The 126,091-nt window shown below is 40.8% G+C and overlaps 1 protein-coding gene across 1 annotated transcript; it reads right to left on the reverse strand.

Annotated features, from left to right (window-relative positions):
* Positions 1-9,591: 9,591 nt before the first annotated feature.
* TTC12 (tetratricopeptide repeat domain 12) lies at positions 9,592-121,647 on the reverse strand. Its single transcript, XM_033918456.1, has 22 exons — positions 121,250-121,647; positions 119,315-119,422; positions 106,171-106,355; positions 102,607-102,634; positions 98,222-98,299; positions 96,506-96,627; positions 94,760-94,819; positions 88,374-88,445; positions 86,777-86,837; positions 71,333-71,521; positions 58,434-58,503; positions 55,687-55,775; positions 55,183-55,351; positions 51,330-51,422; positions 32,504-32,564; positions 29,580-29,714; positions 28,839-28,943; positions 25,308-25,376; positions 24,335-24,436; positions 14,476-14,575; positions 12,146-12,371; positions 9,592-10,557 (listed from the first exon to the last, which is right to left on the reverse strand). The coding sequence occupies exons 1-22, from the start codon at positions 121,617-121,619 to the stop codon at positions 10,488-10,490; spliced, it is 2,562 nt and encodes an 853-aa protein (XP_033774347.1). The 5' UTR covers positions 121,620-121,647; the 3' UTR covers positions 9,592-10,487.
* Positions 121,648-126,091: the final 4,444 nt, after the last annotated feature.

Here is a 126,091-nt window from a genome sequence, read left to right on the forward strand (position 1 = left end):
TTAGAAAATAAAGTTGTATCAGTTTTGCTAATTGAAACAATAAACTGCTCCTTTTATGCCGCAGGCAGTCCCAGGCTCCAAATGTTCTCATCCATAATATATTCTTCATTGCTTCATTCTAGTATACATTAATATTATCTTTAATCACAGCAGCAGTCAGATATTTAGAGGCTCCTGTTGATTTTAAGCCTGGCAAATGCATCCTCGCTAAAATCACATGCGGCCAGGCACATTATGAACAATTAGAGGCTTGTTTAGTAAAGCACACTAAGCAGTTTTCATGTAAATTAGTGCACTCTATGTGCGATTTATTAATTGGTACCCAAAATTAGACACCGGGTAGATCTGTGCTAAGCTACCATTATATAAAGAAATCCCATTCCCTTCTCCTCCACTGTTAACTTCAGACTACAGTATACGCCTGGCCTTATTCAAGCCCACTTTTTCAAGGTTGCTTATAACTCATAACCCCTTTGTCCTAAAGCACCCGCTGTAGCTTCCTTGTGACCCTGGGCAGATCACTTAGCACTCCGTTGCCCCAAGTACAAAAATGAAAGATTAGGTTACTTACCTCTGTTAATCTTCTTTCTTGTAAATAGACACTGGAATTTTCACCAGTGGGTTTATGTATCCTCTCTAGCTCTGAGCTGGAGGTACTCCAAACCAAACCTTTAGCCCCAACCTAGGTGTATACATCCTGTCACATGCCTTAGAATTCCAGTCTATACAAAAGCCAGGTACAGCTAAGAAAAAAAACAGGAAATACCAGAAAGGAAAGAGAACAAAACAGAACAATTAGTGTCAAAAGGCCAAACCATGCATAACTTGAAATTGGAACAATGTTAAAGAACAGTATAACATTGAAGAAGAAACACAGCCTGAGGGCGCAAGCGGGGTTACCACCCCGGGATCCTTCTAACCTCTCCCCAACCCTACATAGAAGGGACCAGAAGAGAGTCTCAGGGAGGCTGGTCAAGACAGACATCCACTTACCAGGTACTGTCAGGCGAGCTGCGAATCAGACAGAAGGGTTTGAGCGGGTGAGAAGATCCCAGAGTCTATTTACAAGAAAGAAGATTAGCAGAGGTAAATAACCTAATCTTTCATTCTTGTACAATAAACTCTGGAATCTTCACCAGAGGGACATATCAAAGCAGTCCCCAACACATCGGGGAGCCCCGATGAACTCGCCACCAGAACCAAAGCCCCCAAAGCAGCAGCTTGCTTAGCCGCCATATTAAATTGGTAAAACTTGGCAAAGGCATGAATTGAGGCCCAAGTGGCCGCTCTGCAAATCTCCTCAGGAGAAACAGCGGAAGACGCGGCTCAAGAGGAAGCCACTCCTCTGGTAGAGAGAGCTCTCACCCCAAGGGGAGGCCTTTTCCCTGCTGGCACATAAGCAGCGGAAATGGCTGCATGTGTCCATTTAGAGATGGAAGCCCTAGAAGCAGGCCAGCCCTTGAGAGCCGGACCTGCCAGGCAAACAGACGGTCCGAAAGATGGAAGTCATTGGAGACCTCCAGGTATCTCAGAAGGAGATGCCGGACATCCAGAGACCACAACACAGAGGGAAGGCGGGCAACCAAACTTCTTGATTGTTAAGGAACAGGGAAAACACCTTCGGGAGAAAGGAAGACATCAGACTGCCAGAAAACCCCAAAATCCAAGATGCGGAGAAAGGAGCTCGGCACGAAAAAGCCTGAAATGCCGACACACTATGTGCAGACAGGACCGCTACAAGAAACACGGTCCTGATGGCAAGATCTGTCAGAGAGATCGATCTAGGGGTTTGGAGGGTGGACTAGCCAGTGAATGCAGAACCCAGTTCAAATCCCATATGGGACAAGGCATCCTGAAAGGAGGCTGCAGCCTCCCCACCCCACCCCCGAAAGCGGTCAATATCTAGAAGAGACTGGTCAGACTTGCACGTCTGTGTCTGTATATGGCCATTTGGTGGAGGATGGGCTGGGGTGGGCTTCAATGGCTGGGATGGTGTAGATGGGCTGGAGTAGGTTTTAACGGAGATTTCGGCAGTTGGAACCCAAGCACAGTACCAGGTAAAGCTTTGGATTCTTGTCCAGAAATAGCTAAGAAGAAAAAATTTAAATTGAATCAGATTGGGCTGACTGGATGGACCATTCGGATCTTTATCTGCCATCATCTACTATGTTACTATGACCCCAGAGAACCCCCGAGAGCAGCGGGACCCAAACACGAAAGTCCTGCAACTGGACACGGAGCGAAGACACAGTATACACCTAGGGAGGGGCTAAAGGTTTGGTTTGAAGTACCTGCAGCTCAGAGCTAGAGAGGATACATAAACCCATTGGTGAAGATTCCAGAGTTTATCGTACAAGAACTTAAACTGTGATCCCGGTAGGGACAGAGATAGTACCTGCATATGATCTGTACAGTGCTGCGTACGCCTAGCAGTGCTATAGAAATGATTAATAGTAGTAGTTGTAGCGCCCTTTCTAGAATACGAGTATGAGGGGGTGCTGATAAGTTCTCAGCCTGACCAAAAAGAGAATGTGGATATGGTTCAATCAATGATCTGAAACAATGTCAAAACAGAGAATTTTGTTTCTGCAAATTGGCACTTAACAAAATAAGATAACACTCTTTTCAGCTACACTGGCAAAATGCTCAGAATTGAAGTTGGTTGGTTGGGCTGAGAACATTTCAGCACCCCCTCGTACTAATTTAGCCCTTAATTTTGGACACCAGCATTTACACCTGCCAAAAGCTGGTGTTAATCCTAGCACCCAAATTATGGCAGGTAGGTATGCAAATGACAGTATTCTAGAGTATTCGAACACAAGAGTCGTGAAGAAGAGATGTCGCCATCCAGGATAGTTTTCATCAACCAGAATCTTTATTGGGTCTTCTTTTTTTTTTTGTCTGGACTCAATAAACATTCTGGTTAATGAAAAATATCCTGGTTGGCGACGACACCTCTTCATGACTCTCGTGTTTGCGTATTCCTTCCCATCGTGGAGGTATCCTTCTGTTCCTTTTTAGTATTCTACAGTATAGCATCATGTCTAATTTCTGGAAACACCCCCTGATCTGCCCACGCCCTTTTGGAGTTGCACACTATGAAATGTAGGTGCACATTTTATAGAATAGTGCCTAGGACAGATGCACATGTACTGTAGCTCCAAGTTGCTGCCAATTAACTTCAATTATTGATGCCTCATTATTTAATTAATTTGCATGCAGATTTGTGATCAGCACCCATATTTGCGCATCCAAATTCAGGCAATCTATATAGAATTTGGTAGATAGGGGCAATTTTTTAGAGCATGCTAAAAGCTATTTTTACCCTGAGATGGCTATGATCTCTGGGTGCAATTCAGAAATCAGCTAGGTCAGTACCAGCAGGTTGGTGGGAACCAGACACTGTCCATCAAGGCCACTGAATCCTAGTATGCTAGATATTCAGGCCAAAGCCGTTGCTGGACTGGGCAGTAGATTAAGTATAGTTGTCCATACAGCATGACAGAAAAATCTAAACCTGACTTGGAGGAATACCCTAATACCCTGCAGAAGACTGTAATCAAGTTTCAAGTTTATTTAAAAATTTGATTTGATTGCAAAATCATAATCCAATGCAATTTGCAAATAACGATAAAATTGGGGTAAAAAAAACAAACAAAACCACATTGATTAAACCAGACAGTTTATACAACTTTTGACCAACCAAACACAACAGGGGAAAAAAGGATTAAATACAATTTGTAAACAAAATAAAAAGTGCATAGGTAATGAAACAATAGGATGGGAAAAGGTTGCCCGCTCAATTTTCACTTAACAGCATTATTAGTCCGCTAAAGAGTATCTTGATTACATAGAATTCAAATAACTCAGTTAAAGGCGTCCTTTAAAAGCCAGCTTTCAGGAGACCTTTGAACTTACTAAGTAATTTTTCTTCCCTTATATTGATTGGGAGCGAATTCCAAATTTGAGGGGCCGTGCCCCTCCTTGAATAAATGAGTCTTAGTGAAGGGACTAAGAGGAGAGATTTTTCTTCAGATCTTAAAGATTTTGTGGGGATATAAGGGATTAAAAGCCTTTCTAAGAATGCAGAAGCTTTGTTCGTTAAAGTTTTGTGTGCAAGTAATGCTATTTTATATGTAATTCTATGATTTACAGGTAATCAATGCTTTTCCTTTAGGAGTAGAGTTATATGATTCTGGGGAGCTGGGTTCAATCAATTCCCAGTGCAGCTCCTTGTGACCCTGGCCAAATCACTTAACTCTCCATTTTGCCAGATACAAAAAATATCTTAGATGGAAGGAATCACGAGTAGATCGGAGAAAGTTATAATGCCACTTTATAGAGCAATGGTCAGACCACACTTGGTCAGACTTGGAATACTGTGTCCAACATTGGCCTCCCAACCTAAAGAAGGAGGGTGGAGAGGGTGCAGAGATGAGCAACAAAGCTAATAAAAGTTATGGAGAACTTGAAATACGAGGAACGACTTAAGAGACTGGGATTGTTCTCCCTTGAGAAAAGGAGACTGCGAGGGGATATGATCGAGACTTTCAAAATACTGAAAGGAATTGACAAAATAGAGCAGGAAAAAAAATTATTTACAATGTCCAATGTGACACGGACAAGAGGACATAGACTGAAGCTAAAGGGGGGGGGGGGGAGACAAGTCCAGGACAAATATCAGGAAGTTCTGCTTCACGCAACGAGTGGTGGACACCTGGAATGCTTTCCCAGAGGAGGTTATTGCGGAATCCAACGTTCTAGGATTTAAAAGCAAACTAGATGCACATCTCCTTACGAGAGGCATAAAGGAATATGGGTGACTAAAATTACCAAAAAGAAAATTGGACAAAACTAGAGTTCTCTTGGGAAAAATGTTTGGAAGATAAAGAGTCTGATACAATATGGTATTGTCTCTATTTGATAGGATTTTAATGTATGCACTTGCACTTTACCTTTTCAAGTCTTGGAAGACAATTTATTCATTTTATGTTTGAGAATTTTTTTCACTATTTTTTATTATTGTTTGTTCTTCTGGAGAAAATGTTTGCTAGAATTTAATATACATTCATATAAAAAATAGGACATGATGTATGAGGCAGTCCTTATTCAGACTTTTGTCTGGTGCTAGTCACTAATGAGTTCCTGCCTGAGCCAATAATCCCTCGTGTTTTACCACTAAGGCTCAAACTGATGTCCATTATTTCAATATAGTTTTTCTGTCTTTTTATCTTCCAAACATTTTCCCCAAGAGAACTCTAGTTTTGTCCAATTTTCTTTTTGGCATACAGTATTGATTTTATTGACAAAAGATATTTTTCAGTGTTATAGTTGTTGACAAAAATTACACCAGGTGTACACCTGGCTGGGCCTCCGTGTGTGCGGATCGCCGGACTTGATGGACCGAAGGTCTGATCCAAAGATGGCAGTTCTTATGTACAGTGCTGCATACATCTAGTAGCACTATAGAAATGATTAATAGTGGTATATCATACAATCAATCAATTTTCTATAGCTGGCAGATAGGATATATCATTACAGTATGGACAGAAATTAATTGGAAAACATTTTAATTTAGTGATCACACTGGAACTTGAGGGTTCTGCTTCAGAAGGCTGGTTGATGAGGGTGGAGCAGCCTCCCTCAGAACAGTGTGTGCAGGAAGGGAGACTTAAATTCTTCTGGCAGGCACCTGTCAGACTGGGATACTCATACAACTATAGGCCAAAGCTTGCCCACTTCTAAAATAGGCCTATTGGCCTTTTTCAGCTATCACGTACTGTGTAACTATGTGTGTGTTACTTCCTCCATTCACATCCTTGGAAATAATGCTTTTAAATTTCTTAAAACAAAGTTGGTAATATATACACAGCAGTGTATTTCCATCTAGGCACATGTTATTTTTAAGTAGAATTGCACCTTTCTCTCAGGCATATTTTACTAAAACCAAAGTATTTTCATAACCCATTTTGAAAGTATCTCAATCAAAATGCTGCCAAATATGTTCAGCTCTAGCTTTCCTAATTCCTGGCTCTGACAAGATATAGGATAATCTTCATGTCAGTAAAAGGAGTTGTGCACCGATGCTTAATAACAAAACCAAACCAAAGACTGAGTTGGGATGGTGAGCGGTGGCAATGAAAAGGGAGGGGGCTGCTCTTGAAAAAGCGCAATGTGAAACATGTTGATCAGTCCCTTCCCGGCACAGATGAATAATAAAACCGAAAGTTAACGCTGACAGCTAAGCGGCTTATAAGCTAAGTGGAGTTTATATAAAAATTGAATGCTTTGTAGCAACTCAATATATGGTGAAAAAACTGGATAAAGGAATGTTTTATGCACATGAAGCACTTTTATACACACATTTTTTTTTAAAGCAGATTAAATGCTGATATTAATGCCTAAGAAGCATTCACACAGCCATGTTTTTAAGCACAACTAGGCTGGTGGAGGCATTTCTGAAGAATCTGCAAAATAATAACAAAAAATATTTAATTTAATAGGTGGACACTACTAGTTGTATGATGTTAATAACAAAACCTCTGCACCATCTAGTGGACACAACATACATTGCAGTGCTATCTAAGTACAGTGGAACCTTGGTTTACGAGCATAATTCGTTCCAAAAGTATACTCGTAAACCAAATTGCTCGTATATCAAAGCGAGTTTCCCCATAGGAAGTAAGGAAAACTTGCTTGATTCGTTCCACCTCCCCTTCCCTCCCCCCCCCCAAGGCCATCTGCACTGCTCCACACACCTCCGCGATCCGACATCTCCCCTCGATCCAGCATCCCCCACCACGATCCGGCATCCTCCACTCACCCACCCAAACACAATCGCTTACCCTGCTCTGGTGCCCAAAGATCCTCCCTGTTGCTTGTGCTGGGCCTTGAGCATCTGCGCAAGCTCAAGGCCTTCTAGTTCTAGTTCTCTCTGAGGTGCGTATTTTGCAAATGTTTTGCTCGTCTTGCAAAACACTCGCAATCCGCAGCACTCGTAAACCGAGGTTTGACTGTACTTGATTATACTGTAGATGCACATCCCTGTTACGGTTGTGTATGGATAACTAACTTTCTCACCTGTAGAAGATGGTTTCCAAAGACAGAAGGACAATTATTCTTACAGGTAGATGATGTCACTGATGTAGCCTGTGTGGAAACGTTTCCAGCTAACCTTTCTGGAAACCTATGAAAGATTGTTTCTATGCATGCACACATTTTCCCGCCTGCCACTGCCATCTCAGTTTAAGATAAGTTTTCTGAACCTTAGATAGTGGTCACAAGATCTTAGTGTAAGTAGTAGTTGGTGCCAGCAATTTGCTAATTGATATTGGATGGATAAGGTAATTTGCTTGGTAGGCTATGTATTGTTACATGCAGGGAATTTTAAATGGAAACGATTTCTAGTGGAATATTTGTTGGAGGCATCCTGAAGTAGGATGGCCAACTCAGTTAGGTAGTCAGGGCACTTAAAGGCAGGATCTTAAAGGCAGTGATGCCTAATTTAAACTTGATACTTGCAGTTATGGGCAGCCTATGTAATTTCATATAGTAGGGCTGTAGGTGTTCCGATTTCCATAATCCGTATGAGTCTTACTGCTGCATTTTTAACTGCATTTTGTCGACATGATAGTAACATTTTAGAGCAAAGAACTATTGTTATATTACAGTAGTTGAGATAGGATTAGGGATTGCACTGAAATTCAGAAAGCCTTTGATTCAAAGTATTTTCTGATGGATCTTAGCTTTCTCATTACAAGAAAAGATTGTTTTTGTGTTCAATACAGAAAAAAACAATAGTAAAAGTTATACAAAATGACTAATTGTACAGGTTATTGATTGTACGTGACTCATCATGGATAGGTGGCTATCAATTTCTCCTCCTAAGATTCGGGATTGTATTTCTAATAGAAAGTCTGTGTCATCTACTGTAATTCTTGGGGAGTAGCGTGGGGTCAGGTGAGGGTCCTAGCCAAAGGAGCCTTGCAAGACTGCTGCTGGAAGACCCGGTGGCCATTTTTACTGCGGGTGAAGAATGGGCAGGAACGAGTGGGAATCACTCCTGCCCCAATACACTGTTAGACCACTAGCAGACCAAGGTAGGCCTGGGGATGTCAGTCTCTCTTGGTAGGAAGGGAAGGAGCACTGGTGTTCCAGTTGTGCGCAGATTGGGGGGGCGGGGTTATGGGTGTGGGTGTTCTTCTGGCTTTGAAGAGAGGGAGAAGTAGCTGATGTTCTGGCTGGGGTGCAGGCTGGGGTATAGATTTTACTCTTGCTTGGGAGGGAGCACTAGCAGATGTCCCAGTGAGGGGGGGATTGGGGCGTGGGTGCGGACATGTGCTGATCACGGCAGCAAAAGTCTGCCAGTTCAGGGGGAATTGCTGGGAGGGGAGGGTCCAAAAATCTCAGTTTATATTTGAGTATATAAGGTAATTTTTGGTATAATCAAACTTTTGCTGTTTGTCCTTGTAAGAATAGATAGCAGTCATAGCTGTGAGTGATAATGGAGTTGTAATGATCTCTTAGACCACCAATTAGTGTTGTTTGACTGACTTTATAAAATAAGTTCCTTTTTGGATTTTTTACCTAGGTGGCCTCTTATAAAATTACCCTCATGAAAGTGAGCAACTCAGGGGCAGTACAGGGGGCAGCCTTGGGGAGGAGAGCCAGTGATTATGCATATGCCAGCAATATTCAGTACTGGGACCGGCCTAACTAACCTGGCCAAGTTAGAACAGCTCAAAACCTGTCCTAAATGGGCAAGTTAGCCTTGCAGATCACAGCAGTTTTTTTTTTTTTTTTCTGGGACTTGTATATCGCCTTTTTGTAGTTATACAACCACACTCAAAGCAGTTTACATACAGGTACTTCAAGTATTTTACCCATCTGTCCTGTACCTGAGGCAGTGGAGGATTAAGTGACTTGCCCAGGGTCACAGGGAGCAGCACCAGGGTTTGAACCCACAAATTTAGGGTGCTGAGGCTGTAGCTCTAACCACTGCACTACACTCTCCTCCTACCCACCCCCAGTGAGGTCTATAGGTCCCCTTCCCAACCCCCAGAGGTGGTGCATAGCCCCATTTCACACCCCCTCCCATCCCCCCACCTACCAGTCAGGATAGGATCCCGACAGGCCTACTTCACTTCCCTGCTACTGAAGTATCATGAGGCTGCCACAAGAGATCATGGCAGCTATTTTGGATCAGGTCAATATTTGTGCCGATTTGTATACTACTAGGGATAGTCCAAGAGCCTAGGTTATAAAGGTACATAGGGGGTTATGTTGTATTCATTCATTGGATTTGATTTAATATATGACATGCCCCTACTAAAATAGCTCAATGAAATTTACAACATAATACACACCGATAAAATAATAATGACATACAATAAGATACTTATTCTCCTCACCACCCCAAACATTATCTCATGTGCCTTAAGATTATTTCTTTATTTTAGTATTTATACACCACTTATAGCCTAAGTGGTTTACATTCAGGTAATCAAACATATTTCCCTATCTGTCCTGGTGGGCTTACACTCTATCTAATGTATCTGGGGCAATGGGGGATTAAGTGACTTGCCCAGGGTCACAAGGAACAGCATGGGATTTGAACCCACAACCTCAGGGTGCTGAGCTGAGCTACAACCTCAGGGTGCTAAGGTTGTAGCTCTAACCACTGTGCCACACACTCCCATACATGCCTTCATAAAATACACATAGAATACAACTTTTATGTAGGCACCTATGTTAGATGGGTGGAATTCTTGAAAATGTATTTACTCATGGGGAATCCTCTTGAAACGTGTCCCTAATATATGGACAGTTACTTGGTCTCCTGTGCATTATAAGACATTATATTAAATCTTGTACTCTAACCCTCACCTTTCACACTGGCAGCAGGACAGTATCCATTCCTTTAATTAACACTCACTAGCTCATGCAACAGCAGCCAGAATGTTTATAACTTTCACGTGAATCAGTCTAAATCCAAAGTGAACTCCTGCTGTAAAGGTGAAAGGCTGAGCATGCTACTGTCTCACTCTCTTCCTTATGCTTAAAACGGTTCAAACAATAATACATCATCTGTACATCTCTGGAACCTTGGTTATCAACTCTAAGGCAGGCAGCCACATGCTTACAATGTAGCTATTACACCCCCATATGCATCATAGAGATTTATATATTCTGAGAAGAGTCAGACCATGATAAAGATTAATGACAGATACCATGAGATGATAAATGCTGTTGAGTTTACCTCATCCTCGGTGATGATAGGATGAAAACCACAAGTCCATCTAACTAGCAAGCAGCACTCATGTCAAGCACTGGCAGAATCCAATCATGTGCAATGAGTAGCACATGCTATTTTTGTTTGCTAAGCAGACATGGCAATGATTAACATAGATTTATTTTTAAAAAGGCACCATCAACATATCTGCGGCAGAACAATTCATTTAAACACAAAAGTTTGATGTCATCTTAAGTCAATCGATGTACTTCATGCAAGAGTTAAGAATTTCAATGCCATGAAACTGACGGAACTCAGTCATGAACCTGCAGTAAGAAAGAAACAAAGCAGACACTATGGATTCATTCACATGACATCTATTCAAGGATAGACACTAGAGAATGACACAGTGGTGTTACCCGCGGCTAGCCGCAGGTAGCCATGGGTAACCCGCCGAAACAGGGAGAGAAAAAATAGTGGTCGCTGCGGGGATGGGGACAAAGCCATTCACCGCCATGTGGAGCCATGAAAGGTCTTGTCTCCGCAGTGAAGTAAGCACAAATTGCGCGGTCCAGCATCCTCACCCAATCGCCTCTGTAGGCGTTTTAGGCATTAGTCATGCTCACAGTGGTGTTAAGCATCCTAAAGCACCTACAGTGGTGCTTAGCACCACTGTGAGCATGACAAATGCCTAAAACGCCTACAGAGGCGCAATTCATATCAAAGGTAGGTGCTTGAAATGTAGGCCTGGAAAACCCTGGTCTACATTTCCAGCGCCTACCTTTGCCGGAGGCGCAATTCTGTACCCAGGGCCGTCGCGTGACTGGCACGTGGTCGGAGGCTGCTTTTAAGTCAGCCGCTGACAACGGTGCCAGTTATAGAATCTGGACCTAACTGATTAGTACAGAAATGCCAACTGTCTGCCCCCAGACATGTCCCCTCCAAGAAAAAATGTAAAACATTTGTTAGTGTGCGACTAGCATGTCCCAACTGTGAACTTACTGCAGGACATCTGAGAAAGTCCTAGAGTAAGCCTTTTTAAGCTGTGGTAAGTATTATACACGTCTCTGCTGCATTTAGGCACCTACACTTTGACTACTCTAGGGCTAGGGTAACTATGGGTCCCTGCATGTTAGGCATGCTGATACTGACTTACATGTGTATTCTATACTGAAACCTAGGCACTTAGGCCTAGATTCTATAAACGGAGCCTGAAGTTAGATGCTTAATTAGCTCAATCAGCACTGTTAATTGAAAGAGCCATTAAAAAACAATTAGAAAGCAATTTAAAAAATTATTTAGCTGGTAGATGCCCACGACTTCGAGGTTAGGCGTATATACAGAGGTACCTACCAGCAAGTAGGAATGGTTAGAAGCGGATATGGGGCATGGTTTGACTTAGGTGCACTCATTTAGGCTAAGAAAATCCTGGTCTTAATGACAGTGTACCTAAGGATTCGATGATAACTGGTGCCTAAGGCTGCTTAGACACCGCTAGGCATGATTCTATAAATGACGCCTAACAGATGATTGACAATCGCGTTCAATGGCACCTATGAATTAGGCGCCATTTACAGAATCAGGGCCTTAAGTTCCATTATAGAATAGGTGCTTACCATGCAGCCTTATGGTATCTATATGGAGGCACCCTTTTAGAGACTTGGCCCTTTAGTGCCTGGCAGTACAGCAGACAAACTTGGCTATCCATCAGGGTTTGATTCTCATATCTACTACTTAACATATGATCTCGAGTAATAAATGTAACTTCCCTGGAATCTCGGCTAAGAATACTGTCACTATATGAAATAAGTTGCACAAATACTACTTGTGACAAGAATTTTATTATCAGTAAATACCTGCTGTTACTAAATTGTTTATAAGGTGGTAGAGCATGATAAGGAACAGTGAGGTTACCTGGGTTCTGCAGTACAGAGTTTTCCTAATGCAATTACAGAATTCTTCTGCACTGCTGTCTTCTTAGCATCCCCACCTGCGTGCCTCAGCAAAACCTTCAGGATGTCAGATTTCAGAAGGGATGCAGCAGCCCCAGGCACTTCCATGCAGTTACCAAGGCAGAGAGCAGCATTGCCCACGATCAGTTCACTCTCCGAGTCCAACAGCTTCATCAAGACCCGGAATCCTAAGAGGAAGAGAAATTGCAGCAATGTTAGTACAGGCAGAGTAATCCATGCATTAGGTGGCTAGCTTTGCTGACAGACAAAGTTTGGAGATCATAAGTCGAACGATATGGGGAGGAAGAAAAATCAGGAAGGATGCGGGAAGATGGGGAAGAGGAGACTGCTAGAAAGGTAAGAAAGGATGTGAAGGCCTGCAAGTCTTTCTAGTTAGGTTTATTCTTTTTTGTTGGTGAGATGGACATTAAAATAAAGACAAAATATAGGACCACTCTGATGATTCAGCAGAAATGCTACAAACCATCGGTGCCACGTGCTGCTGGACCTATACAAAAGTTTATTTTAATACAAAACATTCTGAGGTAAAGGAGGTGGTGCATGGAGAAAAGCACAGCACACACTGCACTAGCCCAGTCTTCAAAGTGTACCCCTCCCCCCTTACTGGTAAAGAGCTTAAATGTTTCATCTCAGTCTGTTGCTGGAGTCTAAGTCTCATGATAAGAGCCATGATCTTACAGTTCATACAATAACACTTCAAACCTCTATCAGCCTGAGATAAAGCACTTAAGTGCTTTACCAGTAGTCACAAAAACAAGTCTCCCCTGACCCAAAAATTGGGTGGAGGGCAGAGGCTGCTGAACCAAAACCAACCAGTTGCCACTACATGAGAGGGTCATGAAGGTGTATGGTGAAGAGCAGGTTTATGAGGTGGCAGGGCAATACTGCTAAGGTTAGTAAAGTTTCTGCTCAAACTTCTTACCCACTCTCACTCTTTAAAATCTGCTATATGCTCTAAGGAAAGGAGGTTGTGGCAGGGAATGAACTTTAAACTGTCCTATGCACCCACCATCCTCTCTGCAGACCCCCCCCCCCCGGGACATCACCCAAAGATCTACCCATTTCATCCACCACAGACACTTCCATAGGCTCCTTCCATTGTACCCCCATCATTCCCTGTAGAAGCACCCCAAATACTTCTACATGTTCCCTCCATTGCATCCCATCTTTCCCAGCATACCCATCCCAGACACCTCCCCAAGCCCCCTGCTACAGAACTCCCACCCTCCCTGCAGATCCACCTCAGACACCAATTCAGGCTCTTTCCATTGCATCCTAACCCTTCCCTACAGGCTCATTCCAGACACTTACTCATACTCCCATTAATTGCACACACTCTCCACTCCCTGGCAGACCCAACCCAGACACCACCTCAGGCTCCTATCAATTTTACCCTCCCCCACTTACTGACAGATTCACTTCAAACACCTCTTCAGGGCCCTATTAATTGACACGGTGACAGTCACCTGTGGCTAGCCACGGTAACCTGCAGGAACGAAGCAAAAAAAAAAAAAAAAAAAGATTGGGGACAAAGCCATTCATCGCCCCATGGAGTGGTGAATAGCCTTGTCATCCCAATCGCCACAGTCTGAGCATCTCTTCCCCTCATAGGGGCATTTCCTTCCCTTCCCCTCACCTTCGCTTGTGCTTTTCAGAGTTTTCTTTCTCCAAGCAGCCCAGATACCACAGCCTTCTCACAAGTCGCATGTGACTGCCCTAAAACTTCCTAACAATGATTCATCCAGACTTCTTCCAGCCACCTCGAGGACCTTCCCTTTGTGCGACAATAGGAAGTTGTAGCAGAGGGAAGGCCCCTGGGCTGGCCAAAAGAAACCAGATGAATCGGAAAACCCAACTTTGAAAGACTGTTGGGTGCTATGAATGGCAGGAAGGCCTGCTGAAGGGGAGAAGAAGCCGGGAAAGACCAGAAGGTACTGGTCAGAAGAGGGGCAGAGTCACCAGAATCAGGCAGGAACTGAGTCAGCAATTGAGACTGTGGTTGGGGAAAGTAGGAAGAAATATCAGACTTGCAAAGGGGGAGGAAAGGAGGGCTGGGAAAGAGAAAGACTAGATCGGACCAGGCAGAAGAGACGAGACAGGCTAGATTACTGTGAATCTTCTCATTGTTCTAGTCTCCTATTGGTGCCCATGCAGCTTTCCTAGTCCTGCTCTATGCCAAACTATAAATCCAGAATATATATATCTAAACATCTTAGTGAGACTAATGTAAGGTTTCGCATGGAAAAGCTGATACAAGGAACTGTTACTTACTTTTATCCTGCTTTACCATATCTTCTCGAGCCTGTGCACTGCCTTTGGTACATACAGCCAGGATCTTTATTGAGTACAAGGTCGTTGTCTGACCACTAGCCTGCCGATCAGTTAGAGGGATAATAAAAACATGAACATGCAGTTTAACGTTTATCCATACAATTGAGTTTTCAGATACTCAGTCACTTAACATATATGTTCAGTACTGCTATCTGTTTAGGAAAAGATGCTGAATGCATGTGTAGTATAATCACAATGCCTGAACTGTCCATTTAGTTTTGATTTGCTCTTAATTTGGGATAGCAAGCGTAAACCTTAATGGATAATTTATTTAGATAGCAGCTGAGTATTCACTGCCTTGAGTGAATCTTCTCTTATAAAGGTGGTTAATAAATCCCAACAAATAAATAAATAATTTTTAGGGCTCTTTCATTCCACTCCTAACCAGTACGTAATGATATCTGGCTGTTTAGTAGTTTAAATAGTCTTATGTTGTTATTTTAATTTTTAAAATGCTATGGATTGAAAGATTAGGTTTTTACCTGGATAATCTTGTTTCTGTTGATATACACAGCAATCTGTACATTTGGTGATTAATCCATGTTCGCAAACCACTTGCAAAAGGGTGTCAATCACATCTTTCAGCCTGGGTCTCTGCCCATGAAGATGCCACACTTCTGGTCGAATGAGCTTTGATGGAAAGAAGTGGCTGTTTGCCACAGTCAATGTATGCTGACCAAATTGCCATGCAAATTCATCTGGCAATAGAAGCCTTGGAAACTGGCCTGCCTTGTCTGGACTGACAGGTTAGAACAAAAAGATGGTCGGAAAGGCAAAACTCATTTGTCCTTTCCAAACAGTGGAGTAAAATTCTTCACACATCCGGCCTCTGTAATATCACATCTTGCTTGGTCAAACCCGTAAAATAAAAAGTGTGTCAATGAACCTCTTGGTTGACATGAAAGGAAGACACAACCTTTGATAGGAAAGAAAGAACCGTATGCAGAAAAATCCCAGCCTCTGAGATCCTTAGAAAAGGCTCTCTGCAGGAAACAGCCTGCAGTTCTAAAATCTGTCTTGTGGAGACTATTGCTACCAGGAATACTGTCTTCACTGTAAGGTTCAGAAGAGACGCCTCTTGGAGAGGCTCATATAGAGGCATGGACAGGCCCTTAACCCTTTCAGGACCAAGGGACATATTTGTCCCATAACTTTAAAATCCTATAAATTTTGATTGGGATAGTCTACAGTTCTAAATTTGATATGTACGGATTCCATATGATACTGCCTTTATGTAAACAAACTGGTTCCGACATTCATTCATTAGCGTCGTTGCCAGATTGACGAGAAGATTCACTTGCCACACTGTCCATAAGCCAGAAGTGTGATTTTTTAAATAAAAATAATGATATTTCACCAAAAAAATCAATTTTTTGGCATCTGCAAGCCCTTTTTACCATAAAAATGTCGTCAAAACCGCAAAAATTGGCCTACGATCCTTATGGTCCTGAAAGGGTTAAGAGTGATATTAAGATTTCCGGATAGAAAAAGCTGGCATATGGGAGGCCACAAACTGAGTGCTCCCTTCAAGAACCAGGTCACATCAGGGTAAGATGCAAGGATTATTTACCCACCCCTCAAGATCAGAAGCACAAGCGGCCTGACACCTGAACCTTGAGAGATGCCAATGCTAGGCCCTTTCCTAATCTAGCTTGAAAGAATGCCAGGATCACAGGAATTGGCACCATGAGAAACTCAACTTGATCTTTGGTGCACCAGAGCTGGAAAGTCTTCCATACCTTAGCGTAGATCGCAAACGATGATGGCTTCTTAGCTTGAAGAAAAGTAGCAATGACTACTTCCAAATAACCCTTGCAGGTAAAGGCCATACACTCAATAGCCATGCTGTAAGACCAAAGTGATCTGGGATCTCCAGGGAACTGGACCCTGACTGAGAAGCCCTGCATGAACCAGTAGCTTGAGGTATTTGTCTTGTTGGAGACGCACCAAATCCGCATACCTAAGCTAGTGAGGCCAGTCTGGGGCTACCAAGAAACAAGTCCCAGGTGAAATACTATGGGCCTCAGGGGAAACATATATAGAAGCCTCCTTAATGGCCCGGATTGAACCAAAGCATCCAGCCCTGTGCTTCCCAGTTCACCTCTTCAGTTGTAAAAACATTTTGCCTTTTCATTCTTGGCTGATGCCATCAGGTCCAACTCTAGCCAACGTTGCACAATAAGGCTCAGCGGGTCCACTTCTGATGGTAACATTGGCGAGTGGATTCCTTTCGGGACGCTTCCAGGACATCCAGCACAGGCTGGGAGAACTGAAACGAGGGCATTAAGGCTCGAGGAACCAAGCTGTTAAGTGCAGAGACTGAAGGTTGGGATGGAGCAGAGAACCCTGACCCTGCGTAAGCAGAGAAGGAAAAACAGGCAGAGGAAGAGGCTCCCTGGAACTGAGTTGCAACAGAAGGGAGAACCATAGCTGCCGGGGCCACCGAGGAGCAATCAGAATCATGGTGGCACGCGAAGACTTGAGCTTGACGAAAGTCTTCAGAATCAGAGGGAATGGAGGGAACGCATACAGGAACTCGTTCGTCCAATCCAGAAGGAAGGCATCCGCCTCGATCCTGAGAGGGGTGTAAACCATGGAGCAGAAGCGGGGCAACTTGTGATTGAGGGGGGACGCAAATAGATCGACGTCCGGAGTCCCCCAACAAGCAAACACCTGACGCAGGGAAACAGAGTGGAGGGACCACTCGTGAGGCTGCAGCAGACGACTCAACTTGTCTGCTAGACAGTTCCGCTGGCCCTGAATGTAGACCGCTCGAATGAAAATGTTGCGGCGGATGGCCCAATCCCAGAGCCTCAACGCCTCCTGGCATAGGGACCAGTACCCTGTGCCCCTTTTGTTGACATAATACATAGCGACCTGGTTGTCCGTGCGAACTAGCACAACTCGGTCGCGTAGCAGGTGACAAAAGGCTTTCAGAGCGAGGAAAATCGCTCGAAGCTCCAGAAGATGGATGTGACAAAGGCGGTCAGAACGGGACCAAAGACCCTGGGTGCGCAGACCGTCCAGATGAGCCCCCCCAAGCATAGGCTGATGAGTCCGTCGTGAGGACCTTTTGAGGAGGAGGAGCATGAAACAGAAAACCGCTGGACAGATTGGAAGACAGCATCCACCAACGGAGTGACTTCCTCAACAAAGGAGTCACGACAATGCGGTGAGAGGAAGGATCCCAATCCTGGGACCATTGGGACGCCAGAGTCCATTGAGGAATACAGAGGTGAAGTCTGGCAAAAGGAGTCACATGAACCGTGGAGGCCATGTGGCCTAGGAGGACCATCATGAGCCGAGCCGGTGCCGAGTGAAGAAGGGTCACCATTCGGCACAAACGGATAAGAGCCTCCTGACGAGGCCGAGGCAAGAAGGAGTGGAGACGAACTGTGTCCAGGACTGCTCCGATAAACTCGAGAGACTAGGACGGGCAGAGATGAGACTTGGGAAAGTTCACCTCGAAGCCGAGACTCTGAAGGAGCAAGATGGTTTGACTCGTCGCTCGCAGGACTTCAGTGCGAGAGGACGCCTTGATTAAACAGTCGTCGAGGTAGGGAAACACCTGCAGGCCTCGGAGGCGTAGGGACGCAGCTACAACAACCAGACATTTCGTGAAAACCCTCGGAGAGGCCTCCAGGCCGAAGGGAAGAACACGATACTGGAGATGGAGATCCCCTACCCAGAATCTCAAATACCGGCGAGAGGCCGGGTGTATCGGAATATGGGTGTACGCCTCCTTGAGGTCCAGTGAGCACAGCCAGTCCCCCTTGTCCAAGAGGGGATACAGCGTGGGAAGGGTGAGCATTCTGAATCGTTCCCGGACAAGAAACTTGTTCAGAGCACAGAGGTCCAGGATCGGACGCAGATCCCCCATCTTCTTGGGCACCAGGAAGTACCGGAAATAAAATCCGGAATTCCACTGATCTGTGGGAACCTCCTCGACCGCCCACAGGCGAAGAAGGGCCTGAGCTTCCTGCAGAAGGAGAGGAAGCTGAGACTGAGCAGAAGGAAACTCTCTTGTAGGCAGGTCCGGAGGTACGCGACTGAAGTGGAGGGAGTATCCCTCCCGGATGATAGACAGCACCCAACTATTGGTGGTAAGACTTTTCCACTGGGCATAGAAATGATGGAAATGACCCCCGATGGGGAAGGGGGAAGGCTCCAGAAAGAGGGGAGCTCGAAGACTCAGACTGGAATTGTTAAAATGACGGCCTAGGCTTCGTCGGGGCTGGCGGCTGGGTCTTAGGTTGACGTTGCTGCTGCTGCAGGGGCCATTTAGAAGGAGGCCTAGAGAAATCAGGAGTGGATTTTTGTGGATACCTCCGGAGAGGAATTTTATATTGTCGAGCCGGAGGGCCTTTAGGTTTAAGTTTCACCAGAGACGCAAAAGGACCGCTAGTGGTCCGAGAGGCGCTTCATGGCCGCCTCGATGGAATCGTCGAAGAGCTCATGACCCACACACAGGAGATTGGCAAGCCGTTCTTGCAGATTCAGATATATATCCACAATCCAGAGCCAAGCGAGGAGACGCATGGCGATCGCAAAGGCTGTAACCCTCGAGGACAATTCAAAGGCGTCGTAAGAGGCCTGATACATATACATACGGAGTGGGGAGAGGGTCTCCTCGAGGAGACGAAACTCCTGACGCTGAGTCTCAGGTATGACCGCCCGGAATGAGCGGAGAGCATCTATACAGAACCGGAGGTAGGACGTGAAGATGAAATTGTAGTTAAGGACACGGTTCGCCATCATTGAATTCTGATACAGGCGGCGACCAAATTTGTCCATCGTACGTCCCTCCCTGCCCGGGGGGACGGCAGTGTAAACCTTCAATGAGTTAAACTTTTTCAAGGAAGACTCAACCACTAAGGATTAGTGGGAAAGCTGAGCACCCTCAAACCCTTTCATTGGGATAGTCCGGTAATGGGACTCCAACTTGGAGGGGATAGCCGTAACCGCATAAGGAGTCTCCAGGTTCCGGAGAAACGTCTGCCAGAGAACCTGATGCAATGGAAGGTGAGGCGCATTGTCAACTCCCATTTCTGCCAGGTATTCCTGGGTAAAGCGGAAGTCAGACTGAAGATCCAAGTGCAGAGCTTTGCCCATGTCGGAGATGAAACGAGAAAAGGAAGAAGTCCGAGAAGAAGACTCATCCCCCGGGGGAGACTCCGACCGAGATCGGGGTACGGCCGAAAAAGAGGGAGAGACTTCCCTAGAGTAATAATCCAGAGCCTCAGAGTCCCGTGAACAGGAGACCGAAGAAGTTCAATTAAGGCGGGTAGGGGGCGTCAAAGAACGGCCCCGTGCCAGATGGACTGGGGAAGACCCCGGGGTTCGAGGATATCGCTGGAGAAGCCTCGGAGAAGACGGGGCATAGGAAAAATCCCCAACCAGCTTCGAAGCAGGCCCCTTAGAAGCTGGCAATCGCCTCGATGGGGAACATACACTAGAGTCCAATTCGAGGACAAGAGTGTATCTGGATAGTCTCAAGGTCGGAGACCTGCCCCGACAGGGCGGGGAAGACTGGGGCCTTTTAGAGGAGGCGAGCCTCGCCGCAGTAGCGGGGGAAAAACTGGTTCCCGGCCTGGACCCCCGAAAAGTCAAAGGCGACTCAGGGGACGAAGAATCACTTGAAACCCAACGAGTCTTACGGGTGAGGCCTTGAGAGACGAGGGGACGCTCAGGCTGGTCAGACCACGACTGGGTCGAGACCGAGGTCAAAGGCGTCGAAGTTGGGACTAGTTGGCTTACCACCGAGGAAAACTGTGTGGTAATAATAGCCTTAAGCATGTCCTCGAACATAGGCACCAAGACAAAGGGTAAGTGGGTCGGAGGTGCAGCAGTGCGCTCCTTCAGGGGCGACCTCGAAGAAGAGTATTCCCTACGTGAGGAGGCACGCTTAGATTGATGTCTCGAAGACGGCGCTGACATGAGACTCCGAGGTAGGCTTCTTCATTGGCATACCTGAGGAGGGAAGAGGAGACTTACCCAAGTCTGGAGTAGCAGGAGGGGCCGAGGCCGACGGGGACTTCGAGGCCGAGGACTTTGAGGCCGAGGCACCCAACGAGGGCGTCGAGGCCGAGCTCGAGGCCAGTCCCATAGGATCCATGGGGCCAAAGAGTTGGAGAATCTTAGCCACCCGTCTACGAAGAGCCCGCGGTTGTAAAGTCGCACAACGGGGACACGACTCAGCGCAGTGCTCTGCACCCAGGCACTCCACACACCAACAATGAGGATCGGTGATGGAGATAACCCGGTTGCACTTAGTGTAGTTTTTAAATCTGGAACGAGGCCAGGACATAAGAAAAAAGAGGGCTGCGGCCCCGCGAGGCCAGGCAGCCAGAGGAAGACTGGGAACCCGGTCAAAAATATACGAACTGAAAAAAATGAAACTACAGAAAATGAAAGACACGAGCACAGCGACTCAAAAGAAATTAACCAAATAAGTCGCGATGCAAGAGGGACAATGAGATCGCGCGAAGCAAGGAAGCAGTGCTTCTGGCTCTGCGGAAAACAAAGAACCGAGGACATGCTGAGGAGACGCATGCCCTAGGCAGGGTGGGAGGGGCATGCACGCATGCGCGGGCCAATCGCAAGCCTGAAGGTCTTCGAGCAAATCTGATTGCGAAAACGTCCTCTAGGGGGCTCTGTCGGTGACGTCACCCACATGTAAGAATATGCTGCCTGCTTGTCCTGGGATAATGCTCTGACTGCCTTTCCTTCCAGGTACTGTTCCAATGCCCTCAGCAATAGATGAATGGCTCAGAATTCCAGGCGACTTATAGACCACTTTCTCTGCGGAAGAAACCATTGGCCTTATATGAGCACTGGATTACCATTGCAATGAGCTCCCCAACTAAACAGGCTGGCATCAGTCATTAGAGCCACCCATGAGGAGATTCAGAAGGCATCCCTTGGAGCCACCAATGCTTTCCTGTCTTTCCTGTCTAGGGAAGCTGCTGCTCTAGGGAATGCCTCTGTGAGGACCACCTAGAGAGCAGAGCATCCTGGAGAGGGCTCATATGCCCAGAGAATTACCTTCAGGGTGGCCGCCATCAAACCCAGCACCTGAAGGTAATGCCATGCTGTGGGATTCAGCATTGCTAAAAGATCTGAAATCTGTTTCCTGAGCTTTTATTTGTGTGGCTCGGGAAGAACGATGTGGCTTTTCATTGTGTCGAAACATACCCCCAAATACTTCAAGCATTGAGATGGCTCTAGATAACTCTTCTTGAAGTTGACAATCCTGCCCAGATCTTGTAGGAGATGCACAATTTGCCTGCTCATCCTCTGGCCTTGATGGCACTCTAATCAGCCAATCATCCAGGTATGGGTGCACCTGTATTTCCCATCCTACGGAGCAGTGACCATCACCTTGGTGAAGGTGTGTGAGGCTGTTGCCAGACCAAAGGGTAGGACTGCAAACTGAAAATGCTGTGAAGGACTTGAAATCTCAAGTATTTCCTGTGTTCTAGGAAGATGGGAATATGAAGGTACACCTCCATCAGATCTAGGGAGGCTAAGAATTCTTCCAGAGCCACTGCCATAATGATGAATTGAACCATCTCCATGTGGAAGCATGGTACTCTCAGCACCACATTTACGGACTTTAGGTCCAAGATTGGTCTCCAGTCTTCGGTGCCTTTCTTGGGTACTATGAAGTATATGGAATATCTGCTAGAGCCCAATTCTTCTTCGGGAGTTGGTTCTATGGCTTGAATGTCCAATAACTTTTGCACCTGGCCTCTTTTCTTAGCCTTCTGACTGGAGAGTCAAAAAATAGATCTGAAGGAGGGCAATAAAATTCTATCTTGTGACCTTCTTGAATAAAATCTAGAACCCAGCAGTCCAAGGAAATTCACTCCCACTCCATCCAGAATGCTGACAGTCTCCCATCTACATACAGGAGTGTGGCAGTTGACCATGTGTCATTAGGATTTCTTGGAGGTTGTATTGATGTGATTCCCTGAAGGTTGCTGGCATCTAGAATTTCCAAACCATTGTCTGGACCTCTGATAACATATGAGTGGAGGAACCTGTGTAAAATTGTCAGAAACATTATGTGAGATGAAAATTGCCTCTGCCTTCGCCAGCAGGTTGGCAAGGTCTGCTGTAGGGCAAAGATTTGGGGAAGCAATATGTCACGCTGGCCATAAGATAGTCGAGGTCTTTACCAAATAGCATCTGCCCTTTGAAGGGCAGTCTACTTAAGGTGGCTTTGGAAGATGAATTGTCTGACCCAGAGAATGCGGCAGGCAACAACAGCACATGCCAACCCCTTGCTCATGACTCTAATGATGTCACAGAGAGTGTCTGCCACATAATCCACCCCCTAATGCACCAGCTAGAGGCATACATCCTCCTCCTCGGTCGGACGACATCCTCCTCCTCGGTCGGACTTCACTATAACCTGGTATGGCAAACATGTGCAACGAATGAGGCTGCCGCTGCAGCTTTGATCCCAAAGCTAACACTTCAAATTGCCTAAGAACTACATCCACCTTGCAATCTTGTGCATCCTTTAACATCATTCCTCCCTCACTAGGGAGGGAGGTATGCTTAGTTACTTGAGCCACAGTGGAATCCACCTTCAACTGACTATACAGCTGCTGGAAATCCGGCCATAGGGTGAAGTTTGGATATGCCACCTTCAAGGAGCCTTCTGGAATCTCCCATTGCTCTATGACCAGCAAGGTAATGTCCAGCTCTGAGGGTAAAAAGGTGATCTGAGCATCTGTGCCCTCATTTCTAATGTATTAGTATTGTAAACTGCTTAATACTCGTGCACATGTGGTATATCAAATATAATAAATCCAATCCAATTCAATTCATGATTGTGCACTGTGAGGTGGAAGGCTGCTGAGCCTCCAACTTCAACTCCCTGAGTGCATCTGTAATGGCGTGTGGGACGGTAACTGACTTAAACAGTTGCCACCGATGGATCGTCTCCTTGGTCGAGAGCAAAAATTGCCTCTTGACTCCCAGTCAAGAGATAGGAAAGTGGAATCCTCCGGGGAGGAATCTGAGCCCTGGGACAATATAGGCATGGAGACTGATCTCCAATCCTCCCAGTCTTGCTCTACTTGGTCACAAAAGCTGGTTACAGATTTCCTCCATGGCGGAAAGATCTCCTGAGGAGGTATCTCTATCCGATCTGATACCAGGATGCCTCTAGGCAGTGCAGTGCATCCCGGGCCCATCAAATAAGCTTTCCACAGAAGATTCACAAATTCTGGAGTAAATCCTTGGAGGCCCCAAGGACCCCTGCATGACCGCAGACTGGCTTCTCTTGGGCTCCACAGTTACTGTGCATCTGTGTTTCATGCCTTTACTATTTGAGAACTCCGATAGGGATTTTCTGCCTACCACATGTCCCCCCTGAGGTTCCCCAACCCTAGAGGACTCAGGAGGCTAAGCTCCACGGCTGACCAAACAGTGCAAAACTGGCATGATATAGTGGCAGAACAGCATGAGGAGTCCTTCCCAGTCAATTTTGCCCACTTTTTGGGGAGCAATAATCAAACCAAGTTTAACCTCAGAAATATTAGTGTTGCCCTATCCTCCCATCCCCTAACTTATAGAAAAGGGCAGCACAATCAAGTATTGCCTTGATTAAAATACATTAATCAAGCATGCAAATTCAAGAAGAAAGATGGAAAAGGCAGTCAGAGAATTGACAATACTGAGCTCTAGCAGCTCCTTCTCCCTGCTGGGAGCCTAGAAGACTCTTTATGCTTTACTGAGATATCATATTTAGTCTGTTTTTCCACCTTACATGTTAAACATGTGGTACCTTCAAAAACTGTAGCATTTTCTTCACAATACCTCCCATTATGGCATCTTCTACTGCCCCAGGACAGAGTGGGAGCACATGGCTTAGGATACCCACAGTCCTCTGCAAGAGATACAAAATCAACAAGTGGAACAGGTTAAAAGTTATGGTCCAACGGATATACAAACAGCAGCAAATGATAAAGCAGTCAAGACAGTCACAGAATCCTGCAACGAAGATGATCTCTAACCTTGAGGGCTGCAGAGGCCTCATAAGAATTTTTGGGCCCGATATTCAGTCAATGGCCATCACTGTTTACTGACCTCTATAGGCGTTAAATCCGGAAATTCAATGCCAGGCCATGTCCAGGCTCTGGCTAAAACACAGCCGGTTAAGTGTGATATTTAGCACTTAACCAGCTATGTAAGCTATGTAGAACCGCATAAAGACAGGACTCCGCTTTATGTAGTCTTATTTATGTGGTAATATTAACCAGTTAAATGCCAAATATCAGCACTTAACCTGCTAAGTGCCAACTCCACCCCTGAAACACCCCCAAAATTGAGCACTAACTGGACATTTTCAGCAGCACTATCCAGTTAAGTGTCAATTAAAATGCCCAGTGGGTCCCTGACAGGCAATTTAAACAGAAAAGGGCCTCTCCTGGCCATTTAAATAATTTTGAATATTGGGCCTTTTATGTTCACAGAGGGCAATAAGAAGACACCATCCCCTTCTACAGAAGACAAAATATCTAACTACAACATAGCTCTTTAGAATATATACTGCTCTCTTGGCTTCAAAATACTTCTTCATAAACTGAGTCTACACACAACTGAACTTTGTACCACTAGTGCTAAGAAAAGTGCTCTTGTTCAGGAGTAGCAAAGGTTGAAAACTAGCCTATGAATTGGGCTCCTGTCAATGATTTGGGGAAGACAGCCATTTGTCAAAGCTCCATATTTTGGTGTTAAAACCCATAATTTTTACTTACTGTTAGAATTCCTCCATCCTTGCTGTTTAGCAAGGCCATGCACATGTGAGTCACAGGCATTGCAAATTCCTGAAAGAATTAACATGAGGATAGAGATGTAAGAGAGAGCCAGCTCATGTGAATCATCCTATCCCAGTCCCCAAATTCTTGTACCCCAGGGCAGGAATATGCACAGCTACCAAGCACTGGATCAGCACAAGGAAAACACCTCAGGAGGGAGTTGGCTTACTTACAACTACACAGGAACCTTCCTATAATGACAACAAGTGAATCTTAATCCCAACACGAATGGCCAGTTTATCAACAGAGCAAGGGCATAGGAGGCTGGTCTGAGCATGCTTATCGTGTTCTGCAGTACATATGGGGGTTGGCCTAAGGGATCCCTCGTGCTGGCAAACTTTTGGGGGGTTTGCGGTGGTTCAAGCAGGAGAGATTGGGCATCCCTCCTGCCGCGATGCTTGCCGGTTAGAGATTTTAGGCAAAGGACTGGTCCCTCCCATACCTAAAAGTTCTTGTTTGGGGCGTTTGGGTGGATTTGGGGGGGGGGAATAGGGCTTAAAGGTAGACGTAGTGGCGGTCTGGGTAATTAAACACCTGAATGTACAGGTAGGACATTCTCGAAAACTCCACACATTTTGGATGGGTTTTTTTGAGAATGGACATTTCTCTGCTACCTACTTTGGGCAACTAGTGCCTTAGGTCAAAAAGGGACTTAAGACATTTTTATTATGTCCCTCCACGTATTTTAATATTAGACCCTAGTATGTAACAAGTTAGGATAAAAACTTGTATCGTAAACTTGTACTGAAATTAGGTATGTTTAACCTGTAATCTGTTCTGAGCTCTTTGGGGATAATGGGATAGAAAATGAATAAATAAATGTGGTCAAGGTGCTACAATAATAAATTTTGAACTTGAATATAGATCCTCGAGTGAAAGTCTATTTTCCACCCCTATTTCACTGTTTCATGTGTCTGTAGATAGGGATTTTTCTCCATTCATTTCTACAAGCTAGGCACACCAAGGACCTGCTTTTAAACATTCTGCACACAGGCATACCTGGGGGTGTAGTTTAGGTGGAGCAGGTGTGAAACTATAATGTACATGTATACTTTATACATTTGTGAGTACACGCAAAGAGTACGAGGGCTCTTCAATAAGTATCAGACCTTAATTTTTCTTGCGTAAACAAATAAAGCTAGGGAGGTGTGGTTTGGTGCACATATGTAGGCGACCCTAATGTGTATGCATGAATTTTTTCCAGCCTACAGACGCTGTCAGTTGCCGGCAGACTGCTGATGAGTGAGGAAGTGTAAGTGAGCGCCGTCGGATTTTCGTTTTTGACAAAATGACAGAAAAAAGTTGAACAATGCTACTGCATTAAATTTTGTATAAAGTTTGGCAATTCCCAAGTGGAAGCGATCCGCAAGAATCAACAGGCCTTTAAAGATGAAGCAATTGGCACCACACAGATAAAGGAGTGGTACAACCACTTCAGAGATGGCCACATATTCTGCTAGGCCCTCAACATCCAGAAATGAGATCATCATTGACCAAGTGACGACCCTGGTGATGCAGGATCGTCGAATCACAATCAGAGAACTTGCAGACAAGGCGAGCATCAGCGTTGGATCCATTCATTCCATTTTGACTGAGGATTTGGGCTTCAGAAGAATTTCAGCGACTTCATCCTTTTTACATCTTTTTGAATGTGTAGCCTCTAGAATTGTACACGATATTCTAAATGAGGTCTCACCAGAGTTTTATACCGGGGCATCAATACCTCCTTTTTTCTACTGGCCATATCTCTTCCTATGCACCCTAGCATCCTTCTAGCTTTCGCCGTCACCTTTTCAACCTGTTTGGACACCTTAAAATCATTGCATACAATCATACTCAAGTCTCACTCTTCTGTCATGTACATAAGTTCTTTGCCCCCTAAATTGTACCGTTCCTTCGAGTTTTTCAGCCCAAATGCATGACCTTGCATTTCTTAGCATAAATTTTAGCTGGCAAATTTCAGACCATTCTTCAAGCTTCGTTAGGTCTTTCTTCATGTTATTCACACCTTTCGGGGTGTCTACTCTGTTGAAGATTTTGGTATCATCTGCAAAGTGGCAAATCTTACCTGACAGCCCTTTAGCAATATCGCTTATAAAAATGTTAAAAAAACAGGCTTTATGGGCTTTGAGGGAGGGTGGGGGGGGGGGGTTACATTTCTATTTATAAGATATAATGATAAGATGTTCAAGTGATTAAATTAATTGTGTTTATTATGAATTTCTGTACACTTGATGAAAGTTTAAAAATGAATAAAGAATTTAAAAAAAAAAATATATATATATATATATATATTTACTGTAACTGCTAAGTTGCTTAGAAAAAAAAACAAAATATTCAAGGAAAACCATCTCTTGATGATGTTTGAGAAGAGATGGAGCCTTGTGGGGACAACTAGAGTTTTATAGATTTACAATATACACAGATGCACAGATGAATTGCAGGGACACCACACACATTAAAGCAGGCATGTTGGCTAGATAAATCAAAACATCAGTGTGCCCACTGTTTGACTCTATTATATGCTCTCTCCCTCTTATACTTAATTTTGTCTTGTTAATTTCCTCCTATACACTGCATCAGGGGTATAAATAAATTCTTCAGTGTTGCCTCAGTATTTTTCACCAGCAGAAAAAATGATATCCAAGTACGTCACAGCTAGTAAAATCACACTGACATTTGCTATATCAAAGGCTCCTTAAACTTAGTAAGAAACTTGGCTAATCATTTTTTTTTTCCTTCAGTGAAAAATACCTGAGGCAACATTGAAGAATTCTTTTATACCCCTGATGTAGGCAATGTGCGGAAATGTGGCTACATCGGGTTTGTTCTGCAAATGTCAGTAAAGATTCAGTAAAGATTCAGTGTGGATCACAAAACAGTTATTCCCCATCCTAGGCACTCCATTTGCTGCACCTAAAAGTTATACTCCTAAATTAAAGCCTGCCATCCATTCACCCAGAATGAGGATCCCAATTTAAGTGCCCAATAAGCTCCTAACTTTTCCCACTCTAATTCCACCTCTGCTGCCACCCACTTTTTAGGTTCCTAAATTTAGGAGATTATGAAACAAGGAGGAGTAAATTTATAAATTTATCCATAAAACAGGACTTTTAAATAATTACCCTAGGGGTTATACGTGTATAAAGTAGGTGCAGATAATTTTTGTACCTAGTTTTACATGATATGAGGGTGGCTGCGTTTGGGGAGCAATTTGGGCAAAGTACAGGAGAAATCAGGATGTACTTGCATATTGATAAACCATTTCGTAGTTCATGCTGATACATTTACACTACCTCCTGAGCAGACGGATACCTATACATAATTGTTGTAGGTTCTCTGAAAAATGAAGATAGTAAAATGTCTCAACCTAAGTGAAAAGAACATTCTCATTGCCTCTTCCAGTCATGACAACTTTGCCCTGAATACTGGGGATATGTCTGATCATGGACTTTACATGAAGCATTTTACCTGGACTGTTGTGTCTTGCTCCAGTGAAAGATTTACCATTAAACCCAGTATGGCAAATAACACACCTCTAGAATCACTTCCAAGATTAAGTGACTGACACTTGTCCTGAGAAAGAGAAATGAAAAAATAAAAAAAGCCTAACACCACATTTCTTTTCAAACTTCAGCATCTGCCCCTTAAGCAGCTATGGCTATCACCAGCAGGAAACAGAAGGTAAGAGGAAAAGTGCAAATGAAGTCATAGAGAAATACATTTAATTAGAAACTAACAAATCAACCATTGACATTAGTTAGCACCAATTAAGATTTACATGCACATGTGCCTGTGCATTATTCTATAATAATGGACACCCATATCCCATAAAGGGCATGGACATGGAAGGGATATGAGCGGGCACAGAATTAAAAAATACAGGGGATGCGCACTCAAGCTGCATGCCAGGATTTACAGCAGGTTTCAGTTGGCGTAAGGCCTCGTGCTCAAAGTTGGACATGGGAATACGCATTAAGCACTATTTTATAAAGAGGGCTCGGCCTAGACTGCTCTTTATAGAATAGCACTGAGCACAAATGTTTCCTGAATTTTCAGCATCATTTACTGAATCTGGCCCATAGTGTATTTTGTATCATACATGCAGAGATTTTTTATAAATGCTTTTTATTCTGAATTACTGCATTCTTTACACACAGCAGGTCTCACGAATCATGAAGGAGGTCATGCCCATTAGCATACTATACTTACCACAACTGTCAAACAAGCTTCCCAGAATGCCTTGCAGGCTGCCATCTGTCTACGCATTACAGCATCCAAGCTCAGGCTTCCCAGGAGAGTGATGGACTGTGGGCGCACAGCTGCATTAACCAACTCAATGTGTCCCTTAAATAAAACACATAGACCACTAAATATTTAGCTTAAATTCCTATGTTTTACTAATACAAGTTGATGATGTGTTCAAAGTGGTATAAAATATACATACAAATTCTGAACTAAATAGCAATCACTATGGAGGCACTATCCATTTAGATATAGATCTGCAGTTCAGCATGGCCAAACTAAACATGTAAGTCTCTGCTCTGCAAATTTCTTCCAGACAGACTGCATGGTTGCCTTCATAGTAGCCTCCTCCTTCTTTGAACCCCAAAGAGAGTAGCCAAACAGTCCAACATCTGGAATTCATTAGTTACCATTAGAGCTGTACCAAATAGCATATTTTCCTATTTGGCCAAATACAAATAATGAAAATGAGGATCTGAAGGCGATGAAGCAGTATCATAAGGTGGTAGTTGTAGCCAAGAGGATGCTAGGCAGTATAAAGAGAGGCATAACCAGCAGAAGAAAGGAGGTGTTGATGCTACCGTACAAATCATTGGTGAGACCCCACTTGGAGTATTGTGTTCATTTTTGGAGGCCATATCTGGTCAAGGATATAAAAAGACTTGAAGTGGCCCGGAGGAAAGCAACAAAAATGGTAAGGTGTTTGTGCCAAAAGAAGTACGGAAAGACCTCAACATGTATACTCTGGAGGAGAGGAGGTATAGGGGTGGTATAATAGACATTTAAATATTTGAAAGGTATTAATATAGGACTAAATCTTTTTCAGAGTAGGGAATTTTTTTTTTTTTTAAATAAATTCTTTATTCATTTTAAATCTTGTAGCAAGTGTACAGTAATATACCATTATAACAAATTGAAACACTTGAAAATCTTTCTAATAATAACATACATATTTGAATTTTTACCCCTTCCCACCCACCCTACTGCAATAAGAGTAGGGAAATTGGTAAAACGAGAAGACATAAATTGAGGTTGAGGGATGGTAGACTTAAGAGTAATGTTAGGAAATTTTTTTTCACGGAAAGGGTGGTAGATGTCTGGAATATCCTCCTGAGGGAGGTGGTGGAAAGGAAAATTGTGATGGAATTCAAAAAAGCATGGGATGAACACAGAGGATCACTAATTAGAATATGAATGGGCTAACTTTCACAGTCTAAATCCCGCAAAAGAGATGGAGCGAGCTTCAATGGCAACTCTAGTAGTTGGAAACTAAGGTCAGTACTGGGTAGACTTCTAAGGCCCAGAAATAACAAAGAAAAAAAAAAGACATTTTAATTGAATCATGAAATTGTGATTACAGGGCCATCATTTACTATGTTGCTATGTACAGTAAATACTAAATACAAATAATAAGCATTGAGCTTTAACATAAGATATAATAAAAGAAGCAATGTGAAATCAGAAATCAAAGTGTTTATTTCAGTAAGATTTAGCATAGTAGAGCCCTGGATTACTTGCATTCAAATTTAAATCACTATTTGGCTAAATATGACTAATATATTTGAGGTACTATTCAGGACCAAATCAAATCAGATACGAATGTTAGGTACAGAGTAGGGCCCTAACCATACTTGACAAGTGAAGAGTAGGAAAGCCCTCCCTGCAATCCTTCCTTTGAAATGAAGCATGACCACCTGATTCCTGGTCCAAGTCTCCTCCTCACTAAAACCTTTAGAAACTGCTGTTTCTATGAATTTCTAACCAGTACAGGAGAGGGGTGAAAGATAAAGATGGGAAAAACATAGAAACATGAAGGCAGATAAAGGCAGTCTGCCCATCCGTAGCATCCACTATCTCCTCTCCCTATGAGACCCCACATGCCTGTCCCACACTTTCTAGAATTCAGACACAGTCTTTGTCTCCACCACCTTTATCAGGAGACTATTCCACACATCTATCCTTTCTGTAAAAAAAAAAAAAAAAAAGCCTATCACCTTCTAACCTCATTCCATGCCCTCTCACTCTGGAGCTTCCTTTCAATTGAAAGAGACTCGCCTCATGCGTATTTATGTCACATAGGTATGAGTATTTAAACGTCTCTATCATATCTCCCCTTTCCTGCCTTTCCTCCAAAGTATACAAATTGAGATCTTTTAAGTTTGTCTCCATAAGTCTTATAACATAGACCACTAGCCATTTTAGTTCCCTTCCTCTGAACTGACTCCATCCTGTTTATATCTTTTTGAAAGTATAGTCTCCAGAATTGTACACAATATTCTAAATGAAGTCTCACCAGAGTTTTCAACATTGGCATCAATACCTCCTTTTTCCTACTGATCATTCCTCTCCCTGTGCACCCAAGCATCCTTCTAGTATTTGCCATTGCCTTTTCAACCTGTTTGGCCACCTTAAGATCATCACATACTATCACACCTAAGTCCTGCTTCTCTTTCGTGCAATAAAGTTCTTCACCCCCTAAACCACTGTTCCCTTGGGGTTTTCCAGCACAAATGCATGACCTTGCATTTTTTAGCATGAAATTTTAGCTGCCAAATTTTAGACCATTCCTCAAGCTTCAGTAGGTCATGCCTCATGTTTTCCACACCATCAGGAATATCTACTCTATTGCAGATTTTGGTATCATCCACAAAGAGGCAAATCTTACCAGTCAGCCCTTGAGAGGAAAAGGAGACTACCGAGACTGAAGGAAGAGAGGACAGTTAAAAAGAAGAGGAAGGAACCTGAACTACTTCAGATATTTCCCAGAGATCTGTAGCTAACTCCAACATCTGATCCCTGATTAATCTTAACTAACTGGAAGACCAGTTCTCCAATTGGGACCAGAAGTTCTGAAACAATTCAATGCCAACATTTTCTGTAATCTCTCTTACCAGCAAATGTGTGAAAGGCAAAACCACTGTGGAAAAATTGCTCCTCAACTGGACTCTGAATCTGTTGAAAAATAAAGAGGTATCTTCTTTATATACAACAAAGGAAAAAGGAGAAATTAGGATCTTACCTGCTAATTTTCTTTCTTTTTGACTCTCTGGACCAGTATAGGCTTAGATATTAGAGATGGGTAATATCTCACCATGACTAGCAGGTGGAGACTGAGACAAAACTTTGGAATAGTATATAATTAGTGACTCTTCCTATATCCTTCAGTCTGCCGAATAGCCAAGCAGAACCAAAAAACCAACTGTAAACTGAAAACAAGACTCCGAACAGGAGTAACAACTAATATATATGAATGCTATTGGAAAATGCAAAGGAGAGACCCCTGCAGCAAAATGTCCCCACAGCTCGCAAGCTGAGATACCATTGCTGTACTTTGATCTCCCTGGCCATAGAAAAATACTAGCACCCACAGAAAAAGCAAAATCTGCACACACAACACCCGCAAGAACAACACAACAACAGACAGGGTAGGGTCCTATACCAGTCTGGAGAGTCTAAAAGAAAGAAAATTAGCAGGTAAGAACCTAATTTATTCTTCTTTAGCAAACTCTCCAGACCGGTGTAGGCTTAGATCTTACAGATGGGATTTACCAAAGCAGTACTCATCATGGGTGGAACCCCTGAAGGGCCAACACCAGAACACGCTCACCAAACCCCGCGTCCCGACGCATCTGAACGTCCACACAGTAGTGCCTGACAAAGGAATGCAAGGAAGACCAAACTTCAGCCTTACAAATATCAACCAGTGAAGACTCAGCCCAAGTAGGTGCCTGACCCCGAGTGGAATGAGCCCTAAGAAATTCCGGAATAGGTTTCTTCTGAACAAAGTATGCGGAAGCAATAGTCTCCTTGATCCAGTGTGCAATGGTAGCCTTGGAAGCGCCATCCCCCATAAGAGGACCCACCAGAAGGACAAAAAGATGATCTGATTTCCTGATCTGGGTTCTCTGCACATCCGCCAACCAAGCGCAAAGCCACAAGGTACGACATGCAGCCACCCCAAAAGCCATAGACTTGGCAGACATCCACACCAAGTCATAGAGGGTGTCTGAGAGGAAAGTGGCAGCCATCTCAATCTTTGCCACTTCCTGCTCCACCAAGGACCAGTCATCAGACTCATGGTCAAGGACACGCTTGGCCCACCGAAACACGGCCTGGGCCACCAGACCCCCACAAATAGCCGCCTTAACACCCAAGCAGAGGCATCAAAATTCTGCTTTAGAATGATCTCCATCTTACGCTCCTCAGAGTCCCGTAAGACAGAACCTCCCTCTACGGGCATGGTATGCCGCTTAGCAATAGCTGAGACCACCGCTTCCACCACTGGTGACTTTAAGGTAGCCCTATCCACCTCCGGGTTGGGATACAAATGAGCCATGGAGCATGCAAATCGAAACAGCACCTCTCGCGTATTCTACTGTGCCAGGACAAGATCCCGAATATCCTGATGCATAGGAAAGGAGCAGGATACAGAGCGGATCCCCCTATGAAGAGGATCCCTCATAAGCAGGGTCTCCCATGGTGCCTCCTCAAAGCGCAACACTGAGGAGACCTGTTGAATCAGATCTGGGAACTTGTCCCTCTGAAAAAGGCGTACCACAGATACCTCCACGCCGGTAGATGGAAGCACAGAGGCCCCGCTACTAGCGGCCATCCCCTCGAGAGGATTCTGGAGGTCTCCCTAAGGGTCCAGGTCCTTATCCAGGTCAACACGCTCCTCAATCCACAAGTCTTTGTCCCAGGCCACCCGCGAGCGCTTGGACGAGGGAGGAGGAGGAAGGGGCGCTAAAGGAATAGTGGGGGGCAGAGCTACAGGGTGTGCAGAGGGAACCCCCCAAAACTCCCAGGATGAAAGCAGACCACCAGCCGCCTGAAAATACGCTTTGCATAAAGCAAAAATTAAATCTGGGGAAAACCCCCCACCCCCGTCGGACCCATGGGACTCCCTGCCACAGCAGGGTACCCGGCTAAAACCTGCCCCTGTTTTTCCAAGACAGAGGGAAGGTCATCTCAGACTGGAAACAAGATGGAATGGCTTCCGGCCTAAAACGGTGAAGATCCCGCCAAAAATAACCCCTCCACAGCCTTTAGCAGGTGGGAAGCCTGAACTGTCCCAGCCGCTAAAGCAGGCAAGCCACATCAGCTGTGAGGGAATCCCCAGCCACTTCGGTGGTAAGGGAATCCTTTTTACCCTTACCGTTGACAGCTGAGGAAATCCCTCCATGGGAGGCAGGGTAAGCCCGGGCTTCCCCATTGTCAGCGACTGACTCGTGAGGCACTTGCGGCGGAGTTCCCACTGCCGATGAGGATCCTCCATCACACCGGACTGTACAATGCTTGCATAGGCCGGCCACATTTGTCTCGCGTCTGGAGCACTTTTTCCCCTGTAAAGTGCTCATTGCTCCATACGCTAGCTAACTAAAAGAAAAGTGCCGGTTAGTTTAAAATATAGTAATTTACAGCAAATTTAAAGGGAAAGCAACTCTTCAGACCAGCACTGTCTCTGGACTTTTTTTTTTCTACAGAACAGACTCCACTGGCTCTCAAAGCAGTATGCTTTACCTGAATTAGGGGCAATTACTGCTGAGGCGCCTCTACAAAAATGTTGGGGAGGTGGAGGAAAGGGGGGGAGGGACCCAGTACGAGACCTGCCGGGTGTGACACTCCCGAGGTCGGATGGACCCCCAAACAGGGCCCACCCAAGCTCAGTCCGGCACAAAAAACAGGGACCATGAGCCCTATACAAATCCCAACAGCCCTAACCAAGGAAGATGGGTACAAGTCACTCAACAACTGCTGGAGACTGAGAGAAGACTGAAGGAGATAGGGAGAGTCACTTATTATGTACTATTTCAAAGTTTTGTCTCAGTCTCTACCTGCTGGTCATGATGAGTTCAAGTTCAAGTTCAAGTTTATTTGTTTTTTTTTTTTTTTTTTTTTTGTGGTTGTTTACTCTTTTTTTTTTAATTTTTTATTTATAAATTTTCCATTCTTACAATATTTAAATCATACAATATATATTAATTATTACATATCCATAATATTATCATTATTAATTCATATTATTTAAAATATAATATGATAAAGATTATACAATAACATATAAAATATAATTCCCACTCCCTTTTTATATAATATATTTCCATTAATTAATCAAATCCCACCCCATTCGTATATAATTTTTATCATTGTGCTAAGAAACTAATCATTAGAATATTTTGTCAATGGTTGCCAAATTTTCTTGAAGTTAAGAAGATTTCCCTGTTGTAACGCTAATATTTTTTCCATTTTATAAATATGACAAACAGAATTCCACCAAAATGTATAATTCAATTTGGTATAGTCTTTCCAATTTTGAGTAATTTGTTGCATGGCGACTCCTGTTAGTATTAGTAATAGCTTATTATTATTTGCTGAAATCGGACTCTTAGTTCTCATTGCAGTACCAAATAATATGGTGTCATATGAGAGTCCTACGTGATTCTCTAATAACTTATTAATTTGGGGCCAAATTGAATTCCAAAATGCATTTACATAGGGACAGAAAAAGATTAAATGATCTAACGTCCCTATTTCCAATTTACAATGCCAGCATCTATTAGATCTAGTACTATCTATTTTTTGCAGGCGCGTTGGGGTCCAGAATACTCTATGTAATAAGAATAACCATGTTTGATTCATAGATGCTGACCTTGTAGATCTTAATCTCCAGGACCAAAATCGTGGCCATTGAGATTCAGAAATTGTCTGACCAATCTCAATACTCCAAATATCCCTAAGACCTGTTTTCTTTTTTTTATTTAAAAATCCGTATATCAATTTGTACCATTTTGCGGCTTGGTGACCCAAAAAATCCGTCTGGAAACATAGAACCTGTAGACTATATTGATTATTTAGATTTTTCCATTCAGGGAACCCTACCTGAATGGCCTGCTTCAATTGCATCCATTTAAAATAATGTGTTTTATTTAATCCAAATTTATTTTGCAATTGTGAAAAACTAAGCAGTGATCCTTCTGATATGACATCATTTAATGTTCTTATTCCTGCATTTATCCATTGCTTCCAGACGATTTTAAATCCGCCAATTCTGATCCTGGAGTTTATCCATATTGATTGATTTAGAGATTTAGCAATAGGTTCTGGTGATAGATTACTGATATATCTCAATGTTTTCCAAGTGTCAAATAAAATTCTGTGATCTTTGTATCTTTTAGGCATTGTTATAGTTATTAACTGTTCTGGATATAAAGGGAATAGGAGCCGCCATTCTAAATATAGCCAATCAGGTACATTTTCTAAAAGGTCTGGGAGGATCCAATACATACCCTGTCTTAAGATATAGGCTTGATGATACCTATAAAAATTTGGAAAATTTACCCCCCCTTCCACAATTGGTCTTTGTAATGATACTAAAGCGATTCTTGGTCTTTTCCCACACCAAACAAATTTTGTAAGAACATTGTTAAGTTTTTTATAAAACGACCCCTGAAAAAATATTGGAATCATACTCATTTGGTAACAAACCACAGGCAATATCATCATTTTAATTGTTTGAATTCTTCCCCACCAAGAAAGATGTAATGGATTCCATTGCTCACACATTTCTGTTATTTTTTTCAATAAAAGTTTTTCATTCTCTTTGACTGTGTCTTCAATTGTATTTTTAATCATAATTCCTAAGTATTTTATACCATCTTCTTTCCAAATAAATGAATATGTTTCAAATAATCCTTTGGTACAATGAACATTTATTGGGAGAATTTCAGATTTGTTCCAATTAATTTTATATCCAGAAAAAGTACCATATTTTTCTATTAAATTAAGTATACATGGAATAGTAGTTTCCGGTTCTCTTAAATATAATAATATATCATCTGCATATGCAGATAATTTAAATTCAAAACTGGTAAATGATATTCCCTTTATCTCCTTAGTTTTGTTTATTGCAATTAATAAAGGTTCTAGGACAATATCAAAAAGTAAAGGAGACAGAGGGCATCCTTGTCTAACTCCCCTATGCAAGTTAAATCTATTTGATAAATTATTGTTAATATATAATCTTGCTCCAGGAGAGCTATACAATGTCTGAATCATTTTAATAAAACCGGATCCTATGCCAAACCATTGTAAAGCTTGGTATATAAAATTCCATTCCACTCTGTCAAAGGCTTTTTCTGCATCTAAAGATATTAAAAAAACTGGATCATTTATATTTTTTGCTAAATTTAATGAGTGGAATGCTAATCTAGTATTATTTGATGAATGTCTTTTAGCAATAAATCCTGTTTGATGTACATCAATAATGAAAGGGAGAGCTTTTGCCAATCTTAATGCTAATACTTTAGCCATTAGTTTGTTATCCACATTCAATAATGAAATAGGCCTGTAATTTGAAACCAGAGTAGGATCTTTGTTTGGTTTTGGTAAGACTATAATTATTGATTCTGCCATAGTACCAGAAATATTTTCATTCTTTATTTGATATTGATACAAATTTAACAGATGTGGTAATATGATATTTTGGAAAAATTTATAAAATTCAACAGTATACCCATCTCCACCTGGAGCGGATCCAACTCTAAGAGACCTCAATGCTGTTTCTAATTCTTTTAAAGATATAGGTTCTTCTAAACTTCCTTTTATATGATCTGGAATATTTGGTCCAATATATGAATTTAAAAAATTTAATCCGTCTTGTTCTTTATTTTTATAAGAATTGGAAGTATATAATTCTTTGTAAAAATCAAGAAATTGTGTTATAATATCTTTTGTGTTGGTATGTGTGTTACCTTGTGTATCTTTAATTGCAATAATCTTAGATTTTCTTTTTTTTGCTTTTAGAAAGTTTGCTAATAATTTCCCTGCTTTATTTGAATTTCCATAAAATTGTACTTGTTTGTTGAAAATGTCTTTCCTCACAATTTGAGAAGAAATCTCATTATATTTAACTTTTAATTTTAATAATTCTTGTAATGTATTATTTTCCCATTTCTCTATTAATTTATTTTCTAATAATTTAATTTGCTTTCCCATCTCAAGAAATTGTTTTTTTTTTGTTTGTTAATAAATGTTGAATATGAAATAATATTTCCTCTCATAGTTGCTTTAAAAGCATCCCATAAGATCTCAGCATTAATATCATCTGATTCATTAAATTGAAAGAATTCTTGCATTTTTATTTTAAAATCTTCAAGAAATTTTGAATCCGCTAATAAATCATTATTAAATCTCCAAATTAAATCAAAATTTTCAACATCATAATTTTGAAGATTAATCCACACACCAGCATGATCTGAAATTATAATGGGATCAATTACTGCTTTTTTGATACGCTGCGCTATATTATTAGAAACAAATATATAATCAATTCGTGAAAAAGATTTATGGACCTGAGAACAAAAAGAAAATTCCTGATCATTAAAATGAAGAATTCGCCATATATCTACTAAATCACAAGATATTATCAAATTATCTAAGCCTAATGATTTCATAACTTTACTTGGTTTTTTATCCAAAATCGGATCCATTACAGCATTGAAATCCCCTGCTACTATTAAATTAGATGTAGCCAGTGGTAAGAGCAATTGTTGAATTTGTTTAAAAAACTCCATTTGATTCGTATTAGGAGCATATAAATTGAATAAATTCAGGGTTGTATTTCCCAGAACCATCTCGATATGTACCCATCTACCTAAGGGATCATAATTAATTAATTTAAAATCTGCATTACATTTTTTGTTTATTAGAACAGCCACTCCAGCTTTTTTCTTTAAAGCCGGTGCAAATAAACATTTAGAAATCCATCCTCCAGATAATTTTTTTGATTCAATTTCCGAAAGATGGGTCTCTTGAATAAAATAAATGTCCGCATTTTGATTTTTAAGGAACGATAATAATTTCTTCTTCTTAATAGGATGATTTAAACCATTGACATTCAGCGAATACATTTTTATATCCATCTAATTAATAGTTATGTTTTATCCAATATTCTATGATAGTTTACAAGATTATTTCCTAGCACATTCATTAAAAATTCATATCCTATCCCACCCATTATTTTCCCTCCCCTCCCTCCCATTATCATATTCTGATTTGGAACACGCATTGGTCATGCAAAACCTACATCTCCATCTCCAGGCAACTAATAATTCATTATATTATTTAAAAAACATATTTCTAAATTCAATACATTCTTTATACTTCCACTCTTATATAATTGAAAATTATATCCATTTAATCTATAATATTTTATAAATTTACTGAGAATTATATATATTTGATTCATAAAATTAAATTCAAATTCAATATCATGCATACATGTAATATTATATTCTTAATAAATAAACATATTACAATATATCTCTATTTCTCTATATATATCTATAGATCTTCATATAAATTGAATATATTCATTTTTATAAAAATATATGAATATTTATATTAATAATAATGCAATTCAATCATTTTCATAGATCATCTTCATAATAAATTAATTTGAATAATTAGTTAAATAAAATATACATTTTATGTCAATAAATAAGTTTTATAATAAATTCATATTTTATTAATTATCTACCATTCAATTACTTATTTTCTTATTTTTCATAATAAGTTAATATGACTGAATAATTGAATCAAATAAAAATTTTTTTTATTTTTTTATTAGATATATATTTTATTAATTAATTCTGTCAATAATCAAATTATTTTCTTGTATATATTTCATAAAATTATAATTTTCTTATACAGAATTAAAATATTGTTTTTATAATAAATTAATATATTTCATTTTTAAATCTTATTCTCGATATATCAATAATAAATTTTTCCTATCAATATTTTTAATGATAATTTCATTGTAAATCATTTCATTATTCCTTATTCATAATAAGTTAATATGCTATATGATTGAATAAATTTTCTATTTTGATTAAAACAAGTAATTTATATAAAAAAAAATTTTTTTTATATATATTTTTTTTTTTTTTTTTTAATTTTATTAATGATTGTGGATGCTAATATTTTATTAATAATTAATTTAATAAAATAATATTATAATATTGCATCCACTATATCAATAAATATAAATTATATTTCCAGTTAGTAACATTTCTTATATCTTTTTTTTTTTAATAATCTTCTTTATTTTCCCTTTTTTCCATCTTCTTTCTTCTTTCTTCTTTCTTCAGCTGAATTGTTTCTTATGTAAACATAGGTTCTTTTTGTGTCAGAAATTCTTTCAGTTTTGCCGGGTCTTGAAAATATATGGATTTATTTCCACTGGATACTCTCATAGTAGATGGATAATATAGTCCATATATGTATCCTTTTTCTTTCAGCTGCTGTCTGTATGTAAGGAATTGTTTTCTTATGTTTGCTGTATATTTAGCAAAATCCGGAACTAAAATCAGTTTTGATCCTTTATAGTTCAAGTTTTTATTTGCTTTTGCCAATTTTAATATTTCTTGAGCTTGTTGATACCTTAAAACCTTGAATATCAAAGGTCTTGGAGCAGCCTGATTTACTGGCTTTCTTGTGGGGATTCTGTGGGCTCTTTCAATTTCTAACGGCCATTTTGAATTGAGCTGAAGCAGTTTAGGTAACAGATTTTCCAAGAATTGTACCGGATCTCCTCCTTCAATATTTTCAGCCAGCCCCAAAATTCTTATGTTCTTTCTTTTTCCTCGGTTTTCCATGTCCACCATTTGATTTTTTAAAGCTGCTATTTCTTTTTTATCTTTGTCATATTCCTGTGTGAAAGATTCAAACCTCTCCACTTTTTCTTCCAGCACTGTCATTCTCAGTCTCTCAGTTTGGATTTCTTGTTTCATGTTAAGAAGCTCTTCTTTTACTTCAGATATTTTATTGGAGTTTTCAGTCAGCATCAGTTTTATTTTAAACAGTTCAGTCATTATATCAGCCTTTTCAGTGAGTTCTTCAGTCTCCATCGGGAACGGCACACTCGATGGTGACAGGGGAGTTACTTTTGTTCTTTTTGCTGATATTCCCGATGTTGAAGGTTTTTCAGCTTTCCCCTGCTTTATATTCGCCATCTCCGACGTTGTTTTATGTATTTTTTTTTGCGATTTGAAAAAGTAGAAGTTTTATTTTTGTTCCGTTTGTTGCCTGGATACGGGAGCGCTGCAGTTAGGCTGCCATATCGTGCGCGCTCCAAGCCACGCCCCAAGTTTATTTGTTCTTAATGAATCGCCTATTTTAGATTACTAGGCGATGTACAATACCACAAAAAATACAAATAAAACACTGGTGTCAACATATAAACTAACTTTTGTTATGCGATAAAAATTATCATACAAAAATACATACATATAAAAAAATATTAGTTATGGGTGAAAACATACAAGAATGGTGAGGACAAGTAGGGGGGAAATTACAATGTTTAGACAGGAAAGAGAGAGAAACATAAAAGGGAAGAACACATAGGAGGGAAGTCTAAGTTTATCAGTTAAAAAAACAATTATTAAAATATTTAAGAATCATAAGCATCTTTAAAAAAAAATGTTTTTAGTGTTTTTTTAAATACGGCTAAATCTTTTAATTCTCTAATATATTGAGGTAAGAGATTCCATGACTGAGGGGCCATAATTGAAAACATGTCGTGTCGTCTGATACCTATAACTTTCAACGAGGGAACCGAAAGAAGGTTAGAGGAGGTTGAGCGGAGAGATCGTGTAGTGTTGTAGGGAATTAGCCACCTATTGATAAATTGTGGCTCATTAAAATTTATGGCTTTAAAAACTAAGAGTAATAATTTAAAAGTAATGCGGTGGCTTACCGGGAGCCAATGAGATTTAATTAACAGGGGGGGGTGACGTGATCATATTTTTTTGCATTGTAAATTAATTTCACAGCAGTATTCTGTATTAATTGCAGCCTTCTTTTTTCTTTTTGTGTGATATTAATAAGGAGAGAGTTACAGTAGTCTATTTTGGAGATTATTAAAGAATGGATTAGAATATTAATAGATTCAGGTTGTAGGAACTTGGAAAGTGAACGAATTAAACGTAATTTATAAAAGCACGTTTTAACAGTGTTACAGATATGGTCATGATAAAGCAATGTTACTTACCGTAACAGTTGTTATCCAGGGACAGCAGGCAGCTATTCTCTCTAGTGGGTGATGTCATCCGACAGAGCCCCGATACGGACGTCTCACAAGCATGTCTTGCTTGAAGAAACTCAGAAGTTTTGAGAAGCCCGCACCGCGCATGCGCCAGTGCCTTCCCGCCCAATGGTCCGGGCGTGTCTCCTCAGTTCAGGTAGCTAGCCGAGAAGCCAACCCAGGGGAGGTGGGTGGGACGTGAGAATAGCTGCCTGCTGTCCCTGGATAACAACTGTTACGGTAAGTAACATTGCTTTATCCCAGGACAAGCAGGCAGGTATTCTCACTAGTGGGTGACCTCCAAGCTAACCTCAATGGGATGGAGGGAGAGTTGGCAACTTAGGAGAATAAATTTTGTAACACTGTTTGGCCAAACTGTCCATCCCTTCTGGAGAAAATATCCAGACAATAATGAGAGGTGAATGTATTAACCGAGGACCAAGTGGCAGCCTTACAAATCTCCTCAATCGGTGTCGATCTGAGGAAGGCTACAGAGGCTGCCATCGCTCTGACCTTATGGGCTGTGACCTTACAGGGAAGGGATAATCCAGCCTGGGCATAGCAGAAAGAGATATAAGCCGCCATCCAGTTGGAGATGGTGCGCTTCGATACAGGTCGTCCCAACTTGTTTGGATCAAAGGAGACGAACAGTTGAGGAGCAGTTCTGTGTGATTTGGTGCGATCCAGGTAGAAAGCCAAAGCACGTTTACAATCCAGAGTATGAAGAGCTGATTCTCCAGAATGAGAATGAGGCTTCGGAAAAAAAACTGGAAGTACAATAGATTGGTTGAGATGAAATTCAGAGACCACCTTAGGCAGGAATTTCGGATGAGTGCGAAGGACCACCTTGTCATGATGAAACACTGTGAAAGGAGGATCCGCCACTAAGGCCTGAAGCTCACTGACCCTGCGAGCAGATGTGAGAGCCACCAGAAAAACCACCTTCCAGATGAGAAATTTAAGAGGGGCCATGTTGAGAGGCTCAAAAGGAGGTTTCATAAGCAGAGAAAGGACAACATTGAGATCCCAAACCACTGGAGGCGGTTTGAGAGGAGGATTGACATGGAAAAGACCTTTCATAAATCTGGAAACCACAGGATGAGCAGAGAGGGGTTTCCCTTGTAAAGGCTGATGGAAAGCCGCAATAGCACTCAGGTGGACTCGAATCGACGTAGACTTGAGGCCAGGCTGAGACAGGTGTAGAAGATAGTCCAACACAGAGGAGAGGGAGGCTCTCTGAGGCTCCTTAGAGTTGGAAAGACACCATGAAGAAAATCTAGTCCACTTTTGGGAGTAGCATTGACGAGTAGCAGGCTTCCTGGAAGCCTCCAAGACATCCCTCACCGCCTGGGAAAACTGGTGAGGAGTTACGTTGAGAGGAACCAAGCTGTCAGGTGGAGAGACCGCAGGTTGGGATGAAGCAGTGATCCTTGATGTTGAGTAAGCAGTGAAGGAAACACTGGAAGAAGAACCAGCTCCCTGCTGCTGAGTTGAAGTAGAAGGGAGAACCAAGGTTGCCTGGGCCACCGAGGAGCTATCAGAATCATGGTGGCCCGGTCGGATTTCAACTTGACCAGAGTCTTTTGAATGAGAGGAAATGGAGGAAACGCATACAGAAAACGATTCCCCCAATCCAGCAGAAAGGCATCTGCCTCGAGGCGATGAGGAGTGAAGATCCTGGAGCAAAACTGAGGCAGTTTGAAGTTGTGGGGAGCCGCAAAGAGGTCTATCTGAGGCGTCCCCCATTGTGCAAAGATCTGATGAAGGGGGTTGGAATGGAGAGTCCATTCGTGAGGCTGGAGGAGACGACTCAAGTTGTCTGCCAAAACATTGTCCTTCCCCTGAATGTAGACAGCTTTGAGGAAGGCGTTGTGGCAGACCGCCCAATCCCAGACTCTGAGAGCTTCCTGGCAGAGGGAGGCCGATCCCGTGCCCCCCTGCTTGTTGACATAATACATGGCGACCTGGTTGTCTGTGCGAATGAGGACCACCATGTCGTGAAGCAGATGCCGAAAAGCTTGAAGAGCATTGAAGATGGCTCTGAGCTCCAGAAGATTGATTTGATGGAGTCGGTCCGCACTGGTCCAGAATCCCTGAGTGCGAAGACCATCCAGATGTGCTCCCCAGGCATAGGTCCAGGCATAGGTTGTGAGAACCTTCTGGTGGGGAGGAGTGTGAAACAGCAAACCTCTGGATAGATTCGAAGAGGTCATCCACCAAAGTAGAGACTGCCGAAGAGCAGGAGTGACGATGATGTGTCGAGTCAACGGATCCGACACCTGAGTCCATTGAGACGCCAGGGTCCACTGAGGAATTCTGAGATGGAGTCTGGCAAACGGCGTCACATGAACTGTAGAGGCCATGTGGCCCAGGAGGACCATCATGTGTCTCGCTGAGATGGACTGGCGAGAAGACACAGACTGGCAGAGATGATGAAGAGCATCCAGGCGCTGAGGAGGAAGGAATGCTCGAAGCTGAATGGTGTCCAGGACCGCCCCAATGAAGGGAAGAGACTGGGTCGGCTGTAGATGAGATTTGGGGAAGTTGATCTCGAAGCCCAAACTCTGCAGGAAGCAAACCGTAGCCAGGGTTGCCAAAATGACCTCTGAAGCTGAGGGGGCCTTGATGAGCCAGTCGTCGAGGTAGGGAAATACCTGAAGACCCCTGTTCCTGAGTGCAGCGGCCACCACTACCAGACACTTCGTGAAGACTCTGGGAGACGAGGACAGGCCGAATGGAAGCACCCGATACTACAGATGAAGATGTCCCACCCGAAATCTGAGGAATTTGCGGGAGGCCTGGTGAATGGGAATATGAGTGTAGGCCTCCTTGAGATCCAGAGAGCATAACCAGTCGTTCTGCTCGAGGAGGGGGTAGAGAGAAGCAAGGGTCAGCATGCGAAACCTCTCCTTGACCAAGAACTTGTTGAGGCCCTGAAGGTCCAAAATGGGTCGCAGGTCGCCCGTCTTCTTCGGGACGAGGAAGTACCGGGAGTAAAAACCCCGGTTGCGCTGGTCCACCGGGACCGGCTCGACGGCCCGAAGCCGGAGCAATGCCTGAGCTTCCTGAAGAAGAAGGGTGGTCTGTGTCAAGTTGGAAGGATACTCTCTGGGAGGGTGGTCCGGAGGGACCCGATGGAATTGAAGAGAGTATCCTTCTCTTACGATGGAAAGGACCCAGAGGTCGGTGGTAATAGCCTCCCATCGATGGTAAAAATGGTGGAGGCGACCCCCGATGGGAAAAACAGGGGAATGCAGAACGAGGTCGGTTATGCTCCCTGGAATAGAGTCAAAACGGCTGAGTAGCCTTGGGTGCAGCCGGCGTCTGAGGCTTCTGCTGAGCCTTTTGGGGAGGCTGTCTCTTCGCCGGTTGCCTCACAGTAGGAGTCTGCCGTGGAGTGTAGCGCCGCTGATAGATCAAGGGCGGTCTAGAAGGTCGAGACTGCTGAGGCTTGGGCTTAGGCCGAAGGATAGATTGGAAAGACTTCTCATGGTCTGAAAGTTTCTTGGTGACAGTCTCGATCGACTCGTCGAACAGATCCGCACCCGCACAAGGCACATTGGCAAGCGAAAGAAAACACACGATAAAGAGTAAAATCGCGGCGATTAGAAGGCAAAAACGGGAATTCAGTCAGCGCAGAATTGAAGTAAAACTTCTCAGCTCCGCGGAAAGAAAAGAACTGAGGAGACACGCCCGGACCATCGGGCGGGAAGGCACTGGCGCATGCGCGGTGCGGGCATCTCGAAACTTCTGAGTTTCTTCAAGCAAGACATGCTTGTGAGACGTCCGTATCGGGGCTCTGTCGGATGACATCACCCACTAGTGAGAATACCTGCCTGCTTGTCCTGGGATAAGTAAGTTTATCATCTATCAAAACGCCTAAAATTTTTATAGAAGTAACCAATTCTAATTCAGTATTATTAATGGTAATTGGAGCAATTAATTTTGTATCTCTTTTCCAGGAGAAGAGCATTGTTTTTGTTTTATTGAGATTTAAAGCCAATTTGTTTGTGAAAAGCCAATTTTTTATTGAGACAAGTTTATTATTGATACATGTAATATCATCCAAGTTTTCAGGGTCTAAAGGATGAATAAGTTGTATGTCATCGGCGTATGCAAAAGTTGTAAAACCTAGAGACTGAGTTAAGTTTAGAAGTGGAGAAAGGAATATATTGAAAAGAAGGGGAGAAAGTATTGAACCTTGTGGGATGCCGTAATTTGAAGAATAGATTTACCCATCTGTAAGATCTAAGCCTATACTGTTCTGAAGAGTTTGCTAAAGAATTGAGACTTTATAAAGATGAGGGCCCAGGCCCAAAGACACTCTAACCATTACATTTATGGTGAAAAGTGCAAGACCACAGAAACATCCAAGTTGAAAACATCCAAATCTAGTCCCATTTGGACATGGGAGGATCCAGTTCTGTAATGGACTAGACACATAGACATCTCAATAAAGAAGGATCACCTTAGACGGCACCACTGTGAACTTTATATAAAGGGTGCCAGATATACATCTCACCATAACCCTCTTATAATTTATGGTGAGCCTTCCAAAACTCTCCCAAAATCTAATATACCCACCTGTCTCCCACCTAAATAGCCCTAATGGCTGCAGGTGGCACTTACTGTACATGGCAGTATAGTAGAATTTTGATGGGTTTTGGTGGCCTCACACTTTCCACCATAAATGTAGTGGTTTGAGTGTCTTATGGACCTGGGTCCTCCTCTCTATGGCTCATTAGCCCATCCACCGGGCTACTTAAGACACCTGTGTGATGCTCTACTAACCTTTCCTATACTAGATGCTGCTGTTCTACAGACAGGTATGCACCGTTTTAGTCATATTGGGGGGGGGGGGCCTGTGAGTCCACCCAAACAAGAATTCTCTAACACCGTGGCCTATCGTGCCGTGAAACACTGGCCACATTGGAAGGCTGATGGCACACAGAGTTCTAAAATGGATGGCTAACAGAGGCATTTTAAGATGTTTATACGCCTGGGGAGTCTAACTGCATTAAGTGCACAATTTATTGCTGTGCTATTCATTGTTGGCTTTACTATTGCAATGAATGCTTGAATCAGGAGTTGTGAACTATATTATGAATTAAGAAGTGATGAGAGAGAACTAACCAGTGATATATGTTTTTTGATCAAATAAGCATCCATTTGAAATCTGAAGTATGACTGAACAAGTAAGGAGAGGTTTTTAAGCCTATGATTAAAGAGGGGAGGCTACTCTAAGATTTGCTGAGAGTTGTAACACTCCTAGTCTGAAGCTTTTCCTACCCCTTAAATAAAGATAAAAATAGGCTAAAGTTAGTGTGGCTTTTTTTTTTTTTCAAAATCTTTATTCATTTTTACATCTTAAAACAAGTGTATAATATTATATCAAATAAATCAAACAGATCATTTGAAAATCAATACTATTATCCTCATAAAACATAAATATATATCTCTCCCCACCCTCCCTTTCCAGAAATAATATAAATCAAGCATATTATACATATATTATATTAAAAAATACTGAAAAAACCAATAGTATAACTATATATCTCCCCCCATTCCATTACTATAATATACTTTTATACAAAAAGGTGTCTAATCATTACAATATGTTATCAATGGCCCCCAAATCTTTTTAAAGTTATTATAGTTCCCTTTTTGTATGGCAATTATTCTTTCCGTTTTATATATATGGCACAATGAGTTCCACCAGAAAGTGTAATTAAGTCTGGTGTAATCTTTCCAATTTCTGGTGATATGCTGAATGGCAACTCCTGTCATTATTAATAAAAGTTTATTATTATTTGATGAAATTTGATTATTTGATGTTCCAAATAGAATTGTATCATACGATAGGGCTACATGATTTTCTAATAAACAATTAATTTGAGACCAAACTGATTTCCAAAAAGCCATGATGCAGGGACAAAAAAATATTAAATGATCTAGAGCAGGGGTGCCCGCACTTTTTCGGCTTGCGAGCTACTTTTTAAATGACCAAGTCAAAATGATCTACCAACAATAAAATTTAAAAAAAACCACAAAACACACTGTACGCTTAGAAAATGTTAATTATCATTCCTATTCCAGGGTTTTTCAAAGAGGTCAAAGCAGATGACTCTATGCACTATCACCTTAGTAACAACCATACAAAAATAGACAAATATACCCCCCTCCCTTTTTACTAAACCACGATAGCAGTTTTTAGCGCAGGGAGCTGCGCTGAATGCCCAGCACTGCTCTCGACACTCATAGGCTCCCTGCGCTAAAAACCTCTATTGCGGTTTAGTAAAAGGGGACCTTAGTGTAAAATATAGACAGCACATATAAATTCAGACACGTTTTGATCACTAAATTTAAAATAAAATCATTTTTCCTACCTTGTCTGGTGATTTCATGAGTCTCTGGTTGCACTTTCTTCTTCTGACTGGGCATACAATCTTTCTTCCCTTCTTTTAGCCTGTATGCTTCCTCTACTCCAGACCTCATTCCTTCCCCCAACTTTTCCTTCCTCTTCCCTGCCCTTTCTTTCTCTCTGCCTCCCTTTCTTTTTTTTTCTGTTTCTCTTCTTTCCTTCTGTCTCCCTGCCTGCCCTTTTTCTTTCTTTCTCCCTGCCCTCCCCCAAGACACTGCCACTGCCATTGCCATCGGGGACCAGGACCCAAACGCCACCAATAACAGGCCCCAAGCTCTCCCTGCTTCGGCCAACCAGAATTCCTATCCCCAACGTCAATTCTGCCGTCCGGAAGAGGAAGGCTGATCAGCCTATTGGGGGAAATGCTGCCGGGTCCTGCCTTCGCGGAAACAGAAAGTAGGCAGGACCCGGCAGGAAGAACAAATGCTTCACTAACCTGTCTCCCGCATTAGCCCTTAGCGAACGCTTGCTTCAGGGCTCTCAACATGTGCGTGCCGGCTTCCCTTCTCCCCCACCCCCCCCGGACATAACTTCCGGTTTCGGAGGGAAGAGAAGAGAAGCCGGCTCGCACACGTTAGAGCCCGGAGCATAAGTTCGCTACGGGCTGAAATCTCCAAGCTGTTTTTGGGGGTTTTTTTTAATGTTCAGCAGTGGCAGATGACAGCTGGGCGGACCGCCCAGCTAAAAGGCCCTAGGGAGAACACTGGAGAGGAAGGCTGATCGGCCCATAGATCAGGACGGCAACACGAGTCTATCACGGAGCTCGGGATGGGCTCCACGATCGACTCACGTTGCCTTCCTGAGCTACTGGTCGATCGCGATCGACGTATTGGGCACCCCTGATCTAGAGTCCCTGCTTCCAGATTACAGTGCCAACATCTATTAGACTTAGAGCTATCCAACTTTTGTAATCTAACATGGGTCCAAAATGTTCTATGTAACAAAAAGAACCAAGTTTGTCTCATAGATGCAGACACTGTACATCTCATTCTCCAAGACCATATCCGTGGCCATTGAGATGCAGAAATTTGATGCTTAATCTCAATGCTCCAAATGTCTCTAAGCGCAGTCTTTGGTTTATTATTCATAAATCCAGATATTTATACCATTGTGCGGCTTGGTGTCCCAAGAAATCCGCCTGGAAGCATAAGAATTCCAGACTATACTGATTGTTAAGATTTTTCCATTCAGGGAACCTCTCCTGAATAGCCTGCTTCAGCTGCAACCACTTAAAGCTTTGTGATTTGTTTAAACCATATTTAAGTGTGGCTTTTTTATATTTGTTTGTGCATAATATTTAGGCGTAGCTATTTATGCTAATAAAAGCAGCCCTAAATGCCTGCACCTAAACTGTGCACAGATTGGACGTTTTCTGTAACAATGCCCATGACCCTCCCAAGATTCATGCAATAGAATTTGCATGCACCACTTTAAAGAATTACGCTTAGAAAGTTGTGCATGTAAATTCTAATTAGTGCCAATAATTGCTTGTTAATTGGCAATTATGGGCGCCGACTGGTTTGTTAACCAATTAAGTTGCATGTGTAAATCAGCAATGCATAGATTTGTGCACACAACTTTGGTTGCAGTATATAGAATCTGTGGGAAAGACTGCCAACTCTGAAGGACATGGCAGCTATGTTAATCCTCCAATTCAGTGCTGTGTACCCTAAAGACACCATGCAGGATAAATACAGTAGACTCTCTGTTAAACGGAACTCAACCAGAAAAAAAAAAAAAAAAAAAAAAAAGAAATAATGTAATACTTTAAATAAAAATGAAAATAAAATCAATTTCTGGGGGAAATTTAAGTGTAAACTTGGCATGCCACACCTGGGTATGCCCACGCTTTGCCTACCACAAGTCCAGTAGTTTGTCTGGAACAGTTTATGGTATGGCATAGTATAGGGTATAATATTAGGCCTATTTTTAATAGTAGCTCTCAAGCAACCAGAAACTATATTTATCCAGCATCTATCATCTCCATTGGTCCCCATTAACTGAGAGTATACTGTAACAAAGGTTTCTCTTACTAACTTTTCCTATGACCTTGGGCAAGCTTTACCTGCTGTACACAAACTTGGGTGAATTTCTTCAAAAGGCTGCCAATAAATTCTAGTAAATTAATGTATTCACTGACATGTACAGTCAGACATCAAGAAAAGATTGGCAACAACACAGTACAGAGAAAAGTCCAAAGAGCACATATCACCTTTCTTCTGAAGACAACTCAGTTAGCAGACTGATAGCACTACTGGCTCTCTCATCAAATAAATCCATGAAACCCAGTAATGTCTGCACCAACCTGTTCAAAACCAAAACAATCATGTCATATGGATCTAAATAAAATATTATTTCAAACTAAGTCAAAAAATATTATGGGAAAAATATTCAAAGAGCCCACCCAGGTACAGCATGTGCCTAATTTTCAAAAGGAAGGTATGCACATACTTTCCTATCAAAAATTGTCCATGGGTATAAATGACCTATGGACTATATACATGCTATTTCTAGAAGCTGATTTTGGCTGGAAAATAATGTGTAAGTTGGAAAATCCAATCTGTATGTGCTAGTTTCTAACCCCACCCAAAATATACAACTAGGGGCTCCTCCTCTAAAACATCAAATATATTCCCATGTTGTGAAACAATACATTCATACATACATACCTTTATCATACTGAGATTGTGCATTTTCAAACAGGTAAATCTGGGAACGTGAATCCCAAACTACATGGTTTCTTTGGGCATTTGTTTGTACAAAAAAATGTGTTTAAAAGCCATGCACATTCCCACTTCTTGCCAAGTTCTGAATGCTTTCCTGTACCTGCCTTTGTTGACAGTATTGAAGAACATAAGAGCCATGCAGGGCTTTGTCCAAAGCTTTCCAGGGTATCTGAGAGGCAGTGAAAACCTGCTACGACTGAAAAGGGTTCAGAGGGCTCAAACCTCTTCACCTCAAGCACCTGACCCAAGATACTAGCAGGCACAGTTTCAAAGCAAAACAAAGCAAACCCTTAGAACACATAAAAGGAGCAGTAACGGATAACTATGAAAAGAATCACGAGAGGTTCCTAATGAAAGATGGACTGGAAGCAGTAAAGAAAGAGGATGGTGCTGATTTCACTTCTTGAAGAGAGTCAGATGGAAAGGAAGTATGGCACCTACCATACCTGTTTTTCAATTTTTCACAGCTATAAAACATTTAGAATACAAACTAATTGTGAGTGCAAAAGATAATAATAATAATTAAATTATATAAATAATTTGTGAAGTGCTCAGACCTGATAACCCATTTTGTAGTGATGTCACCACAATGAGGTTAACTAGGGGACCATCATTGCATTCACTTGTCCCCTGCCATCCCTGAATATTGAATACTGTATCTTATCTAGTGATGGTACTTATCTTCGTTCAGGGGTTGTTCGTGTTGAAGGTGTTAACTCTCATTGGTGACTGATATCTATTAAAGTGCTCGTGCTTCTTTAAAAATGTCGTTAGTTCTTTCTTAGGTAAACTCCCGTCCCCCCGACCCGGATTTCGTCTCTTCGTCAGGGAGGGACACTAAGAAAATTCAGACAGCGAACTGATATCGGCTCGCTATGGTCAGAGAAGTTCAGACTGGACTGAGCTCAGTCCAGTCTGAACTTCTCTGACCATAGCGAGCCGATATCAGTTCGCTGTCTGAATTTTCTTAGTGTCCCTCCCTGACGAAGAGACGAAATCCGGGTCGGGGGGACGGGAGTTTACCTAAGAAAGAACTAACGACATTTTTAAAGAAGCACGAGCACTTTAATAGATATCAGTCACCAATGAGAGTTAACACCTTCAACACGAACAACCCCTGAACGAAGATAAGTACCATCACTAGATAAGATACAGTATTCAATATTCAGGGATGGCAGGGGACAAGTGAATGCAATGATGGTCCCCTAGTTAACCTCATTGTGGTGACATCACTACAAAATGGGTTATCAGGTCTGAGCACTTCACAAATTATTTATATAATTTAATTATTATTATTATCTTTTGCACTCACAATTAGTTTGTATTCTAAATGTTTTATAGCTGTGAAAAATTGAAAAATAGTCCCTGTTAGCCACAGATTACTAAGGAACTTATCTCTCTATTGAGTAATTAACCTACCATACCTGAACATAACTAACTTGAACTCCTGAAAGGCATAAGCTATATTCAAATCCCTTTAAGTTGAAAGCCCAACAGTAAGTGATAAGGCGGGCACACTCCCTCTAATACACATAGGAGTCCACTACCTGCATTCTCTTTTTACAAAAAGTTAAATAATATTCTTAGTAAATTTATTTGGCTGGGTAAAGCTGTAAGAATTGCTCTAGTGACTTTACAAAAACCAATTGAGGAGGGAGGGGTAAATTTTCCAAATTTTTATAGGTTTCATCAATCCTATATATTGCGCCAAGGTATGTATTGGGTCCTCCCAGAACTCATGGAGAAGCTTCCAGATTGGTTATGGTTGGAGTGGCAGCTCATGTCTCCTATCAGGCTTCGTCATCTGCTTAGCATTAAAATGCCTAGAATAAGGAAAACCAATAGGATATTAATGGACACATGGACAACATTAAAGTATGTAAACAACTTAACTCCTATTACTATTCAAAAATCTACTTGTCAAAATATATGGCTGAACTCCAAGATACAAATAGGCGGTTTTATGATTGTCTGGAAGGATTGGATTGAAGCAGGAATACGTACTTTAGATGATGTTATTAATGATGGTAAGCTGCTGGAGTTTTCACAATTGCAACATAAATTTGGACTTAATAAAAAACAAAGTTATAAGTGGTTGCAATTGAAGCAGGCTATTCAGGCAGGGTTCCCTGAATGGAAGTCTTTAAATACTCATTTTACTCTAGAATTCTTATGCTTCCAGGCAGATTTTATGGGTCACCAGGCCGCACAGTGGTATAAAACATTATCTGGATATTTAAATAAAAAACCAAGGACTGTACTTAGAGATATTTGGAGCATTGAGATTAAGCATCAAATTAATGCATCTCAATGGCCACGTATTTGGTCTTGGAGGATAAGATGTACAATGTCTGCGTCTATGAGGCAAACATGGTTTTTCCTGTTGCATAGAGCACTCTGGACCCCTGTTCGCTTACAAAAATTGGATTGCTCTAAGTCTAATAGATGTTGGCATTGTCATCTTGAGGCTGGAACTCTAGATCATTTATTATTTTATTGTCCTTTTATTAATAATTTTTGGAAATTAATCTGGGGTCAAATAAATTGTATGTTAGAGAATCCTGTGGCCCTATCATATGACACAGTTTTGTTTGGAATGTCTATGAGGGCCAAAAGTCAAATTTCATCGAATAATAACAAACTGTTAATGATTTTAACAGGAGTTGCCATCCAACATATAACACATAACTGGAAAGACTATAGAGGATTGAATTATTGTTTCTGGTGGAGTTCGGTTTGTCAGGTGTATGAAATGGAAAAAACATTGGCAATCAAGAGAGGTTATTATAAGAAATTTAAAGAGGTGTGGAGACCATTAATTGAGTATTATAATAAATAAATAATTATATTTATCCCCATTAAATATATGTAGGGGGGAGGAGGGATGGGTGGGTTTTATGACATTATGAGGGGTAATATATGGAAAGGGAGGGAGGGGAGATAGTTTATGGTATAAAATGAATGTAGAGTTTCAAGTGAAGAATGTATAGTATGACTTGAATTATTGTACACTTGTTTGCATAATGTAAAAACGAATAAAGATATTTAAAAAAAAAAAAGAGTGGTACAGTAGTCTTGCAGTTTCAATAACTTAAAGCATGCAGGTTCTGCAAGACTCCTAGGTGACCTGCCTGTTCTGTGCAATTAAACCTCAGAAATGCTGTACAACTGATGGTAAAAACATGGATGGTGGACTCTTATGCATGCACTGAGAGCAGATTACAAATAAGCTAGAGCCCCCAGTCAGCTCCATGGAAACGTATAAGTTACATCTCATTTTTGGATGGCCCCCTCCAAACCAGTGAGAGGAGACTTAACAGTTGGAACTGAATCTCATACTTAGCAAGATCCAGGTGTTTGCTGATCAGGTCTCTTCCCATCTCAGTTTGAGTGTAGATAGTCAGCACTGCCAGAGTCTGTTGGTGGATTTCAGGCTCCCAGGACATTAGCAAACAGAGAAGTTGCTTGCCTGTATTAGGGAGTGCCAGCAAGGCATGCTGGTTTTCCTCTGCAGAGAGACATACATGCAAATAGTACACAGTAAAGCAGACATAGCAAGGTAATGTGTCATACTGTTCACACCCCTGGATTTCACCCCTGCAAAATTCCCCATAAACCCACCCCTCATTCCTCATTTCTGAACAAGGGCTATGTATAAGCTCACTGCCTCTAAGATACCAGGCTTGTTTCTGATCTCCTTCTTCCTAAAGGATAATCCAAGGGAGACAACAGGCACTACGGAGACTGGCACATCCACAGCATAACTTCAGAAATCAACTAACACTGCATAAGCTTATACCCTTGACAATTAATCAAAGAAATCAGAGTTCAGGGCAAGGTTACCATTTCCCTGGCAAACTGTCTGCCAAAGCTTGAGAACACAGAGACAGAGGACCCTGGCTTCTGTGTCCCCCACCGTATGACTGATAGATCTGTAAAAAAAGAAAAGAAAAACATTTATACAATCAAAAAGAGCTGTGCTCTGGAAGCTGATCTTTATCACTTCCACAGTTATTTCTGAATTTGCATGTTCCAGCAAATAACTAGGGGCTTGCTGCTATAGGAAGATTGGATGCACTGTATATACTCAAATATAAACTGATCCGAATATAAACCAAGGTGACCTTTTATCCCCCCCATAAAAAGGGGAAAAAGGTTGACTCAAATATAAACTATATATTCAATTGCCTTGCCCGGCTCTGCCCCCAGCCCCCTCCCTCACTCCTTCCCCTACCAGGCTCTGTACCCAATTCTGCAAGTTTATTTGTCACAATTTAAACAATATTTTTGCTAATTATTATCCATATTCCATTTAAAACAGTTAAAATAAAATGGTTTTCTATCTTTGTTGTCTGGATGTTTTATTTTTCCATCATGTTGGTTCCAGTTTCTTTTTTTCTGCTTTCTGGTTCGTCTGCTAATTCTCCTTCAAGTGGCTCCTATCTATTTGTCTTTTCTACTCTCTCTTGTATATTCCCTCACTACACCTGCCTCAGACATATTGATCAATCTAATCTAATCTAATCCTTAGGTTTGTATACCGCATCATCTCCACGTTCGTAGAGCTCGACGCGGTTTACAGTAGGAGAAATAGGAAGGAACTACAACAGAGGGTTAGAGGTAGAAGTGTGAAGAAAATTTAGAGGATTTGGGATGCCAAGATATAAGAGTTTCCTTGATTCCTAAGTTGGAGGGAGACTTACATTTTTTGAGAAAAGCCAGGTTTTCAGATGTTTGCGGATTATTCTTTTCTGTCTCTTTCTTACCCTTCTCCTCACTTTTCAGCTACTTATCAAATATCTATCTTCTCTCCCATTCCCCAACTCATTCCTTCCTCAGCCCCAATTACAGGTCACGGACCTGAGGGGCTGCCGCGGGAGCGGACTGCTGGGCGCGATGGACCCCTGGTCTGACCCGAGGCAATGCTTATGTGCTTATGTTCAATGTACCTCCATTACCATATTTCTACCCTCTGTTATATCTGTCCTCTTATCCATTTTCTTGCCACCCTATCCTCCCCATCAGGGTTCTACCATTCTTAGCATCTTCCTTCCTCCACCCTTATAATCCAGCATCTCCTCCCCACCCTCTTAGCCTGACATCTCTCTATCTCTTCCCTGTTGCACTCTCCCCATGGTCCAGCATTTCTCCCACTCTCTTCCCTCACTCCCATTTCCAGGCATCTCTCCATCACTCCATTCTGCTCCTGGATCAGACATCTCCCTCCTTCTCCCCTTCCACCTCCTGTGAATCTTTCTCTCCTTCTCATCTACCCCAATGTCCAACACCTCTCTCTCTCCATTCCTTGTGCCCTATGTTAAATCTCTCTATCCCCCTCTATGCACCATCTCTCCCTTCCATTATGTGCAGTTTCATCCTCTCCCCTCACCATGCATGTCTCCCTCTCCTCCCCCTGTGCCACCAACTTTCCTTCCTCTCACCCTCCCATGTGCCAACTTTCCTTCCTCTTACCACTTCCCTTCCCCTGTGCCACCAACTTTCCTTCCTCTTCCCTCCCCCTGTGCCATCAGCTTTCCTTCCTTAAGTTCCTTTCACCCTTTTCCTCCCCTGTGCCACCAACTTTCCTTCCTCTCCTCCTCTGTACTCCAAGGTTTGCTTCTTTGAGTCACGGTATCGGCAGCGACTCTCACATGCTGCCTGCCGCTAACCCTGAATTCTCCCCTCTGCCACAGAGAGACTTCCGGGTCAGCAGCAGGCAGTGTGCGGGAATTGCTGTAGATACCACGACATGGCCAGTGTGACGAGATTCTGCATGGGAAAAGGGAATTCCATTCCTCCCTCCCATCCTCCTGTGCAGTAGTTTTCCATACCCTGTGTAGAATTTCTCAATCAAACCCCCATCCTCCCACCCCACCCCGTGAGACCTCAACCTTTGGGCATCCTAAAGCAGCAGCAGCAGTGAAACTTGCAGTCTGCCTGCCAGGACTTCACACTGCCACGTCATCAGTGATGCAGCAGAGGGAAGGCCCCGGTGGCCAGGCTAGGAGAAGCCTATTCACCATTGCTGCTGATTTAGGAGACCCGGAGGAGACTCAGTACTCACTGAATCGGTGAGTCCAATTTTTTAAGGAAACAAATTGATTCGAATCAATTCACTGCAATGAATCGGTGAATCAGGCAACACCAGTCTGGATTGCAATTTTAAAGGGTCTGGATTCTCAAGCAGTCCAGATTTCTGGCATATGGATTTTTGGACTTGAACCATATTTGAAAATAAACCAAGTGACAGCTTCTTCCTTACACATGTGAAACAAAAGCAAGTTATCAAACACACTGTATGGTACAACCCACTGTTTCAAAAACAAATATAATTTTTCTTTTATACTGAAAATATAAAGCATGTTGTATAGATCAGTAAAACAAAATCTTACTGCAGTGCATTATATATATGAGTATCCTTCTCCTCTCATATTACCACAAAGAGAAATTCAGAAGTGTTTTATCAGAGGCAGTTAATCTGGCTGTCTCAATTATCTTTGGAGCTGTTCATATGAGAGTTTATTTGCACTTGCTAGAAAATGATACAATAGTTTGATTCCTGGCACACAGATGCCCTCTGTATTCCTTACCGGCAGACAACCTTGTTATCATTGATGATACTGAAGCCGCTGCCTGTCCGGAACAATGTTTTGTTGGTGCCTGAAAGAATCACACAATATTCACTGGTTAGGCCACTCTACCACCTTATTTCTGACCATGGCATGAGCCATTTACCAGCATCCTGAAACCAAATGTTATTGTTAGACTATCAGCACTGCTGGAAACAGCACTCCATAAAAGAATTTTGGATCATATTTCACAGACAAAAAAAAAAATGCAGTGGGAGGTTCCAAATTTCATAACTAACCAAGGGCTAGATTCACTAAACTTACCGATCCTGTAACGATGATCGCAAAACCAGTTTTACTGGTTTTGTGATCGTTCCCAGGCCCTGACCTAATTTACTAAACACCTTCCCAATCAATCTCCAATCCGATCCGATCCACCCATGCAAATGAGGTGAAGTGGCATGTAAAAGCAGAAGAAGAAACACCGATTGGGTCTGCTGATCCGGAAAGAAGCAACTGAAGGGGACCAGTCACTTACTATCCTTGCCGACTCTCCTGCCTAGAAATATCAGTATCAAGGTTACAACCCCATATAAAACAACCATTAAAATTAAAAATAAAACTGTAAAGTTTTAAGTGGTTACAGTTGAAGCAGGCTATTCAGGTGGGGTTCCCTGAATGGAAGAATCTTAACAATCAATATAGCCTGGAGTTCCTATGCTTCCAAGCAGACTTCCTAGGACATCAAGCCGCATTGTGGTATAAATTATTATCTGGATACTTGTTTTAAATCTTTATTCATTTTTTTGTGTTACAACAAGTGTTACAAATAAACTCAATAGAAACTTAAATACACACTTGACTAACTCATATATTAATATCAAGTTTAACATTAATATAATAATCCCCTGTCCCACCCTCCTTCCCAACCAATAATACATAAATCAATTTTATTGTACATTCTTTAAATATTAATTTAGTATGTAATACTCAAAATTGAAAAGCCCACCCCATTCCCCTCTTTACAATTATCTTATCATGGGAAAAGTTCATTAGAGAAATTATGTTAACGGTCTTCAGATATTTCCAAGTTTTATTTATAGGAAAAATTATCCTTCTTTACAAAAATCGGTTAATGGTCCCCATATTTTTTTAAATTTATTCATGTATCCTTTGTGTGTTGCAATAGCGAGTTCCATTTTATATATGTGGCATACCGAATTCCACCAGAACATATAATTCAATCTATCATGTTGTTTCCAATTGAATGTAATTTGTTGTATTGCAATTCCAGTTAAAATAAATAAAAGTTTGTTATTACTGGATGAAATTTGGCTTTTTGCTCTCATAGTTGTTCCAAATAATATAGTATCATATGTCAAGGCTACTGGATTTTCTAACATTCTGTTAATTTGGGGCCAAATTGATTTCCAGAATGATAGGATAAATGGACAAAAGAATAAAAGATGATCTAATGTCCCAATTTCAATATGACAGTGCCAGCATCTATTAGATCTTGAACTATCTATTTTTTGTAAACGAGTAGGGGTCCAAAAAGCTCTATGAAGAAGAAAAAACCAAGTTTGTCTCATAGATGCTGACACCGTACATTTTAGCCTCCAAGACCAAAGTCGTGGCCATTGAGATGCACTAATTTGGTGTTTTATCTCAATGCTCCAAATGTCTCTAAGACCATTTTTTGGTTTTTTATTTATATATCCGGATATTAATTTATACCACTGTGCGGCTTTGTGACCTATAGAGTCCATCTGGAAACATAAGAATTCCAAACTGTGATATTTAGCGAGATCTTTCCATTCAGGGAACCCTTTCTGAATAGATTGCTTCAATTGCAACCATTAAAAATATTGTGTTTTATTGAGACCAAATTTTTGTTGCAATTGTGAAAACTCCAGCAATTTATCATTTTTAATTACATCATCCAAAGTGCGAATGCCTGCTATCATCCAATGTTTCCAGATGACTTTAAAACCGCCAATTTTGATCTTGGGGTTTAGCCATATAGTTTGGTTGGTTGATTTACTAATTGGAATTTGAGTAAGATTACTTATGTATTTTAGAGTTTTCCAGGTATCCATAAAGATTTTATGATCTTTGTATAACCTTGGCATTTTGATACTAATTACATGATTAAGACGTAATGGAAACATAAGCCTCCATTCTAGCCAAAACCAGTCTGGAATATTATCTGTGGGTTCTGGGAGGATCCAATACATACCATGACGTAAGATATAGGCTTGATGATACCTATAAAAGTTGGGAAAATTTACCCCTCCCTCCTTAATTGATCTTTGTAATGACGCTAGAGCAATTCTTGGTTTTTTATTAAGCCATATAAATTTTGTCAAAGTCCTATTTATTTTTGTATAAAACGAATCTTGAAAAAAAACTGGTATCATCCCCATTTGGTAACATACTACCGGTAAAATCATCATTTTTACAGTTTGTACTCTTCCCCACCAAGATAAATGCAAAGGATTCCATTGCTCACACATTTCTATTATTTTTTGTAATAAGCATTTTTCATTAATTTTCATTGTTTCATCTACTGTTTTTGTTATCAAAATTCCAAGGTATTTAATATATTCTTCCTTCCAAACAAAAGGGAATGTATCAAATAAACCTTTTGTACAATGTATATTTAGTGGAAGAATCTCTGATTTATTCCAATTAATTTTATATCCTGAAAAATTTCCAAATTTCTCAATCAATTCAAGTAGATGTGGAATGGTGGATTCTGGATTCTTCAGATATAGTAATAAATCATCTGCATAAGCAGATATCTTATATTCTTTATCTGAATAAGGTATACCCTGTATCTCCTTAGCTTGTTGGATGGCTAATATTAAGGGTTCTAAAACAATATCAAACAGCAAAGGGGATAAGGGACATCCTTGTCTAACTCCTCTCTGTAGATTAAATTTTTCTGAAAACGTGTTATTAATATATAATCTAGCAGAAGGGGAGCTATACATTGTTTGTATCATTTGTATAAATCCAGGACCTATACCAAACCATTCCATTGCTTGATACATAAAAGGCCATTCTACTCTATCAAAGGCCTTTTCTGCGTCTAATGAAATTGCAAAAGTAGGTTCATTCATTTTCTTTGTTAAATATAACATATGGAATGTTAATCTGGTATTGTGAGATGAATGTCTTTGAGCAACGAATCCTGTTTGATGCATACCTATTATATGGGGGAGAGCTTTAGCTAATCTTAGCGCAAGTATTTTTGCTAATAATTTTCCATCTACATTAATTAAAGATATTGGTCTATAGTTTGAGACCAAAGTGGGATCTTTATTGGACTTTGGCAAAACAATAGTCAGAGATTCTGCTATAGTGCCTTTAATACAACCTTTATTGAGCTGATATTGATAGAGATTTAATAAATAGGGTAATAAAAAATTTTGAAATGTTTTATAAAATTCCACTGTATATCCATCACCACCTGGAGCGGATCCAACTCTAAGGGACTTCAAAGCTATTCCTAATTCTTTTAGTGATATTGGTTCTTCCAAACTTCGTTTTATATGTTCAGGAATTTTTGGACCCTCTAACATTTTTAAAAATTCAAAACCATCTTTTTCTTTATTTAGATAATTTTCGGAAGAATAAAGAGATTTATAAAATTTCAAGAATTGTTTTAAAATAGGTTCAATTTGTGTATATGTATTTCCATTTTCATCTTTTATTGCTATTAATTTTGTTTTTCTTTTTTTCTTTTTAAGATAGTTTGCCAATATTCTTCCTGATTTGTTAGAATTACCATAGTACAATGTTTGTTGAGAAAATAAATCTTTCCTAATCATCTTAGATGAGATCTCATTATATTTACCTTTTAATTTTAATAATTCTTGTTGAATTGAATATTCCCATTTTTCTATAAGTTTTGATTCTAAATTTTTTATCTCTTTTTCTAAGATTAAAAATTGTTTTTTTATTTGTTTTTTTAGAAATGCCGAATAAGAAATTATTTGTCCTCTAATTGATGCCTTAAAAGCATCCCATAAAGTTTCTCTGTTAATATCATCATTATCATTTATTTGAAAAAATTCTTTCATTTTTGTTAGAAGATTTTCACAAAAGTTTTGGTCAACCAACAGTGTATTATCCATTTTCCAAATTGGTCTGTTATTATTTTGATCTGTAGTTTTAATTTTAATCCACACTCCACCATGGTCAGATAGAATAATTGGATCAATGGCAGCTTGTGTCACTTGATGTGCAAGATGATTTGAAGTAAAGATATAATCTATTCTTGAAAAGGAATTGTGAACATGAGAACAGAAAGAAAATTCCCGACCATCAAAATGAAGTATTCTCCATATATCTATTAAATCACAAGATTGAATCAAATTATCTAGTCCCATAGATTTCATAACTCTACTTGGGTTTTTATCTAATAAAGGATCCATTACAGCATTGAAGTCCCCTGCTACTATAAGATTTGAAGTAGCCAGTGGTATGATCAGTTGTTGAAGAGTTTTAAAGAATTCATTTTGGTTCGAATTAGGGGCGTATATATTGATTAACGTCATGGTAGTATTTCCCATATTCATTTCCACCATTATCCATCTTCCATGAATATCTGAAGCTTTTAGTTTAAATGAAGCAGAGCATTTTTTATTAATTAAAATAGCAACACCTGCTTTTTTTCCCTATAGCTGGTGAGAAAAAACATTTTTTGACCCAACCTCCTTCTAGCTTTTTAGATTCTATATGTGAGAGGTGGGTCTCTTGTATAAGGCATATATCTGCATCTTGCCTTTTTAAAAATGATAGTGCTTTTTTCCTTTTTATCATATGATTTAGACCGTTAACATTTAAAGACATAATTTTAATATCCATTTATTTTCAGATATTAAAGTATGTATATTTTCCCAATGTTTTAAGTATTTCATTTCTCTTTTTTCCTTTACACCCATGATTACCTTATATATTTCCCTTTTATTCCCTCCCATCCCTTTTATCCCTCCCTTCCCCCCCTCATTAATTACGAAAACTTGGATACGCAGGTTGAGGTTAGATTTAGATAACTCCCACAAGCTATTAATAATTATCTAAAGTACTACCATTTTTTCTCTATTTCTGTATATTTCTCTTATTTTATTATTAATTATATGAATAAGTAAAAAGTTTTCATTCTTATACATTGAAAGATTATTTTCTATATTTGTATATCTTTAAATCCATAAGAATGATTATATTACATTACTTATGTCTAAGAACATTTCAATTACAATTCATTTCTTTTCAGGTGGTATATTATTTTTACTTTAAAAAGCTTTCATACCTGCTTTTCAGGCAATTTTTGCGTTTCAGATATATTCTTTTCATATATATCGTATTTGAAACGCATTTTAATGTATCTGGAACGCAAAATTAAACCCGAATTACCGCCTTCAACAGGAATTATAACAAACCAATCAATTCGTCTTTTTTTTTTATAATCTTCTTTGTGATTACTCCACCTTCAAAATTTCTCAACCAATCAGTACATCTTTAAGTTTGTTGAAAAAACTTTCTTCGTCATCATTTGAGTTCGGAGATGTGTTTCAATTCATTTTCGTTCCTGCCAGTAAGTTTATTCTATTTATTCTGAGTAGAATTCTAGAATTTTTGTATTTTTTTTTCAGTTTTCTTGTTTTCCATGGAGAATGTTGCAAGTTGTTTAAGTCTTTAATTCGATCCTTGTGTGTTCTTTTTCCATTGCTTTCTGTTCCAATCTATCTTTAACCAATGTTCTTTTATTGAAGTTCATTATCATATAAGTCAAAGTTTTCTCAAATTGGTCAATAGTCTTTAGTATGAACCCATTAAATGTTCTTTAGATTGTCATAGGTTGCTCCAGTTGATTCATAAATTCTTGTAGTTTTTTTGGATCCGTAAAGTTTTGCGTTTTGTTAGCAATGGTTACCTTCATAATCGCCGGGTAGAGGAGCCCAAATCTAGCTCCTAGAGATCTTAGTTGTGGTCTCATGTCTAAGAATTGTTTTCTTCTTGTTGCTGTTTCTTTTGCAAAGTCCGGGACTATGTATATTTTTGAATCTTGGCATTTAAGATTTTTGATTTCCTTAGCTATTTGGCATATTTCAATTGCTTGTTGATGTCTTAAAAGTTTGAAAATTAAAGTTCTTGGACCTGTTTGAGTGTTATTTCTTTGTGTTGGAATCCTATGAGCTCTTTCAATTTCCAGTTCCGTTTTAAATTTCAATGGTAGTATTTTAGGTAGAAATTTTTCAAGAAATGCAATCGGATCATTCTTTTCCACTCCTTCAGGTAATCCGATTATTCTTAAATTATTCCGTCTTTCACGATTCCGGCTGTCTTCAAGATTTTTTTTTATCTCTGTTATTTCTTTCCATATGATTTTGCTGTGATTCATATCTGTATTTAATTGTTCTGTAATATCTTCTAATGTTGAAATTCTATTTTCTGTGATGTCCACTCTTTTAGTTAGGATTGCAGCATCTTCCATTGCTTTTTGTAGTTTTTTGTTACTATCTAAGACAATTTCTTTTATTTGTCTTAGTTCTTCCATAACATCCAGATTTTTTTCTGTTGGTAATGGGATTTTAGAGGGTGTACCTGGCTCTGGTTTCGACCTCTTATTGCTTCCCGATGTTCCAGCTCCCAAGTCAGCTTTATTTTGTTTAGTTGAAGTCATATTTCAATATATATTTTAGTTTCTTTAAGAATATTTGGTAGTAATTCTTTTAATATATTTGCATATATGGAGCTGTTTGTTTATCCAACCATCCGTCTAAGCCAACCTCCTTTTTTTACAGTATTCTTAAAGCAACTGTAAGTTATTTGTCTTAGGTTCTATTGCTGTGAAAAAAAAAATATCGGTAGTCTTTCTTTTTCTTCTCTTTCAAGCCCAATCTCAGTCTCTATGAAGGCAAAAACATTCAAATTAGTAGCCTTTCTTTTCCTTAGATCTTTTTTAGATATGGCTGTTTATTCTTTTATAGATTTAATTTATCAAACTCGTTGTTGACATCTAGCTTCAGCGCTGAGAAAAAAAAAAAATTGTAGTCTTCTTTTCTGGCTCTCCTCTTATAAGCCCAATCGCAGCCTCTACAGAGGAGAGCAATATTCCATCCAGTATATTTACTTTAGTCTTTCAATATATGTATTTTCAGCGTCTCTCAATTGCCTCAATGTCACTTTTCTTCAGGTTAAAGAAATCATTAATCCTTTTATTTGTCTTTTTCTCACAGCCCAAACGCTGAAAAAACCTACAATCTCCTATATCTACTCTTTTCAATTATAGCAGCAGAGATTGATATTTATATTGATATTTATCCTTCACAATTTCTTTTTTCCCGAAGTTAGCAGCCAGGAAATGGTTAAAAACCGTTGCCAAGTAGATTTTACTGCAGACCTTGCTTCATCTCCAGCAGAGGACAGATATTTCAAAACAGCTTATTTCCCTAATATGACAGGCATCAGGTATTTCAAAAAGCTTTTATCCCTGTCGCTAGGCAGCTCACCGGCAGTCTCAGACTTTGTCAATTTTTTTTTCCGATCCAAGATGGCCGCGGTCGTGGTGCACTGAGCAACCGCCTTCAAAACCCCACCTTCGGGAAACTTTTTCTCTGGCGCTTTACGCTACTGAAATTTGACCATGCCAAAGAGGGGAAAGGGAGCCTCTTCGGGGCTACGGCGTCCCGGATTAGCCTCTTTGGCAATACTAAAGAGCCACTGAGACGGATTCAGCCCTCCACACCTCGCCTCCCAGGAAACAAAAACGGCACCTTTATCTCCGATTCTCACCTTTTAAAACATCTCTCCGACTCAATTAAGGAGGTAGACTTTAATTTATTTTACCATCAAGAACGAAAAAAATTTTTTTTTTGTAATTTTATCTGAAATATCTGCTTGTTTATACGGAGCTTTTTCTTCACCCAACCGTCATCATTCGCGTCCAAGCCACGCCCCTCATTATCTGGATACTTGAATAAAAAACCAAAATGTGGTCTTAGAGACATTTGGAACATTGAGATTAAGCATCAGATTTCTGCATCTCAATGGCCACAAATTTGGTCTTGGAGAATGAGATCTACAGTGTCAGCATCTATGAGGCAAACTTGGTTCTTTTTGTTGCATAGAGTGTTTTGTACCCCTGTTCGTTTACAAAAATTAGATAGCTCTAAGTCCAATAAATGCTGGCACTGTAATCTGGAACCAGGGACATTAGATCATCTACTTTATTACTGTCCCTTCATCAAGTTATTTTGGAATTCAATCTGGACTCAAGTAAACTCTTTATTGGAAAACCATGTTGCGCTTTCCTATGATACTGTTTTATTTGGAATTACTATGAGGAAGAAGAGTCAAATATCATCACATAATAATAAACTTTTATTAATTATGACAGGGATTGCAATTCAACATATAACCAATAATTGGAAAAATTACAAGAATCTTAATTATACATTCTGGTGGAATTCGTTATGCCATATTTTTAAGATGGAAAGAGCAATAGCGGTACAAAAATGGACATATAATAACTTTGCAAAGATATGGGGGCCATTGGAAAAATATTGTGATGAATAGGCATCAATTCTTTTCTTTTCCTTTTCTTTTTTTTCTTAGTTCTATTTAGCACACTCAAGGGGGAAGGTGGATTTGGTGTGTAACTCAATAAGATATGTTATAATATGTTGTATAAAATAGTATATTCTATTTTGTTGAGAATGTGATGAAGGGTGGGTTGGTGGGGATCTTACACTATTAGTTTTTATGTGTTAGATATTACAGTGCTGTATTGGAATTACTTTATGATATATTTTTGTGCATTTGTTGATTTGATTTAAAAATGAATAAAGATTTATAAAAAAAAAATAAAAATGTAAAATAACTTTACATATGCATAAGAATTTATTCGTGTGTAAGAATTCATTCCTGTTTTATATTCAGTAAAATGCGCATTGCGAGCCCACGGTTTTTACCTGCAGGTTTAAAGTGTGTTCTGTTCAATAAATGTCCATAGTCTGGCTACACAAAAAAAATAATTCATTGCGTCGGTCACAAATAATTTCTTTTTTAAAATGTCCAAGTAGTAGGGCCAGCAAAGTAAACTGCAGCCACCCCTCCCCTTTTCTTTAGAGCTCGCTTGTCACATGTATATGACGTCATGGGGTCACATTGTTTGCTCCGTGATTCACAGCCCAAGAAGCCGCACAGCTGAAAGCACTGTCCAAAGCCGCAGCGATTCCTCCTTCCAAACCCTCGAAGAACTCCTTCACCAGTACCGGCCACAGCATCAACAGCTTGCTCCAAAACCTCTGAAGAGATCGGATTAATCCAGTTTCTATTATTTTCAATGGGAAAAATTGTCTTGGAACTCGAATGTTTTGGAATTCGAATGGGGTTCTGGAACGGATTAAGTTCGGATTCTAAAGTACCACTGTATTGCATTTTTTACAACAATAACGCTTTGCGGGCAGCACATTTGACGCCCTCCAATGACGTGCGTAAATAAACCCTGCCCACTAACTATGTAGTAAAGGGCATCAATAACCAACAAGGATACTCTATGCATGTGTTTCAGTTTCAATCACTCTTACAGCAATCTGTGTGATCGCTATAGGGCTTGTGTCCGATCAGATTATTTGCAAGCAAAAAAGATAGTGAATCAATCGCTGTTTTAAAATCCGCCAGGAATTGGCCAACAGCGATTGAATCGTTATCTTAATAATAATAGCTTTATTTATATCCCGTCATACCTTTAGTGAATCTGGGCCCAAGTCTACCTTGGGGTTTGCCTTGTAAACCTTAATTCATAGTTTCACACCCTTATTGTTAAAAGATACAATACAATTCAAACTCCTCTTACTGTCCTACAAATGCATTCACTCAGCTGCCCTTCATTATCTCTCTTCTCTTCTCTCCCTCTATGTCCCCCTCCCCCTCCCCCCAACCCGTGAGCTCCACTCAACTGGTAAGTCCCTCCTATCTGTCCCCTTCTTTTCCTCTGCCAACTTCAGACTCCATCCTTTCTGTCTTGCTGCGCCTTATGCCTAGAACAAACAAACTGCCTGAATCCTTTTGGCAGGTTCCTTCTCTGACAGTGTTCAAGTCCAAGTTAAAAGCTCACCTCTTTGAGATTGCTTTCAACTCCTAATTCTCCTCCTTGAGTTCTGCATCCCCAACCTCTCTGTCATGTCTGCCTGTCCAAGTTATACTGTAAGTTCTTCTGCGCAGAGACTTTCTATTTAACGCCCTTCAGCACTATAGAAGTGTTAAATAGTAGTAGTAGATTGGATTACAGTAATTCATCACTTATTTATTTGGATTTATTAATCGCCTTTATGAAGAGGTTCACCCAAGGTGGTGTACAGCAAGTGCAATTCAACATAAAGCTTACAGTTTTGTTAACGGCATAACGGTACTAAAAACACCAAATATAAACAAATACAATGAGTGAGGTAAATTCAAAATCAGGAAATTGAAGCTTAATAATAGCTCTACCATGAAACACTTTCAAAAATATACTTATAACGGTACTGAAATTGAAATAAGAGATATAATACAATGTCAGCATAATGCTTGAGTACCTGAATAAACTCATGTAAACCGTTCTGAGCTTTCCTGGGAGAATGGTATAGAAAATTGAATAAATAAATTTAATTAAATTAAATAAATTAAAAAAAAACTAATTACACATCAGAGCATTCAAAAACATAGAAATGACGCTAATGCTTTTCTACAATACAGCTTATCTATAGCCAAGAGACCAAGTGCAGTTATTAAATGGGGACAAGATGGGTGGTACAAGGTCCAATGGGTAAATCGATGGATGGCTAAACTCAAAGCAAGTTGATCATACAGTTAAACAAGATATAAGAGGACAGGATGGCACTAGGCTTGTCATCACATCCAGAGGATTAAATCATTTGCTAACAAGAGGTTACTAGAGAGGAGTTCTGTGATCTCACTTCAAGGGTACAAAGACAGACCCCGATATTCAGAGGTCTGGCGCTAAAGCCAACAATGCAGACCCCAAACACATGTCACCTTCAACTCTTGAAAAATACAATACTAAAAGTTCTTTTTTTTTTCCAAATTCTTTATTCATTTTTTCATCTTACAACAAGTACACAATATTACATCATTTAAAACTTTTACACATCACTTGAATTTCTTTCTACTGTCATCGTAAATACATAAATTTATTCCCTCCCCACCCATCCTTCCCTCAAATATTTCAATCAAAAATATCATATAAATATTGTATTGTTATCTATTGATTAACCTTTAAGTAGAACTTTATACCATCCCCCTCCCCCTATGTATAAATATACTGTCAGTGGAAAATGATGTCTAATCATTACAATAATTTGCCAATGGCCCCCAGATCTTTTTAAAATTATTATAATTCCCTTTCTGCAAAGCAATTATTCTTTCCATTTTGTAAATGTGGCACAACGAATTCCACCAGAATGTATAGCTAAGATTATTGTTCTGCTTAACAGCAAATACTGATAGTTACCATTCGGTTAGCTGTCAATTACTGATACCGATAGGATAAACTTTAAAATATTATTGCCGACACATTGTATATTCTCTTCTGGCACACCTCTTTATCTGAATTGTTTCCTAATACCATATACACTTGTACGTTCTTTAAAATCTTCCCATCTTATCATTTAATTAGATTGTGAGCCCACTGGGACTTAGAAAGAAAATGTTGTAATGATTGGAAAAAATATGACAGGTTAAATTACAATTTCTGGTGGAATTCTGTATGTCATATATACAAAATGGAACTCACCATTGCAACGCAAAAAGGTTATGTGAGTAAATTTCAGAAAGTCTGGGGACCGTTAACTGATTTTTGTAATGAATGATTAACTTTTCCCATGATAAGATATTTGATTAGAGGGGAAAGGGGTGGGATTTTATTTCTGATTATTACATAAGATATCAATATTTGAATTAATTCACAATAAAGATGATTTTATGTATTATTGAATTGGGAGGGAGGGAGGGATGGGGGATTATTATATTCAATAAGAATGATATAAATTTAGATTTCTTACATAATATTTTAACATTATAGAATACTAATTTTCTAATGAAATGTTAAATTTGATGCTAATATGTGAGTTAATCAAGTGTGTATCTTTAAGTTTTATATGAGTTTATTTGATACACTTGTTGTAACATACGAAAATGAATAAAGAATTATAAAACAAAAAGAAAATGTAACCCTAATTTCTAATGTATTAGTATTGTAAACTGCTTAATACTCATGTACAAGCAGTATATCAAATTGCATAATAAATCCAATCCCTCAGGGTAACTAGTGTGTTCTGATTTTACACATCATTCTTACCCTCTGCGGGACAAATGTCACTTCCTAAAGTGAAAGCTGGTTGTTTGCACAATTCTTCCCAGGTCTTTGACTGACTACCCTTTTCTTTCACCTCTCTGTCTGCAGTATTGTACATCTTGCCCATAGGACTCTAACGGGGGAAGTTATGAACAGCTCCTGGCTAGTTAATTAGCATGTTGGTGCCTATCTGTGGATATTCAATGGGAGATAACTGGCTATCTCCCACTGAATATTAGCAGCTAGCTGCTAACCAGATTTACTAACTGTTTAGTTTTTTAGACGGTATATACATTTTTAAATAAATAAATATAGCTGGCTAGATGCAAATATTCAGTGGCAAACTGGCTATGTTTAACAGCTAAAATAGGTCACATAAATAGCAAGCCTATCTTTAGCCACTAAATACTTAACCGGTTAGTGCTGAATATTGGCATAACCAGTTAAGTTGCTGTTGGCACAATATATCCTTATCGCTATTAAGTGAATTTTCCAGCATATGGTGGCCATGGGTGACAAGATGAAATGTGCCCCAGCTGTGAATACTTACAGTCAGTCATAATGTGGGACAATAGCCTAATCCCACATATGTAGGATAGTGGTGTCTGGTCAGGTCTACTCAGTTGCTCCAGCAATATCTTCACTGACACCGCTGTCTCCTTGCCAGAATTAAACTCCTCCTCTGCCTTCTGCTCCTGTGTGGCTTTCCTTTCTTGACTATCCACTTGATTAATATAGTCTGAAAAAAAAAAAAAAATCTGTGCACTACTATCCTGACTCAGTAAGCAGGTGTAGCTGATGTCTGATAGCATTATGAAAGCAGATGCCTATCCCAGTATGTCACCCATGCACCACTATTCACTCAAGTTATCCATGCATAGCTATCCTAGTATGCTAACCAGGTATGGCTATTCCACTCTTCCTTAAAAGTACATGCTGGATTATGATTGCTGAGCTTTCATACTACAGTTTACATATCAATATGTACCAGAGAGGAAGGGAAGTAAACCAAACGTTACACACTACAGCCGGGGATTTCAGAATCCACGCATCAGGGAGCTTATAAAATCAATAAACAGACCAGATGGATTGTGCAGAGGAGGAAGCACAAAGCCTCGCAACCTCTGCTACATATTTTAAAAAGCAAAGGTAATGGGAATTGATATATCCTGGTCAGGATGTGTTCATTTCAAGTGGTATTTTACAAAAGGATCAATTGAAGACTGAACAGAAGTAGTTGTTGAGTATTTCTGCCTTTACAGGCTCGGAAGCAGACAAGGCAGAAATACCCAACAACTACTTTTGTTCAGTCTTCACCTGCGAAGCACCAGGATCTGGTCCTCAAAGAGGAATTTGGAGGTCCCATTCCGAGACATGGAGTTTACTGAGAGCGAAGCCTACTAAGAATTATCAAAATTAAAGGTAAACAAAGCTATGGGCCCAGATGATCTACATCCTAGAGTACTTCAAGAACTGAGGGATGTCCTGGCAGAGCCGTTAGCTGTGCTCTTCAATCTTTCCCTAAGTGAGGGAAAAGTTCTCCTGGACTGGAAAACTGCCAATGTTATCCACTCCACAAAAAGGGATGCAGGTCAGAAGCTGAAAATTATAGACCGGTGAGTCTCACATCAATAGTGAGTAAACTCATGGAGAAGTTGATCAAGAACAGATTGGACCCATTTCTAGATGATGAAAGATTAAGGGATCCCCACCAGCATGGCTTTACAAAGGGAAGGTCTTGTCAATCCAACCTGATAAGCTTCTTTGACTGGGTAATGAAAAAACTGGATGAGGGCGAGTCCCTGGATATCGTGTATTTAGACTTTAGCAAGGTTTTTGATAGTGTTCCACACCGTAGGTTATTGAACAAGATGAACTCGTTAGGACTAGGAAAAACACTGACAGCATGGGTACAAGACTGGCTTAGCGGCAGACTTCAAAGAGTAATGGTGAATGGTATACCCTCAAAAACGTCAAAGGTGACCAGCGGAGTGCCACAGGGCTCGGTCTTGGGCCCGATGCTATTTAATATCTTTATTAGGGATCTAACTCGGGGACTTCGAGGCAAAATTACATTATTTGCTGATGATGCTAAACTATGCAACATTGTGGGCAGAGCAACCGGGGCCAGCACTATGGAGAAGGACCTGCTTTTGTTGGAACAATGGTCCAGTACTTGGCAACTAAACTTTAATGCCCTAAAATATAAAGTAATGCACCTTGGGAGCAGAAACCCATGCAGAACATACACCTTGAACGGTGAAAACTTAGTGAGAACCACTGCAGAAAGGGACTTGGGAGTTCTCATCCGAGAAGATATGAAAGCTGCCAATCAGGTGGAAAAAGCTTCAGCAAAGGCTAGACAAATGCTGGGTTGCATCAAAAGGAGCTTTATCAGCCGAAAGCCTGAAGTCATACTACCATCATACAGATCCATGGTGAGATCTCACCTGGAGTACTGTGTCCAGTTTTGGAGGCCACATTATCAAAAAGATGTGAAGAGAATGGAGTCGATCCAGAAAATGGCCACTAGGATGGTCTCAGGACTTTTTTTTTTTTTTTTTTTAGTTCAATCAATTTTATTAGCATTTTGTTATAAGATATACATCACATATGAAGAACGTCTGACCAGACTGCACCTATATTCTCTCGAGGAGCGCAGAGAAAGAGGGGACATGATAGAAACATTCAAATACATCATGGGTCACATTGAAGTGGAGGAAGAATTATTTTTTCTTATGGATCTCACGGCAACAAGAGGGCATCCGCTAAAACTTAAGGGGGAGAAGATTTCATGGTGGCACCAGGAAATACTTCTTCACCGAATGGGTGATTGATCGATGGAATAAACTTCCACGACAGGTGGTCGAGGCTAGTAGCGTACTCGACTTCAAAAGTCGATGGGACAAACAGGTGGGGGTGCTACAGAGTTATACATAAAAGATGGGTACACCAGGGAGGGAGGGTTCTTGAGTGGGCAGACTTGTTGGGCCGCCGTCCCTCTTCTGCCGTCATATTCTATGTTTCTATGTTTCTATGCAGAGCCTTTTGTAAAATACTATAATGGCTCTCCCCAAAACTCCATAAATGCAGCTTTTTTTTGAGTTCTGGAATGTCAGTGCAATAGAATGGCTGGCTGATTGAAGAGCTCCTCATACTCAGCAGTTATTTTTGAATATATTATTAGTTTATTTTTTTAAAAAAATTAAAGAAAGTGCTGAAATGGCTTCATTAAAACAAGCAAAACTAGAAAATTATTTTTCTACCGGAGTTAAAGCAAAGAGATTGAAGCCTGAGTCGGTAATAGCTGCTCAAGTTCCCTTACCGAAAGAGAGTGCAGATCCTGTATCGGTGGATATTCTGGAGGAACTTCGGGTGATTAAATCAATGTTAAAAGATAACACAGAAAATATGGCAGCTATGAGAGAGGAGATTTCTACTGTTACTAAGCAGCTGGAGATATCTAATCGAAGGGTGGATCAGTTAGAGTCCCGCATTGAGAAAATGGAAGTGGACCAGAGGCAGTGCAAAAAAGATCACGCTGAGCTTAAGGACCTGCAAAAACGTATGGAAGCTTATGAGAATTACTCTCGTAGATGTAATGTTAGGATCCTTGGGATGGCTGAAGGATCGGAAGGAAAAGACTGTGTCACTTTTTTTAGAAAATTTGCTGCCAAATTTATTTTCAATTTCAACGAAGTTTCCGTTTGAAATAGAACGTGCACACAGAATTCCTGTGAGGCAGTTAAATGGGCAGCCTAGACCAAGACCTATAATATTAAAACTTCTCAGATTTCAGCATGCAATTGAAATTTTGCGGCTTGCCAAAGAAAAAAAGAAAATAGAATATAAAAATTCAGCTCTTATGTTTCTTCCTGATTTTGCCCCAAAAACAGCTGAAAAAAGAAAACAGTTTTTATTATTGAGACCCCAATTACAGCAATTAGGGGCAAGATATGGTCTCTTTTATCCTGCTTACATGAGGGTAACTCATGATAATCATACCATAAAATATGATGATCCTGTTAAACTTCAACAATATATTGAAGGCTGTGAAAATCGTATGGAATAAGATACTATCCAAGATTTAAACAAAAACTGCTATGATTTGTTACTAACTTCTTCAATTTGTTTGAATCCAAACTAGTTCAATCCAAACTAGTTTGTAGCAGAAATGTTTTAACTGCTATTACAACTTCATCATATAATACGAGACTTTTAATTTGCCTGAATTGTAATTTCATTGAAGCATTTTAACATTCAAAGGAAGAGTCCTGAAGAAAGACTTTTTTTACAAAGTTCTATTAATTTTTTGAGCATTTTTTCTGTTGTCTTTCCTGTGGTTTTAACAAGACTGACTTTCCTGGGGATATAACAAGGCATTTTAACATTCAAAGGAAGAGTCCTGATGAAAAACTTTTTACAAAGTTCTATTAATTTCCTGGGGATATAACAAGTCTTTGAGGTCGACTGGTTCTGTGGTTTTGCAACTTCTTATGAAACCTAATATTGATTTGACAAGCTTGTCCTGGAAATTTTGTTCTGGTCATCAATTTTTTGAAATCTAATTCTATTTTTTCTGATGTTATGGATTAACAGATGATAGATGTTTATTTGATTTATTAATTATAATTTATATATCTTTTTTAATATTATGGCAGATACTTCCATAATAACATAAATAATATAGAGATATGAGTTTTATTTTTATTTTATTTTTTTTATCCTCTAGCTGTAACATTAGTGTTTAGTAAAGATGATTTGAATCTTTTATAAGTTGAGAAATGGATTACTTTTATCTTTAGATATGATTTTCTTCTAGTGTGACACGTATTTAGTATTTATATAAATGTATTCTTATATGTTCTTTGTTTGCTGATTTTAGGTTTTTATTTTATTATAAAATTTATAATGAGGGAATGAATGGATATGAATTTTAAAGGTTGGGAAGATTTGGAATTTTTATTATTTTAATGTTCATTTATATTCTGGATATCTAGTAATAATCATTTTATTTAATCATTTAGTCTTCATTTTTAATATTTATTAATTTTTCTAAATTTGTTACGTTTTGGTTGAATAGGATGATAATTTTATATAATAATTTCTACTGTCTCTAATTTTAGATAATATAAATTATATAATTTAATATATTAATTTTAACATTTTATATTTCAATATTTATTAATCTAATATTTTATTGGGTATCTATTAATCATAAACATTAATTTATTTATTCATTTAGTTTTTTATATTTGGTATTTATTAATTTTTGTGATTTTTGTTTTGTTTGGATAAGTTGGAAATTTTATATAATAAGTTTTAATGTCTATAATGAAAAATGATATTAGTTATATAATATAATTTATTATTTTCAAGATTTCATTTTATGGTAATTTTAAGTAATGATTTTAATTTAATTCATTATTTTAAGATTTTATTATAGTATGAATTGATAGTTTGCTGGTTGGGGATTTCTTTCGATTTCCTGGTCTTTATGTGTGTTGTCATTCACTTATATTTGTTATGGGGGATGGGTGTGGGAGGGTATATAGGGGTTTTAAGGGAGGGTAATTGGATGTGTAATTGGGATAATTTATATATAAGAATTAAAATCTTTTCAGGTCATTTTCTTTGGTTCCTTAAAATAAATATAAATGTATTTTAAAATGTATTCGTTGAATGTTAATGGACTCAATCACCCTATAAAGAAAAAGAAAGCCTTATCTTTTCTTAAAAGACAGGGGGCAGATATTTATTTCCTGCAAGAAACTCATTTATCTGCATTAGAATCAAGTAAGCTGGAAGGGGGTTGGGTTAAACAGTGTTTTTTTGCCCCTGCTGTAGGCAAAAAAGCTGGTGTGGCTATCTTGATACATAAAAAATGTATGGCTACTTTTACTATGTTATCTATGGATCCTTTCGGAAGATGGGTCCAAGTAAAAATGAGCTCAGGGAAAGATACCTTGATACTGTTCAATATCTATGCACCTAATTTGAATCAATCTGAGTTTTTTTTAAAAACCTTCAACAAATAATTTTACCATCATCTTCCTCCAATTTAATTTTGGCAGGGGACTTTAATGCAGTAATGGACCCTATTTTAGATAAAAAGCCTAGTAAAATTTTAAAATCTTTAGGATTAGATAATTTGATAAATTCTTGTGGTTTAAAAGATATTTGGAGGATTTTTCATTTCAATGATCAGGAATTTTCATTTTATTCCCATGTTCACAAATCATTTTCTAGAATTGATTATTTTTTCGTTTCAGATAATTTAGTACAGAAGGTTAAGAAGGCGAATATAGATTCAATTATACTTTCAGATCATGGGGGTATTTGGATTGATTTTGAGATAGATGAACAAGAAAATAATAGACCTGTTTGGAGGTTTAATAATACATTGCTAGCAGATTCCAATTTTATAGAAAATTTTAAGTTAAAAATAAGTGAATTTTTTCAGTTTAATGAATCAGAAGAAATGTCTCAGGAAATTTTATGGGATGCCTTTAAAGCTACCTTGAGAGGACACATAGTTTCGTACTCAGCATATGTTAGAAAACAACAAGATTTTTTAATTTTAGAACAAAATATTAGAAAATTGGAAATTAAATTAAAGGAAAAATGGGAACAAAGTATTTATCAGAATTTGCTAAAAGTAAAATTTAGATACAATGAGATATCATCACAATTGGCTAGAAAGGAGTTTGTGTCCTATAAGGCATTGTATTATGGAACCTCAAATAAGGCGGGAAGATTACTAGCTAACTATTTAAAAGCAAAAAAAAGGAAAGCTAATATAATGGCTATTTCAGATGATAATGGAATAATTCATTCTCAAATTAAAAATATTTTACAACAATTTTTGAAATTTTATGAAAGCTTGTATTCTTCTGAGCATTATTTTAATAAAGAGAAAGATGGTTTTGAATTTTTAAAGTTGATTAATGGCCCTAAAGTTCCTGATCATATGAAAGAAAATCTCGAAGCACCTATAACACAAAAAGAAATTCAGAGGGCTTTAAAGTCCCTTAGAGTTGGATCCGCTCCAGGAAGTGATGGATATACGGTAGAATTTTTTAACTCTTTTCAAACTATTTTGTTACCCCATCTTTTCAAATTATATCAGTTTCAACTAAATAAAGGTTGTATTACAGGTACTATGGCAGAAGCTTTAACAATAGTTTTGCCTAAGCCAAACAGAGATCCCATGTTGGTTTCAAACTATAGGCCTATTTCTTTGATTAATGTTGATGGGAAATTGTTAGCTAAAATATTGGCTTTGCGTTTGAATAATGCTCTCCCTTATATTATTGGTATGCATCAAACAGGTTTTGTTGCTCAAAGACATTCTTCAAATAACACCAGATTAGCTTTTCATATTTTACATTTAACAAAGGATATGAAAGATCCGGCTTTCTCTGTTTCTTTAGATGCAGAGAAAGCATTTGATCGGGTAGAATGGACTTTTATGTATCAAGCAATGGATTGGTTTGGTATTGGTTCTCGATTTATACAAATGATTCAATCCCTGTATAGCTCCCCATCTCCTAGATTATATATAAATAATACTTTTTCAGAAAGGTTCTTTTTAGAAAGGGGAGTTAGACAGGGTTTTCCATTATCTCCTTTGTTATTTGATATTGTTTTGGAACCTCTACTTTTAGCTATTCAACAATCAAAGGAGATAGAAGGTATTCCTTATGCAGGTCGGGAATATAAAATTTCTGCTTATGCAGATGATATTTTGATTCATTTGAGAAATCCGGAGTCAACCATTCCACATTTATTGGATTTGATTGATAAATTTGGAAAATTTTCAGGTTATAAAATAAATTGGAATAAATCAGAAATTCTTCCACTAAATGTACATTGTATAAAAGGCTTATTTGATTCGTTTCAGTTTAGTTGGAAGAAAGATGGAATAAAATATTTAGGAATTTGGATAAAAAGTACATTGGAAGAAACAATGAAGGTAAATGAAAAATCCTTATTACTAAAAGTTACAGAATTGTGTGAGCAATGGAATCCTTTGCATATTTCTTGGTGGGGGAGAGTGCAAACAGTAAAGATGATGATTTTGCCTATAGTTTGTTACCAAATGAGTATGTTACCAGTTTATTTTCAAGAGTCCTTTTACAAAAAATTAAATAATATTTTGACAAAATTTGTTTGGCTTGGGAAAAAACCAAGAATTGCTTTAGTATCGTTGCAAAAATCAATTGTGGAGGGTGGGGTAAATTTTCCAAACTTTTATAGGTACCATCAAGCCTATATATTGCGTCAAGGTATGTATTGGATCCTCCCTGAGCTTATTGATCATCAACTAGATTGGTTATATTTGGAACGGAATTTGGTGTCCCCTATGAGACTTCCACATGTATTAAGTATCAGATTTCATAAATATGCTAAGGACAATATAATTTTATTGTATACTTGGAAAACTATTAAATTTATTGATAAATTAACAGAGGTACCAATAATGAAATCTACTTTACAGTCCTTATGGTTATACTCCAAGATTCAAATAGGCGGTGCTGGAATCGCTTGGAAGAATTGGATGCAGGCAAATATTAGGACATTAGATGATCTTATTTCTAATGGTAATCTGCTTGAGTTTTCACAACTGCAGCATTCATTTGGTATTTCAAACAGTCAACAATATAGATGCTTGCAGTTGAAGCAGGTTATTCAGATGGGGTTCCCTGAATGGAAAAATTTGAAAACTTATTTTAGCTTGCAAATCCTTTGCTACCAAACAGATTTACCATAGGACATCAGGCTGCCCAGTGGTATAAATTGATTTCTGGATTTTTAAATAAAAAACCAAAAAATAGTCTTAGAGATATTTGGAGTATCGAGTTAAAACAGCATATTTCTGTTTCTTGTTGACCACGAATCTGGACTTGGAGATTAAGATGTACAATGTCAGCATCTATGAGACAAACATGGTTGTTTTTATTACATAGAATTTTTTGGACTCCAGTTAGGTTGAATAAAGTAGATAGTTCTAAATCTAATAGATGTTGGCATTGTCATATTGATATTGGGACTTTGGATCATCTTTTATTTTTTTGTCCATTGATACTTGGCTTTTGGAAGTCGATTTGGGGACAAATTAATAATATTCTTCAATCCTCTATTCCTTTGACATATGAAGCAATAATTTTTGGAACGATTCTGCATGATAAACCCACTTTGGATAGAAATAATAGTCGCCTTTTCATGATCTTATCAGGAATAGGGGTTCAAATGATCACATCTAATTGGAAAAATCATGATAGGATTAATTTTAGTTTTTGGTGGGCAACTTTATGTGCAACATATAAATATGAAAAGATTATGGCAGAGCGTTTAGGGTTTGTTAAATCCTTTAAGGGGATTTGGGGTCCATTAACTAATTTTGTCACATTATAATTAAAGTGATTCCTTTTTCTTTATGTTAGATTCCTTTGCACATCCAGGGTGGGTGGGGGGGGGGGGTGGGGGGGTGTATTATTTATTTAGAGGTATAAATTTCATAATATTCTATAATATTGATGAGTATAATATAATATCATTACTGTTATAGGTTAAGAAGGGTTTTAAAATTTTTATTGTAATATTTCTGATGTTAATAGTGTATTTTCATATAGTTGTTGTGTTTTTTTTTCGATTTTTCAAATGTATACATTGTCAAGTTCAAAATATCAATAAAGAAATTTAAAAAAAAAAATAATTTTTGATCTTTACATCATCGATACTGCCTCCACCCCCTAACAAACTCAGACCTCCTCACTGACATGATTATCACTACTCCCCAAATGATCCCCTACAAGAGTATCAATTCCCTCTCTGAACCCAGCAGAAATCAGAATCAAATCCTGAAGCTCCTTCCCAAAAAGCACAGTTACTTACCGTAACAGGTGTTATCCAGGGACAGCAGGCAGATATTCTTGACTGATGGGTGACGGCACCGACGGAGCCCCGGTACGGACAATTTTAGAGTGATTGCACTCTAAGAACTTTAGAAAGTTCTAGCTCGGCCGCACCGCGCACGCGCGAGTGCCTTCCCGCCCGACAGAGGCGCGCGGTCCCTCAGTTAGTATAAGCCAGCTAAGAAGCCAACCCGGGGAGGTGGGTGGGACGCAAGAATATCTGCCTGCTGTCCCTGGATAACACCTGTTACGGTAAGTAACTGTGCTTTATCCCAGGACAAGCAGGCAGCATATTCTTAACTGATGGGTGACCTCCAAGCTAACAAAAAGAGGGATGGAGGGAAGGTTGGCCATTATGAAAACAAATTTTGCAAAACAGATTGGCCGAAGTGTCCATCCCGTCTGGAGAATGCATCCAGACAATAATGAGATGTAAAAGTGTGAACTGAGGACCAAGTACCAGCCTTGCAGATTTCCTCAATAGGAGTGGAACGGAGGAAAGCAACAGATGCTGCCATAGCTCTGACTCTATGGGCCGTGACAGAACCTTCCAGTGTCAGCCCGGACTGAGCATAACAGAATGAAATGCACGCTGCCAGCCAATTAGACAACGTACGTTTAGAAACAGGACGTCCCAATTTATTTGGATCAAAGGACAGAAAAAGTTGAGGAACTGATCTGTGGGGTTTCGTACGCTCTAGATAGTAAGCTAGAGCTCGTTTACAATCCAAAGTATGCAGAGCTTGTTCCCCAGAATGAGAATGAGGTTTTGGAAAGAAAACAGGTAGAACAATGGATTGGTTGAGATGGAATTCAGAGACAACCTTAGGGAGAAACTTTGGATGTGTACGCAAAACCACCTTGTCATGGTGAAAAACCGTAAAAGGTGGATCTGCGACCAGTGCATGAAGCTCACTGACCCTCCTGGCAGAGGTAAGAGCAATAAGGAAAAGCACTTTCCAAGTGAGGAACTTGAAAGAAGCTGTAGCCAAGGGTTCAAATGGAGGCTTCATCAAGGCGGAAAGAACCACATTGAGATCCCAGATAACAGGAGGGGCTTTAAGAGGTGGTTTCACATTGAAAAGCCCACGCATGAACCTGGATACCAGGGGATGAGCTGAAAGAAGTTTACCATGGACTGGCTCATGAAAAGCTGCAATGGCACTGAGGTGGACTCTGATGGAAGAGGACTTAAGGCCAGAGTCGGACAAAGAAAGTAAATAATCCAACAACGTCTCCACTGCCAGGGAAGTGGGATCAAGATGATGAAGAAGACACCAGGAAGAAAATCTCGTCCACTTTTGATGGTAACATTGCAGAGTGGCTGGTTTCCTGGAGGCATCCAGAATGGAACGAACGGGCTGCGACAAAAGAGCATCAGTCGAAGTCAGCCCGAGAGATACCAAGCTGTCAGGTGTAGAGACTGGAGGTTGGGATGTAGAAGGGTTTCCTGCTGTTGCGTAAGCAGAGATGGAAACAGAGGAAGAAGAAAAGGTTCCCTGGAACTGAGTTGAAGTAGAAGGGAGAACCAATGTTGCCTGGGCCACCGTGGAGCAATCAGAATCATGGTGGCTCGTTCCCTCTTGAGCTTGAACAAGGTTCTCAACATGAGAGGCAGAGGAGGGAAGGCGTACAGGAACAGATTCGACCAGTCGAGGAGAAAAGCATCTGCTGCTAGACGGTGCGGAGAGTAAAGTCTGGAGCAGAATAGGGGCAGCTGATGATTGTGAGGAGCTGCAAAGAGGTCTATCTGAGGGGTGCCCCATTGAGTGAAGATAGACTGCAGAGTTACAGGATCGAGTGTCCACTCGTGAGGTTGGAGAATTCTGCTGAGTTTGTCCGCTAAGGAATTCTGTTTTCCCTGAATGTATATAGCTTTCAGGAAGAGATGGTGATCTATGGCCCAAGTCCAGATCTTCTGGGCTTCCCGGCATAAAAGGCGAGAGCCTGTCCCACCCTGTTTGTTGATGTAGTACATCGCAACCTGATTGTCTGTGCACAACAGAAGGACCTGAGGAAAGAGAAGATGTTGGAAGGCCTTGAGGGCGTAAAACATCGCTCTGAGTTCCAGGAAATTGATTTGATGCTTCTTTTCCTGGGCTGTCCAAAAACCTTGAGTCTGGAACTCGTTCAAGTGAGCTCCCCATGCATACAGAGAGGCGTCGGTGGTGATGACTAGTTGATGAGGAGGCTGATGGAACAGAAGACCTCTGGATAGATTTGAGGATACCAACCACCATTGAAGAGACTGACGAAGAGATAATGTCACAGATATGTGTCGTGAGCAAGGATCCGACGCTTGGGACCACTGAGTAGCAAGGGTCCATTGAGGAGTGCGCAGGTGAAGACGTGCGTGAGGTGTGACATGAACTGTGGATGCCATGTGCCCCAAGAGTACCATCATCTGTCTGGCTGAAATGGAAGGTAGTGAAAGCACCTTCTGACATAGAGACTGAAGGGTCTGAAGACGATTGGATGGTAGGAAAGCTCTCATTTGGAGTGTATCTAGGATTGCTCCAATGAATTGAAGTCTTTGAGTGGGGATGATATGAGATTTGGGTAGATTGATCTCGAACCCCAGAATTTGTAGAAAGTGGATGGTTTGGTTGGTGGCCAGGAGAACTGCTTGAGCGGATGTGGCTTTGATCAACCAGTCGTCCAGGTAAGGGAATACATGAAGGTGGTGAGAGCGTAGAAATGCCGCTACCACAATGAGACATTTGGTGAATACCCTTGGAGATGAGGCTAGACCGAAGGGCAGTACCTTGTATTGGTAATGACAATGATTGATCATGAATCGGAGATATGGTCTTGAGGTTACATTGATCGGTATGTGAGTGTAAGCCTCTTTGAGATCGAGGGAGCATAGCCAGTCGTTTTGATTTAGAAGGGGATAAAGGATGGCTAAAGAAAGCATCTTGAATTTTTCTTTTACCAGATGTTTGTTGAGATCGCGAAGATCTAGGATGGGTCTGAGATCTCCTGTTTTTTTGGGGACTAGAAAATAACGGGAGTAGAATCCCTGCCCCTTTTGATCCAGAGGAACTTCTTCTATAGCGTTCAGAAGGAGGAGGGATTGGACCTCCTGAATAAGGAGGGCCGATTGAGGACTGTTCAAAGCAGACTCTTTTGGCAGGCTTTGAGGTGGAAGAGTCTGAAAGTTGAGAGAGTAGCAAGGGCGGATGATGTTGAGGACCCATTGGTCCGACGTGATTACTTCCCACCGGCTGAGGAACAGAGAAAGTCGACCTCCTATAGGCTGAGGCAGGAGAGCAGGAATAGGGATACTGGCTATACTGTGGAGAATGAAGTCAAAAGGGCTGTGACTTCTGCTGAGGTTGTTGTTTCACAGATTGTTGTTGCTGCTGCTGTCTGGGAGGCTGACGTTGTTGTTGCCTCTGACGCCTGGGTTGCTGAGCCGTGGTAGTCAATGGACGAGCTGTGAAGCGGCGTTGATAGGCCGACTGCTGCCTATATGGTTTTGGCGGAGGAGGCTTCTTTTTATTTTTAAGCAGGGTATCCCAGCGCGTCTCATGAGCCGAGAGCTTTTGTGTGGTTGAGTCCATGGAATCCCCAAAGAGCTCATCCCCTAGGCACGGGGCGTTGGCTAACCGATCTTGATGGTTAACATCAAGCTCGGATACCCGAAGCCAGGCCAAACGGCGCATAGCCACCGACATTGCTGTCGCTCTGGATGTAAGTTCAAAGGTGTCATATATGGATCTAACCATAAACTTACGTAGTTGGAAAAGAGACGACAAGCAGGTATGAAAAGGTTGATGCTTTCGTGAAGGAAGATACTTTTCGAAAGAAGCCATGGTGGTAAGGAGATGCTTTAAATAAAAAGAGAAATGAAAAGCATAATTACTAGCCCTATTTGCTAACATAGCATTTTGGTAGAGCCTCTTACCAAATTTATCCATGGCCCTTCCTTCTCTGCCAGGAGGGACAGATGCATATACACTGGCTCCTGAAGTCTTTTTAAGGGTGGATTCGACAAATAAGGATTCGTGTGGAAGTTGAGGTTTGTCGAATCCAGGAATGGGAATTACTTTATATAGAGAATCCAGTTTACGTGGGGCCCCTGGGACAGTTAAAGGAGTCTCTAAATTCTTATAGAAAGTTTCCCTCAAGATGTCATGAAGGGGAAGTTTCAAAAATTCCTTTGGAGGCTGGTCAAAATCAAGGGCATCCAAAAAAGCTTTAGACTTTTTGGATTCAGCCTCCAAAGGAATGGACAAGGATTCACACATCTCTTTCAAAAAACAGGAGAAAGAGGAAGTGACCTGTTTGGAGGATGGGTCAGGGACAGCCGAATCCTCCTCCTCTGAGGAACATTCGCCTTCAGAAAGAAAGGGTTCCTCTGAGTCCCCCCACAGATCAGGATCCCTGACATGGGAAGCATGGTCCTGAGACTCCGGTGTCGACGTTTGAATGTGTCGGGTTTTGCGCACCGACTTACCCGACCTCATCGATACCGAGTCAGGGGATGTTATCGGTCGCACCGGTGCCGAAGTCTGTACCGATTGATGGTGAGCTCTCGGCTCCGGTGCAAGAACTGGCATCGATACCGATGAGGTTAGGTGAAGCGGTACCGAAACAGTGGAAGCGGGTAATACGGGTTCCACAATCGGTATCGATACGGGTTGTTCCACAACCGGTACCGATAGCTCGGTGCGGGCCGGCACCGGAAGGTTCGGTGTCATGATAGCAGGAAGGAGTCTTTCTAATTGCTCCTTAAGCTGCACCTGAAGGATGGCCGTAATGCGGTCATCGAGGGATGGCGCCGGTACCGCTTTTTTCTTCTGCGGTACCTGCGGTGCCGCTCGACGCCTCGGAGATGAGGAGCCCGATGTCGAGGGACTCACCTCTATAGGGGCGGAGCGCTTCCGCTGGCGTCTTACAGGCGGCAGGATTGGACTCACTGCACTCGAGGCCGGAAGACGTTCCAGCGGGGAAGGCTTCTTAGCCGGCTTACCTGACTGTTGAGACGCCGGTGTGGAATCACGCGGCGTCGAAGACGAGGGTGCCGACTGAATCGGTGCCGAAGCCCGAGTCGAAGGAACGGGGTCGGACATCTCGGTACCGAACAGTAATCGCTGCTGTATCTGGCGATTTTTTAATGTCCGTTTTTTTAGAGTAGCACAGCGGGTGCAAGTAGAGGCCTGATGCTCAGGACCCAAACACTGTAAACACCAGTTGTGTGGGTCCGTGAGAGATATAGGCCTAGCACACCGCTGGCACTTTTTAAAACCCGGTTGAGGGGGCATGAAAGGAAAAACGGCTTCCGCCAAATCGAAGGCCGAGGCTTCGATGGTGGCAGAAGGCCCCGCCGGGGAAAATCAAATTAAGAAAAGAAAAAATATATATATATTTTTTTTTTTACAAAAGAAAAAAAGAAACGAAATAAGGCCAAAAGGCAAAAAGTTTACGCGAGCGGGAAGGCAATAGAAAAAAAGTTTCAACAGCCGTTGAAAAAAACGCATCTTCTTAGCTCCGCGGAAACTAAGAAACTGAGGGACCGCGCGCCTCTGTCGGGCGGGAAGGCACTCGCGCGTGCGCAGTGCGGCCGAGCTAGAACTTTCTAAAGTTCTTAGAGTGCAATCACTCTAAAATTGTCCGTACCGGGGCTCCGTCGGTGCCGTCACCCATCAGTCAAGAATATGCTGCCTGCTTGTCCTGGGATAATGATCAAAATGACCTTATTGGTAGTATGAACCCTAGCAGTAGAATCACAAGACTATGGCTAGGGATTAACTAGTACCATTTTGCATCCTGTACCAAACTGAGAAGAAGCAACCACCCCCTCCCCAATAGACAACAGAAAAATCCCCAATAAGACTGAGGGAGGGTCAGGGAGTCTTATCTTTGTCCGAGGATACAGGGAAGGTTTGGTGGGTTCTGCTTTATTCAGTAGTTCAGGTATATTACTCTTGTAATATGACTGCTGATAGACACTTGAACTTATGTGGGTCTGGGCAATATCCCTGCCCACCTAAATCAGGCCCGCAATTAATAAATAAAATCTTTAAAGGCAAAAAGTCTACATTGTACAAAATATGAGCCACACTTCATACCTTTAATCATCTTTTCTCGTTTAGGGTCCATCTCTAGAATTTTCTGATAACACTGTCGAGCCTTCAGAACAAACAAGCAGCAGACGCAAGGTGGGGGGCAGGTAAAGAATCAAGATGATAAATTATCAATCATGTTACTATGTTGCCTACACTGAAAATGATTTATTGTCAATATGATCAAATGATTAAAGTTTAGACCTAAGATACAAGGAGAACCAGGTTCCAATGCTATGCCTATGACCATTTGTCATGTGACTTCCTTAGTCCATCAAATATATAGCTTATCTTATATTAAATTCTAATAAATTATCGATAGATAATGTGAAAAGTGTTTAATGTCTAAATGTTTCCTACAAGTACGAGCCGTTAGGGAAACGGCATCGGGACCATCATTATACTTTTCTTCCAAGTCCCTGATAGTGGACACGCAAAGGGGAGCCGGACGTGCTGACACTCGAAGCCGGGTCCCCCTCGAGGCAGTCGGAATATTTCATGCACCCCCCAGACACATCCACCGCTCGGTGCCCACATAAAACGCATTTGTGCTGCTTTTTTGAAGTGCTCATACTGAATGCCCCAAAACTCCACGTACAACAACGCCATACAAAAATGGTGGCTTCAGGACCACTTCATTCTCCATTTAATTCTTGTGTCTTTATTTATTTATTTTTTTTAACTTCTCACAGCTCGTCAACTGTATCAAGTTAGAGAAAACTCCACTGTAAGCTGTAGTCAGTGACGGTATTGGTGGCAAGACGTATAGTTGAGGCTCCTTTAAATACAGAAAATCTGGGGTGTTGGGGGAAATGGGGGGAGGGACTCAACCCTTTCAAGTGTGGCACTCCCGAGGTCGGTAGGACCCCTATAAGGATCCCCCAAGCTCTATCCAGACAGAAAAAGATACCAGAAAAATTCCCTAACCAGATCCAACAAGCCCAAAACAAACAGACTGCACAATCTTACCACTCCATCTGCTGGAGACTGAGAAAAGACTGATTGTAAGTGGGACTGCACAGCTCACTTGTACTGTAGCCAAAAGTTAGTGTCTCAGTCTCCACCTACTAGCAGAGGAGCGTAAGCCCATCTATTTCTGTGCTGGATTAATGCCAAAAGTGCCAGATTATGTACAACAGTTAACTACACTTACAAAGATGTAGTTGGTAGCATCTGGGTTATTGTCTACATCATTAAATTGTACTAGCGATCTGTCCCACATGTTAATATGAGAGCTGATTTCCTCCATAGGCCAATCACTCCCCAAACATTACTGTTGAGGTTCTGCACTGAAAATGTACCTTAGTGAAGAAACTTTAAAGGGAGAAAAAAACAAGAGGCATATGGAACATTATACCTTGACCCGAGTAGCTACAGCTCCTTAAGTCTCAAAGAACTACTCTAACTCCTCAGCTAAGCTCAAAGGGATAGTTAGGAGCTTCTGCTAGGAACATGGCTCAGGTTCACATAGATTCCCAGAGTAGACAGCTTGCAGCCTAATCACTTATATGATATATTTTCATTTCATATGTATTTAGCCTGAAATGGATTTCAATGAGTCTGCTATTTAATGCAGAGACTATACAAAAAAAAAAAAACTCACCATGAAGTAGTCCTTTAGCCCCAAGTAGGCTTTTCCCATATGAACACAAGCTTTGATGGATTTGTCGTTGCACTGTGTAAAACAAGAATTTGGTGATTATATTCACTTGCTGATATAACCTGAAGGAAAGATAGGTTGTGGACTAGACCTGCTATAATCTCCGCTCTGTCCCTCAGAAATCTTGATAAATTCAGAGGGGAAATTGTTAAAGCTCCAATTAATTCCATTGTTTGAACTGGGAACGATATATATTTGTCATAATTTATGATAAAGTCCAGATCAGTGAGGAGCCACACTGTTTCACTCAGTGACTGACGGACTAGGTTGGGAGATGATGCCATGACAAGCCAATTGTCTAGATAGCGAAAAATGAAAATACCCAATAGTTTATTATTAGGATTTTATATACCGCCTATCAAGGTTATCTAAGCGGTTTTACAATCAGGTACTCAAGCATTTTCCCTATCTGTCCTGGTGGGCTCACAATCTATCTAACATACCTGGGGCTATGGAGGATTAACTGACTTGCCCAGGATCACAAGGAGCAGCGTGGGGTTTGAACCCACAACCCCAGGGTGCTGAGGCTGTAGCTTCAACCACTGTGCCACACACTCCTCCATCTTGTGTAGATGCACCACTACTGCTACTACACATTTGGTGAATACCCTTGGGCTGCCAAGAGGTCAAAAGGAAGGACCTTGTACTGATAGTGGTACAATCTCACAGAAAATCTCAAATATTTTCTGTAAGCAGGATAAATTGGGATTTGAAGATATGCATCCTTTAGATCCAATGAGGCAAGCCAACAATCTTTGTTAAGCGGTGGTAAAATTATCTGTAGGGTATTCATCTTGAACTTCTCTTTTCTGAGATATTTGTTCAGAGCTCTGAGATCATCTAATATAGCTCTTAAAACCCCCTTTCTTTTTTTGTATCAGAAGTACCTTCAATAGAAACCCCTGTTGCATTGGCAAAGCTGTACTTCTTCCACTTATCTACTAAAAGAAGTTAATCTGTCTCCTGTAACTGAATTAATTGATGGAACAGTAAAAGGTCGACTCTGATTGGTTGGTGGCTTGCTTACAAAATCCAGACAATAACCTATCTTCATAATGTTTAGTTCTGTGGTGGAAGATGCCCAACTGTTCTGAAAAAATTGGATGCGACCTCCAACTGGTATATTTGGTTTGGGGAAAGTGTCAAAAAGTATTTTTCTTAGTACTCTGGGTTTGAGTTGCTTTTTCTGTCCTTTTGTCCCTTGAGTTATCTTGTCCTTGAGACTACTGATACTGTTTAGAATTTTTCTGCAAATAATTCTTGTTTATGAATACAGCTTCTTCGAGGTGCACTTTTATTTGGAGTTATATATATATATATATATGACTTTTTATAAACTCTTGGCTGCAACGGGGGGGGGGGTTAGGGGGAAGTGGTGGGTTTGTTGATAGTTTTGAAAGCTTGTATTGTTTACTGTGTTGACATTTATTTGAAATTAATAAAAATGATTGAACATAAACTCGGCTGCTCAATGTGATCATCTTCAAGAGTATTGTGACAGGGAAGCCCCTGTCCCAGCCACAAGAACTACGAAACCCAGCATGCACCCTGCCCTGGGCCTGAGAAAACCTGGCATGGAGCCGGCACAGCCAGGAAGGGAAGAGAAAAACCCGGTCATAACCCAGCCTAAGAGCCAGAGGGGGAGGGCACTTGAACAGAATTCTTCCCCCTATTACTCCTTTCCTCCTTCTCTGAAACCTAAACCCAACTCAGGAGGGGGGTGGGGTTAACACTCGAGGTATGCAGGTCAGAAAGCCTCAAATACCAACAAGGGGAAATCAGTTGGGAAGCTCAGCTGGGGCTAATCACAATCAGCCAGCCACCAGCAGGGAGTGTAGCTTCCAAGGAGTTCCTGTTCCCCAGCCCCGTTTGCTATCCAGGAGACAGCCCAGCAGGTGGGAGATTGAAGGCCCTGGTTACGACCCTGCCTGGCTGTACAAACCCCGGGAGGGTGCACCAAGAGAGGGGCGGTGGAAAGGACCGGTTGGCAAGGAGCTAACACCCAGGCAAGACAGGGTTTGGGAGAAGCAGCCCGAGGACACAGGGTGGAGAACCAGCCAGGGTTAGGGATCTATGGACTGGGAAATGAACAGCATTCCTGGAGAGAGTGAGCCCAGGGAAGACATGGACTTAGGGGAGTATGAGATATGAGAGGTCTTGCCTCTTTCCTCAATAATCCGGTCCAGGCTAATTGAAGCCCTGGACACTAGCAGTGTTTGAAGCAGGGTCAGGGCACTCCTGCCCAATTGAAAAGTAATTGATAGAACTGTTTAGTGGCCTTACCTCTAGAGGACTTGGAGGGGTAAGAAGCTCCTGAAAGTTAGCCCCGGTTGGGCTTGGCTACGGGCATTAACCCTGGACACTATTTTTTTTTGTGGGGGAGAATTTAAAAGCCAAACCTTTGCTTTGTTTCTGTTGGGAGGTTTGGGATGTTAAACCTGCTTTATTTTATGGATCGGGAAGCTCCAGGCAGGGCACAAGGACTGAAGCCCTGTTATGCTTGGTGGAGGAAAATGTGAAGAACGTGCTGTATGTTCCAACATGTTTTTTTTTTTTTGGGGGGGGGGTTTTGAAAACTTTAATAAACCTGGTTCCAGTTCCTAAGAAATCCGTCCTCCGGGTTTTTGTTCACCCAGCCATATAAAAGGCGCATTAATAAATCTACCTGTGGTCTGAGCCTGGTTTCTCATCTACTCAGGGACAGGCCCGGTCACAGTATCTAGAGTGGTACAGTCATCCTTGATACTGTCTATAATTTCTTTCACCTTGTTTCTAAAAAGAATCACCTGTACTACTCTTTCATGTGCATCATCTCTGAGTGCTGATGCTTTAAGACAGGCAAGTCCAGAAACATAGAAACATCCAGTCTGCCCATCCACAGCATCCACTATCTCCTCCTGTCTTTAAAAAATCCCATGAGCCTGACTCATGCTTTCTTGAACTCAAGACACAGTCTTTGTCTCCACCACCTATACTGGGAGACTATTCCATACATTTATCACCCTTTCTTTAAAAAAAGTATTTTCTTAGATTACTCCTGAGCCTATCACCTCATAACTTCATCCTATGCCTTTTCATTCTGGAGCTTCCTTTCAAATGAGATTTGCTTCATGCGCATTTATGCCATGTAAATATTTAAATGCCTCTATCATATCTCTGCTTTCCCGTCTTTCCTCCCAAGTATACTGTATATACTCGAATATAAACTGAGCTTTTTGGGCCAAAAAATGGCCCAAACACAAGGGTCTCAGTTTATATTTAGGTCCACCTTAAATCCTGGTGGCCCAATGGTGTGGTGAGCCAAGTCAGAACAGGAGCAATCCCTCCCTTGCCTGAGGTGAGGTGCCAAGTCCTATCCTAGCTCCCAGCCAGTTGTAGAATCACCAAACCCCTTATTTTCCTCCCTCCCTCCCTGCTGTAGAATAAAGGCACGTCCCCTCCCTTCCAACCTGCTGTAAAATAACCATGAACCCCTTCCCTCCTTCCCTTTCATTCTTCTAATGTGCTTCATTATTCAAGTGCTGCTAAACCCAATGTAAAAGTGTGATGTATTTAATTGTTTTATATGAGATTTGACAGCAGTGTAAAGTATACATTTCCTCTGTTGAACCTGCGGTTCTCTTCTCACCATTGATTTTACGGTGACAAGTCTATCAACCCTTAAGGATACTTTATTTCCTAAGAAATGTGTTGAGACTCCTGATGCAGGCCAAGTGGCCAAAACACATTCATGTCAAGTTCAGCATCTAAGTTTCGTATTAAAGACCTTTAGCACAGCAAAATTAGCTCTTCTGTTCGTGTGATTGTAAAATGAAAACATTTATAAATCAATTTTTAAAAAGTGCCAATCCTAATAAAGAATTAATTTGTGACCAAATTGATTTCCAGAAGGCCATGATACAGGGACAAAAGAATAATAAATGATCTAAAGTCCCTGCTTCCAGATTACAATGCCAGCATCTATTAGATTAGAGCTATCCAACTTTTGTAATCTAACTGGGGTCCAAAATGCTCTATGTAACAAAAAGAACCAAGTTTGTCTCATAGATGCAGACACTGTACATCTCATTCTCCAAGACCAAATTTGTGACCATTGAGATGCAGAAATCTGATGCTTAATCTCAATGCTCCAAATGTCTTTGGTTTTTTATTCATAAATCCAGATATCAATTTATACCAAAGAATAATTATAATTATGGGAAGGGGTATATAGTTATAATATAGGTTTAATCAGTATCTGTGAATATAGCATATGTATATTGAATTTAGATTATAATATCTGTGAAAAGGGAGGGTGGGGGAGAGGGTAAATTTATGTATTTAGATGATATTAGAAAGAATTTCAAGTGATGTGTATGATTCAATTTATGTAATATTGTATACTTGGTGAAAAATGAATAAAGAATTGGAAAAAAAAACTGCCAATCCTAACTCTGCACCATTCATTATCTATCCCCCAGGAATGTATACTCATAAAAAACAACTGCTATATTTTTGTACTTATTTTTCATGGGTACATTCTAGGCAATTATTTAAGATTCTACCTGAATGCAGAAACATTGCTCTACATACTCAAAGTCCCCAATAAAATTACTCACTTAATGTATTTACATTAACAAAAAGTTTGAAAACCAAGAAATACACAGCAATTCTTTACAGCCTCCATTCCCTGTAGCCTATTACACCATCCAATAATTTTAAGATGCTTCCAGGTATTGCTGGATGTAAGTTCCGCAGGAGATCCAATGAAGCCCAACCAGCCCAGGAATACTAGTGCGACTCCCTATTGTTCATAAGAAAGGAGTCGTGAGGATGATGTAAATAATTCAGCCATAGGTATAAAGTTCAAAGTTCACTTTATTGATAGTAGCACTGTGAGGACTCGAAGACTCAACACTGATAGTGTTTCAGCATCTATGCATTTGTCAAGAGTCTCAACAGCTGGCAGTTCTATCACATAAATAGAGCATTCAATACAGATCAAATTTAGAAGCAAGCAGAAAAATATCTGCCAAAACATCTCATCCTCATGACTCCTTTGTTGTGCCTTGATTTTCTCGTCATTGAGGCCTCCTTGGACTCCCTTTTTGGTGTCCCTATTGTTCATAACCATTTCCATCTGCTGGCAGCAAAGACAGCACAATAAAAATGGCAATGAAAATTATCCAGTGATCAGAGGAAGGCATGCAATGAATCAGCGTTTCCTGCAACAAGGCACTGCCAACTAGTGCCCATAATTCTACATTTCCTAAGACACTGAAACACCTAACAAGGACTGGCTATGGTTTTCTGGCTCACAGGAAAATGATTTGCTTTCCAAGACTGTAAGAGAATTACTATGATTCAACAATTGCATTAAGCCCAGATGTCTTTACTACAATGTTCTTCTTTGTAGTGATTGGGCAGAGTACGGTACTGGGGTTCAAGAAAGGATTAGACAAATTCCTACTGGAAAAGAGGATAGAGGGGTATAGATAGATTACTGCACAGGTCCTGCTGGGCCACCGCGTGAGCGGACTGCTGGGCACGATGGACCTAGGGTCTGACCCAGCAGAGGCATTTCTTATGTTCTTATGTAGTGCACGTTCTGTCATGTGTTTATTTTGTTATAAAATTGCCTGCAAGTCTGAAAGCTATCAAAGCGGTGCACTATAAAGTCAGGAATGGTAGGCATTTTTCTGTTCTGGGAGAGTTCACCTGAATTTTGTGCCCAAGATTACAAGGTGCTGAAGTGGGATTTGAACTCAGCTCCTCTGGTTCTCAACCTACTGCTCTAACCATTATGTTATATCTCCTTCCTAGATATGCACCATGACAAAATGACTGTCATCCCAAGGGGACAGCAGGATTTAAGGCACATAATGCAGACTCTTGCTGCCTAAGCTGCCTCAACAAGTCAATACCCCCATTAATATCCACTCTTTAAGTACTGACTTGAACTTTTCAAATATACTGCTTTTATTTTTGTTACCAAACAAATTACAGGATTCACAAAATTTCAATGAGGTAAATAAATGACATCTTTCCTGCAAAGATATGGTATATGATATAGCACTACATTAACAGAGCTTCACCCTTATAGATTTGGTAGACTCCTTGGCTGGCTCGGTAGCAATAATAATGCTTTATGTGACTTTTTTATTATTATTTAAGAGCTTTGCAGATTAAGGAAAAACAATGTATGTAACTAGTATTACAATTGACAAAGAGATGTAAAGTGAAAAGAGCTGGAATTCAGAAGTCCTAAACCTACTGTACACTCCAGTCAAACCTAATCCCTATCTCATCACTTTTAGTAAACAGGAGGTGATTATTTAGATAAAACTTACCTTCAGCGCCCACTCACAGTCTGTTACTGCATCCTGGTATTTCTCCAACTTGATGTAAGCCTGAACAGAAACCAAGATATTGTTACTTGAGATGCATTAGAAACTCAACACACAAAAGGTATATATATATTTGGCTGAGCCATAACTAGGGATGAATGAGAGAACCAATCACCCAGGGTGCAAAGCCTTCTGAGGGTGTAAAACTTATTGAATTGCAGACATGAGAAACATCAGATGAAAAGCAAAGCAGAGCAGACTTTTACCTTTTATATTGGGGATAGAGAAGAGAGAACAAACAGGGGTCAAGGATGAGAGTGAATGGAACACAAATAGGTTTGGCTATCCTGGGAGCTAAAATACTTAGCTATAGTTCTGATATTCAGAAGAAGATAGGAGCTTCGAGAAGAGCCAAACAGCAATGTTGTTATCATAGGTCATATAGTAATCTCTTGAAACACTGGAAGATATCTAGTCTATGAACCATGAGCTTGAAAATGTGATTTGTCTTCTTTTTTTTCCTGTGCTCTCTACTGGAGGATGTATGGGTCTTAGGTCATAAGGAATGGACAAACAGGCTGCTTTACTTTATTTTCATAGAGAGAATGGAACTAGAAGTAGGCTTGCCAACTTTAAAAAACCAAACAAACCATTTTCTTCATGTCTGCCTCTGTTATCCCCAACCTCCCCCACCCATGTAAAACTTTTTCTTTTCAGGAAAGGTCAGCGTAATTGTGACTGAAGCTCATTCTGAAGCAGCATGGGCTGCAGAGACTAAGCTGGTGCACGTTCTACTCCTGAACCACTCCTCCTATATGGAAGTCAGGTAGGGGCAAGGGGCCAAACACAGACCAGCCCATTTGCCACTGTAAAGTGCTGCATACTGAGATAGATGACAGGAGCCTATGGGAGACTTTTACAGGCTGTGAGACCTATTCCTACATTTTGCTGAAGCTGCTAAAGTCACAGGCTTGTATAAACTGGTTTCAGTTCAGATGCTGAGATGCTAATGTGTGGCATGTCAGAGTGTAGATTTCTTGCTGTGAAGAGCTTCTCAAGGACACTAAACAGTGCTGTAAAGACAATGAACAGTGCTGAAAGGAAAAAAATGCAAGTCAGTGAGACACTCCATCCAGGAAGAACTGATAACGTGATGCCAGGCTAATGCGCTGAGGGCCTGTTGTACCCGTGTGAAGAATTGAAACTTCAAGAAGAAGAAAGTTTTAGACACTATGCCTGTCCAGGGCCCCCCAGGGAAGAATGGAGGCGTGGACTAGGAGAGGGAGTTAGATAGGCATTTGGTTTATCCAATAGGGTGATACATAATAGCCAGGGGAAGGTCTTGCTAGAAAAACAGATACTTTCTGTATAAAAAAAAACCCCATGCTCTGGTAGTCTTTTTTAGAGAAACTGAGCCATGCTTACAGAAAGATGCCAGCACTGTCTGTATGAGGTTTTTTCTCTCCATTGTATATGTCCAAACAGATTTATTTCTGATTTGATAAATGCTGCTATAATACTAATTACTAGAATAAAAAATTATTGGCTTTGGAATATGCAATGTAATCTTTTTGGAGTTTTTATTTTTATTTTTGGTGGTTTTTTTATTATCACATCGGGCCTGAGGTAAAGTATTGCAGCCTTTTACTTCAATACCTCCAGTAGCACTATACAAATGATGAGTTATTAAGTGATATTTAACTCAAAAGATTTTTTTATTTTTTAAAAGCAAGTCTTTTGATCGCTGACCTGGGCTCGGTTTGTATACAGGACCTCAATGTCTCGCAGTTTGTCCAGTCCTTCTGTGTACTTCTGGACAGCAGTCTCATAATCCCCTCTAGCAAATGCTTTATTCCCCATTTCCTTCAGTGCTGAAACAAGAAACACACATTAATTAATGTACTATCTGTCAAATAGTCTGGCCAACTGTATCACTACATTGGTTGTTCAATTTATGCCTCTTTCTACAAGGGTGCAGTTTACTGATCTGCGGGGAAAAGAACAATGCTCCATTAAGCCCACATATGGGGGTATCTGACTGCTCAGCTGTGCACAAATGGAAGGTGGGTCAGAGCATTCCACTGTTTTCTATTAGGTTTTATGAGGGATGGGGCATTATGGATTATACCACTCTGGTGGAGCAAAGGAAGTATGTTTCTACTCTTCTAAAGGTGCAAAATATATATTTTTAAATTTAAAAACAAGATTTAAATCAAATATATGCTACTGTAAACCTCCTTTGTATTCTGTCACATACAAACAAAAGATTAGGTTACTTGCCTCTGCTAATCTTATTTCTTGTAAATAGACTCTGAAATCTTCACTAGTGGGTTTGTGAATCTAAGGAGGGGCTAAAGGTTTGTGTTGGAGTACCTGCAGCTCAAAGCTAGAGAAGATTCACAAACCTGCTAGTGAAGATTCCAGAGTTTATTGTACAAGAATGTGTATTCCAAGTGAGGCCTCTTATGATTCTGGCCAATGAAAAAAAGTAACCTCTTAGTATCTTGTAGCCAATGTTTCTACGGATATATGCTAGTTTTTATGATGTTAAAGCTGTAATAGAAATTAAGGGCAAATGAAACTAGATATAGTAGCTAGACTTTGAGGTATTCTCACTTCCTGCCTAATAAAACGTACACAATGTCTGTTCCTTAGGAATTCCATCTACATTATTAACTACGATGGTTAAACTGCCACACAAAGTAGAGATAAACAAGTGGCCTTCCAATAAAAAGTTGAACAGGTCCCAAGAGGTGAGGTAACAATCAAAGTATTTATTGAATCAACTATAAAAGCCTTGTCATAGAGCTGTTTTTCGGTGTAGAACTGCCTACTTCCGGAGTCATATGATCTGTAAACCCTTCCTTTTTCAATTAGTGCTAAAAGTTCTCATGAAGTAAAAGTAATCGCTGCCACAACAGTAGATTATATAAAAATGCTGAATCATCAGAACCTTTTGAATAAAATGCTCAGAGCCGCATCGGTGTCTGAACAAAATAGGGTGAGATATTCCACCATTGCAGCTCAAAAGGCTCCTATGACAATTCAATATTTTTATATACTCTATCATTGTAGCAGCAATTACTGTTATTTCATGAGCTAATTGAATGAGAAGGGTTTACAGACCATACAACTCCTGAGTTCCATGCTGAAACACAGCTCCGTGTTGAGTTTTTTTATATAGTTGTTTCAACAAATACTGTGTTTGTTACCTCACCTCCTGAGATCTGTTTGACTCTTTATTGGAAGGTCATTTGTCTACCCCTACTACTTTGTGTGTATTTTGCTGGTTTTCATATAGGGTTGTTATTTTTCTCTTTTTTTTTTTTTTTATTAAACTACCACACCAAACTCAAAGGGGAAGGTACTAGGGAAGAGATCTACATAACAGCTCCTCACAAACAGCAAGAGGGAAAACACTAAGCCTAAAGCAGATGTTTTTGTATATTAAAATTAAGCAGTTACCATTTGCTAACACAGTATTCTGTTTTCTTCTTTCTGCTCTCTCTTTTGCATCTTTTTCCACATATTCTAGGAAGCTGTCTAATGAAAGAGAGCAGAAGCCATCAGAATGGCATTTCAAGAAAGCAGCGAAGAACAGTTGATTACCAAAAGCTTACAGACAATGTCAACACATACGTCTCTGAACAAAATAATCCATACTGGAATATGAAGGCAAACATCAAAATTATAAGAACATTCTTTTCTTTTCTTGTGTTCATACCGTAGGTTTTTAATGCTTGGAAAGGGTGTCCATCTGGAGTAACAGACATTCTCGAAAAAGATATAGAAGAATTAGAAAAGGTTCAAAGAAGGGTGACCAAAATGATTGAGGATAGAACTCCTCTCACATGAGGAAAGGCTTAAGAGATTAGAACTCATCAGCTTGGAAAAGATATAGCTGAGGGGGATATGATAGAAGTGTACAAAAAATCCTTAGGTGTATAATAGGTATACGTGTATAATAATGCAGATGGGTTATCCTACAGTGCTGAGTAATTGATTTTTTTCTTTCCCTACTCTCTCCCTCAAAATTACATATGACATTCATCACATAATGACCGATTTCTCATATACTACATTGCTTCAGTACAAAATTAGATTGTAAGCCCTCTGGAGACAGGGAAATATCTAGTGCACTTAACTGTATCTCACCTTGGTCTACTACATGAGTTGGATAACCTGGACAAACCTGGACATACTGAACTACCTGGTGGAGAACTACCTTGTGTATGTTGGACACTACAGCCATTTTAACACATATTTTCTCACAGTCTAAAGCAGCCTTTCTTTACAAATGGAACAGCATGTACTTCGCTAATCTATGAACGCATGTATCCTTTTGAAAATGATACTCCTGCTGGCCTAGTTCTTGTCTTCCTAAGGATGATACTTCTCCAAGGTTCGGTGACCATTGTTCATTTTTACTGAGCTGTTATCAGTGCCATATGACATATGCAAGGCACCCTGAGAAGCCATAAACCACCCATAACAAGTAACAACCCCTGAAGAATGAAGGGGGAGTAGGGATGTGGGGGATTGGTGCCTGTCTCTAAAGCAAGCAGGCATGGCCAGGATGCTGGAATGTCACCCTTGCATCTTTGTTTCAGTTTGCTGCATAAGACTGTCTACAAGGACACCATCCTGAAGACATACAGTGTTGTATAACAAACAAATCAGCCTCAGCAAGGTGATAAGGATTTAAGACATGGACAAAAGAAGTTCCCGAAGTGCCCTCTGTTTCTGGACTGCTAGGGCCCCTCTCGTGGGGGAAAGTGAGAGAGGCGTGGACTGGAGGGTGGGAATAGTTAGGTATACATTTTTTGTATCACTAGGGAGTCATATGATCAGAGTTCGGGGATGAGCCTTTTGAAACAAAGCAAGAATTTATCTGTATAAAAGAACATGCATCACAAGTAGGGTCAGAGAGGTTTACCTGCTTATGGTTTACCTGCTAGCCGGAGGGTGTGCTAGCCCCCTGCTCGGCATATGAGTATAAGTGTTACTCTCCATTGCATATTCTGAACTGACAATATATATTTCTTTCTGTTATGTCTCCGCTGCTATAAATTTGTAAGCCATTATACTAACAATAAAAAATATTGTCTGTTTTGGGAAATACAATGCCGTCTTGTAGTCATTCCAATGAGGTACACTAAGCAGCCAAAACTTCAGTGGTGACCCCGACGTGATTCGAACACGCAGCCTTCTGAAATATCTAGTGCACTTAACTGTATCTCACCTTGGTCTACTACAGAATAGTGCAGTTTAATATATTTGTATATAAGTATACATATATTTGTATATAAGTGTGTGCGCATATATATACAGGGTGAGGGGGGAAAAAAGAACCCCCACCTGAAGTTTTTTGCTCTTTTCTCAGCAACTACTTGGAATTTCAATGTGAAATTTGACAGCTCTCTTTGTTGCTATTATCTATATTCATGTGCCAAGTGTAATGAGTTTATCCACACTGCAAATTTGAATGGTAAACAAACTGTTTGCACTGCAAAACTACCATTATTTAAAAAAAAAAATTTAAATGGGTACTAGCTGTTAGCACAGGATATGATTTTTTCAGTGACCTTATGCAAAAGAGACGCTGATTGGTTGTGAAAAATTTAGAGGCGTTTCTTACAAAGGAGGAAATGGAAGTCTTCAATTAATGATGTCACAATGACGCAGACTTTTACCCTGAGAAGAAACACTAGAAGCCTATTATAAACTCCACCCAAAGCCATAAACAATCGTTGCATGTGATCTGGGATAGCCTGCCAAGGGACAAAGGCCCAGATGCACTAAAGCCAGTTGTTTTAACAGCTTTAGTGATGTTCACATTAGCTGACCCAATCCAGAAAATGGCTCAACGCCTGGTTTTCAGCACGATCGCTCATTCCCCGATCCGACCATGCAAATAAGCTAATTAATATTAAAATGCCATGTAAACTAGTAGAGCAATTGCTGCTCTAATATGGCTTCCCGATGCACTAAAAAAGTGATCGCTTTTAGTGATCCAAAAAAAAAAAAAGCAACTGGTCAAGAACAGTCGCTTACCTGTTTAACCTTTTTTCTTTTATGGACACAGATGCTGTGCATATTAGACATGCACAATATGTGCCCTATTAGAAAAAAAAAGCACTCCCCCCCACCTCCGGCTGATGACGGCCTTCCCTGAAGAATCGGCACCAGGAATTGACCACCCCCCCCCCGTACCAGCAAAAAGAGTAATGCCCACTTCCTCCTGCCATGCCAAACCCACCACGCAAGAAAAAATGGCAGAAGGGATACCCACTCCCTCCTGCCATGGTGACTCTTCCCCTCTCCCCGTGGCAGCGAAATGGCAGGAGGGATACTCACTCCCTCCTGACACCGAAGGCCCACTCCTACGCCAGGCTCCCCCTCCCAAATATCCCCTACTCTCCCTCTTTCCTCTCTGAAAAAAAATGCAGAAGGATGTCCACTCGCTCCTGCCACTGGAGGTCCTCCAACCCCCCAAACTCCCCTCCCCCCCCCCGGTACCTTTTTAGAGAAGTTGGAGCAAGAGGGAAGCTCAGTTCATCTCACTCGTAGGCCCGCCAGATCAAAATGGTGGGCCTTTCCCTCCCCGGTGCATCAGGTTCTTAGACTCCCCCCCTTGTATCCCAAGATACAGAGAGAGGAGCCTAAGGCCCTGATTGGCTCAGATGCCTAAAGTCCCTCTGGGATATGCCAAGACATTTTGCTTTTCAGCCAAAGCTCACAGACTATTTGTTTTCAATTCAAGTTGGTATTATTTTACTTGTTTGTCCCCTGAAGAAAGCATTTCAGATTGTCGAAACAGGGATCCTAGTCGGGACCTTAGTTTTGTTGTCAAGCCAAGTAAACATACTGGGACTTTTTATGCTAATAAATGTGACTGTTGGTTGTTTTAAGACATCTCGCTTACCTTTTTTTGTTTGTTTGTGACTAAATAAGTACATAAAATTTCTCAATGAAATTCCAAGCAGTTGCTGAGAAAATAGAAAAACAATTCTAGGGGTTACTTTTTCTTGCCTCATTTATACACACAGACATTCATGTATGCACACATGTGCACACACATATAGATATATATACACATACACACATGTAAAAACACTACCCCCCCCTTTACAAAAGCGCAAAAGAGATTTTTAGCGCCGGCTGGTGTGCTGCTCCGATGGCCATAGGAGCTCTATGACCAATGGAGCAGCACAGAACATTCGGCATGCCAGCTGGTGCTAAAAACCTCTTCTGCACTTTTGTAAAAGGGGGAGGGGTAAATGAGGACATTTTATAAATGCCAAATCTAGACAAAGGACCTATATAGCAACCACCCACTATCCACGCAAATAAAATTATGTGCTGATGATTCTGAGAGTTTTGCATAAGTACCATGACAAGTTGCTTTGCCTGGAGTGCAACTGCTCATTGATGTCTCCTTCAGAAGCAGCTGCTCTAGGTAGCTGCCCAGTCTGTCCTGACAGTGCCATTTTAACCACTGGGCAGATCCTTCTCTTATGACTGCCTGGGGTTTATCTCTTTTTTGATAACTTGTCCTAGCTATCCTTTACAGTGATAACCTAGAGGCCTGTAAATATGCATATTAGTGCCAGATAGCAAATCTCACCATTAAGCATCTCCAGTTGACACAGAAATTGGACCTGGGTCTTTTGCATGCAAATGCTCAGTGCTTGTTGCTAAGACACTGGACTATCCCCTAGTTGTCCTTTTTTTCTAATGGTACATGAGTTGCCACTTTAAGTCAACTACTATAAAATAAAGTCTCAGAAATATATTCTTGGGTAGCACAGATGACAAAGAAACAAAAAGGTAGGTGACAGAGGATTTACCTTTATTCAACTCCATTTTCTGCGGCTCCTAATAGAAAACAAATCAGATAATAAACCAAAAGAATAAAAAGATTAATATGCATACCTGCAAAAAATGGAAGAAATTTGGGCACAATAAGAGCACTATGACAAAAGTTTGGGGGATTTCTCTAACCCCTCTCTATAAAATATTCCTACACTCTCTGCAGTGGTTTTTAACTAGACCTTTAGCACTTTTAAAACTTACCTTAGAATCACAAAATGGTCTTTAAAAGAGTCTCACAGCCAAGACTCAAAAGCCACCAAACAGAACATGTCAAATGAAAGAGAAAACAGATTTATAAGGAAGATGGTTTTCTGCACCTTGCCCAGCAAATGGTGGCGAGCTGTGAACTGCTTTCGGGATCCCTGGGCAAAGATGGGCGCCAGAAATAACATCACCAGACCAAGTATGAGGTCTTGTCCAATCATATCATATTAAGTATTGCCATGCTATTGAGTACTATCATGCTCCCCTATGTATTGTCCTATCATGTCATGACCTTCATTACTATACCCTGTTCTACTTATTATGTAAACCCTGTTATCCCTTATTATATATGCCTGGGGTGCCCACACTTTTTGGCTTGCAAGCTACTTTTAAAATGACCAACTCAAAATGATCAGTGTGTGGTGCAGAGGTTAAAGCGACAGCCTCGGCATCCTGGGGTTGTGGGTTCAAACCCACGCTGCTCCTTGTGACCCTGGGCAAGTCACTTAATCCCCCCATTGCCCCAGGTACATTAGATAGATTGTGAGCCCGCCGGGACAGGGAAAAATGCTTGAGTACCTGAATAAATTCATGTAAACCGTTCTGAGCTCCCCTGGAAGAACGGTAAAGAAAATTAAATAAATAAACAAACAATAAACATATACCCCCTCTTTTACTATAGTGCGCTAGTCGATTTAGCACGCGCTAAATGCTAATGCACCCATTATATTCTATGGACGTGTTAGCATTTAGCACGTGCCAAATCGGCTAGCGCGCTTTAGTAAAAGACCCCTATATTTCTGTCCTCTAGACCTTGTTCCATTCTGCAACCAAAATCTCTTTCTGTCCCTCCAGGAGTCCAGCTTTTCCTTCTCTCTCCTCCACCCCTATTAGCAACATGTCTCCCTCTCTCTCCCTTCTCTGTTATGATCTTGCATCTCTCTGTTCTTCCTCAGGGTCTCTCCTCCTCTGTCTCTTCTGTCTGCACCTCCCATAATCCAACATCTGCCCCCTCCCTTCTGCCTCCCCTTTGTTTCAGGTTTCTCCCTCTATTTATCTTCCTTCTGCTAACATTTTGAGCCTCCCACCTTTGGTCCAGGTCTTTGTCTCTCTCACTCTCTTTGTCTTCCCCCTCCCCAGGACCTGGCATCTCTCTCTCCTCGGTTCAGGGTGTTTCCCCTCTCTAACCCCTCTAATAGTCCAGGATCTGCCCTGTCTTACCCCACCCTTTTGGTTCAAGGCTGCTTTCCCGCCCCTCCTCAAGGTTCTTTTGTCTCTTCCCCCCCGATCCAGCGTCTCTAAGGCAACCCCCGTCCCGCCGGGTCCCTTGCGACAGGCACAGTCTTACCCCAACGTGCAGGGTCTTACCTCCACTGCTTCCCGCACAGTGACTGTCAGTTCTCGCTTCCATTCTTCCCTCTGGGCCTAACTATCACAGTTTAAAGTTAATTACGGCAGCCTGCAGAGCGAACGTAGCAGGCAGTCGTCGGCTTCTGTAGCACCTTCCCTCTACCGTGGTCCCGCACCTCTTCTGATGTCAGGGGCGGGACCTCGGCAGAGGGAACGTGCTACAGAGGCTAACGGCTGCCTGCTACATTCGCTCTGCAGGCTGTTGTAATTACAGTACTTTAAAGGTGAGACAGTGACTGGGGGAATGCTGGGAGAAAACTGACTCTGCGATCTACCGGCACTGCCTTAGCGATCAATCGGTAGATCGCGATTGACATTTTAGGGACCCCTGATATATACCCTGTTATGCTTTATTATGTATACCCAGTTATGTCTTATTAATTAAATAAATATTCAAATAAATGTATGTAATCTTGTAAACCATTCTGAGATCTTCTGGGAGGATGGGATATAAATAAATAAATGGACAATTTTTTTTCACTAATCTTTTTTCAATTCACTCTGCATAATCACAAAATGGCTTCATAAATCCCTCAGATTTTATGGCTAATCAGCATCAAACTCAGGGTCAGTGGAACAACTTTTAGGTTCCAGCTCTGCTCCCAAGCTTTCTAGTTGCTGATACTGTTTTGGACAAAATATCGGTCAAGCCATAATCCAAGTAGCCCACCCCATTCTGCTACCTAGAATCAAACTTACATATGCCATGTGATCAAAGAAATAGGTCAGGGATCCTATATGTGTACCAGAAATTCCATTCGTCCCAGAGAAAACTAAGTCTTCTTTTTTAGATTTTGAAGCCACATAAGTCCCTTTTTTAGTTGTGGTCCAAGTCAAGCAATCTTAAAATTCAAGCAATACAGTATCTTTGAATAATTCCAACATTGTTATAGAATATATTTCCTGAACCAAGAGCAGAACCAAAAGATCCTATCCGAATAAGAAAATACAGCCGATGACAGAGAAATAGTCTTGATTGCATTAGGCACCATCAATCTGATTAAAAAGAACTTCTAGACACACCTAGATACATTGCCTTTACAAAGCGACACTAGTAAGTGCCATGTAGCAAAAGCCTCAAAGTCCTTTAAATTCCTATGGGCTTCGGGGCATTTATTGCACTGGCCCACACTAAAACGCTTTGTAAAAGGAGGCCTGAAGGGTATGAATGTTACAATTCAAATATTAGGAAAAGCACTAGCTGTAAATATGAGAGTTTGATATCATATCCCACAAACTGCAATTCTGTACAAAACTCACACAACATTTTTTAAACAATGACAAAACTCTGACATATTGTTAATTGTATTATCTGAATGATGTTATTTTACTGTGTTTTAGCTCAAAACTTGTTAGCTAGTAATCCTAAAATATCAGTAATATCAACATAACTTAAGATAAGGAAGGAGTGGCATGGTGGTTAGAGTTACAGTCTCAGCACCCTGAGGTTGTGGGTTCAAGCCTCACCCTGCTCCTTGGGCAAGTCACTCTATCCTCCATTGCCCCATGTATGTTAGACAGATTGTGAGCCCACCGGGACAGATAGGGATAAATGACTGAGTATCTGAATGTAAACCGCTTAGGCAATTAATAGGCGGTATATAAATAACTAACCCCCTCTTAAGAACGCATAGCACAAGTTTTAACACTGGCAGCGGCAGTAACTGCTCCGATGCTCATAGGAATTCTATGAGCGTCAAAGCAGTTACCGCTGCTGCCGGTGCTAAAACCCACACTATGCGTTCGTAAAAGAGGGGGTACGATAAGTAAATAAATAAACAACACAATCATTTCACATTATTGCTCCTACCTAAAGAAAATGCTATGGTATTTTAGCCATGATCAGTGCTGGGACCAGAGAAACTGGATATTAGAGTTTCAGAAACCCAGAGAATGTAATTACCAGAAAGGACATAAAGTCTTACAGGAGCAGTATGAAGAGGTTGATAACTAGGTGAGGAGTTAATCACAGTTCTGTTCAGTCTGGTCTGGCATCCTTCATCTTCTTGGATCCCTTCTTTGCCAATGCCTGATGTCCTCTCATCAGTTTTGGAAGCTGCTTTCTGACGCACATGTGGGTCTTCAGAGCTCAGCCCTTGGATCAGTTCAGCTTAACAACATGAAAAAAAGCACATAGCATGCACATTATGAAAAAAGGGAATGAGGGAATCTAAGGAATGGAAGTAGAAAAAGATAGTAACAAAAAACATTACCGTATTTTCGCGGATATAACGCGCGCGTTATACGTGATTTTACGTACCGCGCATACCCCTCGCGCGTTATATGCCTGAGCGCGGTATACAAAAGTTTTTAAACATAGTTCCCACCCCGCCCGACGCCCGATTCACCCCCCCAGCAGGACCGCTCGCACCCCCACCCCGAACGACCGCTCGCACGCGCTCCCACCCGCACCCGCATCCACGATCGGAGCAAGAGGGAGCCCAAGCCCTCTTGCCCAGCCGACGCCCCGACGTCCGATACATCCCCCCCCCGGCAGGACCACTCGCACCCTCACCCCGAAGGACCGCCGACTCCCCAACAATATCGGGCCAGGAGGGAGCCCAAACCCTCCTGGCCACGGCGACCCCCTAACCCCACCCCGCACTACATTACGGGCAGGAGGGATCCCAGGCCCGCCTGCCCTCGACGCAAACCCCCTCCCCCCAACGACCGCCCCCCCCCAAGCACCTCCGCCCGTCCCCCAGCCGACCCGCGACCCCCCTGGCCGACCCCCACGACCCCCCCACCCCCCTTCCCCGTACCTTTGGAAGTTGGCCGGACAGACGGGAGCCAAACCCGCCTGTCCGGCAGGCAGCCAACGAAGGAATGAGGCCGGATTGGCCCATCCGTCCTAAAGCTCCGCCTACTGGTGGGGCCTAAGGCGCGTGGGCCAATCAGAATAGGCCCTGGAGCCTTAGGTCCCACCTGGGGGCGCGGCCTGAGGCACATGGGCCAAACCCGACCATGTGTCTCAGGCCGCGCCCCCAGGTGGGACCTAAGGCTCCAGGGCCTATTCTGATTGGCCCACGCGCCTTAGGCCCCACCAGTAGGCGGAGCTTTAGGACGGATGGGCCAATCCGGCCTCATTCCTTCGTTGGCTGCCTGCCGGACAGGCGGGTTTGGCTCCCGTCTGTCCGGCCAACTTCCAAAGGTACGGGGAAGGGGGGTGGGGGGGTCGTGGGGGTCGGCCAGGGGGGTCGCGGGTCGGCTGGGGGGGAGGGGGGTTTGCGTCGAGGGCAGGAGGGCCTGGGATCCCTCCTGCCCGTAATGTAGTGCGGGGTGGGGTTAGGGGGTCGCCGTGGCCAGGAGGATTTGGGCTCCCTCCTGGCCCAATATTGTCGGGGAGTCGGCGGTCCTTCGGGGTGGGGGTGCGAGTGGTCCTGCCGAGGGGGGAGAAGAATCGGACGTCGAGGGGGGGGCATCAGGCTTTCAGGATGGGGACAGGACTTCAAGGGGGGATAGGCAGATCTTCAAGGGGGACAGGCAGACCTTCAAGGGGGACAGGACTTCAAGGGGGGACAGGCAGACCTTCAAGGGGGGACAGGCAGACCATCAAGTGGGGACAGGACTTCAAGGGGGACAGGCACGGAGAGGCGGGGCAGTGCACCGAAAGTCAGGGCGGGTGAACGGTGAGTCGGGGCAACCAGATGAGAGTCGGGGAGGGCGAAAGGAGAGTCGGGGTGGCCAGAGGAGAGTCGGGCAGCATGCGCGTTATATGCCTGAGCGCGGTATAGAAAAGTTTTTGTACATATCATCGTGATTTCTGCGCGCTATACCCCTGTGCGCGTTTTACAATGGTGCGCGTTATATCCGCGAAAATACGGTAATTAGAAAACAAATGGTATAAAGAACTAAGGCTGGTACTGGACAGCATCGATAAGCATTTTGAAAGAAATAAACTTCTAAAAACAAGTTGAGTCGTGGCGCGTGGCTCGTGGCCAGCGTGCTGTTTATGGTACGATGCAATGGATGTCAGAAGCATGATAGTGCAGTATTTTTGTAGCGCCAGTTTTTCGTATGATTCTGGGTAATTCTAGTTAGACAAACATCTGTGTTAGTTAAGGACTGCGCCCAAATAGAAGCGTACGGAAAAACAGGTGAATAAAAATTTAAATATAATGTAGCTAAGGCCAGAAGAAAAAACACACTAAAGATTAATATAAGGAAAAGAATGGTGTTTTCTTGTGTACTTTGCTGTTGAGCTAAATCATGGTGGAAATCATGATTACATGATTACATGGAGTCCAGTTTTAGGTTCTTTTGTATGTGCTATAACTGTCCTGTCTTAGACCAGCATCTTGTGCCAGTGAATAGTTTCTGTTCTTTGTTCAGCTTCCCGCCTTTAGCCTCGTGGTTCTAATTGAAAACAGATGTGCTCAGGCCAGTTAGGAAAAGCATATTAAATTCCATATTCCAAACTGAGATATAAAATGTATGAAGTATGAATGGCCAAGATATGAATGAAATTATGAATGTTTGGGGCCCATGGATGTGATATGTGGAAATATAAATGGTTTTATAAGCAGAAACATTAAGAAAAAATCTTGAGCACAACATCTGGAAGTGATTAGAGTCAGTCTCAAGAATAGGGAGAAGGGGGGCATTGGAAGCCCATGCTTCAGGAAGAGGAGAGGGGGATTTAACCCCCCCCCTTTTTCTCCTGAGTAAGATTTCTGTGTAAGGCTGTGCAATTTGAATCTGTCAGCTTAGGAGTTTTTTCCTTTAAGGCTCAGAACTTGTCAGCATGGAAGGACTGAGAATTTACCATGTTAATAATTGTGAATTCTTTTGAATGTTAATGTTAATTCAGAAATCATCTGAAACTTTGACTAACTTTTAAACATGGAGGAATGTTTCTTTGTTTAAACTTTAAGACCACCCATAGAAATGTTATTGGTCGTCAAACTTGATGATGTCACTAAACCAAAAGTTATATAATAGACTGTAATGAGATAGAAAGACGAGACCATTGTGAGAAGGCCAGTCTTTGGCCACGATGATGATCTCCCATGAGCGCAACGTAAGCAATTATGCTGTTCTTTTGATCTAATAATGGGAAAATAGAACCAATAATTCAATAAATCCTGGTTATAATTTTAAAACCTTGCGCTGGTGTCATTTTGCATGTAGAATTATTTTCAAACCTGAAGCTTTCACAAATGGCGTCAATGCCCCATGCTCAATTGGTGCCGAAACCCGGGAACTAACTAATTTGACGCCTTGAAAAAGCTTATAGGTTATTCATAGAAACTCTAGGAACTTTAGAGATTTCGCATGGTTGTGTAACAAAAGGTAGTCACAGGTTGACTGGCTGCGCAGGAATATGGCGGAAATTAGAGATAAAACGGGACCGGAAAACTGGAAAATTGTGAGTATTACGCCTGTTTAAAGAAAAAAAATTAAAAATAATAATAAAAAAAAAAAAATATATTATTTAACAATAAGGAGCATGCTTGTATATATCTGTACATAAATTTGTGGGTAGAGGGATATGAAGTTAGTGGAAATTAAATATTAATGGAAAAAGAAAAAGAAAAAATTAGAAATAAAAGTAACACAGAAAGAATGTTGTGAAAAGAAAGAAAAAAAAAAAAAATCCCTTGCAGTGCTAAAAAATTAAGATAGAAGTGCCCAGTAGAGAGCAGGTCTCCTCTGTGAACGTAAGTTTTTGCTTGTCTGATAACAGAAGTTACTGAGTTTGAGAAAAATATATATATTCTCCGGCTGTGTGTCTAAGCTTTGTCTCTGAACTAACTTGTTTCTCTCTGTGAAAAAGAAAACTGTCTGTTTTAATCTGACTTTGAAAAGTTTCCCTCACCCGTCTCTTTGTTTGAAAAAACGGGCTGAGGGCACCCTCTCCTTCTTTGTCTCCCTCTGCATTTTCAGTGCCTATCTGAAGTAACTACTTTGAAAAGAAAAAAGAAATTGTGTTTCTCAGCTTTGTCTTTCTAAACTCCAGTTCTGTCTCTCTCTGTCTTTTTTGCTCTGCCCTAACTGTTTCTCTTGTCTCTGGAAAAAGAAAAGAAAAGTTAATGGTATCTTACAAGAAGTCCTATCGTTCTATGCTGTTCCTTTGTTTGAAAGAGCGGGCTGCAAATGGGGGATTTTCATCCCCACCTTTTTCCTCCATGCCTTCCACAGAGCTATCACGTGAGGAAAGAGGGGGAGGGAATAGCAGCAATGGAGTCCTTTGTCTCAGGGCTACAGATTTTCCAACAGGTATTTGCTTATATACTAGTCAGTTAACGAATTTGATTCTTCTTTTTTGAGAAGTCTCGGAGCAAGTCTGTTTTGCATATTAAAAGGGTTTATTGAGAACTGGTAGTTTAGCAAGACATGAGAATCCTATGTATCCGTGGCTTAAATTTGTTTCCGATGTAGTAGAAAAAAGAAAAGTTTATGTAGTGTGAATATCAGGATTCAATGTGGTCTCTCTCTGATAAAATTTTACCAGCATGCTGTTTAGAGTTCCGGAAAGTTTGTGTATGTTGTTTTTGTAGTGTAGATCTGTGCTGTTAAGAACAATTGAGGTACTTTAGTAGCTTCAGAGCTGTTTGTAGCCTAGGGCTATGTCAAAGAATGCATTAAAAAGAGGTTATGTAGCCTGTATGTTGTTTCTTTATATTTTAAAAAAGGTTATCAGAATATTGGAAGAACAGAACTGTAGGATCAGAAGGAATTGGAAAGTGATTTTTAAACAAGAAAGTGAAGTGAAAAGGAAAAGAAAGTTTGAATAGCTAGATCGTTTAAATGTTTGGCTGTTTCAAAGCAGGGAGATAGTCTGTAGAACGAACGTACAAGAATGTGGAAGAAAGTTTTGTGAGACGTGTTAAGGAAGGATGTGCTATGAATTATGACCTGATTGTAAGGGATCTGATATGGAGAAGTTCGATAGGGAAGATGAGAGAAGAGAAAAGAATTCTGCTGGACTTGGGAATGTATTCAACAGTGAAAGGATAATTTTGTGGAAAAGAAAAAGATTTATTCCAAAAAACAGATACCATGCTTAAAAGCAGGCAAGTGTGCATAAGGGAAAAATAAAATCCCTGCCTTTATATTTTTATCTCAGGGTTCAAATTAATTTTGAATATGAATTTTTGTGCCCCTGCATGGTTTATAAAGTATTTTTAAACTTGTGCATTGTCCGAAATGTATGATTAGGGAGTAATTAAATTTAAATACATTTTAAAATTAAATTGGGAAGTTTAAAATAAAAAGATTAAGAAAAATAGAGGTTAAGTACCTATATATTTTTTTGAAAATCGAAATAAATGTGAAACAAAGGGCTTGCTAACTTAGTTAACGGGAAATGAACAATTATAATAAACTTTTATGTAAGTGGATGAATTCGGAATTGAAATTTTGCTTACTTTTTACAAGTAAGCTCTTCAGGATAGGAACCTAATAAAAAATATGAAATTGAGAATAATTCCCTGATGTTAGAAAAAAAGAAAGTCTAATTTTACCATGTAGAGAATGTGTCTGCATGTTTAAATTTTCCTGTGGCCATATTTTGGTACTACAGGACCCTGAAAAAAGTCTATTTAATCTGTATGTTTTGTGTTTCAGTTAAGAACCTTCTTTGAATCTTTTCAACAATTCTACACAGAAGACTCTGCAATACAAGAATTAGTACTGTTTGCAGAGGGGATAACGTGATAACGTGCCATGTGTTTCTTTTTCTTTGTTCTTTTGTTAATGAACATGTGCTTTCCTTCCAGGATTTACACTGATCAGCAGTACCACATTCCACCACTAGAGCTGTGGAGAACACAGAGAAAAAATTCCGATGCTGAATTTTCGGCGGGAATTTCAGTGTTCCTTTGTCTTCAACTAATGAGCTATGCTTACCTTTCAGTTGTACCAGTACGGGTGTAAAGAAAAAGCAGTTCCATAGTTACAGAAAAGCCAAGCTTGAATTATGAAAACGTTGCAGCATGAACTTTTTAAAGCCATGATTTAAATTTCACTGAAATTAATTTAGAGACTCCGACCTTACAAGTTGCTAAAACTATTTGCAAAAGACATTTCTGGACTCATATAAAAAATTTTGAACGAAAAAACAGACTTTATCTTAAACCATGTTACTTTAAATCACTTCATTTGAATTAGATTTCTGAACTTTAATTATGCTTTTGCATAATTTCATAGACTTATTCTGATATTGTATTAATAACTGTATTTTCTTTATCATTGTTTTCATGCATTGTTCTCAGAAAATATTTTGTGTATCCTGTATTTTAAATTTTATTTCATATGACTGTATTTCCATATACAGTGGCAGCTTCTAAGCTGTAACACAGTGCCACAATATTGTTTAATTGGGTTTAACAGCTGATATCATCAGTCCTTTTAAATGATTTTAATTTAAATTTGAGAAATTAGTTCCTGCAACACACACAGAAAAAGAAAACTTATATCTGATGTGCATGCATTATCTGCACATAAGTACATTTCCATATTAAGCATATATTTGGGTTTTCTTAACACTGTGCATTATTTTACACTTTATTGATTTAATTCCAAGATTTTATAACATAACACTTTTGAGCATAGGGACCAATTAAATTAGGTAATACTGAGGTTCTCTTTATCTTAGGGAAATCTAGGGTTCTATTTTTCTTTAACTATACTTTCTCTAAATTTTCTGACTTTTAAACTTTAAAAGTACTGGAGTTTCATGAATACCTCTATGAATAAAACAACAGACACTAGGTTAGTCTCTGCTCTAGGACTGTACTTGCACCTAGAACAGACACTGACTGTCTAGCTATCATTGGAATGGTAAGTTTCCTATATGATATGGTTTAGACAGCAACTTACATAAATGTACACTTAGATGGGTTTTATCTAGAATAGTGGATGGGATTTGCTTGCATTCTCACTAGAGAATTCAAGTAAGCTTTGGGTAAGATCTTCTAGGCACCTGCCGTTGCAGGCCTAGGTAGTACATTTTTCTGGCTTTTGCTATCTAATTGGCATTTAAAAGAATATACTTGCACAGACACACACTGATCCATAAGAAGAACCGTACCCAGAGTAAACCTCAGCGCCACAGATAAGACCACGAGCTCAATTCTGAATATTACTTCATAAATTCAGTAATATCCAAGAGGGGACTGAGTCGTGGCGCGTGGCTCGTGGCCAGCGTGCTGTTTATGGTACGATGCAATGGATGTCAGAAGCATGATAGTGCAGTATTTTTGTAGCGCCAGTTTTTCGTATGATTCTGGGTAATTCTAGTTAGACAAACATCTGTGTTAGTTAAGGACTGCGCCCAAACAGAAGCGTACGGAAAAACAGGTGAATAAAAATTTAAATATAATGTAGCTAAGGCCAGAAGAAAAAACACACTAAAGATTAATATAAGGAAAAGAATGGTGTTTTCTTGTGTACTTTGCTGTTGAGCTAAATCATGGTGGAAATCATGATTACATGATTACATGGAGTCCAGTTTTAGGTTCTTTTGTATGTGCTATAACTGTCCTGTCTTAGGCCAGCATCTTGTGCCAGTGAATAGTTTCTGTTCTTTGTTCAGCTTCCCGCCTTTAGCCTCGTGGTTCTAATTGAAAACAGATGTGCTCAGGCCAGTTAGGAAAAGCATATTAAATTCCATATTCCAAACTGAGATATAAAATGTATGAAGTATGAATGGCCAAGATATGAATGAAATTATGAATGTTTGGGGCCCATGGATGTGATATGTGGAAATATAAATGGTTTTATAAGCAGAAACATTAAGAAAAAATCTTGAGCACAACATCTGGAAGTGATTAGAGTCAGTCTCAAGAATAGGGAGAAGGGGGGCATTGGAAGCCCATGCTTCAGGAAGAGGAGAGGGGGATTTAACCCCCCCTTTTTCTCCTGAGTAAGATTTCTGTGTAAGGCTGTGCAATTTGAATCTGTCAGCTTAGGAGTTTTTTCCTTTAAGGCTCAGAACTTGTCAGCATGGAAGGACTGAGAATTTACCATGTTAATAATTGTGAATTCTTTTGAATGTTAATGTTAATTCAGAAATCATCTGAAACTTTGACTAACTTTTAAACATGGAGGAATGTTTCTTTGTTTAAACTTTAAGACCACCCATAGAAATGTTATTGGTCGTCAAACTTGATGATGTCACTAAACCAAAAGTTATATAATAGACTGTAATGAGATAGAAAGACGAGACCATTGTGAGAAGGCCAGTCTTTGGCCACGATGATGATCTCCCATGAGCGCAACGTAAGCAATTATGCTGTTCTTTTGATCTAATAATGGGAAAATAGAACCAATAATTCAATAAATCCTGGTTATAATTTTAAAACCTTGCGCTGGTGTCATTTTGCATGTAGAATTATTTTCAAACCTGAAGCTTTCACAAATGGCGTCAATGCCCCATGCTCAAAGTCAACACGGCTTCTGCAAGGGGAGATCGTTACTAACGAACTTACTGCACTTCTTCGAAGGAATTAACAAACGGATGGACAAAGGGGACCCCATAGACATCGTATATTTAGATTTCCAAAAAGCCTTTGACAAGGTACCCCATGAACGCCTACTTCGGAAACTGAAAAACCATGGGGTGGAAGGAGACGTACATAGATGGATCAGGAATTGGTTGGCGGGTAAGAAGCAGAGGGTAGGAGTAAAGAGCCACTACTCGGACTGGAGGAGGGTCACGAGTGGTGTTCCGCAGGGGTCGGAGCTTGGACCGCTGCTATTCAATATATTTATAAATGATATAGAAACAGGGACAAAGTGCGAAATAATAAAATTTGCAGATGACACCAAACTATTTAGTGGTGCTCGGACTATAGAAGACTGCAAAGAATTACAAAGAGACCTGAACAAACTAGGGGAGTGGGTGACGAGATGGCAGATGAAGTTCAATGTAGAGAAATGTAAAGTATTGCATGTAGGAAGCAGAAACCCGAGGTACAGATATACAATGGGAGGGATGTTATTGAGTGAGAGTACCCAAGAAAGGGACTTGAGGGTAATTGTGGACAAAACAATGAAGCCGACGGCACAGTGCGCAGCGGCCGCTAAGAGAGCGAATAGAATGCTAAGTATAATCAAGAAGGGTATTACAACCAGAACAAAAGAAGTTATCCTGCCGCTGTATCGGGCGATGGTGCGTCCGCATCTGGAGTACTGCGTCCATTACTGGTCACCGTACCTTAAGAAGGATATGGCGATACTCAAGAGGGTTCAGAGGAGAGCGACACACTTGATAAAGGGTATGGAGAACCTTTCATACGCTGAGAGACTGGAGAAACTGGGGCTCTTTTCCCTGGAGAAGAGGAGAATTAGAGGGGATATGATAGAGACTTACAAGATCATGAAGGGCATAGAGAAAGTAGAGAGGAACAGATTCTTCAAACTTTCGAAAACTACAAGAACGAGAGGGCATTCGGAAAAATTAAAAGGGGACAGATTCAGAACCAATGCTAGGAAGTTCGTCTTCACCCAACGTGTGGTGGACACCTGGAATGCGCTTCCAGAGGGCATGATAGGACAGAGTACGGTATTAGGGTTTAAGAAGGGATTGGACAATTTTCTGAAGGAAAAGGGGATAGAGGGGTATAGATAGAAGACCACTACACAGGTCCTGGACCTGTTGGGCCGCTGCGTGAGCGGACTGCTGGGCACGATGGACCTCTGGTCTGACCCAGCAGAGGCACTTCTTATGTTCTTATGTTTGTGTCCCTTATATGGCAATTCGATGTAGGATGGGCTGGGGAAGGCATCAATGGGAACTCCACTAACTTGGAACACGATGACGTTATTGGCCAGACTGAAAACAACGGGATGGTTGGATAGGCTGGAGTGATCTTAGATGGCAACTTCAGCAGTTGGACAATACCAGGTGGACTTTAGTCTAAGGCCCAGAAATATCAAAGAAGAAACAAGTTAATTTAATCAGGTATTTTTAATGAGAATAACTAAACAGACTGGATGGATCATTCAGGTCTTTATCTGCTATCATTTACTATGTTATTATGTTTAAGATTTTGTTGAGGGACAATTTTTAGATTTGTCCTTGGGGCACACCTAGCCAGTCAGATTTTCAGGATACCCATAATGAATTACTACTACTACTACTATTCATTCAGTCGTGTCTGACCCTTGGATACTCTGTAGGCCAGACCTCACCATGCTTTCCTGTTTTCCATGGCTTCTTTCAATTGCTTGATGTTCATTTCCATGTCATTTTTTATGGTATCCAGCCAATGAGCCTTTGTTCTCCCCTGTTTCCTTTTACCACTAACCATTCTGAATAGCACCTCCTTTTCTAGTGAATTCATTCTCATCACATGTCCAAAATAGATCAGTTTCTGTCTGGTAATCTTGCCTTTCAGGGACAACTCTGGGTTTATATGATCAAGAACATCTTTGTTGGTGATCCTAGCTGTCCATGGGATTCTCCAACACCACAGCTCAAAGGCATCAATTTTTCTTCTATTTGCTTTCATAAGTGTCCATGTTTCGCAGCCATATGTTGCGATTGGGAGCACAATGGCAGTGATCAATCTTTGTTTGATGGTGACTGAGACATCCTTGCACTTCCATATTTGGTCCATGTTCACCTTGGCGCACACCCCAGTGCTAATCGACGCTTGATCTCTGCTGTCAAACCACCACTATGATCAATGAGGGACCCAAGGAAAATGAAGCTGTCAACCACTTATTTCTTCATTGTTGATATTTATGTGGACTTTCTTGTTGGCAGTAGTCAAGATTTTGAATATGCATGGATAAATTTGCATGCACAGCCTCCAGTGTGCACAAATCTATCTCATGCATATTAATTGTGGATATTCTGAGAACCTGACTGGCTAGGTGTGTTCCGAGGACTGGGCTGAGAACCGCTAGGAACTTTTGCATTGGAGGGGTATCAAATGATTAATAAACATAAACCATTGGTTTACAATGATGGCACCTCTACTGTATGTAACAAAAGTAAATGGGGGACAATTCTCTAAATTGGCTCCTCTGTTTAAGTGTCCCAATGCCATGTTCTTATTGTCAATTCTATAACAGCATCTTAGTGCCAAGATTGCTTTATAGCATACTAGCATTTGTCAGCATTAGCGCATCCATGTTTAGGTGTACCATCTTGAGCCATGTCAGCAGCAGGTGTAAGTGGGGTAAAAGATCTGTTGTACTACTACTTTTGACAGTTTTTACTTTTTCCAAGGTGCTGCCTAGTGATTGTTGTTTTTTAGACTTGTACTTTTTTCTTTGATGTAAATTAGACTATTTTTTTATTAGTAGCTGTGAAAATTCTGGCGTTCAATAGAACATATTTTAGCATTTGCTGTTTTTTTAGATTTTTGCTTTAATTCAGGCTGAGGGATTTTTACATCTTTTCTTACACTCTTATTTACATGAGGCTTCGTCAGCTATGTATAGATTGTAAAAATAAAAAGTTAAAAATGATTCAGAGTATTTTTACATAGCATTTCAGTTGAATGACCAGGCTTTGGTATGCATGTCATTTATCTGGCTGCTATATAAGTCTTTTCCAATGTGGAATATAAAGTTTTCTCTGTATTACTACCAGGCTTTGGTATGCATGTCATTTATCTGGCTGCTATATAAGTCTTTTCCAATGTGGAATATAAAGTTTTCTCTGTATTACTTTAGTACACATGCGAGGTCTCATATCCATGGGTCTTTTTTTGCTATACAAAACATATATTAATAGTGCAATGTCATTGTTTTCGTTTTGAGCTCACATATTTGTTTGGAATTCATTAGAGGGCTTTCTTTGATTTTATGTAGAAATTTTTCATGCTGTTTAGTACATTGAACTTGGATGATGATGTGTATCATTTTATTATGCATGTCATGTTTTAAAGTTTAATATATGCTTTGTATATGTCATGCTCTTAAATCTAATATATGCTTTTTATATGTTATTCTTTTTTATGGTATTGAATAGACTCTTGAGAAAGGCATATTTTGCCGAAACACTGACAATGTCGAGCCTCTACTAGCATCATACTAATAAAGATCATTTGATTGAATCTTGTCTTGGCTGATGATATCTCTTCCTTATGACTCCTGTGTTTGGATCTTCATTTCTGTCGAAGAGGTGCTGATCGGGCTCTACTTTTATGCATGTTCCTCTAGGCACCAGCTTCCAGAATTACCCCAAATATGTTTGTTTTTTATTTTTGAGATCAGAGCAAGCTTCATGTAAGAGATCACATTCAAAGAGGGAGGAAGATTCTCATCACAAGATGCTGCAAAAAGATACGAAAATATTTCCCCTTGTATCAGATGCCATAGGCTTGATTAAAAGCAATTTCAAAACATACCTTGATAAATATCCTGAGCAAATTACAACCAGTAAACTCAAAGAAGCTCTCTTTGGCATGATGCTAGTACTTAGTATGAGCATTAACAGCAAATTTCAGTGGAAGATCGCATTACACTTGACCTGGCTTAGGAGTGAGGTTCATCACTGTCAAGCAGAGATTCTCAGCCTATTCCTCGGGAGGCATCTAACCAGTCAGGTTTTCAGCATATCCCAATGAGACAGATTTGCATATAAAGGAGATAGTGCATGGAAATCTCTCTCATTCACATTCATTGTGAATATCCTGAAAACCTAACTAGCCCGGTGTGCCCCGAGAACTGCATTGAGAACCTCTTCTGTCAAGATAAGCGCAAAACTAATCCAATTGAAACTATTGTCCCTGAAGTTACAACAGCTAAAGGAAGTGAAATTTTACAACTTTAGGAAGACAATCAGAATACAACACTCCTCTGTACAAAATCTCATAATTGTATATGATTTATAGTTTTTGATGCGAGGCGCTGGTAGCCTCTTTGTAATTTTAGGAGACTTTACATTATCACTATTATGTTTTATTCATGTTTGATTTGTTATACTGTATGTGATTCTGTTTGTGTATGTACTCTGTTGTGACCCGCCTTGGGAAAGACAGGGTTTAAATAAATAAATACAAACCAAAATGGAAGCACTGAACGAGAGATATGAGAACCCTCATATGGGCGCTTGTTCTAATTTCACCTTTGTTGTGGTGGCACACAATTGCATCAGGGTTTACTTACTGATTTCGTCTACATCCTGCAGGAATTTTTCAAGGTCTTTCTCCTCCTTATTCAGAGCCATTGGTGGAACAAGCCCCCACAGGTACACACTTAAGCAACACTCCACCACTGGAAGCAAATTATAGATGGAAAATAATTGAATTCATTCTCTCACAGCATGAAGAGGGGATCCACTCAGTATGCATCTGTGTTTCACCTTTTGCATGCACTTTCACTGTTAATTCTCTCATGGCACTGATTTCCATGAAAAGACAGTGAATCCTCATAAAGATATCTGCAGGATAAGAATTTGTTTTCTACATATCTTTATTAAGATGCCAACTGTCTCCAGATTAGGGTTACCAGATGTCTGGGAAAACCCAGACAAGTCCTCTTTTTAGAGGCTAAGGGCGGAGCAGGGCGGGGCCAGTTGTTCTAATCTAATTCTTTTTTAATGAGGATCTCAGGTAACCCTAGGGTTACCAAACATCAGGGAAACCCCAGACAAGTCCTCTTTTTAGAGGATTGTCTGGGTGCCTGGATGGACTTTCCAAAACCCAGCAGTTAGTTCAGGTTTTGGAAAGTCCTGAGATTCAGCTGCATCTGGAGAGCTTCTGAGCATGCACAGATGATGTCACACGCATTCACGTATGCTTGGAGGCCCTCCAGACACAGCCCAGAGGTCGGAAAAGAAGAGATGAGGTTTTGAGAGGGATGGGATGGGCTGAGGGTCGAACGGGGTAGGGCTGTGGGTGGTATGGGGTGGGGTTGGAGGTGGGGGTGGAACAAGGCGGGGCCATGCACTTGGGATTTTACAGCTCTAAATATGGTAACCCGTGTTCTGTTTGTCTGTTTAATTAATCTGAAAGCTCTATTGAGCAGGGACTGCCTCTTGCATGTTTATTGTACAGTGTTGCATACATCTAGCAGCACTATAGAAATGATAAGTACCGTATTTCCACAATGGTAAGCTGCCCCACATTATAGGTTGCCCCATTCTATAAGCTGCAAAAAAATACTCATTTATGTTTTAAAACTCTAAGATAAGCTGCCCCATGTTATTAGCCGTGACGTTACTGAAGTAAAAGCATCTAATTTGGCGTCTGGCATCATTGATAATTGACATAATTTTTTTGTCTACTGGACAATTCATAATTCATATGCTTTTCAAATTGTGGACTTACTCATTTTAACTGTATCTATAAACATTGTCACTATCTATGATTTTTTGAAGTAAACAGTACATTTAAATTCAATGAATCATTTGGGTATATTGTCTTTTTGTGCACTGAATTATACTTTTAGCGAATGAGTTTTCATGTTTTTAGATAGGCCGCCCCCATTTAAGCAAGCCGCACCCATTATGCAGGTTTGCACAATCAACGTATAAGCCATGGCCTATCGTTGGGGAAAAACGGTAGTAGTAGTAGTAGTAGTTCCAAGCTCTCAGGATCAGTTACCACAACATTTCATAGATTTACATTACATTACCATTTGTATTCCCCAAAACCCTTATGAGTTCATAGTGGTTCACAATAACTTTACTATTGGAAACAGACCCAGTTAAACAATAGTGCAATACCAATAAATCTTTACAATGCAATAAACATAAATCATAATCAAATTTCAAGATTCAAAAATTTCTTAAATAACAATGTTTTTAAAAGCTTCCTAAAAACCATATAATCGAAAGTAGCATGCTAGAATCTATGCTATTTTCATATTTTTTTATGCTGTAATTGTCTCTTGCCTATATCCAACAACTATCCCAATAAATAAATAAACAAACACCCTGAGATAGCAAAGTCTCAGGCATTTGATTGCCCTCACGCAGCGACCAGGGACTCCGCTCTCGCGGTCTGGCATCTTTCACTCTGCCTCGAGCCCCCTCCGCCACCCACTGCCCGGGATCCTTATCCTTTCCTTACGGTCCAAAACCCCGCTCCCGAGCATTACCTTCGAGCTTGTCTTTTGCGATCACGGGCGGCAGTTCAGGTTGCCTAGCACCGGCCCGGACGCTTTCCTTCGTCTTGCCCCGCCCCCTCCGACGCGACTTCCTGTTTGGCTGCGACGGTGGAGCGCGCGGGACGCTGGAGGCCTTAAAGTCAACTCTGTGTGACGTTAGAACCGTTGGGGAAAGATGAGTTGTCAGACCGGGGCTTGGGCTACTGTGTTTGGAGAGGCTGATGACTTCGACCCCGGTGGTGTCGCGTGTGGGGCTGTCCGGGAACTGCCCGGGGTGAACTTGAAGGCGCGAGACGTTCCCGCCTTGTCCAGAGGCGCGGTTAGCGGAGGGCTTTGTGCGTGGCCAGCAAAAGAGCACCATGAGCCTGCAAAGCGTCTCGCCTTAGGTTCATGATTAACGTGACCATTTATTTTTTTATCAAAAGGGGACATCTATTAATTGTCAGTCCCGCCCCCAATCCCACCCCAGCCCCACCCCCCAATCCCCGCCCCCAATTTCTTCCATTCATTTTTCATGTACACATATCTTATTAATTCATAATGGTAACCATAAATTTTTTTAAAAAAATACAAAGCACACTATACGCAGAGAAAATGTTAATTATCATTTATATTTGGGGGGGGGTTTCAAAGATGTCAAGGCAAATGACTTTCAAATATGCAATGTCACCTCAGTAACTAAAGAAAAATAGACAAATATAGTGCAAAATATAGACAGCAGATATAAATTCTCAAAACTGACACGTTTTGATCACTAAATTAAAAATAAAATCATTTTTCCTACCTTTGTTGTCTTGTGATTTCATGAGTCTCTGGTTGCGTTTCCTTCTGTCTGTGTATCCTTTCTTTTGTTTCTTTCTGCACTCAGGCCCAACAATTGTCCCTTTCTATTCCTTCCCTCCTTCCTTCCCATGTCCTTAGTGCCCCCAGAGCCTCCTTCCCATGTCCTTAGTGCCCCCAGTGCCTCCATCCTGTGTCCTTAGTGCCCCCAGTGCCTCCATCCTGTGTCAGTGCCCCCAGTGCCTCCGTCCTGTGTCCTTAGTGCCCCTTCCTATGTCTTTAGTGCCCCCAGTGCCTCCTTCCTATGTCTTTAGTGCCCCCAGTGCCTCCTTCCCATGTCCTTAGTGCCCCCAGTACTTCCTTCCCATGTCTTTAGTGCCCCCAGTGCCTCCTTCCCAAGTCCTTAGTGCCCCTTCCCATGTCTTTAGTGCCCCCAGTGCCTCCTTCCCATGTCTTTAGTGTCCCCAGTGCCTCCTTCCCAAGTCCTTAGTGCCCCTTCCCATGTCTTTATTGCCCCCAGTGCCTCCTCCTGTCTTTAGTGCCCCTTCCCATGTCTTTAGTGCCCCCAGTGCCTCCTTCCTATGTCCCTCTCACTGCCTTCCACACTTTGTCCCACCCCCATCCCCCAAGCCAGCCTGCCTGTTGTCTACCTCTCTCCCTCCCTCCCTGGCCAAAGCCAGGCTGCCTGCCTGTCTACCTCCCTCCCTCCCTGGCCAAAGCCAGGCTGCCTGCCTGTCTACCTCTCTCCCTGCCTCCCTGCCCACCCCCCCAAAAAAAAAAAGCCTCCTCATCTTTCCCCCTGTCTGCTGCTCTTATTGCCCTGCAGCTACAGCTGCTAAACCCGACAGGAAGTCTTCTTTCCGACGTCAATTCTGACGTCGGAAAGGACGTTCTGGGCCAGCCAGGTAGCGGTTGGCTGGCCCAGAACGTCCTCTCCGACGTCAGAATTGACGTCGGAAAGAAGACTTCCTGTCGGGTTTAGCAACTGTAGGGGCAGGGCAGTAAGAGCAGCAGATAGGGGGAAAGATGGGGAGGCTTTCTTTTTTTTTTTTTTTTGCGGCAGGGAGGGAAGAGCACAGCTTCGGGACGCTGTCCCTGAAAACGGGACATTTCGGCGTCCCGAAGCTGTCTGTGGGGACAACGGGACAGGAGGTCTGAAAACGGGACCGTTCCGTTCAGAACGGGACGTATGGTCACCTTATGCATGATACACTGAGCTTTCCCCCACTTATTGCCCTTGAAGCTGTAAATAAAGACCTTGGCCCTGGAGCTTTATTTATTTTAAACTACTACAATTTTGAAAAAGGGTTTTTTATAAATTCAACCACTTTAATATCATTTTATATAAAGTTTTCTCTGGGGGCTTGTTCTGCACGTGAAAATGGCTTTTATAAAATTATGTAAATGTTTTTATTCGTGTGCTTTTTAAGAAGTCTACATTTGGGTGGAACTGTTGTATATCTTTGTGTTTTATGTTCTATTTTACAAAGTAGGCATGTGGCTATATTAGAATGATTGTACTACGAGACTAGCACCCAATGTCACAAGGATTTATTTCTGGCATTCTTGATTCTCAACCTGCTGCACCAAGCACTAGCTATGCCTTTACCTCTGTAGTGGCATAGAAAATGGCAGACCTAACTATCCTCTGCCAAGTTATTCTGTTCATGTTGCTGCAGACAAAGCCCAATTGCAAGACATTGTTATCTGGAAAATGTTTTTCTATCCAGTCTTATCTCTCCCTACCCAAACTCCACCGTTCTGGGCAGTGGAACATATATTATGCTCACCTAGAAGCTGCAGGGAAGACTTTGGGCTTTCTCACACCTGGAAAAGGGCTACCATTTAGCATCCTTGGGGGCAGAGAAACCACAGCCCAGCCTCTTACCTTGAGGAAATCTCCCCTAATCTTAAGGCCATGACTTGCCAGGGCCTAGGATGAGCTGATGCCGTTTGCCAGTCCTCTGGCAACTGCTCATATGAAAAGGAAATCAACCCACATTTCTAATTTATAAAGACAAGTTATATGATTAGCTGCTTTTATACAAAAGGCTTCAATAATCCCCAACAACACACACATGTTCTCACAGTTACACTTAAAGGAAAGAGCAACTATGTGCACATACTCTAAAGTGCCATTCAGTGCACCTTCCCCCTGCAAAATACTATCTTAAATGATACACTTTTACTATTTCTAAATTGAATATTTGGGGGGGGGGTTGTGTGTGTGGGGGGGGGGGTTTGGACCATGAGAAGGCTTGCTCCAATCATTTATATTTATGAGCATTTGCTGGTGGCAATCAGTAAAACACCAGTCACTGCTGGCTGAATGGTACCCTCTCTAAAACATCGGAGGTGACCAGTGGAGTGCCGCAGGGCTCGGTCCTGGGTCCACTCCTTTTCAACATATTCATAGGGGATCTGACTCAAGGGCTTCAAGGTAAAATAACACTATTCGCCGATGACGCCAAACTATGTAATATAGTAAGTGAATGCAGTTTACAGAATTATATGGTGCAGGACCTGCTTACATTGGAAAGTTGGTCCTCAACCTGACAGCTAGGCTTCAATGCTAAGAAATGTAAGGTCATGCACCTCGGAAGCGGAAATCCATGCAGGACGTACTTCTTGAACGGAGAAACTTTAACTAGGACTTCAGCAGAACGAGATTTAGGAGTAATCATCAGTGCAGACATGAGGGCCATGGTGAGACCTCATCTGGAGTACTGTGTGCAATTCTGGAGGCCACATTACAGTAAAGATGTGCGCAGAATTGAATCGGTTCAACGGACGGCCACCTGAATGATCTCGGGGCTCAAGGGTCTCTCGTACAAAGAGAGACTGAACAAATTGCAGCTCTACACTCTTGAGGAACGTAGGAAGAGGGGAGACATGATCGAAACATTTAAGTACCTCACGGGACGTGTCGAAGTGGAAGATGATATTTTCTTTCTCAAGGGACCCTCGGCCACAAGAGGGTACCCGCTCAAACTCAGGGGCGGAAAATTTCATGGCGACACCAGAAAGTATTTCTTCACAGAGAGAGTGGTTGATCATTGGAACAAGCTTCCAGTGCAGGTGATCGAGGCAGACAGCGTGCCAGACTTTAAGAATAAATGGGATACCCATGTGGGATCCCTACGAGGGTCAAGATAAGGAAATTGGGTCATTAGGGCATAGACAGGGGGTGGGTAAGCAGAGTGGGCAGACTTGATGGGCTGTAGCCCTTTTCTGCCGTCATCTTCTATGTTTCTAATATCAGGCCGGGGATTTACAGCGTCATCATCCATGCAAGCTCTGAACACACCTGCATAAACCTCGAATACTTATGAGTTTAATGTGTTCAAGGCTTGTTCAAACGAGGACAGAGCTTGCAGGTATGGAGATAGATCATGTGAGAATGGGGACAAATTTGTCCCCATGTCATTCTCTAGTGCTGAGCACCCCTAAAATTGAGCAAGTCCTTCATTGTGTTTAAGGAGTGCTACAGTTTGTATTCTGTTTGGCACACCCATCATTTTGAAATGTTGACACAAAGAATAAAATACCCCACGCAGCACAGAATTCAGCGAATGTTATTCTCTACGCCCAGCATATCACAAAAAAAGCCAATTGATTGATTCCTTGAAGTTGTATGTATGTTCAGTCTGTATTTAGAGAGAGCAAGCTGCATGAGTAATGACCTGGTAAGGTTGTGGATTCTGATTGTCAGGTTGTCAATTAGGCAAACGGTGGAGGTGGGGTAAAAAAGCAACGGGCACCCGCAGTTCTGGTAGTGTGCACTTGTATCTGAAGATGGCATGGATGAAATTTCAGATTTCTCCAGTTTTCAGTTTCTAGCAACATGGAACATGGCTGTGGTTGACAATACCCATGTGATATCTAACAAAATCTTTTCCCTTTTACCTCACCTTTATAACTTCCCCCACATGGATGCTCGAGTTCCCCTTCTCACATGATTCTGCAAATTCTCAGAATCCCCTTGTGATCTAGGGGTGAGAGAGAAAGAGATAATAAGCCTTTTATGGAAGGGAAAATGGATGGGACTTTCTG

Source organism: Geotrypetes seraphini, chromosome 13 (assembly GCF_902459505.1).
Source record: "Geotrypetes seraphini chromosome 13, aGeoSer1.1, whole genome shotgun sequence".
In the NCBI taxonomy this organism is placed as follows: Eukaryota; Metazoa; Chordata; class Amphibia; order Gymnophiona; family Dermophiidae; genus Geotrypetes; species Geotrypetes seraphini.

Bases quoted from the DNA above. Each gene is read 5' to 3' on its own strand.
- TTC12 (XM_033918456.1), bottom strand. From the start codon at position 121,619: ATGGTGCTCTTTTGCTGGCCACGCACAAAGCCCTCCGCTAACCGCGCC. The intron at 98,300-102,606 runs GTAAATCCTCTG...CTCTTTCATTAG, and splicing joins GAAAATGGAGTTGAATAAAG to ACAGCTTCCTAGAATATGTG. The intron at 55,352-55,686 runs GTAACCTTGCCC...GTCTCTCTGCAG, and splicing joins GACAGTTTGCCAGGGAAATG to AGGAAAACCAGCATGCCTTG.